This window comes from Bos indicus x Bos taurus, chromosome 18, assembly GCF_003369695.1.
Source record: "Bos indicus x Bos taurus breed Angus x Brahman F1 hybrid chromosome 18, Bos_hybrid_MaternalHap_v2.0, whole genome shotgun sequence".
Taxonomy (NCBI): domain Eukaryota; kingdom Metazoa; phylum Chordata; class Mammalia; order Artiodactyla; family Bovidae; genus Bos; species Bos indicus x Bos taurus.
In genome coordinates this window covers 11,567,033-11,671,564 of record NC_040093.1, presented here as the reverse complement: position 1 = coordinate 11,671,564, position 104,532 = coordinate 11,567,033, and the positions used below count along the sequence as shown (strand labels likewise).

The 104,532-nt window shown below is 48.5% G+C and overlaps 2 protein-coding genes across 8 annotated transcripts; one reads left to right on the top strand and one right to left on the bottom strand.

The window, feature by feature from the left end:
- Positions 1–14,860: 14,860 nt before the first annotated feature.
- SAE1 (SUMO1 activating enzyme subunit 1) lies at positions 14,861–77,129 on the top strand. 4 transcript variants are annotated; one of them, XM_027515358.1, is made up of 10 exons: positions 14,865–15,057; positions 27,998–28,109; positions 33,585–33,758; positions 36,004–36,146; positions 37,762–37,861; positions 49,516–49,621; positions 49,916–49,996; positions 67,130–67,274; positions 72,449–72,518; positions 76,152–77,129. In XM_027515358.1, the coding sequence occupies exons 1-10, from the start codon at positions 14,960–14,962 to the stop codon at positions 76,242–76,244; spliced, it is 1,122 nt and encodes a 373-aa protein (XP_027371159.1). In that variant the 5' UTR covers positions 14,865–14,959; the 3' UTR covers positions 76,245–77,129. The 4 variants fall into 4 exon arrangements, with proteins under 4 accessions (XP_027371160.1, XP_027371161.1, XP_027371163.1 ...); XM_027515359.1 differs by lacking the exon at positions 49,916–49,996 and having other exon boundaries at positions 14,861–15,057; XM_027515360.1 differs by lacking the exons at positions 36,004–36,146; positions 37,762–37,861 and having other exon boundaries at positions 14,862–15,057.
- A 4,794-nt stretch (positions 77,130–81,923) lies between these two features.
- BBC3 (BCL2 binding component 3) lies at positions 81,924–91,029 on the bottom strand. 4 transcript variants are annotated; one of them, XM_027515355.1, is made up of 4 exons: positions 90,877–91,029; positions 86,665–86,953; positions 85,039–85,229; positions 81,924–83,041 (listed from the first exon to the last, which is right to left on the bottom strand). In XM_027515355.1, the coding sequence occupies exons 2-4, from the start codon at positions 86,936–86,938 to the stop codon at positions 82,925–82,927; spliced, it is 582 nt and encodes a 193-aa protein (XP_027371156.1). In that variant the 5' UTR covers positions 86,939–86,953; positions 90,877–91,029; the 3' UTR covers positions 81,924–82,924. The 4 variants fall into 4 exon arrangements, with proteins under 4 accessions (XP_027371156.1, XP_027371155.1, XP_027371157.1 ...); XM_027515354.1 differs by lacking the exon at positions 90,877–91,029 and adding an exon at positions 89,672–89,760; XM_027515356.1 differs by lacking the exon at positions 90,877–91,029 and adding an exon at positions 89,030–89,207.
- Between the last annotated feature and the right edge of the window lie 13,503 nt (positions 91,030–104,532).

Sequence of the window (104,532 nt, the reverse complement as noted above, 5' to 3'; positions counted from 1 at the left end):
GGGTTGCAAAGAGTCAGACACAACTTAGCGACTGAGTACATACACACACAAATACACACACTCCTATGTAGCGACACCTTCCTAAAAATCCCTAGCCTATGGGGTTTGGAAGAGCATGGCAAAGGATGAGATGGTTAAATAGCATTACCAACTCAATGGACTTGAGTTTGACCGAACTCCAGGAGATAGTAGAGGACAGAGAATCCTGTTTCTAGTAGAGTAGAAACACAGGCGTTCCCCTCGAGGCACTTTAAAAACTAGCCCAGATCAGATCAGTCGCTGAGTCGTATCTGACTCTTTGCGACCCCATGAATCGCAGCTCGCCAGGCCTCCCTGTCCATCACCAACTCCCAGAGTTCACCCACACTCACGTCCATCGAGTCAGTGATGCCATCCAGCCATCTCATCCTCTGTCGTCCCCTTCTCCTCCTGCCCCCATCCCTCCCAGCATCAGGGTCTTTTCCAATGAGTCAACTCTTCACATGAGGTGGCCAAAGTACTGCAGTTTCAGCTTTAGCGTCATTCCTTCCAAAGAAATCCCAGGGCTGATCTCCTTCAGAATGGACTGGTTGGATCTCCTTGCAGTCCAAGGGACTCTCAATAGTCTTCTCCAACACCACAGTTCAAAAGCATCAATTCTTCGGCACTCAGCCTTCTTCACAGTCCAACTCTCACATCCATACATGACCACTGGAAAAACCATAGCCTTGACTAGACGGACCTTTGTTGGCAAAGTAATGTCTCTGCTTTTGAATATGCTATCTAGGTTGGTCATAACTTTCCTTCCAAGGAGTAAGCGTCTTTTAATTTCATGGCTGCAGTCACCATCTGCAGTGATTTTGGAGCCCAGAAAAATAAAGTCTGACACTGTTTCCACTGTTTCCCCATCTATTTCCCATGAAATGATGGGACCGCATGCCATGATCTTCGTTTTCTGAATGTTGAGCTTTAAGCCAACTTTTCACTCTCCACTTTCATTTTCATCAAGAGGCTTTTGAGTTCCTCTTCACTTTCTGCCATAAGGGTGGTGTCATCTGCATATCTGAGGTTAGTGATATTTCTCCCGGCAATCTTGATTCCAGCTTGTGTTTCTTCCAGTCCAGCGTTTCTCATGATGTACTCTGCATATAAGTTAAATAAACAGGGTGACAATATACAGCCTTGATGAACTCCTTTTCCTATTTGGAACCAGTCTGTTGTTCCATGTCCAGTTCTAACTGTTGCTTCCTGACCTGAATACAAATTTCTCAAGAGGCAGATGAGGTGGTCTGGTATTCCCATCTCTTTCAGAATTTTCCACAGTTTATTGTGATCCACACAGTCAAAGGCTTTGGCATAGTCAATAAAGCAGAAATAGATGTTTTTCTGGAACTCTCTTGCTTTTTCCATGATCCAGTGGATGTTGGCAATTTGCTCTCTGGTTCCTCTGCCTTTTCTAAAACCAGCTTGAACATCAGGAAGTTCACGGTTCACATATTGCTGAAGCCTGGCTTGGAGAATTTTGAGCATTACTTTACTAGCGTGTGAGATGAGTGCAATTGTGCGATAGTGTGAGCATTCTTTGGCATTGTCCAGCAGTTATCAAATACAGGCTAGTTGATTTGGTGTAGGAACGTACTCCTATACCAAAATACAGCAATTCTAACCCCTGAGTTAAAATTCATGTTTAATTGCAAGATCAGAAAAATTTAAACCTATTTTTTTACTCTCCCCTGTACTGTGCTTTGTGTACCTGCATTAGAAGTCGACCAAACCTCCCCCGGTCCACAGAAAGATCTGCTCAACCGTAAAAAGAAACATTCTCTCAGCATCAAAAGACAACTCTTTAAAAGATAACATCTTCTTGATTTTGTAAGGGACCACGTGACCCACCACTCTGTACCCCAGATTTGAATTGTGCAAACTTTCTACATCATTTAGTGTATAGTCCTCTGTCTCAAAAACCTAAATAACAGTGCTTTGGCCTCTAACAGGTGGAACAGTCTCAGAACTTTCTGAGGTTGTAATACTCCATTTGACTCAAATAAAATTTTCCATTTCTTTCCTAGATTGATCAATTCATTTTTTTATTGATAACCCCCAAAGTATATATCCCACAAGTACATATAAAGGCACAAGGGAGATTGGGGATAGTAAGTAGGTGATGCGGGATTGATCCCTGGTCAGGGAGCAAGGATCGCACACGCCTCAGATCTAAAAAACCAAAAGCAAAAATAGAAGCAATATTGTAACAAATTCAATAAAGACTTTAAAAATGGTCCACATGAAAATAAAAAATCTTAAAATGGTGTGGCCAAAACAGTTATAAAAATATATATTAAAACTTTTTTTTTCTAACTTACTACCCAAAACCAAACTTTGTTTAAATTCCTTACTAAGAAAGCACTCAAATCTAAGTTTATCTTGTCAATTTCTCGCCAAATTATTGTGTCTTTTTTCCTACAAGAAATATGTTTTTTACAAAAAAAATTTATTTATTTTTGACTGTGCTGGGTCTTTGTTGCTGCGTGGGCTTCTCTCAAGTTTCACTGACTGGAGGCTTCCTTTGGTTGTAGTGAGCTGGCTTCTCATGGCTATAACCTCTCTTGTTGTGGAGCACAGGCTCTAGGGCACACCGGCTCAGCAGTTGCAGCTCCCAGGCTCTAGAGCAGAGGCTCAATAATTGTGGTGCATGGGCTTAGTTGCTCTATGGCACATGGAATCCTCCCAGATCAGGGCTCAAACCTGTGTCTCCTGCATTGGCAGGCGGACTCTTTACCACTAAGCCACCAGGGAAACCCACTAAAAGAGACAAGTTTTGTCTACTGCCTGTTTGGGCCACTTCTTAGGTTTCAGGTCTTTTTCTCCTGTTAATCTGTCTTATGTCAATTTTATTATGAATCTAGCCACAAGAATTCAAGAAGGGTGAAGAGGGAAATTTCCCACTCCCTTATGGCATCACCAACTCAATGGACATGAGTTTGAGCAAACTCTAGGGGACAGTGGAGGAAGGGAAGCATGGTGTGCTGCAGTGCATGGGGTCACAAAGTGTCAGACAAGACTGAGCGACAGAACAACGCACTATATCTTGGAGCATCTAGAGAACCACCTCTTGCATGGGGTCCAGAAGCCCTAGGATTTCCTTTGATGATGTCTCCCAAACATGATACAAATTGCTGCCAAAACTCCTAGAGGGCCCCCAAACATTTTGGCTCTCTGGTAGTAGGGATGGGAGGAAATACAAATTTTAGCAACTTTCCCTTTGTTTTGGGACAAAAAAAAAAAGAATTCATTCCAACATATCTCTTCTTCTGGATCGCCAAAACATCTTTGACCTGGCAGGTGCCCGTATTTTTCTGAGACAGAACCTTCTATAATGTGCATAAATCTATAATCAATGAATCCATAGCACCTGTTTCACTGTCCATTTGGTGTTGGTGGTTTAGTTGCTCAGTTGTGTCCGATTCTTTGCAACCCCATGGACTGTAGCCCACCAGGTTCCTCTGTCCATGGAGTTTCCCAGGCAAGAATACTGGAGTGGGTTGCCATTTCCTTCTCCAGGGCATCTTCCTGACCCAGGGCTTGAACTGGGTCTCCTGCATTGCAAGTGGATTCTTTACTGAATGAGCCACCAGTTATTCTTGGAAAATCATAATTCTGGAAAAGGATGTGATTTTTCTAGTTCCTGGGATGGCTTTAGGGTGGGTTCTTTGTGCCACGGGTGAGCAGTCCTGTAGAGAGGAGACATCACAGAGTGTGGATGCAATTCCAGCTTCAACTTCTGGAAACCCTGGGGAAGAAAGGAGACCATTGGTCAAAGAGAGACATTATGGTGTATTGGATCCTACTGACTGCCAACCCAATCATTATTCCCACATTCTTTCTTGCTAATCCGATCTTGGATTTATTGGGAAGGCTGGAGGTAAAGAAGTTCATTTTATGAAGTGAACCTGTGTCTAACTAGTTCTTAAGGATATGATGCCCCCTCTGGGGCTGAGATTGTAGCAGCCCCTTGCCTTCCAGCTCTGGCTGTCCAAGACTGCCTCTCTGCCTTCGGGTAGGGAGGGGCCTGTATGCCCTTATGGCAGAAAGTGAAGAAGAATTAAAGAGCCTCTTGATGAAAGTGAAAGACGAGACTGAAAAAATTGGCTTAAAACTCAACATTCAGAAAACTAAGATCATGGCATCCGGTTGCCATCACTTCATGGCAAATAGATGAGGAAACAGTGGAAACAGTAACAGACTTTATTTTCTTGGGCTCCAAAATCACTGCAGATGGTGACTGCAGCCATCTTTTAATGAAATTAAAAGATACTTGCTCCTTGGACCAAGCTATGACCAACCGAGACAGCATACTAAAAAGCAGAGACATTACTTTACCAACAAAGGTCCATCTAGTCAAGGCTATGGTTTTTCTAGTAGTCATGTATGGATGTGAGGGTCGGACTATAAAGTAAGCTGAGTGCCAAAGAATTGATGCTTTTGAATTGTGGTGTTGGAGAAGACTCTAGAGAGTCCCTTGGACTGCAAGGAGATCCAACCAGTCAATCCTAAAGGAAATCAGTCCCGAATAATAATTAGAAGGACTGATGATGAAGCTGAAACTCCGGTACTTTGGCCACCTGATGTGAAGAACCGACTCATTGGAAAAGACACTGATGCTTGGAAAGATTGAAAACGGGAGGAGAAGGGGACAACAGAGAATGAGATGGGACACAATGGACATGACTTTGAGTAAACTCTGGGAGTTGGTGATGGACAGGGAAGCCTGGCTGCAGTCCATGGGGTCGCATGAGTCCTACACGACTGAGAGACTGACCTGAACTGAAGGAGATGATGTCGCCCCCTAGAGGACATTTTGGAAATTATGGAGGGAAATTATTTGTGCTTGTCAATTGGTTCTCAAGGTGACAGTATTGCTCCATTCGGGACGTTTTGGAAATTTTTGTGGACTTTTGAGGCATCACAATAATGAGGGGGCTGTTACCAGATTTAGAAGGTAGAGGTGGGGATGATAGAATATTCTGCAACATTAGTTTGTGGATAATGGGAAAAACTGTTTATGCTAAGTTATATTAAGCTGTCATGCTGAACTTTTCCAGTTCTTTAGCAATTTTGTACATAGCAAAGTCATGGTAGACTCTTGGAGATAAACGCATACCAATACTTTTGGAATAAGAGAAGTGTTTTGGAATTCAATAGAAGTGGTGGTTTCCAGTGGTGGCTGTACTAAATGTCACTGAATTGGTCACTTTATTTTTTTAATTTGTATTTTAGATTAAACTATAGCTAATTTACAATGTTGTGTTGGTTTCAGATATACAACAAAGTTATTCAGTTATCAGTTCAGTTCAGTTCAGTTGCTCAGTCATGTCCGACTCTTTGCGACCCCATGAATCGCAGCACGCCAGGCTTCCCTGTCCATCACCAACTTCCAGAGTTCACCCACACTCACGTCCATCGAGTCAGTGATGCCATCCAGCCATCTCATCCTCTGTCGTCCCCTTCTCCTCCTGCCCCCATCCCTCCCAGCATCAGAGTCTTTTCCAGTGAGTCAACTCTTCGCATGAGGTGGCCAAAGTATTGGAGTTTCAGCTTTAGCATCATTCCTTCCAAAGAAATCCCAGGGCTGATCTCCTTCAGAATGGACTGGTTGGATCTCCTTGCAGTCCAAGGGACTCTCAAGAGTCTTCTCCAACACCACAGTTCAAAAGCATCAATTCTTCGGTGCTCAGCCTTCTTCACAGTCCAACTCTCACATCCATACATGACCACTGGAGAAACCATAGCCTTGACTAGACAGACCTTTGTTGGCAAAGTAATGTCTCTGCTTTTTAATATGCTATCTAGGTTGGTCGTATTCAGTTATACATATACATTTTAAATTTTTTTCAAATTCTTTTTCCAATTAGGTTATTACAGAGTATTAAGCAGAATTCCTTGTGCTACATAATAGATCTTTGTTGATTTTCTATTTTAAATATAGTGGTGTATATATGTTCAGTCCCAAACCTTCAATTTATCCCTCCCACACCAAATTGGTCTCTTTAAAATGGTTAATTTGGGTATTCCTTGGCAGTCCAAAATATTTTATGTTATATGAATTTCAGATGAATTTCACTCAGGACACTCCCTAACCCAATGCAGATAAGTACATGCCCTGGATCTTTAAGGTCAATTTCAAGATCAATATATTAACAAATCATTCAAAGCTCTAGGTCTGTTTTTGCAACTCAGAAAAGTTTCACTTAGACTCTCCTGGTGGTACAGAGGATAAGAGATCTTCCTGACCTCAACTGGAGAAAGTCTGCATGGGGCAATGAAGACATGGTGTCACCAAAAATCAAGAAATTTTAAAAAAGAGTTTGATTCCTTTATTTTCCTATAAGCCGTATGTGTGTGAGTTTAGTCACTCAGTCCTGTCCGACTCTTTGCGACCCCATGGACTGTAGCCCGCCAGGCTCTTCTGTCCATGGGATTCTCCAGGCAAGGATACTGGAGTGGGTTGCCATGCCCTCCTCCAGGGGATCTTCCCTACCCAGGGACCGAACCCAGGTCTCCCGCATTGCAGACGGATTCTTTGTTCACTTTAATAACACAAGGCAACTCAGCAAAAGTGTTTATTTCCAAAGGCTTATCCAAAAGATACTTGATATAGCCCTTTGCTGCCCAGTCATTCCATGACTTCTAAACGTCTTTCCTGCGCAGAGGTTATTTGATCCTGTCTTTGGCATTTTCCCCACAGAGGTTATTTGATCCTGTCTTTGGTATTTTCCCCTTTGATTGGAAAATAGTAACACAGCAGAGTGCAACAGCTTTGAATTTAGAACTTAAAACAAGGTTTTAAAAAAGAAAAAACCCACAGTTTTATTTTGGAAAAATTCAAAAATACACAAAAATAGAGGGAAGAATAATGTGAAAGTCATGTATACATTATCCAAATTAAACAATTATAATGTCATGGCCAGATAACCGACAAGGATTTACCATATAGCAGAAGACCTATGCTCATCATTTTGTAATAACCTGTAAGGGAAAAGAATCTGAAATAAATAGTTTATGTGTATGTAAAAAGTGATACAAATGAACTAATTTACAAAACAAAAAGAGATACACACATAGAAAACAAATTTATGGTTACCAAAAGGGAATGGAGAGGAGGGCTAAATTAGGAGCTTGGGATTAACACACACACTGTGGTGAAGAATCTGTCTGCCGATGCTGGAGACGCAAGAGTCTCAGGTTTGACTTCTGGGTCGGGAAGATCCCCTGAAGAAGGAAATGGCAACCCATTCCAGTATTCTTGCCTGGAGAACCCCAGGGACAGAGAAGCCTGGCGGGCTACAGTCCATGGGGTCACGAAGAGTCAGACACGATTGAGCAGGTGAGCATGCGTGCACATAATATAATACAGTACATACGTTACATGATACAGACTGATGAATTTACATCTGTACAAAGTGTTACGGGGCAAATTGTGTCTCCAAGAAGGTATGTTCACATCTCAATCCCTACTACCTATGAATGTGAGCTTACTTGGAAATAGGAGAGCATTCTTTACCACTGTGCCCCCTGGGAAGCCCCTTGTTATAGTATACTTTTATTAAAACGTATTTGTTTTAAGGACTCCACTTATCCTTTGACTGTCATAGTTTCTACTCTAAACAGCAGAAACTGTGTCTACAGATGGCTTAGAGAGTGTGATTAAAAGCTGTACAGACCCATGAGAGATACCCAGAGCTTAATCTGATGTCATTTTTTAAAACTGAAGTATAGTTGGCTAACAATGCTGTGTCAGTTTCAGGTGTACAGCAAAGCGATTCAGTCATACATATTCTTCAGAATCTTTTCTTCTACAGATTATTACAAGATACTGAGTATAGTTCCCTGTACTATACAGGGAGTCCTTGTTAGTTATCTAGTTTATATTCGGTAGCATGTATATGTTAACCCCAAACTCCTAATTTCTCTCTCCATCTGTTGTCTTTTATTTATTTATGGCTGAACCACCAGGCATGTGGGATCTTCCCTAGCCAGGGATTGAATTTGTGCCCCCCTGCAGTGGAAGTGCAGAGTCCTAACCATGGGACGGCCAGGGAATTCCACCCCTTCCCCATGTCCTTTATCTATTTTTTTTTTTAATTTAAGTTTTAAAAAACTTCATTTTGTATTGGGGTATGGCTGATTAACAATGCTGTGATAGCTTTGGGTGAACAGTGAAGGGACTCAGCCATACACATACCTCCCCCCCATGTCTTTTAAATACCCCATAAGAGTTACATAGTTCTAACAGGAAGAGGAGGAAAAGAATTCAGACTACAATGAAACAAGACACAGACCTTTGTTCCACAATTCTCCACACTGACTGCCTTTTAGAATCATCTGGGGAGCATTTGGTAAAAATCCCAAGGTCTCAGCTCCACCCTGAACCAATTAAGCCGTCTCTGAAGTGGGGTTTGGGCACTGTCTTCGCTAAAAAGCTCTCCAGACAATCCTAATGTACAGGTGGGATTGAGAACCACTGCCTTGGTGAATGGTGAGCAGTCACCTGGGTGGAGGTAATTATGTAATCCTTAAACCCAGGAGCCTGATGTATTGAATAACCGCTCTCCTCCCCCTTTAAGTTACTCTGTCACAGTTTGGGCAGCTGTTTTGATGAGGTGTTGCTAAAAAGCAAATTGCCCCATGGGTATCTACCCAAGAGAAATGAAAACTGTGTCTCAAAGAGATATTTGTATGCCAGTGTTCACAGCTGCATTATTCACTATAGTCGAAACAGTAGAAACAAACCAAATGTCTATTGATGGATGAATGGATAAGCAAAATGTGGTATATGCTCACAGTGGAATATACTCAGTCTTAAAGAGTCTCCGCCTGTGATGCGGAGTTCTCCTGGGTTCAATCCCTGTACTAGCGACTAAGCACACACAATGATCACATATTACAATTAACAAATAGATTTCCAGGCTTTAAAAAAAAAGTATACACTTTAAACTAATCCAATGTTGTATGTCAATTATACTACTACTACTAAGTCGCTTCAGTCGTGTCCGACTCTGTGCGACCCCATGGACTGCAGCCTACCAGGCTTCTCCGTCCCTGGGATTCTCCAGGCAAGAACACTGGAGTGGGTTGCCATTTCCTTCTCCAATGCATGAAACTGGAAAGTGAAAGTGAAGTCGCTCAGTCGTGTCCGACTCTTAGCGACCCCATGGATTGCAGCCTACCAGGCTCCTCCATCCATGGGATTTTCCGGGCAACAGTACTGGAGTGGGGTGCCATTGCCTTCTCCCATGTCAATTATACCTCAGTTAAAAATAAAACAAAACATTATTTTGCCTCTCGATTGATGCTTTGTCCCCTGGGGTCACCATGGCTTAGTTGCCTGACTTCTCTTCCTTTGTCTCCTGTCTACTTGGTTATCACTTCCTCTAAGAGACGTTCCCTAAGCCCACAGTACAAAACACTCCCCCTACAGGTTATCTATTGCCCCAGCATGGGGCTGGGCACTGAGGAGTTAGTGGCTTAGTGTTAGTCTCTCAGTCGTGTCCTACTCTTTGCAACCCCATGGACCGTAGCCCTCCAGGCTCCTCTGTCCATGGGATTCTCCAGGCAAGAATACTGGAGTGGGTTGCCATGCCCTTCTCCAGGGCATCTTCCCCACCCCGCAATCAAACCTGGGTCTCCAAGACTGTAGGTAGATTCTTTAACCATCTGAGGCACCAGGGAAGCAGGCATTGAAAATGTCCCCAGGGAAATGTAAATGAATGAACACATCAGAGAGACTAAATTCAGAAAGATGGAGAGTGAGTTTGCATTCTCAGAATACTCTTTCCTGACTCCTACACTAAATCAGACACTATTGTAGCTGCTGCTTCTTTCCCTTGACAGCACTTCTCAAAGTTTCTATTTATTTTTATACCACTTTCAGCAGAGAAAAAGAACTAGAGTTAGAAAGAGAAAGGAAGCTGGGGTTGGGCAATAAGGGAGAGTGTGAGAAGGGAGAGAATTGAGTGGGGAGAATATTCAGGTTTTCTAATGCTCTGTAGCAAGTGTCAGCAAACTTGTACCAAAGGGCTTTCTGGTTCTTAGTTCCTGGACCAGGAATTGAACTCATTACCCGGTACTGCAAGCTGCCGAGTCTTAACCACTGGACAGCCAGGGAATTCACAGTACTTACAGCTCAGTACTTTGGGTAGAGCTTGGCAAGAATAGCTTCTCTCTGCTCCCTCTGGGGTGATTTTCTGCCAGAGGATCTCCTTTCAAGATGGCGCACTCACATGGCCAGAAAGATGGTGCTGGTTGTTGGTTGGAGCTGTCAGCCTGGCCGAGGGTCAGAAGCTTTTGTCCCTTTCCATGTACGACTTCTCCATAGGCTGTTTTGGCTTCTACTAGCGTGGAAGCTGGGGTTAAGAACAAGCGTCCCAAGAAACAGATAGTGGAAGTTGACCTCTTCCTTTTTAAAAAACAGCTTCACTGAGATATTCACACACTATGCAATTCACTTATTTAAAGTGTACAATTCGGCGACTTCCCTGGTGGTCCAGTGGCTAAGATTCTGCACTCCCAATGCAAGAGGCCAGAGTTCAATCCCTGATCAGGGAACTAGATCCCCAATGCCACAGCTAAGACTTGATGCAGCCAAATACATAATTTTTTTTTTTAAAAAGTGTACAATTCAGTCTCTTTGGGTATATTACATTATTAATTTTTAAACATTTTACTAATTTTTTATTTTTAAATCATTTTCAAATGTACAATTCAATGTAATTAAGTACAGTAAGTGTCACACAACCACCACCACTGCCTAGTTCTTCTTTCATCACCTTTTGTACCTGAGTTCTTTCACTTAACATAATATCCTCAAGGTTCATCCAAGTTATGCCCTGTATCAGTGCTTCATCCTTTTTACGGGTGAATATGTTTTCATTGTATTGTTTTACCACATTTTGTTTATCCACTCATCACTTGATGGGTGGATTGGGTTGTTTCACATTTGGCTTTTGTGAATAATTGTCATAATGATCAGCATACAAATATCTGTTTGAGATATTTGCAAATGGAAATTGCTGGGTCCTATGATAATTCAAAGTTTTGCTTTTTCGAAGGAAGGCTGCCCATTTCTCAAGGGCTGGACCCAAACATTGGCCTAGCATTCACTCCAATCATATATTATTAATCAAGCAGCCGTAGAACACAGATTCAAGGACAGGAGATCTAGATTCCTTCCCTCCCTCCCAATACAAATGAAGAATATCAAAGGAGTTGAGGACATGTTTTTATCCCTCCCACAGAAAGTCTGGGAGGGAGAGGCGGTGGTGAGGGCCAAGGAGAGACTCTCAAGGAGTCAGACAAAGAGAATTAACTCAGACTCTGGGTCTTGGCAGGGGAAGCCATGCTCTCAGCTTGGGGTTCTTTCGCTGGTTTGGTAGTTTCAATCTTTATCGACTACAAATATCAGCTGAAAGTTTACACTCTCAAAATATTTTTTCCTGACTCCTACGTTAAGTCAGATACTGTCATATCTCCCTCTTCTTTTCTCTTTCTCAAAGTTCTATTTCTTTTTTTCTTTTTTATTAAAAAATATATTTAATTGTTTTTGGCTGTGCTGGGTCTTTGTTCCTATGAGGGTTTTTCTTTAGTTGCAGTGAGCTGGGGTCACTCTGTAGCTACAGAGAGTGGGCTTCTCATCGCAGTGACTTCTCTTGTTGCAGAGCACCGGCTCTAGGGTGAAAGGCTTCAGTAGTTACAGCTCTCAGGCTCTAGAGCACAGGCTCAGTAGTTGTGGTGAACGGGCTTAGTCGCTCCGACGCATATGGGATCTTCCCAGATCAAGGCTCGAACCCGTGTCCCCTGCATTTGCAGGTGGATTTTTTACAACTGAGACACCAGGGAAGCCCTAAATTTTAAAATTTTTTTGCCATACCACAAGGCTTGTGGGATCTTAGTTCCCCAGACAGCAAGCGCGGAGTCCTAACCACTGGTGTTCCCTGGAATGTGTCCAAGTTTATCATGATTGTATCCCCAGGGCCTGGCCCAAAGTTGAATACATAGTTGGAATTTGGTAAATAGTTGTTGAGAAGTTGCATTAGTGAATGCCTTTGATGAAGTACTGTCTGTCCTCCCTGCTAGAGTGTCAGCACCACACAGGGCAGGTGTTTGCTTTGTTCACCGTATTTTCACAGGGCAAGATGTGTAGTCAGTGGAGTAACGTGCCTCCAGGATGGTCCCCAAATGATCTTTGCCCTCTAGTATTCACACCCTTGTATAATCCCCTCCCGCAATGAACAGAGCTAGCCAGTACGTGGCCAATAGCATACTGGTGAGAACGCGTGACTTTCAAAGCAGCTCTGAGGATCACTTGCTCTGGGGTATGCCAGTCGGTATGTCATGAAGACACTCTTAGCAGGCTGGTGGATAGTCCCAGAGGGAGAGGAATTGAGGTCCCCAGCCATCAGCCAACATCAACTCACCAGCCACAACTATGAGTCATTTTGGAAGGAGATCTCCCCGCACCCCAAGCCATCAGAAAGTTGTAGCCCCAGCTGCCATCTGACTTCGTCCCTATGAAAAACCTTGAGCCAGAACTACCCCGCCAAACTGCTCCTGAGTTCCTGATTCACAGAAACTCTAAGAGATAACAAATATCTATTGTTGTTTTAAGTCCTTAAATGTTTATATAATTTGTTCCATAACCATAACCAACACAGTAGGTATTGCTACCCTTTTCTGAATGCCAGAGTCATATTGCAAAAGGGGAAGAAATATCTCTCTCTGAGGTTCATAGAGAACGCACCTCACTGGGCAAGGTCATAGAACATGTGCGTGCATGTGACTATGTGCTAAGGTTGCTTCAGTTGTCTGACTCTTTTGAGACCTAGTGGACAGTAGCCCTGCCAGGCTCCTTTGTCCATGGGATTCTCCAGGCAATAATACTGGAGTGGGTTGCCATGCCCTCCTCCAAGGGATTTTTCCGACCCAGGGATTGATCCCATGTCTCCTATGTCTCCTGCATTGGCAGGCAGGTTCTTTACCACTAGGTCAGAGGACATAGTAAGAGCTTAATGTACCACCAGAAGTGTAACTTCCTGAGGAAGCATGTGGGCCTGGGTTTGAATCCTAGCTTCACTACTTCTAAGATATTAAGACTTTGTTTGGGCCACTAATACTTAACTTTGCTGGATCTCATACTCCTCAGCTATGAAATGGGAATACTAAAGGATATATCTACTCTTCCAAGGGTTAGAGAAATAATCCATGTAAAGCCCATTTAAGCTCCATGAGAGGGCAGATACTGTTTTTTCCTTTTCACTGTTCTATCCCTAGCACAAAGATTGGTGGTTGACAGTTTATTAATAAATATTTGTAGACTGAGCCATAAAAAGGCACTTTGCCTAAGTACACATTAGCTATTACTAGCCTATAACATCCTGCACGGGGCTTTCCAGGTGGCTCAGTGCTAAAGAATCCGCCTGCCAATGCATGAGACATAGGTTCAATCCTTGGGTTGGGAAGATCCCCTGGAGAAGGAAATGGCAACCCACTTCAGCATTCTTGACTGGAAAATTCCACAGACAGAGAAGACTAGTAGGCTACATTCCTTGGGGTTGCAAAGAGTCAGACACAACTTAGCGGTGGTGGTGGTTTAGTTGCTAAGTCGTGTCCCACTCTTGCAACCCCATGGACTGTAACCTACCAGGCTTCTCTGTCCATGGACTTCTCCAGGCAAGAATACTGGAGTGGGTTGCCATTTCCTTTTCCAGGGGATCTTCCTAACCCAGGAATCGAACCCTGGTCTCCAGCATCGCAGGCAGATTCTTTACTGACTGAGCTCGGAGGGAAGCCCCACAACTTGGTGACTAAACAACAAAAAAAGTCCTAGTGATTTCCCACCTGCTTCATTTTATGATTTAATCTTGTGCCATTTGCCACCCTCTCACTCTGCTCCATCTGCCCTCCCCTCTCCATAGCTCCTCAAATATGTCACATGTGCCAGCTTCAGGGCTTTTGCACCTGCTGGCCCCACCACCCCAAAGAAATACTCCATCTACATAGCTTGTTATTGCAGGTCCTTCAGCTCTCTACTCAATGTCACCTTTTCTGAGAGACCTCCTCTGGCCGCTCCTGTCACCCTCTAGTCCCATATTCTGTTTTACTTTTCTCCAAAACATTTACTGAGGGCCTGACTTCCCCTCCCCCTTCCCCGCTTTGGGCTCTCTTCAGTGTAATGTAAGCTCCATGAGGGCAGGGCTTTGTCTATTTTACTCGCCACTCTATTTCACAACTCCCGCGTTGCCAGGATTCAGCCGATTTCATTATATTTGCTGAATTAAAATGGCAACCCACTCCAGTACTCTCGTCTGGAAAATCCCATGGACAGAGAAGCCCGGTAGGCTACATTCCATGGGGTCACAAAGAGTCAGACACGACTAAGCGACGACAAATGACCACCTGGCTTCCCTGGTGGCTCAGACGGTAAAGCGTCTGCCTGCAATGTGGGAGACCAGGGTTCGATCCCTGGGTCGGGAAGATCCTCTGGAGAAGGAAATGGCATCCCACTGCTGTACCCTTGCCTGTAAAATCCCAGGGACGGAGGAGCCTGGTATGCTAGGGTCCATGGAGTCGCAGAGAGTCCGACATGATTGAGCAACTTCACTTTCCTTTGCTTTACAAACGACCAGCTGGGTAGCCCCGTGGGGCTAGAAGCCGCGGGGATTTTTGGCCAGGATTGGCCACAGACTCCGTCACATGACTGGCTGTGTCCCGCCCGCCTTGGCGGCTAAGGAGGTCCACGTGGTTTCGACTCCAGGGACGGGGCGGGGTGGGGGTGGGGCGCCTGGAGGCGGTACTGCGCAGGCGCAGTTCGTGGCGCAGGCGCAGACGCCTCCCGGGCGCGCGGCCGGCGGCGGTTGGCGGCGTGTGGGGCCGGCTGGCGGTTGCCGGGAGCGGGACCAGAGCTCAGGCAGCTAGAGCCGGCGCCATGGTGGAGAAGGAGGAGGCGGGCGGCGGTATCAGCGAGGAGGAGGCGGCGCAGTATGACCGGCAGATCCGTCTTTGGGGGTTGGAGGCCCAGAAACGGTCAGGGCTGGTGCGGCTTGTGGAGGCGGGGGGAGGGTGGTTGAGGATCTGCAGGGGGCGTCTGGCCTGAGGCGTTGGCGGCCTTCGGGGAGCCGGACGGTTTCATTTGAAAGGAGCAGGCGGGAATCGTGTCAGGCGTGGGCGCCCTCCTGAGAGGACTGGAGGGGGTAGATTTGGTCTGCTTCCTCAGAAGCTTTGGGAAGCAGGGACGTCCCAGGTGGTGGGAGGGTCGTTCCGAGGGGTTGGCGGCCTCTCGAAGGGGAGGTTCAGGGACTCGACGCCCGAAGGGAGTAATGGTGGGGTTTGGATCGGGGTTGCGGGCTTACGGACTAGGAGAGGGGAGGAATGCCTGGAAACGGTGAAGTGGGGGGGCATAGTTGATTCATTCATAGGTAGCAGGAACCTCGTCTCGGCTGGACGCTGGGGGAGACTGGCGAGCCAAACAGATGCGAACTTGGATTCATTCTTGTGGCCTCTAAGTGGTGGGCCAGTCTGAAAGAATGAGGACTTTTTTTTTTTTTTTTTTTGAGGAATTTTGGAGCACTTTATTTCAAATGGGCATCCCGAGAGGCTCGGAGGGTCTCGGGGCGCTGGAGGTACCCGAAGAGGCTGCTTATGTGTAGATCTGGGGATGCCTCCAGAGAGGACAGGATTGGGCATGCCTTCGTCTTGGGCGAGTAATTTTCGGAGGGGATGAAGTCTTTCAAAGAGGTGATGGATTTGATCAGATATTTATTGAGCACCTACCACAGACACCGGTGTAGGCACTGAGCGGGTGTCAATGAACGATGGAGACTACATTCTTGTGGGGAACGCAGTAAACCTAAAGAAATAGCAAAATATTGGGCAATGCAAGAGCCAGGGAGAAAAAATAAAGCAGGAAAAGAGGGTCAACAGAGGATGGTGAGGTGGAAGAGCTATTTTAAAATTTTATTTATTTTTGGCTGTGCTGGGTCTTCCTTGCTCTGTGGGCTTCTCATTGTGGCGACTTTTGTTGCAGAGCGGGGGCTCTAGGGTTCTCAGGCTTCAGTAGTTGTGTCTCCTGGGCTCTAGAGCTAGGGCTTAGTTGTGGCACACAGGCTCAGTCGCTCCGTGGCATGTAGAATCTTCCCCGGATCAGGGATCGAATCCTTCATTGGTAGACGGGTTCTCCACCATTGAGCCACCAGGGAAACCCTGTTGTGTTTTTTTTTGTTTGTTTGTTTTACTGGAGTATAGTTGCTTTACAGTGTTGTGTTAGTGGGAGAGCTGCTTTGATAGGGTGGCCAGGGGAGTTATCTGAGAGGTAACACTGAGCCTCGGTTCTCTATGCAAGGAAGGAGCCAAAGAGCCGTGTGGTCATCTCGAAGGACCTTCCAAGCCTAGATAACAGCAAAATCCTGGAGGCCAGGGCATGCTTGGCAAAACAGAGCAACAGAAGTGGCTGGAACCAAACCAGGGGAAGCTTTTTAATACTAAGTGCTGAGGAACCTGTTGGAGAGTTTTGAGCAGAGGAGTAACACGATCTGCTTTGTGTTCAAAAAGGATCAGTCTTCTCTGTTCGAGTGTGCAGAAGTGGGAAGAAGGATTCTGTTTAAGAAGTAGCTGCAATAATCCTCTTGAGACGGAAGTAGTGACGGCTTGGAACTCTAGAGAAGGGGTCAAATTAGATTCTTACAATTTGAAGGTAGAGAGAACAGGCTTTGCTGAAGGATTCAATGTGTGGGGTGTGAAACACAGAACTCAAGGATGCCTCCAAGGTTTTGGGCCTAAGCAAGTGGAAAGATGGAAGTGCCTTTACTGAGTGAGGTGGGGAAATTGGAGGTGTGGTGTGAAGAATCGGGAGTTCACTTTTGGACTTAGGTTTTAACTGTTTACTAGACATATAAGTAGCAATATGAAAGTGGTTGAGTTCAGTGATGAGGTCTGGGTGATGGGGAGTGATTATGTGATGTGAGGGAGTACAAAGTGGAGAATTACTTGATTGAAGGATCGGGGAGGCAGGCAGGTCACGAGAATTTAGTTTGAGGGGTGAGAGCTTGTAGAATTTTTGTGTGAGTGTGTGTGTGGGGGGGTGAGGTGGGGGTTACTTCAGGCTCATTCTGGAATCTTCTCTGATTGTGGAGGAAGGTACATCATGAGGTATTAGTAAGCAGTGGTCCGAGGGTTGGAGGCACCTGAAATAGACGATTGGTAATTAAATAATGAGAATGGGCCTGAAGACATAGGTGGGGTGGATTGAACTTAGGGTCTCCTGATTGAAGGATTGAAGCATTAGGAGGTCCTAAAGAATTGGGACGCGAATCCTAGATGTTCTGGAAGGGTTGATCCAAGGGTTTAGGAGCAGCAGGTAGGTCTTATTTGAAGTGGTGTAGTGTCGGTGAGGATTAAAGGGAGCTGTCAGAGGCTTAGGAACCAGTGATTTATCCGAGGAGCAATAAAGGATGGATGGGGGCTCTTGAGGGAGAGAAGACCTAAGGGGCAAATCAGAGTCAGGGTAAGGAATTCTTGGGAGGTTGGAGTTATTCTGAGGAAATGGAGATGTACTGAGCTCAGTGGAGAACCTGTAAAGGGTTGGCTGAGGGTCCTGGGGGAAGGAAGGGGTTACCTATCGTTTGAGAGCTATAGATTTGTAGACAGTCTTACAGAGTTGATAAAATGCTCTTGAGTCTCATAGGAGCTCTTTGGAGAAGGAAGGCAGTGGTTTCCTCCTCTGTTCAGAAAGGAAGGAAGCACCACAAAGCAAACTGATTCGTCTCTAAGGGAACTCCAGGTGGGGTAGGAGAGCTTCGGAGACTGGAGCAACTTCGTGAAATAGAAAGCAGCCTGGGAATCGACAACTGCATTCTGGCTACAGGTTTGCCTCTGACTCTGTCATGTTGGACCAGGGTTGTCAGAGAACTGTAAGGGAGAGAAATTATAATAAAAATGGCCTTCAGGGGAACTCATACAGTCTGGAGGTTAAAAACGGGTGTCTCTCTCATACAGTGTTTTAATTTTTTTGAAATTAGTTGCCAGCATTAAAAATTCTAAAAGAATTGGCCAAATTTGGGACAATTTGAGCATGGAAAGAATAAAATCGACCTCACTTAGAAATATGTAATAATGTATTTTCTGATGTGGTGATATAAGAACCTCAATGTATCATCTTTGATGTTTTCCTACCAAATATCTTTTACCCTAATCATGTTTTTAGAGAACAGGGGAACAGGTTAAAGGACACTATTGAGGTAATGATGAGATGTCCAGCATGTGGAACATTTTACAAGACAGCTGCCCTGGTTCTCTTCCAGAAGTCAGTGTCATGGGAAAAGCAAGCAGTGGGACTGTTCTCAATTAAGAGAGTAAAGTGGTGGAGCCCAATGCAAGGTGTGATCCTAATTGGATCCTGGTTCAAAAAGAAAACTTCTATAAAAAATATCTTTTAGGCAATAGGGAAATTTGAGTATTTAGTCCTGTTAGACGATTTGGGGAATTATTTTCTAGATGTGATAGTAGTGTGGTTATGAAGGAGAACATCATATTTTTGGAGCTGCAAGCTAAAGGTGTGAAGTGCTGCCTCGTCAGCACATGGGTGAAGCCAACAGGGCAAAATATTAACTCTGCTTTCTATTTTTCTGTATGTTGGAATTTTTTAATGAGAAGTTGGGAAAATGTCTCTGTCTCCCAACTACTCTCCATGCTCCCCACATAAGGGGATGTCACAGTTTCTGATTTATGTCTTGAAAAGTAGTTAAGGTCAGACAAACAGTAAGGTCAGCATCTATCCCTATATCGGTTGGATCGAAGTGGAGGCTGCCTGTCTTACAGAGAGCTTATGTGGCCATCGTCTCCGTCAGCTCTGCTTCAATCACTGATGGAACTGCCCGGCCCAAAGCATGTGAGTTTGCAGCTCTTGGTGTGTCCCCAGCCCATGTTGTGGTTGAGGTTCAGGGAAGGGAGCCAGCTCTCCCAAGGTCACGCACCAAGTAAATAGAAGTTGGACTTCTATCTAAGCTGCTAACTTCAGGTTCACTGCCTGTTTCCATGATAGCTCATTTGCCACCCTGAGGGGGCTCATTCTTTCAATTAAAGTAACATAAAGGAGAGTGTTGAAGCTGGCAGCCCTGGTCGTTCTCAGACCATGTGCTTCAGTAGTTTTGCATTGCGTTTGTGCCAGAGACCCATTTATCCCCTGTTTCAGAGTGAGGAAGAAAGGTGCCTGGGAAGAGAGAAATAGAAGATAAGCTCTGTGAGGGTAGGTGCTTTGAAATGTCCGATAATTGAGATGTGGGTTTTGACTGGTCACTGTGAAATTCCCAGTGCTTTGTTGAGTGGATGGAACGGTTGTACACTGCAAAGACCTGGGAAGTCCAGAAACCTGGGTTCAGTTCCCGGCTCTGCTCACTGGCTCTCTGGCCTTGGGTGCGTCACACAGTTCCTTGGCCTTAGGTCCCATGTGTGCACAAAGGAGGGGTGAGTGTGACTAAATCTTTAAGGACTCAACGTTGAGTTTTAACCTTACAGGATTGGGACTCCCCAAAACTTCGCTGTTTGGAAACACTCATTATCCTACACAGCTGCTGTTGAGACAGCACTTCAGTTGGATCCATGGGCACCTAGTTGTCATGAAAGTGACTGAGCTTGTACTGGAGGCCAGTCCTAATGGTTTCATATAAGGATCCATCTTGTAGTGGTTAATAGTTGAGTTTGAATCCAGAACTTCTTAGTTATCTAACCTTGGATACATTTCATAACTTCTCTGTGCTTCAGTTTTCTCACGTATCAAATGAAAATAACAATCTACGTTATAAGATTTTTGAGAAAGATGGGACTTCCTGGCGGGCCAGTGGTTAGGACTCCTGGCTTTGACTGTGAAGGACCTGGGTTCAGTCCCTGGTTGGGGAACTAAGATCCTACATGCTGTACAGTGCAGGAAAAAAAAGAGAAATGAGATGAAGCACGAATAGGGTCCATGCACAAATACCATTATTTGACAAATATAAATTACAGCCACAAAAGACAAGGAACTAAGTAGGAAATGGGTTGTGATAAATAAGATACAGCAGGTGTCTGTGGATGCCAGGAAACTCCAGAAGGACAAGCTAGACTGTGGGAGGAGCAGGTTTGCCCAAGCAGATTGAGGTGGGGAACAGTCTTAAGTTGTATCTTGGATTCTGACAAGACATTGATATAAGTATAATGAATAGGCAGTTGGATTGAGCAGGATCATAGATTTAAATGACAAGTTCTGTACTGTGTGTCTTGCCTGGTGTCTCAGCAGTAAGAATCCACCTGCCAGTGCAGGAGATGCAGGAGACTTGAGTTCTAGCGCTGGGTCGGGAAGGTCCCCTGGAGGAGGGCGTGGCAACCCACTCCAGTATTCTTGCCTGGAAGTCCCATGGACAGAGGAGCCTGGCATGGGGTCACAGAGAGTTGTATATGACTTAGCAACTAAACAACAACAACTGTACTGTTAATTGAAAAAGAGAAGTATTTTTAGAAGCAGGAAATGGTCAAATCTGCCAAGTGGTCCCATCATTTATCTGGTTGCACTGACCAGAAACCTAGGAGCTCTTTATTTATCTCTGTCCTTTCTGTCTTCGTCCAGTCTGCTGGGAAGTCCTCAGATCTCTGCTTCAAGGTTTATCTCACCTGCCTTTTTTCATTATACCCATCATCTCAGATCACCTCTACAGTTCCTCCTTGGTCTCCCCGTTCCACTCTTGACTCCTTATAATCCATCCTGCACTTAGTAGCCAAACTGATTTAAATGAAAAACAAACAAACAAACATCTTAACATTCCTTCTCAAAGCCTTCCCGGTGATTTTCTGAGTGCTCAGATCTTTTAAATCTGGTGCCCTTCTTGCCCTGCCTGTCTGTCCTTGCCTGCATCTCCCTGGCTTTCTCCATTCAAGCTAACGGTCCTTGAACCCCTCTGTTCCTCAGATATGCTAAAGCTCTGCCTGTCCTTGGGGACTTTGTGTTTGCCCTACTAGAAATAGTCCTATACAAGATTTTTGCATTAGACTCTCAATAAATGTGGTTTGAATGTGAATTTGGTAGTCTCAGAATTTTTAATCATGAGTGAAGTTCATTGGCTTGACTTACTTTGCAGTATGTTTTGTGAATTTAGATTATGGTATAAAGATTGGTTCCTTCCTTCCCAGAAATTTAAAAGGTATTTCTATACCAGAAGTTAGAGGGAAGTGAATCCACAAATGCTTATGTAGAACCTACTTTATCCTCATTGAAAAAGACCCTGATCCTGGGAAAGATTGAGGGCAGAAGGAGAGGAGGATGACAGAGGACCAGTTGGTTGGGTGGCATTGCTGACTCAGTGGACACAAGTGTGAGCAAGCTCCGGGAGATGGTGGAGGACAGGGAAGCCTGGCATGCTGCAGTCCATGGGGTCGCAAAGAGTCAGACACGACTGAGCAACAACATGCAAGGCAGCATGGGGGAGATGTTGAAAGAGGGAAAGAAGAGCACAGATCCTGGTTAAAACTGAATTTGGATCCCCAGTGCTGGACACCTGTTAGCTGTGAGAGCTTGGACATCTTTGCTGAACCTCGGTTTTTTTCCTTTCTCAGGATAGGCATGAATCCTTTCCTATGGAAACATAATGGCCCATGCTGGGGCCCGTGGAGCCACCTTGCCTTTTAGGGAGAGAAACTATATGCAACATTTAGCGTGTGTGTGCTTTCTGAGAGAGGAAAATGGTGAACCATAATCAAGGTTTCAGTGAGGCACTGTATGTACATATCTAGCTCAGTGCCTGTACCCTGTGAGCCCTCTGTGGATAGTAATTACTATTATTGTTACTGATAGACTGTACACAATATGTCATAATGTGACTTTACATTTATTTGCTATAGAGAGGCATATAACTTTATTTTTTCCCAAAGATTTTCTTATGTGGACCGTTTTTAAAGTCTTTATTGAATTTCTTACAATATTGTTGCTCTTTTATGTTTTGGTTTTTTGGCCCCCAGTCATATGGAATCTTAGCCCTCAGAGCAGGAATTGAACCCGCATCTTTTGGAAGTATGGAGCCTAAATCCTGAGAGACATGTAACTTGATGAGCAGACTCTGGAGCAGTATTGTGCAAGTTGATATCTGCTTTGCTAAGATCCCACATCCCATGCTGCGGCATGGCCAAAAAAACCACCCAAAAAACACAGTTTTTGAATGCCAAGCACTGTTCTAAGCAACTGAATATATATATTAACTCTGCAAGGTTGGTAGTATTAGGCTCATTTTACAGATAAAGGAAGCTGAGAGTGGCAGACAAAATAATGCCTGTTGGGTAGCTGTTTTATCTTCAGCAAGGTCCCTAAGAACTCCGTGCCTCAATGGGTTAGTTTCCTTTTGGCAGCTGTAACGATTACCACAAATTTAGTGGCCTACAGCAGCCCAAATTCTGGAGGTCAGAAGTTTGGAATCTGTTTCCCTGGGCTAAATGAAAGTCAAGGCAGGGCTGTGCTCTCTGGAGGCTCTGGGAAGAATTTGTTTACTTGATTTTTCTAATGTCTAGAAGCCACCTGCATTCCTTGACTTGTGGCCCCTTCCTTCATCTCCAAAGCATCTTCAAGCCTCTCTTCTCTGAGCAAAGCCCTTGCTTTTGTCATCACTTCGCCACCTCTGACCCTTCTGTCTCCCTCTCTAAAGGACCCTTGTGATTATTTGGACCCACCTGGAAAATCCAGGATAATTACCCCTGCCCCTCCCCCAAATGCTTAATTTGATTACATCAGCAAAATTCCTTTTGTCCTGAAGTAATTTATTCATGGACCCCAGGAATTAGGGGCATGGACGTGGCGAGAGTGGGGCTGCATTATTTTGTCTGACACTCTCAGCTTCCTTTATCTGTAAAATGAGACTAATAACGTAGCCTCGCGTTCTGGGAAACAAACTCACTCAGAAGGACAATGCAGATAGTGGAGTGGAGTTTATTACTCCGGTGGGCCCAAGGCAGAGTCTCCTCTTAGCCAAGGACCCCGACCAGTTTTAGTGAAAACCTTATATACCCTAAGTGTACATGCCCAAAGCCACCCCCCAAATTCCCTGAAACTAGTCTGAACAAAGGAAAAGAAAGATACAATCAAAGTTAACCCGTGATTCATATGCCTTAAGCCTGGGTAGGTAACAGAAGATAATTATCAATAGTCCTGTGGTCATACTCCAATAAGCATAATAGAATTTATGATTCTATTTGGTTGCGCAGATAATTAGGGTATTCTTTTAGGAGACGGAGAGTCTAGATACAGGCCCTGGGGCTCTTCCATCCCGGGGGTCTGGTTTTCCAGTTGGTATGTCATTTCCATAGATACTGGGCATATAGCTCAAAGTCCACAGTCCGGGCCAAGATGGAGTCCTGCTTTCAAGATGGAGCCTGTTCTGTTTCCTCCTTCAATAATACTACCAACCTTGCAGAGTTAATACACATAAGTTGCTTAGAACATGGCTTGGCATTCAAACATTGTGTTTTTCGGGTGTTTTTTTTGGCTGTGCCGTGGCGAGGCATGTGGGATCTTAGTTCTCTGACCAGGGCAAACCCATGCATGCCCCCCTGCATTGGAAGTGTGGATTCTTAAGCACTGAACTGCCAAGGAAGTCCCTCAGTAACTGTTTCCTAAGTGTCAACTACTGGTATTTCATTCTGTTTTATGACTGCCTCACGGGCTCCCCTGGTAGCTCAGCTGGTAAATCCACCTGCAATGCAGGAGACCCCAGTTCAATTCCTGGGTCGAGAAGATCCTCTGGAGAAGGAATAGGCTATCCACTCCAGTATTCTTGGGCCTCCGTGGTGTTTCAGATGGTAGAGAATCCACCTGCATCCGCCTGCAATGTGGGAGACTTGGGTTCAATCCCTGGGTTGGGAAGATCCTCTGGAGAAGGGAATGGCTACCCACTCCAGTATTCTGGCCTGGAGAATTCCATGGATAGAGGAGCCTGGCGGGCTACAGTCCATGGGCTCGCAAAGAGCTGGACGTGACTGAATGACTTTCACGTTGATTTTCCTAGCAGGTGCACACCAGGGCGCCGTGGCCTCTGAGCCCACCATCCTAGTCACTCCGCCTTGTTGTTGCCCTTCTCTGCTGCTGGTTCTGTCAGTTACTTTTAGCTGTGTAACCACTGTGTAAGCTAGTTCACTTCTTAGTCCCTGTTTGCTCAGCTCCAGAGTAGGGATAGCAAGGCACCAGCTCATGAGATCCTCATGGGGGTTAAATGGCATTATACAAGTGAAGAGTTTACAACAGAGGTGGGTGGTAGGGTGAGTGTTCACTGACTGTTAACTATTCTTTGTTGTTGTTTTTTTATTTTTTTGCTATCTACCAGGTTTATGTAATTCTGCTGGGATTTCTTTTGCTGTATCTGTAACAGCTACTGGATTAACAGTGTCATATATTTCCAAGCACAGTCATAGACGCTAGAGATACTGTGGTTTCTGAAGCTCGCTTACACTCTAATGGAGGAATGAGCAATGAACACATGAACAAATAGCATAACTCCAGATGTGGACCTATTTTGGATGAGGTGGCCAGTGTGGACCTCTCTTAAGATGGAAACAGTTGAGCTGAGACCTGAAGAATAGGTCATGTTTGAGGTAGGGGAAGAAGCAGAGAGAACAGCTAATGCCAGAATCCAGCAGCGGGAGCCGACGTGGCGGCGCTTTCTAGGATCAAGGATGGCCAGCCGGGCTGTAGGCGATTACCAAGGGCGAGAGTAGGATGAGATGGCAAGGCTGACGGTACCAAGCTGGCCTGGGAACCGTTGAAGGGACTGAGCAGGAGAGTGGCATGATCTGGTGTCGGAGCTCTCTCTTCCTGAGATGGGGACAGCGGCTTGCAGAGGGCAGGGATGGGAGCAGGGAGGCTGGGTATCAGGGTGTTGCGGTTTTACAGGTGAGAAACGGAGGCCAGGGTAGGGTGGTGGCTGTGGAGTGGTGGCCCATGCTGCCGCGAACATCAGTGTGCCTGGTTTTGGCCCACCTCAGTATTTCTGTAGGCTTGATTCCCAGAAGGCAATTCCTGCCTTAGAGTGAGTAATGAGAGCGGACATTCTTTAAGTGCTGACTACGTGCCAGGTACTATTTTAAGTGTTTTTCATCTAATTGAGCCAGAAATAAGCAGTCCTCTCAGGGCCCTAGAATGGTTAAGGATTAAAAACATACCATGATATTCGGTGTTGTTGGCAGTTGAATAAAAAAACCTCCTGAGCAGTCAGAGTCCGAGGAGCTCTGTAGGATGAAGGGATCCTGGAGAGGCCGTGGGCTCCATGGGATTTCTGTCAGAGGTGTTTATATGGAGCAGGCGCTTGAAGACTTCAGAGAGAACACTGAGTCGGTTGTGATAAGGACTTCTTGAGGAAATGGTGTCTGAGTCGGGATTTGAAGTCTGCAGGAGAGGCTAGGCGAGGCCGAGGGAGGAAGACAGGGTGTGCGTGTCAGCCGGGTGCAGTGCTTCGATTTAAAGTCTGCAGGTGGGGAACTGAAGGCATGTTGGGAGGAAGCTGGTAGTAGTGGAAGATAAGGTGGCGGAAATGGGAGAGAGCCAAGACTGAATGGATTTAAACGTCAGCTTAAATTTTGTTTCTCTGTCAGATTTTTTTTTTTTTAATCAGAATCAAATCGATCACTGAGCCCTTTTGTAATTAAGGCAGTGGAGATTGAAGAGATGTTCAGGTAACTTTTATTCAGCATCTGGTAGTTGGCTGGGCCTACATTAGGTGGTTTTGCACACATTTGACCAGGTCTTTGGGGAGAGTTAATGATACAAAGTAAGAATGGGTGTCTCCATTTTACAGATGAATGGAATGAGGTTCAGAGAGATGGCTCAGTTTGCCTGGGTCACCAGTTAGGAAGTGGCAGAGCCAGAATTCAAACCCAAGTCTTCACCCCTGAAGGGCGTTAGTGCTGGGCCCTGCCTGTTGCCAAAGGAACGGCAAGGAGAACAGAGCCTGAGAAGTTAGTGGGTTTGGGGGCATCAATTTCTCAAAAGCAAGCGGGGCTGGTCTAGCTATATCCTTGGGGTGATGGAGCAGCCAAACCAGAAAAGACCATCACTCAGACTAAGAGGGACCATGAAACCTGGAATTCCAGGCACAGCAGTGTCGGGGCCAGGTGAAGGGAGATGAAGAACAGTGACAGCAGAGACCTGGGAGGTACCGCTGAATGCATGGCTGCTCAGCCTGTCTGATGTCAAAGGTTGATCTGTGCACAATATCCTCTTTGGAAACATTGCTTGTTTATTATCTGTGCTGTTTCTGGAGGGATCAGAGTGCCTCTGGAAAGATGCATAGCCTCTTTCCTCCTTCCCGCTGCTGGTGTGATGCTGTCAACCTGTAATAAGAGACCCCCCTCATTGCTAGCATCTCTGTTATTTATCTTGCTTGTATGTCATAAGTCCTTTGCCCAGTTACTCTGGTTAAGTGGAATTGTCGCATGAAAGGCTCCTCTCTGCTAGGGTGTGGTTGGCAGTGGCAGGGCAGTGTAGAAGAACAATAGTGAACAAGCTGGAACCAGACATATGTCTCTGAGGGAAATATTGTCAGAGTTCTTTCCCTCCCTCTGATTTTACCCTTTGAGCATACCACTGAAGGAAATCCCAAATCTGCTAGCATCAAGAATCAGTGCAGGACTTGATTTTATCAGCCCTCATTCCCATTCAAGATTTCTAGCCTGATGACATGCAAGTGTCCATAATTATTAGAACCATTTTTGGAAAAGAGTTTCTGCATGTTCTCCCTGTAGTGGTACTATATGAGAATGGACTCATTTCCTAAATTAGGAGCAGACTCATTGGCCAGCAGACCCTGAATTTATGTGTGACTGTTCTTAGTTCTTACTCATCCTTGTCAGTGTGAATAATCATAGATTTGCTGCAGAAATATTAATGGGTTTGATTACAAGGTGCTAAGACCTGAAAGACCCTGATGGGGTTTTTCATGATGCAAACTCTTTATTTCCTGTTTCCAATTGGAAAAATTCTGATTCTGAAACACTTTTGGTTCAGGAATTTCACATAAGGGATCGTGGACCTCTGCTGCTTTCTGCTGACCTCACAGTTAAGTCCAGACTTCCTGGGATATAGCCTAGCCTCTGATTACTTTAAGCTTCCTCTTCTGTCACCCTACAGACTTAGAATGGTATAAACACTCCCCAGATGTCCCCTTTCTCATGCCATCTTGTGTGTGATAGCTTAAATAGTGCCCCTTCTCTTCTGCTGTCACACTAGTCCAAGCCATCGTCCTCTCTCAACTCGGACACTCTTCTAACCGCCCCCCCGGCCCCACTCCATGACTTTCCATCTTGTTTAAAGTCCAGCGTCCTGACGGTGCCTTTGTAAGAGCCTTCATGGTGTGAGCCCTGCTTCTCTCTGCAGCCTCATCCGTCATTCTTCCCTTTGCTGTCTGCTCTTCAGCCGCTGTCTCTGCCTTCCTGTTCCTGGAACATGCCGCGCACCCCTCTGCTTCAGGGCTCTCGCACTTGGCTGTTTTCTCTACCTGGCACGTGCTTCTCCCAAATACTACCTGTGTGCTTGTCCTTCATTTCATTTTAATTTTTGCTCAGCACCTCTGTGGAATGGCCTTCACGATCAGGCTGACAAAAGTAGCATCGTCCATCACTGATCCACGTCACGCTTGATTTTCGTCACTTTTGGACATGTTATGTGTCTCTCTTTGTCTCTACAAAATACAAGCTCTGAGAGGGCAGGGAGTGTGTCTGTTTTTTCACTGCTGTATTTCCACACTTTAGAGGGGTGCCTGGCATTGTAGGTGCTCCATAAACAGTTGTTGAATGAGTTGTTCTCTGTAGGATAGAGTGGAGCCTGTCTCTTTTCCAAGATCTGAGGTCTTGGTGCTTAAGTGCATTCAGTGAAAACCAAGGTTACTTCTCTTTGTCTTGTTTTGTTCTTCAGTGATTCGCGGTACTTCCAATGTTCTCTCTCATCCTGTTAACAATGTCTGCCTTGTAGGCTTCGGGCCTCCCAGGTGCTTCTTGTCGGCATGAAGGGACTCGGGGCTGAAATCGCCAAGAATCTCATCCTGGCTGGAGTGAAAGGACTGACCATGCTGGATCATGAGCAGGTGAGATGCGCTGTCGCGGGATCACTGTCCTTCACGGTCTCCACCCCTCAGTATAAACACATGGAGATGGTGTGTGTTCCTGCTTGCCCCTTCGGGGCTGTGAAAGAGGAGGGCTGGCGTTAATGACACTGTAGCCGTGGAGACTGACAGTGCCGACGCCAGATTTGAATTCACTGCCACCATATCTTACATGGTCTGCCGGTGGAGACTCCCGTCCCCTCACTGAGCTTGCTTGTCTGTAAGGTGGAGTTACCATCTCCCTTGAAGGGTGATTGGCACCACAGTGCCCCCTAGTGGCAGGAACACCTCACCCAGAAGAAGAATTTGTGACAGAGGAGCCTGGTGGGCTACAGACCATGGGGTTGCTGAGAGTCGGACACGACTGAGCGACTTCACTTTCACTTTTCACTTTCATGCATTGGAGAAGGAAATGGTAACCCACTCCAGTGTTCTTGCCTGGAGAATCCCAGGGACGGGGGAGCCTGGTGGGCTGCCATCTATGGGGTCGCACAGAGTCGGACACAACTGAAGTGACTTGGCGGCAGCAGTAGCAGAGAGGGTAATGGAGAAGGCAATGACACCCCACTCCAGTACTCTTGCCTGGAAAATCCCATGGACGGAGGAGCCTGGTAGGCTACAGTCCATGGGTCGCTAAGAGTCAGACACGACTGAGCGACTTCACTTTGACTTTTCACTTTCATGCATTGGAGAAGGAAATGGCAACCCACTCCAGTGTTCTTGCCTGGAGAATCCCAGGGACGGGGGAGCCTGGTGGGCTGCCGTCTATGGGATCACATAGAATCAGACATGACTGCAGCGACTTAGCAGCAGCCACAGCAGCAGAGAGGGTAGTAGCGAAGGAGAGGGAAGCCTGGCATGCTGCAGTCCCCTGGGGTCGCAGAGAGTTGGACATGTCTGAGCAACTGAACAGCAAGAGAGGGTAAGAGTGGAGACCCAGGGAAGGATGGTTCCAAAACTTGGAGGTCCTTGGTGTGGAAAAACAAAACAACAGTGGGCCGATAGCGTCTTCATTTGGTTGTGTGATCTGAGCATGGGGAACCAGGAGAGAACGCTGAGGGCGAGTAGCCTGCTTCTGCCTCCGCCTCAGCCTGGGGACGAACGCCACTCAGTGTCGGAGCCACCCCTTAGCTCTGCAGTGCGAGCGCTGGTGGTGCTTTCTGCTTGGCTTCCGCTGCAAGGCCTAGCTCCTCTGACTGGTTTTCAAAAGCCTAACACGTGGTTCTCAGTCCCATCTGTGCTGTAGAATATTCGGGTAGTTATTTAAGAATAAAAGTTCCCCAGGTGAGTCTAAAAGTCAGGGAGGGTTGAGAAGCACTGCCTTCGTGTAACCTGGTCCCAGTCAGCTTACCCAGCCTGATGCCCATCTCATAAATTTCGTAGTTCACGAGCACGCCTCAGTAGTTCTGCCTTTTACAGTTTGCTTGAGCTTTTGTCCCTGACTACAGACATCTGTGGGAAATTCTGAAAGAGATGGGAATACCAGACCACATGACCTGCCTCTTGAGAAATCTGTATGCAGGTCAGGCGGCAACAGTTAGAACTGGACATGGAACAATAGACTGGTTCCAAATAGGAAAAGGAGTACGTCAAGGCTGTGTATTGTCACCCTGCTTATTTAACTTACATGCAGAGTACATCATGAGAAACGCTGGACTGGAAGAAACACAAGCTGGAATCAAGATTGCCGGGAGAAATATCAAGAACCTCAGATATGCAGATGACACCACCCTTATGGCAGAAAGTGAAGAGGAACTCAAAAGCCTCTTGATGAAAGTGAAAGTGGAGAGTGAAGAGTTGGCTTAAAGCTCAACATTGAGAAAACGAAGATTATGGCATCCGGTCCCATCACTTCATGGGAAATAGATGGGGAAACAGTGTCAGACTTTATTTTTCTGGGCTCCAAAATCACTGCAGATGGTGACTGCAGCCATGAAATTAAAAGACGCCTACTCCTTGGAAGGAAAGTTATGTCCAACCTAGATAGCATATTCAAAAGCAGAGACATTACTTTGCCAACAAAGATCCATCTAGTCAAGGCTATGGTTTTTCCTGTGGTCATGTATGGATGTGAGAGTTGGACTGTGAAGAAGGCTGAACACAGAAGAATTGATGCTTTTGAACTGTGGTGTTGGAGAAGACTCTTGAGAGTCCCTTGGACTGCAAGGAGATCCAACCAGTCCATTCTGAAGGAGATCAGCCCTGGGATTTCTTTGGAACAAATGATGCTAAAGCTGTAAGTCCAGTACTTTGGCCACCTCATGTGAAGAGTTGACTCATTGGAAAAGACTGATGCTGGGTGGGATTGGGGGCAGAAGGAGAAAGGGACGACAGAGGATGAGATGGCTGGATGGCATCACTGACTTGATGGACGTGAGTCTGAGTGAACTCCGGGAGTTGGTGATGGACAGGGAGGCCTGGCGTGCTGCGATTCATGGGGTTGCAGAGAGTCGGACACGACTGAGCGACTGAACTGAACTGAACTGAACAGACATCCCAGGAAGACAGTGCTGCATGATGCAAAAACTTCGGAATCGTGCAGACTTGGGCTCAAGTCCCACCTTCTGAAGCTGGGCAAGGGCATTAACCTCCCAGAGACTTAGTTTATACATCTATAAAATGAAGATATTCATTCCCACCCCTTAGAGTTCTTCATTTCAGTTACATCAGCACGCATCCAAGAACACCTGCTGGCTGCCTTGGAGTAGTCTAGGTAGGGGCAATAGAAAAGTCCACAAGAGGGACTTCCCTGGTGGTCTGGTGGTTCAGACTCTGGGTGCAGGTTCCAGCCCTGGTTTGGGAACTAAGATCCCACATGCCATGTGGTGCAGGGAGGTGGGGGGAAGGGAGGGATGCACAAGATTTGTTTCCCATTCTCAGTTTTTTCCAGAAACCAGAGAAGGCTCCCTGACTCAGGTTGTGTCAGGGAGACATGAAAGGCTTCCCGGAGTGGTAAACTCAGTCTTAAAAAACAAGTAGAGATTTTTCAAGGTTAGAGGGGCTGTGTTTTAGGCAGGGGACATTAGCACAGCATGGTAGAAATCAAAAATAACAAGCAGTTTGGTATTTGTAGAGCATGAAGCCCAAGGGATGGGGGTGAGGGTGCAGATTGCAGGTGAGGGCCAAGTCACGAAGGGCCTGCTGGTAAACTCCGCTATGAGCCTTCCCTACTTCTCTCGGTGGCGTGGAGTCATCGGAGAGTTCCAGATGGGCGAGGCGGGCCTGAGCTTTGGGCCTTGTGTAGATCACTGATATCCTGTAGACTGGATGGCACAAGGCATGGGACAGAAGACTACTTAGAAGGCTGCCTTAGTAGTTTAGGAGAGTTGGAAAGAGTGAGGAATGGCAGTGATGATAGAGATGGCGAGAAGCACCCAGAGGTGAGAGGTGCTTAGGTGGTAGGGGCGGATGGATTCTGTATGGGGAAGCAAGGAGTAACCACGGCCGCTGCCATGGACTGGAGGTGCTGGACACTGTGCTTAGGGCGGTAGGTGTAGTGTATCATTTAGTCTTCAAAACAGCTCTGAGATGCAGGGATTATCATCCCTCTTTTACACATAAGAAAACAGAAGGAAAGGAGGTGAAGCATGGCCCACCCAAGGTCTCAGTAGTTAGTGGGAGCACCAGAACCCAGGCCCCGACTCCTGGCAGAGCCCACCTGCTTAGTCCCGTCACCTGGTGGCTGCTGTCAAGGAAATGTCGAAGATACGAAGACCAGGTTTCTGGCTCTGGTGACTGAATGGGTGACTGGTGGGCTCATCAACAAAGACAACAAATGTAGGAATCACATATGATTGGCCCCTGGGATCTACAGCAGGAAATATCCAGTGGACAGTTTAACATAAGACTCAAATGGATCAGGACGTCTGTATCAGTAAAAGCAATTTGAGAAACAACAGTAGACTTTGGTAGATACTAAAAGGTATGGAGTTGGTTTATGGAGCTACATAGAGTGAAAATATGAGTGATTCTGAATGGAATCCTGAAGACAGCTGCACTGAAGAGGGCCATATAGAGACTGGGGTGTCCGGTGAGGGGGAAGGAGAGCTGGGAGCTGAGAGGCCAAGGAGCAAGGCCCAGATGACCCAGGTAAGCCAGGCAGAGTGTTGAGTAAGTGCATTGCTTCTAGTAAGGTCGTCATTTTCAGGCTTCTCTGTCCATGGGGATTCTCCAGGCAAGGATCCTGGAGTGGGTTACCATTTCCTTCTTCAGGGGATCTTCCCGACCCAGGGATTGAACCTGGGTCTCCCACATTGGAGGCAGATGCTTTAATCTCTGAGCCACCAGGGAAGCCCCGTTTTACATGGGATTTCTTCATATTTGCTCAAAATCACACATTTAAGTCCTTGAGCCGGGATTTGAATCACAGATTTGAATCCAAGCTTGATTATTCCAGAAACCGCTATGATGTACAATCTCTCTGTGTTGTGAGATCCCAGGATGGGTCACAGGTACTGTTAGACGGCTGGCCTGAAGCGGGAGGAGGACCAGCGCCGTGTGCTTGGAGACAGGATCCTAGGGACAGTGTGTGCTGTGCATAGTTGGCAGGAGAGCAGGATTTCCTCTACTGAGCCCAGTCTTGGTGAAGGTGGTGAGGTCATCCATGGAGATGAATGATTAAATTAGATGTTTGATGTGTGAAGAAATGCATTTTGAACAGTGGAATCTAATCCTACTTGTGGCTATCAGGGGATTATATTATCTGTCTTTGAGGCTCTCTTCTGGTGATGTCCAGCCTTCCGAGTGAAATTGTCCCTCTGCTCCAGCCTCTGCTCATCTCACCTCCTTTCTGAGTTTTAATTGAATTTAAGAGTTCGTTTCCAGCGTTCTTAATTGTGTCTGATTTTTGCATCGGTTTGATTTGAAACCACTTGTAGGCAGGGAGTGCATCTTTTAAGCTACTTATGTTTTTCTATGAATGCTTCAAGTTGGGCACATGGTAGGTATTTTTGGTCAATTCTTAGCACTCATGATTATGTCATTTTGTTGGCAGTTAAAAATTAAGAAAGCATGTACTTTTTTGTTTATAGAGTGAATTTTCATTATAAACACAAGGGGGTGCTCTTTAACCATCAATGCCCAGTTTAAAAAAGAAAAAAAAGTTAAATGTCTGTTTTAAAGCTTCGGGAGGAAAGAATATAGGGAATCTGCGTTGGACAGATTCCTATAGAAATAGTCGTAATACAATTAGATGGTAGATATTTTAGTTACTCTTTAAAATGGAAAAGTTCAGGGGAACTTCCCTGGCTGTCCAGTAGTTATGACTTTGCTTTCCAATGCAGGGAGTTCAATCCTTGGTCCAGAAGCTAAGATCCCACATACTCTTAGCCAAAAAACCAAAACATAAAACAAGACACACTGTAACAAATTCATTAAGGAATTAAAAAAATAAAATGGAAAAGTTCATTTGTTATTTCCTGCCAAATTCAAATATTCAAAAAAAAAATTCCTTCCTAGGTATCTCCAGAAGACCCCGGAGCCCAGTTCCTGATCCGTACTGGGTCTGTTGGCCGTAACAGGGCTGAAGCCTCTTTGGAGCGAGCACAGAATCTCAACCCCATGGTGGATGTGAAGGTGGACACTGAGAATATAGAAAAGAAACCGGAGTCATTTTTCACCCAATTTGATGCTGTAAGTTTCATAGAGAATGTAAAGTCTACTGGAGGAATTAAGCCCTAGTTGTATGTATGTTAGGTCCCCTGGGGTATTAGACTCGAAAATCTGAGCTTTTCCCCCATATAGTTTGTAGGCTGTTCTGTTCTTCGCTTTTAGTATTGGGTGGGCCAAAAAGTTGCTTCGGGTTTTTCTGTACTATCTTAAGGAGAAACCCGAACCAGGTTCTTGGGCAACCCAAGCTGTTGCCCTAGTTAGGTGAAGTCTTATATTACCTTAGTCCATATATGCCTCATTAGTGTGTGGCCTTAGTTTACTGTGTGTGGGGGGTAGGCAGACCCAGGCTGTTGAATCTGCTTTAGCTGCTTGTGAGTTGCTGCCTTTTGGTTTCTTCTTTGGGCATATTTCCTCCAAGACCAGCTTTCATCATTGGTGTTTTGTCTTCCTTGCAGAATCTCCGCACACAGCTTTAATACATTTCACTGCAAATGTTTTCTTCCAAAAACTTAACAAGTTGGTGATTAATTTCTGTAGCAGAGTCATTTTTTTGTTAGAAATATCAAACTCCAGTCTGTGTTTTGTCTTTTGAAAGAGCACACCTGATCTTGGTCTGTCTATATCTCTCTCCTCCACACAGCCGCTTTGACCATGTTGCCATGGACAACTAGACAGAATCACTGCAGTCATAAGCCAAATGAAGCATATCCGACCTCACTTGATTTTACTGCCAAATCTCTGCAGAGGTGAAAGGATAAGTGAAATTCTGCTTCAGTGTCTACACGACCTTTCAGACATGGTTCCCTCCGCCCTGGAAAAGCTTAGTAAATGTTGGATAACCATGTAATAGTCAGAGATGATCTGCTTGGTTTTTCAATGAAAGACCCATTACATGAGAGGTTAGGATTTGAGTTTGGTTTCCACGCCGTTGTATCTCATATGTGCATGTATTCAAATGTGGGCTTCAAAGGACGGTTCATCTGTGCGTTTTGTCCCTTTAAGATTTTTTTTCACTCTGTTTTGTAAGTCCAGGTATTGGAACATTTTCCATTTGGACATAAGTCATCCTTCATTTCTTTATCCATAGCAACCACATTTGGTTTCTCTAGGTGTCCTTGAACTTCTAGCCACTAAAGCTTTGTTAGAACCAAAACAAGGGGTTGTTGCTTGTATTAATCTGAGGCATGTTCACAGGGCCAGCGTGACTTGTTTGAGCCGTGTTTGACTGGCCCTCATAGGTTTTCACACTCGATTTTGACTGCAGAGCTCCGTTGAGACAGTGTGCATGTTCAGCCGCACCTGTCTTGTCTTTTAGATTTGGTTTCTCCCTGGGTGGCTGCGTCCTTTGAATGGCAGTGGAGACACATGTTTCTCTGAAGCAATTATGTCAGTGTTCAGGCTCCCAGGCAGCAGCAAAGAGGTTTATCAAGTGAAAACATCCTTTGGTAATTTCTTCTCCAACTTTCTCTGTTCAGAAGAAAACATGTACGATTTAGAAGTTGTCTTCTGCTCCTGATCACAAAACTTTTCCTGAAAAGATGGTGTCCTGTGCAGTAAAACTTAGCCGTTTCCAATACCTCAACTTACTGGAACATGACCTGGAGGCCTCAGAGCAACATTGATGATTCCCCTGAGTGAATCACCAGCTCATTGTCTTAACTCTGAATGGGAGGTCACTTGGGCTATAACCTTTTCTTTTGTCCTTAAATTCAGATTAAGTTTCACATCGAAAACTGTGGAAAAATAATCTCAATGGGACTTGTTTACCTTCTTTATCATCACACATCAGTCAAAAGAAAGGGGGGAATAATGCCCTTGTATTTAAACATGACCTTTGGGTAAATTTTAAAAACTGGTGTTGTTTCTTGCTGTAGCTTAATCAGACTTTAATAGGTGTAATGATTTAGAAATAACTTACTCTGAGTTATATTACTGTCTTTTCATGAAAACTGTGAAGTGTGGTTTATGTATGTTCATGGTTTAGGGGAAACAAATTCATTGAGTGCCTGTTACTTAATAGCTCAACGTGTTTCATTTTGGTCGCGGAACGTGAAATGATAGTCTCGATAATTTACATTTTCTGCACACTGAAGCCTGCAACTGTTCTTTTGTCTTCTAACCTGAGGATCCAAAGAACCTGTTGTACCAGTTTGAAACCGGCTTTAGACATGCCCAGAGAGACTGTTCATTACGGTTTATTTAGACATCTGGGTGGTGAGTCATGGTCTGCCTAACTCACATGCAGCCACTTTCTTTTCTTCTGCAGGTATGTCTGACTTGCTGCTCCAGGGACGTCATAGTGAAAGTTGACCAGATCTGTCACAAAAATAGCATCAAGTTCTTTACAGGAGATGTTTTTGGCTACCATGGATACACGTTTGCCAATCTTGGAGAGCATGAATTTGTAGAGTAAGTTGAGGGAAAGAAGGAGAGAACATAGCATTTTAAAATGTACTTTTATTCACAGGTAGGAAATGACTGAAATGGTTAGATAGCATCACCGACTTAGTGGACATGAATTTGAGCAAACTCTGGGAGATAGTGAAGGACAGGGAAGCCTGGTGTGCCGTAGTCCATGGGATTGAAAAGAGTTGGGCGTGACTTAGCGATTGAACAGCACAACGGCAACAGGAAATGACCTGTTAAAGAAAAGTATTTTACTTTAGGACTTAGAACTTTGGGAAATCAGTTAACAGCTTATTGACTACACAGATTGTGTGTTCAGAATTGTAGGAGATGTGGCTCCTGCCTTCCAAATTGATGGTCTCCTCTAGAGCAGGGGTCCCCAACTCCCAGACCCCCGACTGGTCCCAGTCTTTGACCTGTTAGGAACCAGGCCGTGCAGCAGGAGGTGGGCAGAGCTTCACCACCTGCTCCCCATCACTTGCATTACCACTTGAACCATCCCCTGCCCTGACCATGGAAAGATTGTCTCCACAGAACTGGCGGTGCCCCCCCAACCCCACACCGTGCCAAAAAGGTTGGAAACAGTTGCTCTAGATCATGAGACAGGCATTTCTAAGGTGATCAAAGCACACCACAGGGGTGTCTGATCAGTCTGGATCAGACTGATTTTGCTTTCTGTTTAGGAACGACTTGATTAGATTGTATACATTTGTTCCCCAGCTTGGGCTTGTGTGTGTTTAGGTTTGAGAGCTAATAAAACTGAGTACTAATTAGTTAGATGGGCAACTCTGGAGGCACTCTTAGCCAGAGTCTACCTTGGAACATCTCTAGGGTCCAGAGGCAGCTCTGGTGGAACAAACAGACCTCTTCTTGCATCTTGAGGTTGCAGATCCTGATAAGTCTCACATGATGAGACCTACCATATTTTGAACCTACAGCTTCTAGATGAAAGATGGTGATGATACCATTCTTGTAAGATGACAAGAGTTGGTTTGGGGGCTGTGACTTTTGACCACCGCCTTTCCAATGAGGGATAAAGAGAGACCCTGTGTGGTAGTGAAGCCCCCACCAGGAGTCAAGACAGGAACTGCTTTCTTTCATTGAACTTCTCAGGGGAGCCCCTGAACTCTCTTCAGTTTGCAGGTTTCTTGCCTGTGAAGTCAAGATGGGGGAAGGATAGACATGTTCAGAATCTCTTGTAACTCTAATGTGTGATGGCTTTAAGAAAATCTAGTCTTTGAGCATGTTCTAAATGGATAAAGAAGTCACTGTAGAGAAAAGAAGGCCAGATTATTTGAAGGTGAGCTCCCCATGGTAGATGGGAGGAATTGAATTCAGGGAATGTTTACAGCATTTCTTGAGAACATACTATGTGCTTGGCAGTCTGCTAACAATTGGTTATTTCTCTTAATAATCCTGCAGAGGTTATTATTCCCACATAGTAGGTAAATGCCACATCAGGTGGTCTTGGCTCCTGGGCTGGGATTTGAGCCCAGATCAGTGTGAGATGTTGCTCTTAACCACCATCCATTCCATGCAGTGAGCTGGTGATGCTCTTTTTGTTCTCATGGCATAATTCACAGAGTAAAACTCGATTCCCCCGCTTGTCATCCTCTAGGGAGAAAACCAAAGTTGCCAAAGTCAGTCAAGGAGTAGAAGATGGACCTGATACCAAGAGAGCCAAACTTGATTCATCTGAGACGACCATGGTCAAGAAGGTGTGTTGATGCAGCTGATTCACTTTGCTGTACAGTAGAAACTAACACAACATTGTAAAGCAACTGTGTAATTGTGTTGTTGTTGTTTTAGTTGCAAAGTCATACTTGTTTTAGTTGCTAAGTCATATCTGACTCTTTTGTAACCCCATGGACTGTGTAGCCTGCCAGGCTCCTCTGCCCACAGGATTTCCCAGGCAAGAATGCTATACTCAGTAAAAATTAAGAAAAAAGTTATGTTGGGGGGAGTGTTAAGTCAAAAAGCCCTGGGGTCCTGTAGGCTCCAGGCCATAACCAGGAAAGGAAACATGTAGTCCTGAAGGGAGGAGTCTGGACAGAGTGGGCCAGCGCTTGTCCCCTTTAAAGGGGGGCAGATATGCTTAGTGCCAGCTAGCTGTTACCATGAGGTTGTGTGTTCAGTAGCTAAGTCATGTCTGAGTCTTTGCGACCGCATGCAGCATGCCAGGCTTCCCTGTCCTTCACTATCTCTCAGAGTTTTCCCAAGCTCGTGTCCATTGAGTTGGTGATGGCATTCAACCATCTTATCCTCTGTGGCCCTCTTCTGCCCTCAGTCTTTCTCAGCATCAGGGTCTTTTCCAATGAGTCAGCTCTTCACATCAAGTGGGCCAAATTATTGGAGCTTCAGCTTCAGCATCAGTCCTTCCAGTGAATGCTCAGGGTTGATTTCCTTTAGGACTGGTTTGATCTCCTTGCAGTCCAAGGGACTCTCAAGAGTCTTCTCTAGCACCACAGTTTGAAAGCATCAGTTCTTCAGTGCTCAACCTTCTCTGTAGTCGAACTGTCACATTCCTACATGACTATTGGAGAAACCGTAGCTTTGGCTATATGGACCTTTGTAGACAAAGTGATGTCTCTGTTTTTTAATATGCTGTCTGGGTTGGTCATAGCTTTTCTTCCAAGGAGCAAGCATCTTTTAATTTCATGGCTGCTGTCATTGTCTGCAGTGATTTTGGAGCCCAAGAAAATAAAATCTGTCACTGTTTCTGCTTTTTCCCCATCTATTTGCCGTGAAGTGATGGGACCAGATGCCATGATCTTAGTTCATTGAATGTTGAGTTTTAAGCCAGCTTTGTCACTCTCCTCTTTCACTCTCAAGAGGCTCTTTAGTTCCTCTTCGCTTTCATAGCTGAGGCTCTTCATATTTCTCCTGGCAATCTTGATTCCAGCTTGTGAGTCATCCAGGCTGGCATTTCACATGGTGTACTCTGCATATCAATTAAATAAGCAGGGTGACAATATACAGCCTTGACGTGCTCCTTTCCTAATTTGGAGCCAGTCTGTTGTTCCATATCTGGTTCTAGTTGTTGCTTCTCTCAGGGTCAGGTAAGGTGGCCTGGTGCCATCTCTTTAAAAATTTTCCACAGTTTGTTGTGATCTACACAGTCAAAGGGTTTAGCGTAGTCAATGAAGAAGTAGTAGATGTTTTTCTGGAGAAAATGTGGACCGAGTGATGCCCAGAGGTGATTTTTCTTTTCTTTTTTTTCCAGAGGTGATTTTTCAAGAGAGTGGGAAATGTAGAATTTTTTCATATGCCCTGTCCCAGACTTGTTAATGCCAGCAGCCTTTTTGCATGCTGTTCCCTTGCGCCGTGTAGAGACTGAAGAGAACATGTGCCCTCCTTACTCACCTGCTGTGGGCCAGCAGTTTGAACCTTTGGGGTATGGAGTAGCATAAAGAAGACTGTTGTTGAGCATAAGCCATTACTCTTGTACAGATTTTTTTGTTTTCAAATTGGTGGACAATTTAGTAGGCTCCTTAATGGGCAGGGAGACAGTTTAAACTTGAATTGCTTATTGCTTTTTTAAAATAAAGTTTTTGTTTTTTTCCCCACCAAATAACCTTTTAAGAAGAAAGGTCTTGCTATTGACAAGTGTTCTCAGGTGTATATATGTATTTTTTTAACGTAGTTTATGATACTGTAATTCATTTTACATAAGAAAGAGTGGAAAGGGCATCCGTAGATAGATGATGGTTTCATAGCTAGTGCTGGAATTTGAGAAGGGAATTCACGTGATGAGGAAAACAAATCCAAGTGGCCAGAATTGGTTTTGTTAAACCAAGAGGAAAGACATGGGCAAGCCCATATTTACTCTTTACTTTGTAGATTTAAACGTTGAGAAAAAAAATCAACTGGTCAGGGCATTGAGTTAAAATTGCTCTAAAGGGGGGATTCTAAGAGTGCAGAAACCACAAAAGAGACTGCAAAAAACCACAAAAGTGGAACTCTTGAGTTTCCAGCAAAGCTGTGCTGGAGATTTTCTTTCTCTTGCTCTTTATGTTTGTGTTGGAATAGTTCGATGCTGTGAGTGCGATACAGAGGAATTATTAAGCCCTAATTTTAGTGTCTATTCACAGGACCATAATTATCCAGAGCGAACATTAGTGTTTTGGCCAAAACTTGCGTCTTTTTCTTTCTTCCTTTCTTTCTTTCTTCTTGAGGCCCAGTCAAGCTTTATCTGAATGGCTCCGTGAGTTTGGTTGGGGGAGATAAATTGTTAACTAAGGGAGGAGGACAAAAGCAGCTTTGTGGGTGCTGTCAATTTATAAATCACACCCTCTTACAAGTGTGACACTTGGCCTTGGTGTGAAGGGTTTTATGGCTTAAGGGCCTTCTCTGATTGAGGCGGGCCTTTCACATTCAAATAGAGAGAGCCCTAGCTTTGTGAGCCCTGCACAGCGGGAAGTTTCCTGGGAGTCAGTCTGCTGGTGCCCACTGGGGCGAATCTGGAAACCTCTTTTGGGAGCCACTTTAGCGAGCTATGAGGAGAATGTGGGCAGCCCTGGCAGGCCCTGGGTGGCCTCTGCGTACCATTCTGCGGGCTCTTCAGGCACACAGCTCTTTGTGTAGCCTCTTCCTCCACAGGGCCCAATTTGAAGGTATCAAAATATTCCCCAGCTGACATTGTTAGTCAGCTGTTTCATGGGGACAATTCAGGCTTGGATTCCAACCCTGAGCCGTGAAGGTCGTGAGGCATGCAGGGCATTCCTCATGACAATCTCCGGGATTCCAAACCTTGTCTTTGTGTGGCCTCCCTGGGAGCTGCAGAAGGCCGGGGCTGGGCCGGGGCTTGGCCACCTTGCAAGAATGTGCCGTCTCCATTTTGGCAGTGACTGCTCCACAGTTTTGAAGTTTTCCTCCAATTCAAAAATCCCTGGGTTTAGATTCTGCCCTTTCAACTAGCTGGGCTATGCTCAGCCTTGCAGGATGGGGGTGGGGAAGCAGCCACTTCCTGTTTCCTGTGAAAGGCTTCTGCTGAGGGTTCCCTTCCCCTCCCCCTTTTCCTTAGTCTCAACCCTATGTTGTACACCCACTTGTGCTTGAGGGTACACATTGTGCTCCGAAATTAGAAACATTAAAAAACAAAGAGGAAAAACAGAGCTTGTGGTTTTCACACCGTCTAGGAAGATGCTTGGCCGGGCCTTTCTAGCACCTGTGCTATGGTGAGAACTACAGTGGTGGGCAGATGCCCAGCCCAGAGACTGGTGCTCAGGAGGACACTGTGCGCTTCCTTTGGTGCCCAGGAGGAGTCACAAGAGAGATTTCCCCAGAAACAGGTCTTGGGCACAGGCGTGAAGTGGGTACCCATATACAGCACCTAAAGGAGATGGCAGCGGTTTTATGACGAAGTGTCTGGAAAGGTTTCCCCGAGGAAGAGTTGTCAGAGTTGAAATGTGAAGAACAGACTGGCAAGCACCAAAGCCAGGATCCGCACCCAGTCACAGGAAACAGGGTCAAGAAAAAGCTTAGATGTTGAGACTCTGACTTCCCTGGCTCCAAACAGCCAGTTCTTTATGATTCTGTGAGTTGTAAAATGCCTACTGTGTACAAGGCACTGCATTGGGTGCAAGGAAGTACGTTAGTTGTCTTGTCTCCATTTACAGCAGACCCTGAAGCCCAGAGAAGTTAAAGGACCTGCCTGAGATCACACAGCTGTGTCAGAAGGAAGGACTAGGTGGGCTTCCCTGGTGGCTCAGATGGTAAAGAATCTGCCTACACTGCAGGAGACCTGAGTTCGATTCCTGGGTCAAGACCCCCTGGAGAAGGGAATGGCAACTCACTCCAGTGTTCTTGCATGGAGACTCCCATAGACAGAGGAGCCTGGCGGCTACAGTCCATGGGGTCACAGTGAGTCAGACAGGACTGAGAGGCTGACGCAGGGAGGGGAGAACACAGGCAGTGGCCCAGGGTGCAGGTGCGCTGTATCACCACAAGGTGCATCCCCTTGGAGTTTCCAGGATGGCTTGAAGTTGGGTTAGGATGCCGGGGTGAAATATGTGAAAATCAGGATCACTTCTGAAAACTTACGGGATGAATGACGACCAGTGTGCTCCCACATTGCTGCTCATGTTTCTTTATTGTTAGGGGGCTGCCGGACAGGAGTGGATAGATTCCTGGGGGTGGATACTCTCTGTGATAGCTTTTTAAAGATTAAACATAAAGATTTGCTTCTGACATGCTAAGGAATACAGACTTAATTTTACCCCTTCTGAAGTAGTGGGTGTCTAATTTTGGCCCTGGAAATCCCTTTTTTCATGAATTAGTTGTGAAATTCCACAGTTGAAGAGTGATTCATTGTTTTGATTTCTCCTTCCTGAGACATTTGTTGACAACTCTCATCCTCCTCTCAGCCCTTTCTTTACAGCAGCATTCCTGGTGGCTGGCTAGTGTGGCTCCCCCTCTCCTGTGGCATGTTGATTGCGGCACCCATTGCCCCTCCGATGACTTGGCAGTGTCTCCCTCGTTCACATAAACTCCATTTGACCTGGGCTGGGGAGTTGTGTTCCCAGCTGTGTCCTGGTGCAGCGCCCACACGTTCGCGTTCAGGACAGGTTCAGTGCGCGGTGGTAGTGGCTGTTGCAGCAGCATAATGTGACCCAACTTGGGAGATCATTGTCATTGTAAAAAGAATTTGTTCATTAGTTAGAAAGGATTTAACTTTCTTTATGATTGAATAAATTGATTAGTGTTGTAGTATGTTAGTTCTCATAGTTGAGGTTATTTGAACTGAGCTGAGAGAACAGACTTAAAGAAGACAAGGTTCTTGGCGAAGAATTTGTAGAAGTCTGTTACTGAGTTGTTGCCTGGACCAGAACTTGCAGTCCAGAGAGTTCAAAACTCACTGTCAGAGTGACTTGGTATGTTTGTGGCTGGGGGGCAGGCAGGGAGGGGGCAGGGTGTACATTGCAGAGGATTTGGTGGGAAGCTGATGGCAGGTTTTCCAGGTAGAAGAGTTTTGGAGCGGGTGCTGCTGGTGCCTTGTCTCATTGGAGAGAAGTTTCTCGGTTCTATGGATGAGGAATAGAAGTCCCTGCCAGCATCACAGCACAGTGTGTGTGTGATATTTGATACACAAAAATCATGTGACATCAGTGCAAGTTATAAAACATAACAATAAAGCAAACACTATCTACCTTAATAACGAGAAGGTTTCCAGGACCCTTGTACCAATCTGCGTGTTCTTTCTCTGTCTCCTCAGGTCTGCTGGTACATTTGTGTGGATTTACTAAGGTATCCAGAAAGAGTAGATATTATAAGCCGGCTTGGCATAGTGTTTTATCATGTGTTTGTAAATCTCAACAATGGAATGATGCTTACTAGGTGATGATGTAGGTTAGAAATTAAGAATGTAGAGCGAAACCACTGTGAAACCACCACCCAGATTAAAGCAGAAAACACTATTGGGTGGTCGAGGCCATTTGGATGCCCCTCGCCCACATGAGTAACCTCTGTCCTGTCATGTTTTTCATTCCCGTGTATTTCTTCTTCCTGCTCGCCTATGTTTCCAAGCAATACAGAATTGTTTGGCGTGCTTTTTAATTTCTTAAAAATTGGTTTCACATGCTTTTTTTCCACATGCTTTTCTAAGAGCAGCTTTGTGAGGACATCTGTGTTTGTGTGTAGGTCTGGAGCTTTGCTGTCCATTATGGTAGCCACCAGCCATGTGTGGCCATTCAAATTAAAATTAATAAAATTTAACTTAAAAATTCAGTTCTGCAGTCTCACTAGCCACTTTTCACATGCTCAGTAACCACACACAGCCTATGGCATCCATATTGCAAAGCACCCATATACAGAGTGTTCTTGTCATCATTGCAAGTTCTCTTGGACAACAGTCATTGCAAGACAGTTTTTTTGGTGGGTTTTTTGTTTATTTGTTTTGACCACAGAGTATTTGTTGTGTGAAAACAGTACTATTTATTCTCCTATTAACAGGCATTTAGCTATGTAAGCTATTGCTGTTACAGATGGCGTTGCAGTCAGTGTTGTGTGCGTGCATAGATAATCTCTTTGGGTAGGTGTGTGATTTCTCTAGGGCATAGGAGAATTAGAATGTGCACACCTTCAACTTCACCAGACTCTAAAAAATAAGTCTTAAGGCATTTTCTCTATTTACATTCCAACCCAGCAGCATGTAACAGTAACATTTGGTAACTTTGGGCTCTTTTGCCACTCTGCTGAGTGTGAAAACTGTCTCCGGTTGTGGTTGTCAGTTGTTAAAATGCTTTTGAAAACTATAGTCTCTGATAAGCAGGTGTGGAAATTAGACCTCGAAATCTGTAGTTTGAAAGTTGTTTCAATTCTGATTTACATGCTGCTTTACATCCAGATCTTTATCACTTGTTATAGATGTTCAGCCTAATTTTAAAAAGTAAAATAGGGTACTTCCCTGGTGGTCCAGTGGGTAAGATTCCATGCTTCCATTGCAGGAGGCACGGATTTGATCCCTGGTTGGGGAACTAAGATCTCACATGCTGTGCGGCACAGCCAAAAAAAACCCACAAAAAACAAAATGGTTTCACAAGTTCCAATGTGGAAAATATAGAACAAACTGAGAAAATGTGAATCCTGCTACCCAATAATGTCACTATTCTTTTTATGCATGTACATAATAAATTGGAGTGCTAGTTAATATATGTAAATATATGCAAGACATACATAATGATCTAATGTATGTGGCATATATATATATATATATATATGTATTGTCTTTTCCTTTTTTCACTCCGTGTATTTTCATAAGCACTCCTCAAATCTTTGTGTCTACTTTGGAGAGCATGCTTCTGTTCTACTCTATTTTATTTATTGAGGTATAGTTGGCATACAATTGGAGAACATGATTTTTAAGTGGCTGTCTGGTAGGTCTTCCTCGCTTTGCCTTGCTGTGATCTATTGAGCCAGTTCCCTATTGCATAGAGGTTATTGCAGTCTCCCACAATCTAAATGGCTCAGCGAAACCCCTTAATTTGATAGCTGATAGACTGTGTGGAGAATTCATCTTTTATATTTACTGTTGGGCTTTCTGACAAATGAAAGGCAGGTGGGTCTTATCAGCTCCTGGGTATTTGTTGAAAATCTGCTGCATTCAATGCTATGCCTTTCACTGTGGTCTCTGCCTCAGGAAGCTGCTACCCAGTGTAAGAAGGCTTGTTATGAGTCTTAACTAGACTCTCAGATTGAAATCCTCAAGGCCCAGAATGATCAGGGAAGAAAATGGACAGTGGAGGGGAGTGGGTGAGGCCTACCAGACAGGGATTCGTGAGCGGAGGGCATGGTGGAACAGGAGGGGTTACTTCGTTTGGGTGAATGGTGGCAGCTGCTACCTGGGAGGAATGGTGGCAGCTGCTACCTGGGAGGCTTTGTGGCTGCTTCATCTGACGGCTCTTCACTCCCTGAAAGCACTGTCAGGCAGCATATTCTCTTTATAAACTCAATGCCGGTGAGGTGGGTAAGGTAGGCACTGCCTTTTGCATCTGTTCTACTACAGATTAGGCAGCTTGGTTAAGTTTTATTTTTCTTATGAGCCACAATAGTAGAATTTGGATACTTTGAATGAAAAAAGGGGGCATTAATTGAAGGCAGGCTGCAGTAGCCCAAGAAGCATAGAGTTTTATTCCTGTGATCTGAGAAGAGGAAAAAACCAGGGCAGCTGGGAAGCCCTGGAGGCAGCAGGAATCTGGCCTTTCTCTTTAGAGTTCTGCCACGAATGTGTCTCTATTTCCAGCTTTCATATTCTTGATTAAGGAATCTGGTGGGCCTGGCTTGGGTCGTGTGACCACCTCAGACTCTGTCACCTGTGCTGGTGGATTGGTACACATTAAAGCCAAGGCCACAGGGGCCTCCTCCTTAGATCCCAGGAGACTTCTCTAAAAGTTGTCTGCCACAGACCCAAAAGAGGCGAAGTCATTGGTCCACGGTCACAGACTAGTGGCAGAACTGGGACTAAATCTGCCCTAAAGTTGGGAAGGGTAGAGGGCCTCTACCCTTCGCCATGGTGCTGTAGAAGGTCCCACTCCGGCCTTCCTCCAGCCGTTCCCCTCACAGGGTGAGGCTCCCATGAGATCAAGAAGGTGCATCTGCCTGGGTCCCATAGCCTTCCCCCAAGTTCTGAACCCCATTCTGGGTACCTGGACCCCTGGAATCTCCTGGCCAGATAGCCTCAGGCTCACTTTCTAGGCTGCTTCCCTGTCTGCCTCTGGAGTGTGGACCTTACCACAGCGTCTGAATGCCTCGGCCTGAGGATTGGATGTTTTGGTGGGGAAGGATGGGCAAAACCTTGTGCAAAGTCAGGTTCAAAGCTCCTTACATTGTGGGTGAGCCAGAATGAGACGGGGGCAACCTTCCCAGGGTACCTCCTCTGACACAGGACTCCCACGGAGTGTGAGAATTCCAAATTTGAACCTAGTTTTCCAGGTGGTTATGAAGGAGGTTTATTTGTCAAGGCAGGAGAATACAATATACTTTACTTAATAGCTTATTAGTGTGATTTATAACTGAATATGTAGACATGATATATGGGTTTTCATTTGTACTCTTACCCTCAGGCCCTGAAAGCGTTAGAGGCAGGCCTGCTTCAGACTGATTCTAAGAACCAACTTTTTTCCCCCTTATTCTTCATATAATGGCCTAACAAATCAGTAGATTCTTAGCATTGGTCTTGGCCAGGCAAACTACAAAAATTTTGAATGAAAGTCTTGGTGGGTTTTGAAACCTGGTAAGACTTTTCTTCATTGTGATGGCATCTCCAGGTCGTACTGCTGATGGCTTGATCTGTGTGGTAAGACTTGTCAGGAAGGGTCTGGCAAGTCTGTACTAAGCACTAAATGTCACTCTGGTTGACTGCATGACTTATCTGCTAAGGTCAGACAGACCCACTGACCAAAAGGTTTGAGGGCAGTAGAGGCATCTTGTATACTAGCTTTTACAGTGGATCCAAACCCCAGAGGAGTGATTATGGGGAGGCAGAAAGCCACCTTACACACCATGGCTGGTTTTTATTTTCACCAGCAGTTTGAGTTTTCATCTTTCAGATCCATTTTGATCTTCAGCAGGGTGTGGAAACTGCCTGGCAGCTAATGGATCTTGGCTCCCTTAGCCTGTAAATTGCGCCATTGTTGTCTTCTTTCTGTTTTCTTTTTCTTTCTGATGTGTGGGGGGGTGGGGAGTTGGTAAAGGAAAAAAAGGAAGACACACACCTCTGTAAGTGTGAAGTTTTATACACTTGGCGCACACACATGTACTAGCTTAAACTTGGTAGAAGTACCTAACAACCATATGAGGATAAGGTGCCACTGCCTTACTCCCAAATATTTTAGTCTGTATTTTCTCAAATAAGGTATTCTCCGTGATCAGAAACCAGCCATCACAGTCAGGAAAAATACATGGATAAGTCACTGCCATCTAAATCCTCAGACCCTGTTTCGGGTTTGCTAGTTATTGCCGTCATGTCCTTAACAGCAAAAGGATCTGGGTCAGAGTCATGGATGATCTAGATTTTCATGACATCTAAAGGTTGCAAGCCGGTTATTTTGTAAAATGTCTCTCAGTTTGGGTTCCTCTGATGTTCCTTGTAATTAGACTCTTGCTACACATCTTTGGCCAAAATAGCACAACATGGATGCTTCTCATTGCATCCTGTGGTCTGGTGCATGGTTTCCATGTGTTGCTTTACTGGTTGTGTTAATTTTGATAATTTGAGTAAAGTTAGTTTCCATACTGGTCCTTTGAAAACAATTTTTTTATCCCTGTGTGACTAATAGGTATTTTCTGGAGAAGTATTTTGAAAATATGTAAATACTTCATTCCTTAAAAAACTTTGCTCATTAGTTACTTTTAGGTCTAAAGGATTATAGTTTACTTAAAAGTATTATCTATTATCCTTTTCTTTTATCCTCAGATTGCTCCAGATTTGACCTGAATTTAAGCTGATTTGTTACCTCTTGACATGTCCCATCATTCTTTGGGGCACTTTTCCTTGTCTCAGGCTCCTCTCATGTTGCAGCTTTGAAATCAGTCATTTCTCCAAGGAGAAATGTGTCTCTTAGTGGTGATTAGAAACCAGAGTCTGTGTTTGAGATGTGCTCATTGCTGCTAGAGTATCATTGCTTTTAGACGTTTTCAGTGGACACAGCAGGTAAATATTTGTATGTGTACACATACACTTGCATTTACATTTATTTATCTGTCTGTATATATGGAAAATGAGTTCAGGGCAGTAACTCTCACCACAGGCTTCATTCTAATTCTCTCTGTTTCCATAGTTCTGATTCTCTTCTTTGACAGTGAAGCCTTGCTGCCCAGATTCTCAGCGCGTTTTCTTGTTGCATCAAGTCCTTGGATGTGATCGGACTCCCGCTGCTGCCCTCTGGGGATGCCCTCCTTACCCTGCCCTGCTCTGTCCCCTCCAGTCCAGCCACCAGCCCTCCACACACACTTTCTTTACCTGTCTTCCTTCAGTCCCAGAAAACGGCTTTTGGACTTCATTGTTTAGGAAAGGAAAAGAAAACCATTTTCTTATTCATAATTAGTTGTTTGTATTTTAACATATATCTCTCATGGCATTTTTAAAAGAAAATTTGATGTAGGTTACTAGGTTTCAACTGTATTTCCTCCTGCCATAGGGAGAAGGAATGCTGTTATTTATGGGTATTGTTGTTTGTGTCTGTTTACTAACACAGAGAACATTTCATTGAGTATCTTTAGACACATTTTATTGGTCACTTGTGAAGGAATTTCCGTGGCATAAATACCGCCAGAATTCACCAGAGAGTCAGAATGGACAGAGCTTTGCACTGTCTTCCTGCAGTGAAGGGAGTCCGTGGCATTGATCTCTGTGAACCCGGTGCCCAGGGGAGCTCATAGTAAGTGCTCAGGAAGCATTTGTTGGATTTGAGTTGGCCTCAGCTTCTTTTCGGAGAAGGCAATGGCACCCCACTCCAGTACTCTTGCCTGGAAAATCCCATGGATGGAGGAGCCTGGTGGGCTGCCCGTCTATGGGGTCGCATAGAGTCGGACACGACTGAAGCGACTTAGCAGCAGCAGCTTCTTTTAGTGAACAGGAAACCTAGTAATGGTGATGAGTTACTGCCTGGTGATTTGAAGTCAATGTATTTTATCCTTGGGCTTCCCTTGTGGCTCAGCTGGTAAAGAATCCACCTGCAATGCTGGAGACCTGGGTTCGATCCCTGGGTTGGGAAGATCCCCTGGAGAAGGGAATGGCTACCCACTCCAGTATTCTGGCCTGGAGAATTCCATGGACTGTATTGTCCATGGTGTCACAAAGAGATGGACATGACTGAGCAACTTTCACTATTTTATCCCTAAGCAATCTTGTCTTTTTTTTTTTTTTTTTAAACAGAAGGTGGTCTTCTGCTCCGTCAAAGAGGCGCTGGAAGTGGACTGGAGCAGCGATAAAGCAAAGGCAGCTCTGAAGCGCACGACTCCAGATTACTTCCTCCTTCAAGGTGAGCCCTGAAAGCAGTTTCTCGGCACGCGCTTTGTGCTCTCATTTCTGCATGTGAGTCTGCAGAACCCAGAAGGTTCCTTGAGGTTGCCCTGAGCCTAGTTCCCCCTTGGTTGGTTCTAAGTGGTCACTTAGGACAACAGAGTGAATGGAGAGGAGGCCCATCATTGAGCTCTAGTTTCTTTACAATTTCTGTTTTTTTTTAATTATGTGTTGAAATGAACTGCTTTCTGAAATTGAGCCCAAGATAACAGTGTTATAAATCAAGCTCCTGTCATCACTGTTCCCTCTTTAGAGTTCTTCCTGGTGCTCAAAACCGGCGTTCCTCTCCTGAGAGATTTTCTCCCATCTCTCACCATCATTCAGAGGGCGTTAGGTAGGTGTTGGTTGCCGTCTCAGTGTTCTTGTGCTTGGCACTTTATTATTATTATTTTTTTTTAAATATCCATGGAATGTGGGATCTTGGGTCCCTGACCAGGGATCGTACCCTTGCCCTCTGCATTGGAAGCACAGAGTCTTAACCACTGGACTCCAGGAAAGTCCCTGTACTTTAATTTTTTAATATTATTTTAAAAACAGTAATCATGAACATCGAGTGCTTACTAGCAAGAGCCAGTGGGAGTTGATGTGTTATCCCTTAGTTCACAGACAAGAGAGCTGAGGCACAGAGAAATTGAGGTTGCTCTTGTTCTCAGGGTGAGCAAGTATGTAAATCACATGGGTTTGTTAGCATAAAAATAATCCGTATCTGTTACAGAAAATACCAGAAAAGCCCCCCAAAAAAGAATCACCTTGACATTTTTGTACTGATGGGGATGTGCTTCTCAACTCCCCCTCCTCACTGGTGGTACATAGACACCCCTCTGTAAACAGCTGTTAATTTGCAGAGGTTTGGGCATAGCCTTGGTGTTTCTAACTGCCAGTTATAAGAGGAGTCAGCTAGTATTTGAGTTTACCATAACCTGGGGATCCTCAGCCAGGGGCAGTCTTGCCCTCCAGGCAAGTGTCTGGAGACATTTTTGGTTATTATGACTGGTGTTGGGGTGGGGAGAGAGCCCCCAGAGTCAGCAGTGTTGAGGTTGAGAGACCCTGATCTACAACCCTTTTGCAGTTTCCAGAGTACTTTCTTGTCCACCTCCTCATCACATCTCCCTCATGAGATGGACAAGGTAGGAATTATCCCCAGTTTGGTTTCCGGGGCTGAGGAGGCAGAGACCCAGAGAGGCTTGTGTTTTGCCTTGAGAGGACACCGAGTGAAAGTCACTCAGTCGTGTCCAGCTCTGGCCCTGTGGCCTGCAGCCGCCAGGCTCCTCTGTCCATGGCAGTCTCCAGGCAAGAGTGCTGGGGCAGGCTGCCATGCCCTCCTCCAGGGAGCTTCCCAACCCAGGGATCGAACCTGCATCTCTTACATCTCTTCTGCATTGGCAGCTGGGTTCTTTACTACTCGCGTCACCTGGGAAGCCCAAGAGGACACCAAATGCAGATGTAAAAGAGGTGGGACCTGAGCAGCCCGGGTCTTTGAAATCTAATGAATTAAATACCGTATGAGGTACCAGGTAATAAGAGCATGCATGCTCCATTCTCAGTGCCCTGTGAGTGTTAGCTCATTGGATCCTCGCCTCATGCACACGAAGCTGCTGCTGTGCGCTCCTCTATACACACAAGGGATAGATTGGTAAAGACACAGGCCCATGGCCATCACTGCCCTCAGGAGCCTGTCACTGAGATGGGGAGGCAGGACTCATGCCCTGGAGACAGGATGGGGGAACGTGTATATTTCATCCAAGTAGATTCTGCTGAGCATCACCATCAGAAGTTATAAGGGGCTGGGGAGTCAACAGGATGTGATGAAGAAGCAGGAGCTTTATATCACTTCGCACATGGCAGGCAGTGGTTCACGGTCATTCAGAACTGGCGCTTTGGAATCAAAACAGACCTGCCTTCCAGTCCTGGCAGGTGGGTGAGGTTGAGCCACAGACTTCAATTCCCAGAGGCGCCCTCAGATTCCCCTCTGACCATGGGGGTGGTGACAGTGCTGGCCTCAGAGGGCTTTTGTGAGGCTTGGATGATACCCGTGCAAGAGGCTTAGCCCAGAGCGAGTCCTAGAGATCTGTCTAATCTAGCTGTGTGCTTGGAGGTCGGAGGTGCTTTCTAGTGTTAGGGTTGATTCAGTTTACCCTTAATTCCATTCTTGAGTAGGTATTATCATAGCAGCAATCCTGTCAGGCTTTAGTTTTTTTGCCTGTAAAAAGCAGTTTGTTTTATAATACACTTCATGTGTTTACTTCCCTCTTCTAAATGGTAACTAATTCTCTTTTTAGTTTCAAAGCTTTGCATTTGGAGATTAAGACCATGTTCGTAATTAATAATATACAGTTTCTTTATTATGATAAAAACACGCACCATAAAGTTTATCACCTTAACCATTTTTATGTGTAGTTTTCTTTTTTTTTCTTTTTGGCTGCATTTGGTCTTCGTTGCTGTGTTTTCGCTTTCTCTAGTTGCAGAGAGTGGGGGCTACTCTCTAGTTGCGGTGCGCGGGCTTTTTATTGTGGTGGTTTCTCTTGTTGCAGAGCATGGGCTCTAGAATGAGGGCTCAGTAGTTGTGGCTCACAGACTTGGTTGCTCTGCGGCATGTGGAATCTTCCCAGACCAGGAATCAAACCCATGTACCCTGCATCGGCAGGCAGATTCCTAACCACTGGACCATCAGGGAAGTCCATGTGTATAGTTTTGTAACATGCGTGTGTGTGTGTGCCACTGAGTCATGTCCGACTCTTTGCGAACCCATGGACTGTATGTAGCCTGCCAGGCTCCTCTGTCCATGGGATTCTCCAGGCAAGAATACCGGAGTGGATTGCCATTTCCTTCTCCAGAGGATCTTCGCCACCCAGGGATCTAACCCAGGTCTCCTGCATTGCAGGCAGATTCTTTACCATCTGAGCCATGAGGGAAGTCCATAGTTTTGTAATAGGGAATTTTAAAAAAGGAGGCAACTCCACAAGTCATACCATCTTGGTCAAGGCTGGCAGCCGTGTGCTTCCCACTCTTCCCTCCACCCCTGGGGCAGATGTGGCTAAGAAATCGTCCTTGTTGACCGGCCACTTCTCCCAGAGCCTCAGAATCCTCTCGACAGCACTGCCTGCAGTCCTCTCTGACTGGGCATATAGATGAGTCCACTTCTAAGCTTATAAGAATAAGGCCTAGAAGGGAAGTGACTCCTCCTCCTCCTGGCTATACAGCACACCAGTGGCAATATCAGGCCTAAAACCCAATTCTCCTGATTTTGTTCTTTTACACCACCGCGCGCGTCCGCGCCCCACACACCCAATTCTCCTGATTTTGTTATTTTCCTTCGCTTTTCTCTCTGTAGCAGATGACGTGTCCTAACTTTTCTTGCATGTTGTCACCTGCGTATTCCTGATGTTTTGCTTTGTTTTGCCCTCATGGGTCATCCTGTGCCCTGTTTGTTTTTCCAGATATGCTGCACCTGGAACTCTTAGTGTCCCAGCAGTGAGCATAAGGGGCTGGTTAGCTTTCTGGGGGCTTTTCACATGTGATTAACTGCTTGATTAAGGACTGGACTGAGCTTCTGGAAGTGGAGGGCAATGGCTCTCATGATCTCTTTCCCTAGGGGAGTCTGGCCGGCAGGTTAGACTTCTGCCAGAATTCAGCTTGTAAGTGTTAAGCGACTTGCTTTCTTTCACTTGATGGCCTTACGTGCTTCGGAAAAGATCTTGGAGCATACATAGAATGACCTCATTTGTCTTGTTGGCTGCAAAATGTGTTTCTCTGGGTATGCTGTCTTTTGTGACTCGTCTTATCAAATGTAAGTTGTTTTCAGCTTTTCTCAGTCCTTGGAGTTTGTCCCCAAGAGCCTTTCTAGGAATGTGACTGATACACCTGATGATGCCTTAGGAATTCCTGGTGAGGTCAGAGTGCAAGGTCAGAGTACTTGACTGTTATACGTATAGGAGGATACCTTGCAGATAACCCAAATGGAACACTTAGTAGGTGCTCGACAAGTAGTTTATACTTGAGTGACTAGTCTGCCTGTCTGGTCATTTCTTCCCCCTCCCTGCTGCTGTCCCCAGAGGCCCCTCCTGCCTCCCTGCTCCCCTGGGAGCCATCAGGCTTTCAATCCCAGTGCCACCCGGCTCTGGCTTGTCCCGCACGTGTGGACGGTCCTCACCCCATTCACCATCCAGCCCCCGGTGAGACAGTAGCCCTGCTGTCCGTATGCGTGCGTTTGCCTTGTTGGGGTGTGAGTGTTTTTCCAGTTTACTTCATAAGATAGTGGCCAGACTGCACGTTTCCTGCTGCATTTTCCACTATCTCAAGAGTCAGCCTTACCAACTGTGAGCAAAAGGTCTCATCTTTTTATTATTCTCCCATGGCATGTTGCAAAACATTAAGTGTGAGCTGGTTTCCTGTGGCAAAAAGTTGACTTTGATTTGTTCTTTTTGAGGTTACTGTGAGTTTATCATAACAGGAGTGCTAAAAATAATTGAGTCTTGTATGGAAACAGCATTCACTTACCAGCATGAACAATAACACGTAGGTTTAGCCCAGAGCAGGAAGATATGGACTTCATCTCGAGATGTGAATTACTGAGCAGAGAATCTTTGGCAATCCTAACTTTTCTCAGTCTGTTCTGACGAGTCATGGAAAAGTACTTGGGCTGTCTTTGAACCACAGAATTAATGCTGAAAATAATCTTAGACCATTTTTGGAGCACCTGCCATGCACCAGATCTCGTGCCTGGAGATCGTCACGGGAAGAAGAAGCCTCCTTGCCAATGGAAAAGACAAGCATAGATAATCCTGCTCATGAGGGGAGCTGTAACAGAGGGCTATTGACAAAGCTGTCGTGTTGTGCTGGTCTGTTTTTCAATATGTGTGAATTATTCGACAGTCGAAAGCAAACTGTTCTGAGAGCTCAAGGAACTTGGGGTCTGGGTGTCTTTGGGGAATTGGGAAGGCTTCAGAGAGGAGGAGACACCTGAGCCAGATTTTAAAGAATAGGTATTTGCCAGGTGGTAGAGGGAGGTGAGAGCGTTGTGGGCCAGAGAAGCAGCGCCTGCAGGCGGCCAGCAGGGTGGAGACCGTGGTCCCGCAAGGCTGGAGCTTGGTGCGAGCCAGCCAGACATGAGACTGGGGCCTCACTTTTTTATGTTTTTATTCTTAGAGCCAGTGGTTTCCCCAGAGGATATCAGGCTCCCTCAGGGAACGTTTGAAATACAGATCCCTTGGCTGTAGCTCAGATGTACTGAATCGGAGCAGCTCAGAGTGGCTGGCATCTGCAGTGTTGCACACCTCCCAGGTTTCTAAAGGACCAGTCAGTCGGAGGGAGACCATTGCCCTAGGAGAAGGGGAGCCCTGGCCTGTGTCAAAGCCTCGCTTCACTCATCTGCAGTTTCATTTTAAGACATGTTAAATGCTGTATTTCAGGCGAGGACATGACTGAGGCAGGGCTAAGATGATAACCCCATGTGGCTCTTGAATGTGCTGTTTTGTCTATAGACCCTCATACTAAAAAAATAACTGTAAACAAATATTGAACTCGAGTTAGGTTTGTTTTTTACAGTGGTGTGGGTTAGAAATTCTGAAACTTATTTACTCTTTATTCTAGGATACCATCTCAGCCACCAGGGAAGCCCTGGATGGAGCAAATAGGCAAATATATTGTGGATAATGAGACTTGCATTTTTTTATTGCCAGAAAGGGGAGTTCGTTACTTCCCCTTGTTTTAGTCACTCAGTCGTGTCTGACTCTTTGTGACCCCATGGACTGTAGCCCTCAGGCTCCTCTGTCCCTGAGATTTTTCAGGCAAGAATACTGGAGTGGGTTTTAATTTCCGTCTCCAGGGGATCTTCCTGACCGAGGGATTGAACCCATGTCCCATGAATTGTCAGGAGGATTTTTTACCATTGAGCCACCTGGGAAACCCTCTCTAGTTCAATTGGAATTGGAGTCATCTGGATGAACTCATGGTTTTATTATATGTAGGTACAGAAATAGATGCGTGTGTGTCCATGTATTTACATTTTTTATTATTTTTAAAAACATTTATTTATTTAGCTGCTCCGGATCTTAGTTGCGGCATGCAAGATCTTTTTAGTCGTGGGCGGTGGGATCTAGTTCCCTGACCAGAGCTAGAACTCAGATCCCTTACATTGGGAGTGCAGAGTCTTAGCCACTGGACCACCAGGAAAGTCCTCATGTGTTCACATTTATACATATGTATTTTCCAGCTCTAACCAATTGAGAGGGCTTTTAGAACTAATAGCCATGAACAGACTTCATGGTTGTTAACATGCTGAGAACCAGGACTCCTTGGAGAAAGGGCTGGTTTTGGGCCTGGGGTAGGAAATGTACAGATGTGCTTGGAACATCCTGCACTGCCCGAAAGTGAGGACGTGTACAGAGAATCACAGTCGTGTCTGCGTGAAGGTCACAGGAGTCAGTTTGAAGGGGCGCCTACTGATCAAATCTGGGAGAATTTGAGGATCAGGTAAATCATGATCGTAGTTGATTACAGCCCATAGAATAAAATAACTCATGAACCTATACTGATAAATATATAAGTAAATGAGGGAGAATAAATAAATAAATGAGGGAGAGGGGAGAGTTTATTTTTTTTTAAACAGAAGAAGAAGAATAAATACAGCAAGAATGAGGAAGATTAAAAGAAATCTGTGTTTGGCCATCATAGTAGTAGTTTTAAGGATCATTGTTTTAAGGATCATTGATGGATGCTAAAAGTAGGCTGTGAAGCAGCATAGATGTCTTCCCAAGATACTTTTTGATTTATTACAGAGAGAGACTAGAGAACCCAGCAGGTTGTCCCTCCACCAAGAGATCACAGTTAACATTCCAAGAATAGGACAGTAGGTCTCACGCGTCCCGTGTGGACGCACTGAGCAGGTAGGAGATAGTGTAAGTAGCGCCGCTCTGCTGAGCCAGCCAGCGGTGGCCTCTGGTTCTCGGCCCAACATGGGTGATCTCAGCCCAGTTATGGGGAAACATCAGACACACTTGGACTGAAGGAGATTCTATAAAATAAATGGCCTGTACTCTTCAAAAGTGTCATTAAAGACCCAGGAACTCCATTTCAGATTAAAGAAGGATGAAGAGACAGGGTAACTAAATGGAACACGGACTTCCCAGACTGGATCTGAAAGCAGATATATTTTTTTTTGCTTTTGCTTTCAAAGACATCAGTGAGACTGTCAGTAAAATTTGAAAAAGATCTGTTGAGTACATAGTAATACCCTACCGATGGTTAATTTTCAGTTTTGATCACTTTGTGGCTCTGTGAGAATATTCTTGTTTGGGGGAAACACACAGTGAAGCGGGCTTCCTTGGAACCGGTAGGTCAGACCTGGGGCCCGCTGTGGGGATTAGAATCTTTTCTAAGGTGGCCGGTTGTTCTTGGTTCCTAAGTCTAGCCCAGCAAGCTTGGAGTTCATGTCTACTTTCTGCTACCCCTAGAACCTTGATGTCTCCAGATTTGGATTTGGAAGAAAGGCATTTTGGTTCCACTCTGTCGTATAGTTCACCTTATGGCCTCTGTTTTCTCATATAGCAATGGGGGAGACGTTGATAACCTCCTCCCAAAGATCATGTATAGGAGAGCCTTAGAAATTGTTCTGTCTTCTTTTAATGTTAACCTTCTTAGTAAAATACTCGGATGTCTCAGAGGAAACTGCCATTTCATGTGTATTCTTCCAGAACTTTCTAGTATTTTGTGCCTCATTCTTCCTCATCACTGCAGAGATTCTTTGGCAAGGTTTCTTATAATGGACAGTTTTAACTTTTTTATGGTTAGAAAACTTAGTTTCCTTGACTCCTCCTTCCTCAGTTCCCCCTGCCCCCGCCACACTCCCAGCCTACCTGTTTTTATGATTTTTAACTGACTTTGTCTCTAGACCTCAGCTTGATTGGGTGATCAGTTCTCTTCAGGAGGAACTTCTTATTTTAGAACCTGTAACCTTTGCACACCAGCCATTGCCAGTAGCTGGGCCCGGTGCTACCCCGCCGGTGTTTTGCTGTCCAGCGATGACAAGAACTGCTGAGGAAGAGACGGCCACAGGGAAATGGGTTCCGATAATGGGGCAGCCTCTGAGTGCTTGTTGATTTGCTGCTGTCATAACCACAGATGTTTAAAAATAATTTGTAGGGAGGGAAGAAGAAAGAAGTGGTGGGTTTTGTTGTGTTTCTTTTTTTTTTGTTTGGTTTTTTTTTTCTGGTGCCACTTGTCTTATCAGTGGTACAAAACGCAGACCACAGTCATTCAGAAAGGAAGAAGGCAGTGCCACACAGAGTGGAGAGGTGAGGGGGAGGGCAGAGGTGAGCCGTGAGTGCAGTCCTGGGCTTCACTGCCGTCAGCGGGTAGAGACTCTTGCTGGAGAACCAGCTCTGTTAGGCTTGTGCTCCATTCCTCAACCTGAAAAAGAGGCACATAACCTGGAGTCTGCCACTGGGGTCACAGGGATTAACAAATGCGGGCCAGGCACATCTTGTGCATTCATAATTTTTTTTACTTTTTAATTTTTATTGGCATATAATTGATTTACAATGTTGTGTTAGTTCCAGGTGTACAACCCAAGTGACTCAGATATACATATACATGTGTTCATTCTTTTTCAGATTCTTTACTGATAGAGATTCTTACAGAATATTGAGTAGAGCCCCTGTGCTATACAGTAGGTCCTTGTTGATTAACCAACAAGGCACTCTCATGAGAGCAGATCTTACTATGACCATCTCATTTTCACAGACGGAAATAGAGTCTGAAAGAAGCTTAAGTCATTTGTCCAGGGTCACCAAACCTAGTAAGTGTTTAAGCATCCCCCAATAAATACCACGTCCCTCAAAGCGCTCAGTCAGACTTCAGCTATTCACCTTACTAATTAATACTTATGGCATTATGTCCATTTTTTAAAGTCTGAACATCACAAGAACCCGTGACGTTTTCTTGTTCCACTTCTGCAGATGGGAAACTGAGGCCCACCGTGGCCAGATTGAAATAATGGGCAACATTGTCAGCAACCTGCCTTGTCTTCTCTGCAGGCCCGTGTCTCCCCCACCCCCGTTGTTAGCTTGTGTTTGAGCTGCTCTCGGGCCCCAGCCCAGCTGCGATTCTGGTTGAAAGCCTCACATCTCTTCCCTGACTGTCAGACAACAGTCACGGGAATGTCCTGTGCCATCTTCCCTGGGTAAGAGCGGTTGGTGGAGAGCAGCAGATGCCCAGAGTCAAGGTCATGTGCCACTCAAGTGCTGGGCTGGAGAAAAGCCCCTGTCTCCCTGCTGCTTGTGACCAGGCAGGGGAGTGTGAATGGAGAGGGTTCTGTCAGAACAGCTCTGTGAGCCGAGGGTGCGGCTGGCCACGCTGGGAGACGGGGCCAAGCACTCGGGGTCCAGGGAGCTCCACACTTGGCCTCTATATAACCTGCCTCAGCATTTCAGAATGTTTATGTCCCCTTCTTTTTGTAAGTTACAGACTTCTCAGACTGCTCCATTGTAAAGATGAGAGTCAAGCTCAGGAATCATTAGACCGTTGTTTTGTGGGTTTTTTTTTTTTTTTTTAAAGAAGAGAAATGGGGGACTTCCCTGGTGGTTGGGATTCATGCTTCCACTGCAGGGGTCACGGGTTTGATCCCTGGCTGGGAATGCTGCACAGCACAACTGGGGGGAAAAATTGTTTTTAATTTTTGTTTTAAAATAATAATTGTTTTTTGTTGTTGTTGTCTTTTAAGGAGAAATAGAATATTTGGCCAGATGGAGTCTGAATGGGTGGTTTGCATTATTCTAAACTGATGGATTCTGGGATGGGAAACTAAGTTCATTTGAAGTGGTTTTCTTTTTTCTTTTCTTTCTTTTTTTTTAAATTTTATTTTATTTTTAAACTTTACAATATTGTATTAGTTTTGCCAAATATCAAAATGAATCCGCCACAGGTATACCTGTGTTCCCCATCCTGAACCCTCCTCCCTCCTCCCTCCCCATACCCTCCCTCTGGGTCATCCCAGTACACTTTCTTTTCTTTTTTTAAACCAGTCTGTATTCTCTCTTCTCTCTGCTTCCAGGGAGGCAGTACAACATAGAGGTTAGAGGTGTAGTGATTTTGGAATCTATCAGAAGCCCAAGCCTTAGTTTCCCACCTTGGACAGGAGGATGGTCACAGTTGCACCCACCTCATTCTGTTTTTATTAGAAGAGCTCGTTCTGAGTATAGGCTATTACCTGCCCCTGTTTTAAAAACCTAAATGTTAAGGAAACAAACATGTGACTAAAAACTGCTTAAACATAATTTTGATAGCTGAATAATACTCCATTTGGTCAATCTGTCATATTTTATATGCGTGCTTAGTCGCTCAGTCATGTTCAACTCTTTGTGATCCTATGGGCCGTAGCCCACCAGGCTCCTCTGACCATGGGATTCTCCAGGCAAGAATACTAGAGTGGGTTGCCATTTCCTACTCCAATCATATTTTATGTAATCATCCTATTATTGGATGTGAGATTGTTTCCAGATTGTGGCATAAATAACGGCGGCAACCATTTGCACATAATTAAATCACTGGCCACAGGGCCTGACCTTTTATAAAGCCGCTCAGTACTGCACCTTTGCACGGCTGGGTGAGCCAGTCTCTCCGCTGCATGCTCAGGTTGAGTAATCTGGGTCTTTCATTTGGTAGGCAAAACCCAGCAGGTCATTTCTGAGAAGCAGGACTCCCCTTTCTCCCATCAACAACTTTCATCCAGCTGCCTCAGGTTTTCTTCAGAAGACAGCAAGCTGTAAATAACCAGACAGCTTTCTTTCTCTCTCTGCTGAACTGAGATGGAATGTGGTCAGAGACTAGCTTTCATTGGCGAGATGAAAGGATGGCCAGGACTTGGTGCTCAGCAGGGGTGTTTCAGAAAAAGTCTTCAGGGCAGGCCAATCTGGGGGTGAAGTTCTCTGGAGAAAGAGGTCAAAGGCCCGGGCGGCCGTGGTGACAGACAGGGGCTTATGTGCGTGCCCTCTGTGGACTGTGGTCTCCGCCTTTTGGGTCCCAGCACGGCTCAGCATATGGGGTGGAGGTGGTGTGCAGGTGCTCAGGAAATGTTTGTGGACAAGAAAATAAATGAAGGAATATGTGCATGCACATACTTTCAAGTTTCTGGGTTAAAGAGGAACACTAAGAAAGGTAAATGAAGCGGGTAGTGGGGTGGAGCTGAGCTGAGCAGATGACCAGATGCCACCAGATGCCTTGAAAGGTGAGAGAGGCTGAGAGCCAGTAGGCCCTCATGGGGGTTCCGGGAGACCGTGCCTCTGCTTCCTCCAGCCCAGCCCCTTCCCTCCTTTGAGCTCCACGCCCGTGGACCGGCTCTTCTGCATCTTTGGCCCTCAAATGTGGCCTTGAAAAGCAGGCTTCTATCTTGTTTCCCTCTTGAGGCAGATGTGGTACACTGTGTGTCTTTTTTTTTTTCCTTTTTTTCTCTGGCTGAACATTCCTTGGTAAGAAACAGAACCATCCTGGGTATCTTGCGGTCTCCATTCAGTTCAGTCAGCACAGGAACAGGCTGGTTAGATCTGTGGGGGCCTGTGCCACCTTGTTGTGAGCCTTCTCGCCCTGTGACTCCTTTCCTTCCTTCTCCAAGCACCGACACTTGCTCAGTGTGTGCCGTGGGGGCCCGCCCCGTGCTGGGCACTCAGTAGGTAATGGTGAATGTGACAGATGTGTGTCTGCCCTGCAGAGCCCCAGAGGCTGGTGAGGAGACGGGTCCATCTTCGTACAGGTGAGCCCACACTTTGACTATGAAGTTTCAAATTGTGATGGAGACCATGAAGGCCAAGAGCAAGGTGCGGAGAGTTACTGGAGTATGCACGATTTAGAGCCAAAGCACGGTCGCCTGCTGAGCTCACTGTTGAGTTGGTGGTGGTCTCAGTCATGTGAGGAGTCACAGCATAGGCCAGTGTGTCAGCCTCTCTGAGGGCCATGTGGGTGGGTTTATGGAGGTCGGACAGTTCCGGAGTAGCACCATGGACCCGACGCTCCCCTGGCACCGGCCAAGGTGCCTGGCCTGTATTCATTCTGTTCATCCTTAAACCGCATGAGTTCAGTGCTGTGATGCTTCCCATTTTATGGAGGAGGCTTAGGGATGTTGTCAGGGTCCAGTGTTACAGTGATTTAGATCAGGGGTCAGAGCTATCTGCTGGTTCCAGGCTGCCCAGGCCCGGGGAAGGGCTCTGCACAGAGAGGGCACAGTGGTCCCTGATGAGCAGCACGGGCAAGTTCCAAGGGCAGGAGGTGGCAAGGGTCAGCGTTCAGGCCTGGAGGACCTGCCGAAATGTGGTGGTTGTGCCTGGTGGGCAGGGGGTGTCCGGCTGCTCGGGGAGACCGCCCTCTCCTCCCCGTCGTGCTCGCTCAGCTCCTCCTCTCGTGCTGCCTCTCGTTACCGTGCATTGTGATGTGTGTCGCCCTCACACATACTCGGAACGGCAGAGCGTGCAGCTTGCTCTGTTGCACTCGGGCCCCGGCACAGAGGCTGTGCTCGCTGTGTGTTTATTGAATGAACAGTTGACTAAAGAGGAGACCTGGTGTCTTGCCTTAGGAAATGGGCTGCTGGCTAAGAGGATAACTCGCCTTTTCATTTTCTTGGAGATGTATGTCACCCAGGAGTGGATCCGATTTCCAGGCCATTCCCAGAGATGATGAGTCTCTTGAGTGAGCCAGTTTGGGGAGAATGTTGGGAAGCACCAGTGGTGTGAGGCGGGGGTGTCTGGTATAGAACAGTTCTAGGCACCAGCCAGGCAGTTTTACAGAGATTTGGCTTTCTTCCTTTAGATGAATTCTTTTGGGGAACAGCAATTGGGTTGGAGCTAGTTTGCAACGTTGACTTCATTTTTTTTCCTACAAAAATAATGGAGTTTTTGAATGGCCTTAGTGATTATGCTAAATATAATTGTGCCATTTAAATGCAATGAAAGTTTTCAGAAAGAAATAGAATAATTAATAATATAGCTTCCCAGATTCCTATTATAACACTAATCTAGTAGTCTGATTCAGATTAAATTTGAATTTGGGTTAATTTCTCTTTGCAAAAGTAGTAGTTTATCCACATGTACAGTTTTTCTTCTAATCCAGGAAAAGGTGCTTAGTGTCTCCCTTTCAGAGTTTGTCTCCTCCGTTGCATGGGCGAGTCCTGAACTCTAGCAGAGACCCCAGTCTGTCCTCAGTAGCAGTGAATGTCACCCCCCACCTCCGGACTTCAGCAGCCTGAGTTAATTAAAAGGTTCAGAGGAAGTTAATCAAGTTTGGAACTCTGATTTTGTGCAGTGTTTTGATATGTTTCGATGAGTCATCTTTTGGCATCCCTAACAGTATTTGATCTTCACAGAATAGTTTCATAATCTGGAAACTGGCTGGGAGGTGCTCTCCAGAAATGCAGAGTCAACAGTGATGTGTGTATGTCTGGCCATTTGGGAGGGCAGATGACAGAACAAAGAGGAGACTTTAATAAGCAAGAACCCGTCAGGGGCTCCGGTCAGTTCTGAGGCTGCTGCCCGTCTAGAACACTGGGCTTCTTCCCGCCCCCTCCAGCCCTGCTCACTGGAGTGCTGACATTAAAGGAAGAAAAAAAAAAAAAGAGTACAGAATACAGCCTCTGTTTGCTTTGCTGCAAATAAGTGGCTGGAGTGACTGGCCCCCGTCCCGGAGGCCCTGCGCGAACTTCAGATGTGGTCAGTGAGGCCTCTAGACGGTGCCAGGCTGCCGGCCCACGTCCAGGCGGCCCGCACCAGGAACAGGCAAGGGGCCCAGAGAAACAGCGGGGCCAGCTGCTGGCGGCCTCTGCTCGTCCTCTGAGCGCCGCCTTCTTTTTTTCCGAGATGAAACCGGTCTTACCCTCTGAAGATGGATGGGCCAGGGCTCCTATGGCCCCTGCCTCCTCTTCTCACCCGAAGAGCTAGGAACTTAAAATGAATGGACCAGTTGAGAGAGAGCAGGGCCCGTCTGGAAAATGCATCTCACCAAAATGTGGTCGAGCAGGAGTTCTCTTAAGGTGGCGGGCAAAGAGCCAGACCACCTGGGGTCCTTGGGCTGCATTCCTCATGGTCCTGGATTTCTGCTGCGTCAGTTAGGGTTCAGAAGCAGAGATTCTGAGTGCCAGCATTGGCAGTTCTGTGCCACTCCTCATTGGCAGTCCCATGGAAAAAACTGTTCAGTCTCTGGACTTCAGTTCCTTCACCTGTGAAGGGGGGAAGCGAGCGTATCAGGACCTCCCTCCCTCCCTTGGTTATTGTGGACATAAAAGGTTTAGAAAGGTGCCTGGCATGGAGTAGGCACTGTTTGTTTTGGAGTTGTTACAATAGTCTGAGTTTGCTTCAAGAGCTGTGTTCCATAACCAGAAGGTGAAAAGTTTTGCGGCGAGGGCTTAAAAAATGAGCCTCTCTGGTGTCCCTTGTGACAGTTCGTGCTTCTGCCCAGTGACACAGAAGAGGCAGGGCCCCAGCCGCAGTCCTGCAGCCTCATTCGCTTCCCACCTGCTTCTCCCTGGCCCTTGGACTGTGCATTACAAGCATCTGCTCAGGCAACACTGACGTGCACACTGGGTCTGTCTTCTCCAGAGTGATGGACAGGATGAGGGCTGACATTTGATACCGTCCGCTTAGAATGTCCTCTTGACTGGACCGGAGATTTCCAGGTTCATTTGTCTTCACAGGACCTTGCTGGCAAAGAGGCTCGGTCTCAGTGATTCCTCACCACTTCCACAGCCTTTCCTCCACCCTGTCCCCACACACTCGCCTGAAGGCACTTGTTTAGTCCAGATCAGAATCCCAGCGACACATCTGCAGAGGTAGAAGTTGAACTTAGGTAATGGCATGTCCGTGTTAGCCAGCATCCGGATGGACATTGGCTTTGAGTTGGCTGCCAAATGGTCGGGCCGAATCAAGGGTTGTAGAAGCTGTATTCTTGGAAGAGAGAGGAGAGTAACATTCCCAGACTGCAAACAGTATCCGAAGCAGGTGTTCTGGAACCTTCTAAAGAAAAGAGGACAAGCCCTCTGATGTGCAGAGCCCTGTCCAGGGCGTGTGACTAGCAGTCTTTCTCAGATACTGGCACTGAGAAAAGCATAGCCCAGCAGCAGTTTGCATCTTCTTTAACCCGGACCTCCACTGTGTGGGGTCTTCTGAGAACTCTGTATAACTGTTTATGAACTTCTCTCAGGCTGCAGTGGAGCTGTCTGTCCTGGCCTTTAATATCCTGTCCTCCCCCATCACCTTCAGGCTGCAGAGACCTTGCTCACCACTGGACTCTGGCACCTAAGTCCACCGGGCACACCTAGGTCAGCCCTGCTCACTCATGCTGGCGAATGAATGAATTCTTACTACTTCTTGGAGAGCTGTTCTCCACTGGGCTGCTCATCACAAAAACTGTGTGTGAGTCTGAAGAAAACAAAGAGAAGGTTGATGATTCCCTAGTCTGAGGTTAGATCCAAACATTTGCATTTTTAAAGAGCCCCACAACAATTGCCCATTCACCTTTAACTTTTAGAGGAGAGCTCCTTGTACTGAGAGGGAGGGAGTATGATTTGGGGGATGAGTTCACTTTTTCAGTGAACTCGTCAGCAAACACTGATGAGACTTAGTGGAAGCACTTGGTGAACTGTGAGTGTGAAGGGCCCTCCCAGGGCCCCCCAGGATCTACTATCTCTCCCTTTGCTCCAAAACAGCCTGTGTGCTGTGGGAGGAGCACTGCCTGGAGAGGAGGCTCTGCCTGCCTTGGAGAGCATGGTGGGGACAAGAGTGCCCCCCAGCCCGCCTGCAATAACATCTGGACGAGGCAGTGGAAGGGGCTCATGTTTTGATCGGTCTTCTGTTCATGCCTGTGTCTTTTCATTTGGCTTACAAGTTCAAGTCTTGTTCAGGGCTCGTTCCACGGTAGCTCTGATTTGCTGCCATCATCTGAACACTTCCTCTAGTTCACATCCAAAATGAAACATCCCTTTCTGGAGGTTGACGTAGCAGTAGTATTAAGTACGGGAGGGTTTGTTTGTAACGATCCGCCTGTCTGATGTGTCCGAGCCCTTGGCTGGCCTCTTCTGGCTGGAAGCAGTTCATCCTTTGAACTTGTGCCTAGCATGCATGCCTCCTCCACCTGACGTCTCTCCTGGGTCAGAACAGGGCCTTTTCCCTGCGCTAAAAGCTTCTTGGACCTTTCTTCCCAAACCCACACAGACTTCACTCATGGTGCTGACGCAGGGAAGCTTTGCTTAACAGACCCTATAGAGGATGTCAGACTCTGTTGTACTGTCATGGCTCTCGTCACAGGAATTTTAGTCATTTTTGTCATTATTTGATTACCTTTCTGACTGTGTTTGTTGAATAAATGAAAAGTGTTAACCTTTCACTTGGCCCACATTTTAATTAATGTACTTCCTGTAGAATGAAAAAAATTTGTTTTATTATCAACATTTGTAAGTATTTATTACGAAAAAAATTATTGAAGTACTGTTGATTTAGTGTTGTGTTAATTTCTGCTCTACAGCAAAGTTGATTCACATATACAGACATTCTTTTCCACTGTGCTTTATCACAGGTTATTGAATATAGTTCCCTGAGCTATACCTTAGGATCTTGTTGTTATTCCGTTCTATATATAATAACTTACATCTGCTAATCCCAAACTCTCAATCCGTCCTTCCCCTTTAGCAGCCACGAGTCTGTTCCCTGGGTCTGTGAGCCTGTTACTATTTCGTAGATAAGTTCATTTGTGTCGCATTTTAGATCCCACGTATAAGTGATATGTGGTTTTTGTCTTTCTCTTTTTGACGTACTTCACTTGGTATGATAATCTCTGGGTCCATCCCTCTTGCTGCACATGGCTTTATTTCATTCTGTTTTGTGGCTGAATCAATATTCCATTGTGTATACACACCACAGCCTCTTTATCCGTTCATCTGTCGATGGACATTTAGGTTGTTTCCATGTCTTGGTTATTGTGAATAGTGCTGCTTTGAATATGGGGCTGCATGTGTCTTTTTGAATTGCAGTTTTGTCTAGATACATGCCCAGGAGTGGATTGCTGGATCATATGGCAACTCTTTTTTTTTTTTTTTTTTTTTGAGGAACCTCCATACTGTTTGCCATAGTGGCTGCACCAGTTTACATTCCCACCAGCAATGTAGGAGGGTTCCCTCTTCTCTGTAGCCTCTCCAGCATTTATTATTTGCGGATTTTTTTTTTTAATTGAGGGCCATTCTGACCAGTGTGGGGTGGTACCTACCTCTTTGTAGTTTTGATTTGCATTTCTCTGTTGGTTAGTGACATTGAGCGTCTTTTCATGAGCCTGTCAGCCACATGTATGTCTTCTTTGGAGAGATGTTCATTCAGGTCTTCTGCCCATTTGAGTTCTATGAGCTCTTTGTATGTTTTGGAAATTAAGACCTTTTTTGATCACATCATTTTCTTTTCAGTTGTGAAAAGACTTGCTTTTTTAACCTGGCTTCTTCCTTTCCCAGTGCTCCTGAAGTTTCGCACAGATAAAGGAAGAGATCCTAGTTCTGATACCTTTGGGGAAGATTCTGAGTTGTTGCTCCAGATACGGAATGATGTGCTTGACGCCCTGGGTGTCAATCCTGATCTGCTTCCTGAAGACTTTGTCAGGTTGGTCTGACTATTTATCACAGTTGAGTTTAGATTGATAAATGTCTGTGTTTAGCATTTGCCCTAATTTGGAGAGATGCTTTACTAAGACTGAAAAGCCCTGAGGAGAGAGCCTCCTTTGCCACATTCTGCCACACACACACCCACACCCACACCCACCCCGCAGCCCTCCGCCCCTCTGTTGGTATAACAACAGTATATGAAAAATGGAGGTGACCTTGTATGTGTTCAGATATAACTGCAGGGTCAAGGGAGTGGCGGGTCAGAAGGATGGGTTTATCATTTGGTAGATACTGCCCTTGCCCTCCGCTGATGACCCATCAGTTTATACCCTCGGCTGCAATGGCATCCTTGTTCCCAGCATCTTCACCCCTGGGCACTGCGATGCTTTCAGCCTCAGGGACCAGTCCTTTGTTCTTATACACAGTCAGGTTTTGGGTTTGTTGGTCTCTCCAAAGGGAGACTAAGTTAGGAATCCCTCCCAGACAGTTTTGGGATCATCTGCTTACTTCCACTCTCTCTCCGCATCTTTGAGGGACTCTGTAAGCTGCCTTGCTGTGCCCCGCTTGTAGCTGCAATAATGATGGCTAGAATCTACTGAGCAGCTATTACAGTACCAGGCACTGTGGTAGCTGCTTTGTGTATGTACCCTGTCTTGACAAGACCCCATTTTATAGGAGAGGGGAAGCTGAGTTAGAGCTCAGAGAAGTCCAGTCACTAGCCTGAGGTTACACAGATAATAATGGAAGCACGGTGTAGTGAAGGCTTTCAGTGCTTTACCAGTGCAGCCATATGGTTGTTAAAGTCCTTAAAGGGTGTATTATTATTTCCCTGTGAGTTAACTGAGGCTCCGAAAGATACAGTCACGTGTCCAAGGTTTTAGTAAGTAGCTGACCAAGATTTGCCCACACCACTGATCCCTGGGGACAGCCTAGTACCTTGGTTCCTATTCAGCAAGAAAGTGAATGGTGGTCCCACCCTTCCCTAGTCTTTTCCTTGTGTACTCATGTCTGGGGACCTCACTTAGACACTGACAAGCCTCAGCCAGTTTAAGACCAGCAGTGGGGCTTGGAATCGCCTGCTGAGCCCTCAGCCAGAAAGAGGCACCTGGATACCAGGCACTCTTGTAAGTTGGCAGCGGGAGGGAGTTCAGGGGCTAATGACACCACCGCCTGGGATGGGGTCCCTGTCCCGGGGGACGGCCCACGGAGAACAGGTTCCCACAGGTGTCCGGCTTCAGTAGTCCCATCCGGGCCAGTGAGCACACCTAGTGCCAGTGCCAGGCCATGAGTGTGCAGCCGAGTGACCGATTTGGGCATTGAGAGTGATGAATGGCCTGCTTAGGCATCACCAGCCAGTGGCAGAGCCCCCACTTCCCAGAAGGAGAGAGCCACAGCCTCACTGCTCACAGCCTGTCTCGCTGCTGGCTGGTTTCCTCTCCACAGAGTGTTGTATTCCCCCCACCCTCCCAGTCCTCTTTGCAGAAACAGCTCTCCCGTGTCTATGCCCTCATGTCTATGCCCTCCCGTGCTCAGGCACTCCCTCTCTATTGCCCTTTAAGTGAGAGGTGTTTGATGGCCTCTTAACAGCCGGCCATGGCCAGTGCAGATAAGGCTGGGGGAGATGCGCTGGGGATGTGGCGGGGAATCGAGCTGCCGTCTGGCAGCTGAGCTGCCTGCACAAATTGCCCACTGCCAGCTCCAAGCAGGGTGCGCTCACTTGAGGAGGGAAAGCTGTGCCCAAGTCTCCATTTCCCTCATCTGTCTGTGATCTGCTTGTGCCGTCCTTCATGTTATTTATTCTCTTCAGAGAGCTCAGTTGCTTTTCTGATTATGAAGGTAACAGATGCCCATTGCCAAAAAATAGAAAAGGGAAGAAAAGGATCTCCCATAGCTCCTCCCAGTGAGAAGTCACCAGTGCTGGCTTGGGGTTTAATTTGGGGGTTTAGCCTCTCAGACATCTGTGTGTGTATTTACTCATGTGTCTTCTCTTTTTAAATACCAAAATGATCACACTTTTCATACCACAGCCTTCCTTTTCCAGCATCTCATGGATCTGTTTGTGTCACAAGTAAAGACCCATAACCTCGCTTGTACTGCCGCATGTGTCATTGTCTACTGAATGGTTTTCATTTAACCGTTACCTGCTTGGTGGGTACTTCAGTTATTTGTAGTTTTTCACTGTTATAAACATCTATGACAAACATTCATAATGTATATATGTAATATAACTTGTGCTGTTAAATTTTTGCATTATGGTAAAATGCACACATCATAAATTCTAACACTTTAGCCGTTCTTAAATGGACAGATCAGTGGCGTGAAGTCCATTCGCACTCTTGTCGCCTGTCACTGATACCCGTCTCCAGAACTTGGTCCTCATCCCAAAGTGAACCTCTGTCCCCACTGAACACTGACTTCCCATTGTGTGTCCCTAGCCCCTTGCAGCCTCTTTCTTTCTTGATGAATTTGACCGTTGTGGGCATCTTGTTTAAGTGGAATTGGGATGTAGTATATGTCCTTTGGTGAACTTACTGGTCCTTAAGTTTCAGAGATAATAGACATATTATGGAAAAAAACAGATAGTATGGAATGAATCCAAAGATGGAGATGAGGGGAGGTGGGAGGCACAGAGGGTGGGATATAACATAGGCTCGAGGATGCACTGTGTAACACACGGAATATTAGCCAGTATTTTTAATAACTGTAAATGGAAAATGACCTTTAAAACTGTATAAAAAATTTTTAAAATAGGGACTTCCCTGGTGGTTCAGTGATTAAGATTCTGCACTTCACCACTTCTGGGGGTGCAGGGTCAGTGCCTGGTCAGGAAACACATGTGGGATACATGCTGGGTGGTGTGGTCAAAATTTTTTTGTTTTTAAAATAATTTTAAAAGAAATTTAAAATTACTCATTCCATGAACCAGAGAGGGGGGAAAATCACTGAATTTGTCCTGTGCCGTACTACACTGTCTTGATTACTGGAGCTTTGTAGTAGGAAGTTTGAAATTGGGATGTGGGTTCTCCAACGTTAGCTCTTCTTTTCCAAGATTATTTGACTATTCTGGGTCTCATGCAGAATTTTAGGGTGGATTTTCCCATTTCTACAAAAAAGGTTAGCTGGAATTTTGAGAGGAATTATGTCAAATGTATAGAATAATTTGGAAAGTATTGCTGTCTTAACAAAGTTAAGTTTTCTGATCCATGAACATGGGAATATCTTTCCATTTATTTAAGTCTTTTATTTCTTTCAACAGTAGTCTTCATAGAGTAAGTCTTAAACATCTGTTGTTAAATTTATTCCGAAATATTTTATTCTTTTGGATGCTGTTGTAAATGGAATTCTTCATTTCATCTCGAGGGTGTTCGTTGCTGATGTATAGAAATAGATTGGTGTTTTTTTTTTTTTTTTTTGTATGTTAATCTTGTATTCTGCAGCCTTGATTCAAATAATTCAGTAGTTCAGATAATTTCTCTGTGGTTTCCTTAGTACTGTCTGTGTACCAGATCATGTCATCTGTGAAGACATATCACTTCTTTCTTTCCGGTCTGGATGCCCCTTGTGCCTCTTTCCTACCTTCCTTAAATGCCCTGGCTGGAACCTCCAGGACAGTGTTGAATAGAAGTGGTGATAGCAGACATCCTTGTTTTGTTCCTGATATTTCAGTGTTTTGCCGTTAAGTGTGATATTAGCTGTGGATTTTTGTAGATGTCCTTTATCAGTTTGAAGAAATTTCCTTCTGTTCCCAGTTGTTGAGTGTGTTTATCACGAAAGGGTGCTGTGTTTTGTCCCATGCTTTTTCTGTGTCAGTTGAAGTGATCATGTGTATGTTGCTGTTTTGATTTACTGGCATTTTGTTGAGATGATACTCTTTATTTTTTAAGATTATATTCTTTTAAGAGAAAAAAAGTAGAACATTAAATTTTTATAGTAGGATCACATAGAATAAAGGAGAATTTTTTTAAAGGAAAAAATTGACTATCTTTGAGGAGTAGAATTATGGCGACTAGTTTCTCCTGGCTATAGTTTTCTCTGTTAGGTTTTATAGTTCCTCAGAGGACCTTGGTATGCAAGAGGAAAAGTTGCCTCCGTAGATTAACAGATAGGGGTGCTGGTCCCAGCCAGGGGGTAAGGAGATGGTCACCCCGAGCCTAGTTAGTGGGAGTTGAATGGATCGAGCCTTTCTGGAGAGCATCAGGACTCAGCAATTCTATATTTAGGAATTTGCCATAAGGAGCTGTTTGGACGGCTCTACCAAGGTGTATGACCACAGAGTCCACCAGCTTAAATATCCCTCCGTAGGTCATGGGGCACAGTGAATAGTAGTTGCTGTGACCTGGGTTTTCAATTATATATATTTAGATATGTGCCCTTTTTTTTTTTTTTTTTAGATATGTGCCCTTTTAAAAATGTCTGGAAGGGTGTGTACCAAAGCAAGAAGACTGGAAGTGTTCTCTCAGTAGGGCTCCAGAGAGAAGTTTTCCGTTTAACTTGCCTGCACCTCAATCTGCTCATTCTAGAAACCCCTTTGTGTTCAGGAGTGGGAGCTGGCGAGGCAGGCTTCCTGGAGGGAGGTGGTGGGAGACAGCGTTTGACTGTCTGGGATGGATGATTGGGAGGGGCAGGTGACAGTATTAGCTAAAATTTGTCCTCTGGGTTCCCCCTCTTGGCCCAGAAGGGTTGGTATCTATGTGGGTAGTGAAGACTTTTCTTTCCTCCCGTGCTTTAATTTCAGACCCCGACTTTGCCAAGCTGTCTGCATGTTAACACAGGCCTGCTCCGGACATTTGTCTGGGACTAGCATATTGAACCCACTGCCCATTGTGGGACAGAAGAGAATTGCGAGAATGTGACCGGGGCACCAAAACATCTGGTATTTGTAGGGCTTTATTTTTAGGATGCACAGATATAGTCTTATCCTTTAACTTCAAAAAAAAAAGAAGTTGTGAAACAGTTCTTGCCTGCCAAGGTTCAGATGTCTTTCTCGCCACCTACTAACCTGGATCAGATTTACTTTTCACACCTAGATACCAGTATTAGCATTGCTGTCTGAATTGACTCCTCCTGGTGGGAGATGTTTTCATTCAGGCAAACCCACCACTGACCTCTCCCAGATGTCCACACCAGCCTTCCTGTTGCTCAGAGCTCTGTTTCACATGTCTTCTCTTTTAGGTACTGCTTCTCTGAGATGGCCCCAGTGTGTGCAGTGGTTGGAGGGATCCTGGCCCAGGAAATTGTGAAGGTAAAAAGTCCCTGTGGCATGGAAGATCATTGGCCCTCCGCACTAGGACCTTGGATGTGCCGACAGAGAACCCAGAGCTGTCTTAGAGAGCTGCCTGGTTTCTCAGACCCAGTCATCCTTGTCTCCTGACCTCCCTGTTCCCTTTCTCCCTCCCTTTTTCCACTTCATCCCCTTCTCTCCAGCCCATTCACGTGGGGCCTTCAGCAAATGGCCTTGGGAGTGCCTACTTCGTGCTGATAAGCCCAGAACTGGACACAGAGCCCACGGGGCTGTCTGCCGTCCCCTAACTATACCACCCAGCTATCTGGTGTTGTGACATTTGCCACAGATTCTGCTCACAGCTCTGTAAAGTGGGCACTGTCCTGATTCACACTTAAGGGGTGGACACTGAGGCCCAAAGAAGGGCCTCCACAGCCTGTACTGCTCCTGTCTGCTCCAGTTTCCCTCCGCTCATGCCATGGCGTCAGAGTTCCCTCTCGTTACTTCGCACCCCGTGGGCGAGTGTAGAGCAGGGGTGTCAGCACCAGAGGAACTCAAGCCCTGTGCCCAGAGCCCACAAGGCTCTGCCCAGCATGCCCTGTACCCACGTTAGGCAGATGTCCTTCTCCCTCTCAAAAGGGGAGCTTTCACACAGGGTCATGTGTTTAGTACCTGGCACGGCACTTTGAAGTCTCTTCTGGAGCATTTGGGTTATCAGAACTGTAGCATACCCCCCAGTATGTGTTCCTTTCTTGGGGGACTTTGATATTTTCCTAAAGTGATGAATTTGCCTTGTGCACATCTTAACCACCGAAGTGGGCTTGGAACAGTGGACCAACTTCCCCTGCTTTGTCTTGGTTTGCACACTTGCTTCAAAAACAGTTGATGCAATCTCATGGTCGCACCATCTTCTTAAGGCTTTTTCCCTCTCTTTTCTTCCCTGATCATTCTCTGGATCAGATTCTTTCTGAGTCTCACTCTGTGGCGTAGGCAGTGGGAGGCACAGTGGGAGGAGAGGAGAGGCATGCGCTGCTGTGTGCGGCCTCACCCCGCTTCTGCCTGCCCAGGCTGCTGGCAGGGTTCGGCTTGGGCCCCCGGCCTGGGGAGCTGGTGGTGGCTGCGGGAGGACTGTGTTGAGAAGGACTCTGAGACTGCCTGTGGAGAGACTTGGCAGGAAAGAGTACAGTGATGGAACAGCAAGGGGAGAGTGGGAACCTAGTATGTTTTTGTATCCTACGATGATGAGAGAATAGATAACACTTATTTATTTTAAACATAGTTTTCTCTAGGACTTTCTTTTTTTGACTCTGCTGGGTCCTTGTTGCTGCCAGAGGGCTTTCTCTGGTTGCAGAGAGTCAGGACTACTCTCCAGTTGTGGGGCATGGACTGCTCATTGTGGTGGCTTCTCGAGGACATGTGGGTTCCCTAGTTGTGGTACACGGGCTTAATTGTCTGTCCCTTGGTGCGTGGAATCGTCCCAGACCTGGGATCGAACACGTGTTCCGTGCATTGGCAGGTCGACTCCCCACCACTAGACCATCAGGGAAGTCGCTAGATAGCATTTGTTGAAAGCCCATTCTGCACCCACTGCTTGGACTCCTTGTTCTCAACTTGATAGACTCATTTGATCCTCACAACAGCGCATGAGGTAGGAGCTGCTGCGATCCCTGCACTGAGATGCAGAGCAGCGGTGAGGCCGGGATTCAAGCTCATGCCGTCCGGCTCCTGGGCCCATGCTCTTCAGCCCTTGGCCAGCAGGTCTTGGGTGCCCTCAGCCTCACCTCCACGCATCCCGCTGAGATGCTGCTTCCTGACTTTCTTGCATGGGATGGAGGTGGTGGGCTGGGCAGGCGGTCTTGCCCCGCTGTGTGCAGGGGCACGCGGCGCCTGCGCCCCAGTCCCGCCTCCGGGCGCCCCTCCTCCTGCCGCCGGGCACAGCTGTGGCCCGCATCTTGTTCCTGTCTGTCCCATGGCCAGAGCATTCTGCGTTCCTGGCTGCAGGCGTGTTTGGAATCTCCCCTCCCCCTTCGGAAGTACGTTCCCCCTGGCCCCGCGTTCACCCCATGCCCTGCTGTCTTGTCCCTGCCACTCCCCCTCACTTAACACCGGTCCAGCTCCAGCCAGCTGGCGGTAAAGGCCTGCCATCTGAGGGCGGCAGACCTCCGCCCTCTCCCTGGTGGGGCCCTCTGACCACGGTAAAACGTAAACATTGGGAGATGGGGGCAGATGTACAAGTCTGTTCCCTGGGAATCGTCTGTTCCCCTCCTTCCTTGTATCTTTCCAGACACCACACATTCTAGTCCTGTCCTGTCTCATCCTCCTTCCTTGGGTTTAATCATTCTTCTTTACCTTTCACTGTTGGTGGGCAGTCTCCCCTCCTACAGCACTAGAGGTGAGAGTTGACAGCAGCAGCCTTACCAGGCTCCATGTGAAAATGCGTCGTGCCATCTCCTGGAACGTGGGTTCTTGCGTATGGGATCCACCTGTGTGTCCTTCGACCTGGCTGAGTGCCTGGGGGCCTCAGATATTGGGAAAGGACCTCCTGTTCGAGCAGTAGCAGCTCCCATTTATTGAGAATCTACTCTGTGGCCGGCATGTTACAAGCTGGATCGCGTTTCATACTCACCAGGAACCCTAATAGGCTGAGGCCGTTTGTTTGGGTTTTCCTCTGCAAGCTCAGAGAGCCACCCTCTGACACCAGGTCAACACCTCCTCTCCAGAAGAACAGTTTGTTCCAGAGTAAGCACTTGGAATAGGTATAATCATCTCCATTTTACAGACGAGGACTGGAATTGGCGCTTAGTTCAAGGAGGAGAGGTTCAGGGCCCAGCTTTGTAAAGGCAGGCCTGCCTGAGGAGTGACTGACTGCATGGAGCTCCCGGGCACCTTGGCAGGTTGCAGTTTGCGTGGGTGATGTTCTCCTCTTTAAACAGTAACCCTTCTTGGGTTGAGAATGTCTTAGAAAACTCACTGTCACCTCTGGACCTTGCCCTGGTCCACACAGGTCACTCGTGGTCCAGCATGTAATCCCAGGGACTGTCACTCCATCTCTTAAAAGTGCTCTGACCTGTTAACCCGATGAAATGATGACCATTTCCATGGCCGACTAGAATCTCCCAGGCCCTCTGGATGCCCACCCTGGTGTGTCCCGTGGAGGGCCAGCAGCACTGCCTTCCCCTGGGAGTGTCGGTGTGTGTCCCCCCAGGTGACAGAGGCTGTGCTCCCAGATGGGTCAGAATGATCATTCACTGCCTTTCTCAGTGGAATGTTCATAAGTAATTATTACGGCCATTTGCCATTGGTGCTTCTCTGAGTTAAGCATTGTTTTAGATATTGGAGGTAAAGCATCTCTCTTAATCCCCAGGATAAAACAGTTGTTGTTTTCATTTTACGCGGGGAACGTAAAGGTCTGAGAGGCTAAATGGTCTGCTCAAGGGCACACAGCTGGTAGGGGACAGAGTGCAGGGACAGGAGAGTCACAGTCAGAACTGTTTTCTGACCTGGCCAAACAGCCCCTGGGGAGCAAAGTCGGCCTCTTTCGAGAACCACTCTCCACGTTGCTTTGGGAAGGTCTCGGTTCAGGGGTCTATTCTCTTTTCTCCCTCGTATCCCCTTTTAAGCACTTGAGCTGAACCTTCTTATTTCCCTCCGCAGGCCCTGTCTCAGAGGGACCCCCCTCACAACAACTTCTTCTTCTTCGATGGCATGAAGGGGAACGGGATTGTGGAGTGCCTGGGCCCCAACTGAACCCAAGACTCTGCGGCCCCAGAGATGCTGACCGCACGGCGCCCTTGTGCGATCGATCCCCTCCCCTCCCCCATGAAGGCCTCTCCAGGCGAGGGAAAAACCAAGTCACTGAACCAGTACCAACCATTTCCTGTGAGGCACGAGGCTGCGCAGCACTAGTGGCTGCACAGGGGCCTGGGTCCTGACAGTCTCCTCCTCGCCCCAGGCCTCCCAGCTCGCCTGCGCGGCCAGTTCCTGGAAGTCCCCAGCCAGGAACCAGCACACTTGGTTGCCTAGGAGCCTCTCGCCACCTTCTTGTCCTCAGTCCCCACCTGATGTCACACAGCGAGGAGCGTGACTTCAGGTGGGGAATAATGCCCTGGGCCGTGAAACCACACGTCAGAACCACAGTTCCAAGTGTAGACAGGTGCCCTTAAGAGAGCCAAAAACATGGCGGGCGGAGTGTATCTCCACCAAAGGTTGAAGCTCTGCGAAACAACAGGTGCCATCTGGTGTGCTGTTCTTGAGTTTTAGTTTAGGATTAGTTGAGTTCCAGCCTGGATTTTGAAAGAGAGGAAGTATTACCAAATTCTCTTGGGTATTAGGGTGAGGCCTTGCCAGTGGAATATTAATGGGAAAGCTTGTTTAAAAAGGCAGATTCCTGGGTCCCACCCTTGGGAAGCCAGCCTGACTCTTTGGCTTTGAGGTGGGACGGGGGAGCCGGCCTGTCTTCCTGCAGAGCCCCTCACAGGTGAAGGCAGTCGTGCTGCAGGCTGTCGCATTGAAGGGCTGTGTTGGTCCTTCTTGTTACCCCCCTGAATCGCAGCTGTTCGTGTGTTTTTTATATTTTCTATATTTCTTTGGTTCTTCAAAAAGGAATGATAGAAATAAAGTTATTTGCTTTAAGATTTGTTTTTCTTCCATGTGAGAAACTTCTTCCTCTGACAGGGAGCAATGGCCTGTTTAAACCTGAAGATGTATCCCTGGATGCTTGAACACAACACCGAGGCCCTCCCCTCTGTCACCATTCCTGCCACTGTTTTCCTGAGCAATGCAGCAAAAGTTAGCATGCTCGTATTCTAAAGCACATAGAAGCTTGAGTCTTGTTGTCAAATAATTCCGTTAAGTAGTGGCTGTTCGCAGTGACAGCAATTGTAATGTAATAATAGTGGGAAAGGAGTAAAAGTGAGCAGTGATCTCATAGCAGTTAAGTGAGACCGAAGTAAAATGCCCCAAGTCCCACAGCTGGACGGGTCAGAGCGGTCGCTGGAGTGCCAAATGTATCTTTACTCAGCGGCCCGAGCGTGTGTCCACCTGGAATGCGTTCCTCACCCACACTTGGCTTTCTCCCCATATGTAAATTGGCTGGTTAGAATGAATAAATCAGCTTCTCTGTTTCAGCCCTGTTGATGTCAGTGAGAAAAGAAAAGCACGGATCTCCTCTGGGAGGAGGGACTCAATTCTCCCCCCTCCTGGTTCTCTCTGCCCCCTCCTGAGGTGAGGCTAGGCTCTATTTCTGGAGCAGCCCTTTTCTGGGCCCTAGAGTGTTGAATCAGGGGTTCCTTGCAAAAATTTCACAGGGTCTTGGAAAATCTGAGCTAATTACACCCTTTATTTTGCAATGTGGGGCGTCGGTCACAAGGGGGAGCAGACGGGTCTGGATGGATTAAAAACAAAACTGTCTTAGAATCTTCTCTGCAACTTTTCAAACTTTTCCACCCCTGTACCTGTAATGGCAGAGACTTGAGTGACCCCGAAATGACCCCTTGGGAATCTGGAGGGTGGTGCTGAAAACTTCCAGCCCTGGACAAGAAAAAGGCTTAATTCGCCTTGCTTTCAGATTTCATATTTTTCCATATTACAAGTTGGTGTTACCTTAAGAATAGATTTCCCTGAGTCTCCAGGAAGTCCACGGTGATTATCCTGTGGGTTCAAACACCTCGGGACATGCAGCCCACTTGGGAAGAAGGATCCTGTCTGAAGGTAGCGTATGTTTGGTGGGGGAGGTGCTGAAGTTAGCAAATGAAATGGTTCTGCCAGGCCTCTCCACTCCATACCCCACTTCTCTTGTCTCTGGTGTGCGTAATAACCAAACTTAGGTTCTCAGTGGTTGAACATTCTAGTGAACAGGTGGCTACTCAGAAAAGAGCCTCCCTTGTCTTAGACGTTAAGAATCCACCTGCCAATGCAGGCGACCTGCATTCGATCCCTGGTCCAGGAAGACCCTACATGCTGCGGAGCGGCTATGCTGGAGCGCCACAGCTGCTGAGCCCAAATTCCAGAGCCCCTGAGCTGCAGCTGGAGGAGGCTGGTGCACAGCAGCAAAGACCCAGCGCGGCCAAAAATCGTAAACTTTTGGCCCCATCACAGCCTTACAGTCCATGGTTTCCCTTTCCACTGCGGACCCTTTTTTTCAGTTTCTTGCATTTTATTGAAAAGTATAAATGTCCCATCTATTGAGGTGTCCCCTACTTGGCCCTCCACAGGTAGGGAAATGTAAGTTTATGTATTAGTTGGCAAAGAGTGTAATAACAGCTGAAGTCCTCACACGACCCACTTGATACCTTTCAAAATAATGAGACTTCAGCTAAATTGCTTGAATCCTCACAGCAACTATGGGGGTAGATACTGTTGTACCCATAGCACAGATAAGGCAACAGCCTCACCCACCCAAGTCTGGCGTAAATAGAGAAAAAATTTTTTTCCTTTTATTTCTGACTGTTTAAAGCAAAAAATACATGTCTAAGGACGTCCCTGCAGGGGGACCTGGGTTTGAGCCCTAGTCAGAAAACTAAATCCTGCAAGCCACAGCTAAGACCTGGCACAGACCAGTAAGTACATATTTTTTAAAAAGTTAATACTTGTGGGCATTTGTAAGGGGTGTTGATATGCTCCGTATGACAACTACAGCATGAAATGATGGGGAGAAGAGGGTTAGCAGGGCTGTGTGTTGGCAGAGCTTCTGCGCTGTAAGTGACGTGACAATCCATAAATAACGAATAGGTAAGGATATGTTTGTGATCCCGGGAGCAATACTAAAAGATGCTGATACACCTAAAGATAAGTTTAAAAGAAAGTATTCAAATAATCCAAGAGGAGGCAGGAGAGAGGAAACACAAAAACCTGATGAAGAGAAAACAAGAAAACGACCTGATCCAAACAGATCAATAGTTCAACGAGGGGACTTCTCTGGTTGTTCAGGGGTCAGGACTCCCAGCTCCCACTGGGCGTGGGTGCAATCCCTCCCTGGTCGGGGAACTAGGATCCCACAAGACTTGTGACACAACCAACATGCTCCCCGCCCCCTCCCCCCCCCCCCAAAAAAAAAAAACCTTGGGGCCTTGGGCCCTGTGTGTATGTAAGCATGAAGGAAATACAGAGAGGCACAAGGTGAATACCCAGTACCCATCCACCATCATTTCGCTACTTGCTGTTTCTGCTCACCATTATTTGCTGTTTATTCATCGTGATAAATTTCAAGTTTATTCCAGTTCACTGCTGTGTGTTGTATTGTGTGACAGCAGACTTGATTTACCCTTCAAACTGATGGCTCTTGCTACTTAGATGGTGGCTTTGTGTCTTGCCAACCCTTGGACACCTGTGCACGTCCCCTTCTTTTTATTTATTTCTGGCTGTGCTGGGTCTTCGTTGCTGCACAGGCTCTTTTCTATTTGCGGAGAGTGGGGGCTCCTTCCTAGTTGCGATGCTTGAGCTTCTCTTGTGGAGCACGGGCTCTAGGGTGTGCCGGCTTCAATTGCTGTGGCACGTGGGCTCAGTAGTTGCGGCTCCCGGGCTCCAGAGCACGGGCTTAGTTGCTCGGTGGCATGTGAGATCCTCCCAGATCAGGGGATCGAAGCCGCTTCTCCTGCACTGGCAGGTGGATTCCTTACTGACCCACCAAGAAAGCCCCGAACATCCACTTGTGAAGGAGACACCCAGGAAGGCGCTTATTGCCATAGGCAGGTACATCCTCAGCTTGACAAGCTTTTGCCAAATTCCTGTCCAAATGATGGTTCGCGTTTCCGTTTCCCTCAGCCTGCCCTTTGAGAAGAGCCACTTCCGGGGAATGCCCTGGTGGTCCAGTGGTTAGGACGCTGCTCTTCCACTACAGCGGGTGCACATTCGATCCCTGGTTGGGAAACAAAGGTCCATGTGCACCACACCCCCACCAAAAAAAAAAACATTTTCTCTGAACTGCCCCTTTACTGGGATACCCAGGGGAAGGGGCAAGGCTGGGGTCTGAGCCTGTCTGGGCCAGTCCTCTGGAAGATGCCACAGGAGAAACATTTGGCCCATTACCCTGTTTTCCAGAAGATAGCAGTAGCAGCGCCCCTTCTTATATTTTCCTTTTTGTGGGGGGCGGCCATACCACTTTGCTCTTGGGATCTTAGTTCCCCTGACCAGAAATGGAACATGGGCCCCCTGCAGTGGAAGTGAGGCATCCTAACCACTGGCCCACCGGGGAAATCCCTCCCCTTCTTGTATTAATTCAACACAGGGCTTTTGTGTTTTTAATTTGGCTGCACCTAGTTGTGACATGCAGGAATTTTGGCACTTGGGATCTAGTTCCCTGACCAGGGATCGAACCCAGGCCCCCTGCATTGGGAACGCGGAGTATTAACCACTGGATCGCCAGGGAAGTCCCTCCCCTTGTATTAATTCAACACAGGGTTTTAACACTAGATTAGAGTGTCAGACTTTATTTTTTGGGACTCCAAAAATCACTGCAGATGGTGACTGCAGCCATGAAATTAAAAGACGCTTACTCCTTGGAAGGAAAGTTATGACCAACCTAGATAGCATATTGAAAAGCAGAGACATTACTTTGCCAGTAAAGGTCCGTCTAGTCAAGACTATGGTTTTTCCAATAGTCATGTATGGATGTGAGTGTTGGACTGTGAAGAAAGCTGAGCGCCGAAGAATTGATGCTTTTGAACTGTGGTGTTGGAGAAGACTCTTGAGAGTCCCTTGGGCTGCAACCAGTCCATTCTGAAGGAGATCAGCCCTGGGATTTCTTTGGAAGGAATGATGCTAAAGTTGAAACTCCAGTACTTTGGCCACCTCATGCGAAGAGTTGACTCATTGGAAAAGACTCTAATGCTGGGAGGGATTGGGGGCAGGAGGAGAAGGGGATGACAGAGGATGAGATGGCTGGATGGCATCACTGACTCAATGGACGTGAGTCTGAGTGAACTCCGGGAGTTGGTGATGGACAGGGAAGCCTGGCGTGCTGCGATTCATGGGGTCGCAAAGAGTCGGACATGACTGAGCGTCTGAACTGAACTGAACTGGAGGGTGCTTTGGCTTCCCAAGTGTCACTGGCGGTGAAGAACCTGCCTGCCAGTGCCCACCAGGTCTATCTCAGGACTGACACATTCCCCGGGGCTCCTCACGGTGGGACTTCTGAGTAAGTTAAAGGTCATTCACTCATTCTGTGAATCTTGAGCCCCCTGATGTTTTATCCAATAGGAATAAAGTGAGAAAGTCCCCCCAAAGCCCTGTCTTTGCAGGGCTTAGCTTTTAGTGGGAGCCCAGGTGGGGTGCATGAAGGTTGGGCTCCCACAATGGCACAGAGCCATCTTTTAACCAGAGTGACAGACACCCCAGGGTGCTCCAGGCACCACCCACCCACCTCCTCCCAGCAAAGGGTCACAGGCTGGGCCCAGGCCCCGCCGCGGGGAAGGACAGCTGACAAGAGTATCCACTGTTCCAATCTGATTTTATTGAAAAGGAAACATACAAAAATCATGTACAAAAAAAATTAACCAAACATGTACAGAAAATTCATTCCGGTATCTACAGCAGCGCATATACAGTATTTTACAGGCTGGGCCATCCCTCCCCACTCCCAGACTCCTCCCTCTTCTGAGATTTTCCCCCCCTCCCTGACTCCCCGTCTTCCCCCAGCGCTTCGCCCTGGGGACTAAGGCTGGGGTGGCTTCCGCCAAAATATCCCACCCCCCAAATGAATGCCAGTGGTCACGCGTGCTCTCTCTAAACCTATGCAATGGGATTGATGGGGGGGAGCGGGGGGTGGTCACGGGCAGAGCACAGGATTCACAGTCTGGGCCCCTCCTGGCCACCCACCCCCAGATGAAGGTGAGGCAGGCATGCCCACCACCTACCGGCTGGCTCAGGGAAGATGGCTGGGCGCTGGGCCGGGGCACCCGTCAGGACGCACCCCACTCTCTGGCTCCAGGAGGCTAGTGGTCACGTTTGGCTCATTTGCTCTTCATGGGCCCCCTCCCCAGGAGGAGGGGGGGAAGCACCAGGGGCCTGAGGCCAGGCCCAAAGTGAAGGAGCGCCGGGGGGAGAGACCCCCGCTCCCCAGTGTCACCGCTGCAGCTGGAATGGGCAGCCAGCACCAGCAGCCTTTCCTGAGATGGTGGTGGGCAGCAGAGGGAGGCAGCTCAGGCCCTGCCCCCTTGGTCCCCGCCGCCTTCAGACGCCAAGTCCGTCAGCCCTCTCTCCCCTGGCCCCTCAGCCAGGGGCCCAGGAGTCCACGTCTCCATCAGTGCTCCCCGGGGCTACGCCAGGGCTGGGTCGGGAGTGGCTGCCCTGGCCCGCCCCTGGGTCGGGCAGGGCTGTAGTCCAGTATGCTACATGGTGCAGAAAGAGTCCCCCGCGCTGGCCAGGGCATCAGGAGTTGGGAGGGTCCTGCCCCCCTGGGTCCCCGACGTCCACCGGGCGGGTACAGGCACCTAATTGGGCTCCACCTCGGGGGCTCCGCGGCCCCCGGGAAAGGGCAGGAGTCCCATGATGAGATTGTACAGGACCCTCCAGGGTGAGGGGCGGTGTCGCTGCCGCTCCTCTTGTCTCTGGGGAAAGGGAGCAGACAGGAAGTTAGACGGGCTAGAGCCGGACAGGTGGGTGGGGCGCGCAAGGGGGTCAGGCTGAAGGGCAGCGAGGCAGGAGGCATAGACCCTCCACCAACCTGCTCAGGGCGGTACTGTTATTATCGTTCATTGGGTCATCTCCTGGCCTGGAAGAGACTAGGAGGGACAGGATGTGGACGAGGCCCTCAGCATAGGGCCCGTGGGTATCAGCTCTGATCTCCTAGTTCCTGGTCTCCAGATGAAGACAGTCACTCGACCGAAGTCACCCAGGCTTGAGGGGTAGGCTGGACCACAGCCCACCTGCCCTCCCATTGAAAGCTGATGAGACACACAGAAGGGAGCATAGAGTCCCCCTGTCTCAGTGATTCTAGAACACTCTGTGTAAGAACCGGGAACTATTCAGTGCTGAAGCTGTACAGAAATATGTTTGGGTCAAGCAAACCCCCAGCCCTTTCCCGAGTGGCAGGATAAAGGCTGGGGGCAGCCTCCGGGACTGTCGCAGCTCCACAATGCTAGAAAAGGGAGAACGAAGAAAGCTAGATACAAGAAAAAGTTGCCCTCCAATAAAAATCAACAATACTCAATACTTATGGAGAGCTACAGTTCTCTCCACTCTGTGCTGAGTGCAGGCCTAGGTCCTGTGCCAAGGAACTAATCTCATCCCCACCAGATGGGAAGAAGAAACCCATTTTACAGATGCGAACAAGAAGGTCAGATCAACCATGCTAATCTTACTGGGTGCCTGGGGGTGTGCTGCCTGGTACCAATCTGTCTCTGCCTCAGTCCCCACCGAATTTTCCAGCCAGGAGAAGGTGACCAAGGGGTCACATGAGATTGGCAGAAATGCCACCGTCCCACTGTAGAGTGCCACTTGGCATAGTCACCTTGCTGAGCAAGCCAACTATTATTTACCAAGGCTAGGGGCTGGCAGACCACCCAGGTATCTACTGTGGAGACATGTGTGTGCCTGGAGATACGCATTTTTTGGAACAGCCAAAAGAAATAACAATAAAATTAAATTACATTAAAAAATTTGAGACACTTCTGGAATATCCTAAATACCCACCAATGAGAAAATGAAGATGGATACTACATGGTGATCCAACAGAATGCTACGCTATGTGGCAGTGAAAATGAATGAACTGAAGCTCCCTTGCCCGTGGATGTATCTCAAGCACAACACTGAGGGGGTGGGAGCAGCTTTGAGAACACACCAGATCACGTTTATTAGCTCTGAAACGCCTGGCAATCCTAAGTATTGTTTGTGGCCTGGTGAATGTGTTGTAAAAGAATCAACACCTACAGACCAATGGGACAAGCCAATCTGTGAGGTTTCCTTTGAAAGGGGGGGGGGGGGGGTCAAGGGGCTTCGCAACATCCGGTTTTTGTTTTTTGCCTCGAATAAGCAAGCAGTGTGGCTGTAATGTTCAGGTTGGACAGAGCTGGGTGGTGGGCGCCCCGGTGTCTGTTATTCTCCGTTCCACCGCCTTAGGCTTCAAGTATCTGGTAGTAATGAGAGGCCTGGCTGCGGGCCCCGGGGGCGGGGCCTCCGGCGGGGCGGAGCCCCAGGCCCCGCCCCCAGCCCCCCGGGAAGCAGGGTGGCGCGCCGCCGCCGCCGCCGCGCTGGCGGGCGGGAGGGGCGGGCGCGGCCGCGCCGCCGCTGCTGACTCATCGGCTATAAATAGCCCGGGATATATGAGCCGCTCCACCTAGCGCCGCCCTCAGTCCCCACGGCCGCTGGCCCCGGGCGCGCAGCGGCGCTCGCGGACGCTCCGGCCCCGGCCCTCAAGCCGGGCCGTGCCGGCCGCGCCGCGGGCCCTACGGCGGCGGCTCGGCGACCACGCCGCCCCTCCCAGCTGCCTGTCCCCGGCGCGACCCCGCCGCGCAGGGCAGCAGCTGCCGCACATCTGGCTGGGCCGCCGCAGCCCCCTCCCCAGCGGGAAGTCCCACCTGCCGTCTGCCCCTCCCCCAGCACTCACCCGCCGCTCGTATAGCGCGTTGAGGTCGTCCGCCATCCGCCGCAGCTGGGCCCCGATCTCTCGGGCCCACTGCTCCTCCTCCCCCCGGACTCCCGGGGCCGCTTGGGTGGGGCCGCCCGCCAGGGCCCCCGGGGCGCTGGGCACTGGTGATTCCAGGTGCTGCTCCGCGGGCGAGAGTGAAGGCTGAGGACCTGGGAAAAGCCGGGGCTGGGGTCACACCCACCACCCCTCTAAGGTCCTGCAGTGGCCCGGAGGAGGGCCGGCTGGCTAGGACTTGCTTCTCCCTTTTCCCGTCGCCTGACTTCTCTTCGGCTCCCCACCTCATCTCGAGCGATGCCACTTTGCCCTCTTAAGAGCTAGATGTTTTAGCTCCTACTTCCCGGGGGAGAACAAAAGTGCTGGGGGGGCCTTCCTGGGCTCACCTGTCTAGCCAGCTACCACCCCACTCCCCGTGTTATTCTGGAAGTGCTTCCTCTTATCCTACCGAAGTTGTTTGTTGATGTTTAAGTCGCTCAGTCGTGTCCGACTCTTTTTGCGACCCCATGGACCATGGCCGGCCAAGCTCCTTCCAAAACGATTGCCAAATTTTGACTGCTCTACTCAACCGACAGGGAAACTGAGGCTCCCCCTAGGAAGTGGCCCAAGGTCACACTGGGATACGGTGACTGACTACACCCCGAGTCACAAGCCTCAGGTCTCCTGCCCTCTAGTGTCCAACCACAGTGAGGCCACACCCCCGGATGTGGCAGAGGCCTGGAAACCCAGAAGGCCGGCCTGTGGCCCCCTGTGAGCCTGGAGGATAGGATGCGGGACGTCCCCACGCATTTTCTGAGTTCCTCTGACGACTCTTTCTCCCTCTGTCACGCCGGGTCCTGGCTTGAGGGATCCCTGAGAACTAACCTCAGGGCCTCAGTTTCCATGCCTGTCACTCTGGTCTAGGAACCGGGTCTCCTCCAGCCTCCGCTGGCCAGGGAAGTCTGCCCTCTCCTGACCTCTCCGGGCTCCGGGGACAGGTGGGGAGGGGAGTGGAGACAACCTCTCCCTTGCCAGCGTGCGGGCCGGCCGGGCACCACGGAGTTAACAGCCCAGCAGGCAGGGGACCTTTAACCCTTCCCTCCCCAAGACCCGCCCCCCCCTACCCTTTCCCCCAGACAATGGACCCTCCCCCTCCTTCCTCCTCTCTGACTGCAGAGAGGGCGGGCCCTGGTCAAAGAGATGCAGATAAAGGCACCAGGCCACCCTCGACCCCTCCCCGAAGTCCTGAGAGTGACAGTCCCCTCTGCCCACACTCTTTCCAGCTGCAGTCCTCAAGAGGCTCCCGGGGACCCAGAACTGGAGAGGGTGGGGGGCTGGAAAACAGCTGTTGCCCCGGGCCCGGAAAAGGCAGTGGGCTGCAGCTCGCGGACTGCAGTCCGATTCCAGGAGGGACTTCCCAGTCGGCCTCCCCCCACCCCCCAGCCTCCCACTCCGTCTTCCTGCTTCTTGCAACACAAAGACCACACTGGCCACACCCTCCCAGTGGCCCCGCCGGCTCACCACCTCCCCCGACTCGCTCCCCTTTCCCGGGTTCCTCGGGGTCTCTCTTTCCCCAGCTCCCGGCATCTCGGGTTGGGGGCAGGCACTCACCGTCGGGTCGCGGGCCTCGGGGCCGGCTGCGGGGACCCCCAGGCCAGCGGGGGGCCCCCAGGGCGGCGGTGACGGCGGGCGGGGCGGTGGGGGCGCAGAGGTAGGCGGCGGGCAGCAGGGCGGGGGCGGCGGGGGCAGCAGGCAGGCCGGGTTCGCAGAGGCCGCAGGACACCGCCGAGGGCACCAGGCGGCTGAGCGGGAAGGGGCGCGGGCCGTCGCGGGCCAGGCCCTCTACGGGCTCCGGGGAGCTGCCCTCCTGGCGTGCTCGGGCCATGGCGCTCCCTGGGGCCTGCGGGACAGGGCAGACGGGCGCGGTCAGCAGCGGGGCAGTGCAGGGGGAGCCCCACAAGGTACACAGGGTACCCCACTTCTGCCCGCACGGCGGGCTGGGGCAGCCCACGAGGGTCCACGACACACAGAGCTGTGATGGAGGGAGCTGTAGGTGTGTGTGATGGCCCCTCAGACAGCCCCCTCCCCAGGCTGACCCCAGGCCCAGCCAACCCAGACAGCCTCCCCCAAACGTGGTGACCAGCACACAGGAGGGACCAGGGACAACATGGTGACCGGCATACAGAAGGGACCAGGGATGAGGAGGCACAGGACGGTTCTCATAGCAAGGACAGGGGCTCACGCAGGTCCCAGACTCGTGGGCCTGTCAGCAGTGTGTGTATAAGGGCTGACAGCCCCCTAACACAAACTCACCCAACCTGGGACTCACAAAGGGCCTGGGCTGGCAGGGTTAACTTTTGGAACACAGCGATGGGCACGCGCGCACGCGCGCACACACACACACACACACACACACACACACACACACGGAGGGCAGCCAGGCACTGCGATTGCTCCCACAACAAACACCAGGACTCACACAGGACCAAGAGGAGGTGTATGTGGAGCGAACACAACGCACACACAGGACTCAAGCAGGACTAGCCCGCCCGACCTCCCACCAGGCCTCCTATTTGCACCCCAAGACACCGAAAGGTCCCAGGACACACACACACACACAGACCACGGAACAGCTATCCACACACTGCATGCTGGCTGGTACACCCCATCTCAAAAACACAGATACGCAAACTGTCAGGATGTCACCCACTGACCCGCTGTTAATATACCCACAGAGCCACAGAGACTCACAATGTGGCCGTCACAAGCACAGACAGAAACACATACCAGCTAGGGCACTGTCCCTTCTCAGGCACACGTGCCCCTCCCCGTAACGCACCCGCAATAGATAAGACCTACACCCCTCAGGACTCACACACATATCAACACAAAACAGACCTCCGTGGACACACAGGGAGCTGTACAACTGCAACACACCCACTTGTCACCAACTCTTAGGTCCCGGGACACATGTAAAGCAGGCACACATGTCATGAGATCCGGATGAACCACCGCATGCCAGCAGCAACACGGAAACACAACAGCAGACATCAGCCTACCCTCCTCCCCGAACCTCCAAACACCATTACCAACTGTCAGCCCTGGACACACGCGCGCACACACACTACAGCTAATCCCACACTGGCCTGGCAGGGCGCACACCTGAAGCACCCTCAGAAAACACTGGTCTCACGTGACTGACATAAACACTACACACACACACAGCCCACATGACACACACGAGCCAGCCGATCACAGAGACAAGCCCCTCAGACTCAACACACACACTCTCTCTCTCTCACAACACACACACACACACACACACACACACACACACACACACACACACACGGGCTCAGACACATCCCTGTACAAGAGGCTGCCAGCAGCATCTACTGACTTTCTACTCAGACCCCACAGAGCCTAGCTCCTCAATTCCCAGACGCGATGCCAGACACACAAGCCAAACACAGACTGAGACAACCCCCCACCATACACACACACACACACACACGACGCAGAACTCACACAGACACCTGGACAGAAAACAGACATCCGCAAACGCTGAGCTGAGCCAGATGCCCTGGAGATAGACACAGATACAGTCCACACTGACAAGACACACAAGCACTCACAAACACAGCCCGTCGGGCAAGACGCACACGTAAACACACAAACAGTTCACTCAGGCAACGCGCACACACACTATAGCGCAAGCAGGCAACCAGGAGCCACAGACTCACCCCCAAACAGCACACACAGACAACTCTCAGAGAGAACACACACAAGTACACCACACATCAACAGAGCGCCCAGCCCTCAGGCGCGGCAGCACACACGGAGAGAACCCCCTCACACACACAGGGGGACGGCGCCGCACACCCCGACGGGGCCACAGTCCCAACATGCCCCGGGACTGGCACAACCACTCCCTGCAGACCCCAGCACAAACTCGGAGCCAGACACGCGCACACACCCAGGCGAGACACCTGCAGATCCACCACCCCGCACACGCGCGCTCCCACGGCGGGCCCAGACGCCCCCCTGCGCTGTCAGAGTCCCCCCACCCCCCACGCCGCCGCCGCCACGTGCGCCCGCCCCGCCCGCCAGGCGAGCGCGGGGCCAATAACCGGCTGTTGCTGGGGCGCAGCCCCCGCCCGCAGGAGCCGCAGACTCCACGGCCCGCGAGCCGCCCCCTGTCGCCGCCCCCAGCGGGCGCGCGCCCGGGGTGTGGCTGCCCCTCCACGCCGTCCCCCCCACCCCCACCCCCACCCCCCGCCCCTCCGGGACTGCAGGGGCCGGGGCAGTCCGGGGCGACTTACTTCCCCGGGCCCGCACTGGCCACCAGGGGGCGCTGCCGAGCCCGCACCCCATTGTTTGTAAACAAACCCGCCGGACCGCGGAGGCACCTGCGCTCTTGGACCCTCAGTGCCTCCCGCCCAGGGACCCCAGCCTCGTGGAGGGTGGGGAGGGCAGGGAGAGAGGGGAGCCCGGTGTGGGGACGCAGCGCGCCCTGCCCCCGCACTGTCTATCCGAGTGCACTCCCGCCACCTCCTCCAGGGAGCCCACCCGGCCTGGCCAATCGCGGCTGGCGGGGACTCGGGGTGCGCACACTCACCCCGGGGGCATGAACACGCCGGAGGGGATGGTGATGGGGGGCGGGCGGCTTCCTTCAGGAGGGCGCGCCCGCCGAGCGCCGCTCGCTGCGGCTGCTGCCGCTCTAACTGCAGTGGCTGTTGCTGTTGCTGCCGCAGCTGCTCCTCGAACCTCAGGCGCGTTCGCGTCCTGGACGCTGCTGCTGCTGCTGCTGCTGCTGCTGCTACTGCTTGCTGCTGCTACTATCGCTGTTGCTGCCGCCGCCGCTAGGCGCCCGCTCGCATGTGGCTCGCGCCGCGTCTCAGGCCGCCCGGCTGATCCCGGGCCCGCTCGGAGGCCGCCCCGCCCCGCCCCGCCCCCGCCTGGCGGGTCCCACGCCCCGCCCCCGAGTGACGCCACGGCCGGGCCCGCCCGCCCGCCCGCCGCGGACAAGTCGGGACTTGCAGGCGCGCGCCGCGCCCCCTACCTCGGCGCGGGGGGTTTCCCTGCAGCCGGGGGCGGGGCAAGGCTTGGGCCTGGGGGCGGAGGCGCGCCGATCGGCCGTCCAGGCGGGCGGGACAGCTGGACACACACACACTGACACACTGACACACTGACTGGGACCCACAGACACACACCCCGAGACGTGTATGCGGGCTGACCGTCTGGCGCTCCAGGGTACATAAAGTCACGTGCTGTCAGGGCCACGGGGCCAAGCCCACTCGCAGACACGCCAGATACACTCCCTGGACAGGGGCGTGGACACACAAACTCACGCACTGACGAGGCACTCTCCCATTCAGGCACAAATACATACGTAACATGACTTCCTACCAGTCTCACTGGGACGCAGTGTCACAGACACAGAAGTTGCACAAACACCCGCACCGCTGAGCACACCTAGGCTCACAAACCAATCCTGTTCACAAGCTCTGTTTAGGTACCCACAACACACACACCCACTAAGAGCTTGTCTTGTCGGCACACAGAAACTTCCTGATAGAGCAGGACACACACACACACACACACACACACACGACACCTGTCACTGGGACACCTGGACACACTGCTTGATCTATAGTGTGTAGAAACACCTACAGGGACACACCTCCAGCAGCTCACACACAAACACACCCCCAGCAACTCATAGCTGACACATGAAAACTGTCAGAAATTGACCCTCCCGGACACAGATCAAGCTAGACATAAAAAGACGGACTCCCCCAACAGACAGTCACAAAGTCACACCTGTGACAGGTTCCTAAGTGGCCCACTGCTGGGACACGCTCCAGAAGCATGTGCACCTGTCCGCACTCACCACGAATCTGGTGGGGGACCCAGGGGGAGAAGAAAGCCCCGGGCAGCTGGCACGGGACATGCCCGGGCAGCCTCTGCAGTGGCTCTCACCCGGGGTTTTCTGCCTTTCAGTTCCCTTTCCTTTCTCAGTCTCCCTTCGTCACTCCTTCCCCCACTCTGATGTGGTGAGGTGACGCAAGGTGGTGTCTAAAGGCTCTGGGGCTCTGTCTCCCCTGCACCCTCCATTCCCTTTGCATCACCCCCCAAACCCCACGGCATCATCAGAGGGCAAGGGGCCTCTGAGTGCCCAGCAAAGGGGGGTTCTCAGGGGGTTGTCCAGGTTCTCAAGTTTGGCCAGATGCTTCGATTTCCCAAGAGCAGAAAAGGCAGGTCTCACATGTGATCTCCCTCCTTCAAATACTGGGGACCAGTTCACCCTCCCTCTCTGCTTCCTTTCCTTCATTCATTCAATCATTCATTCATTGACCTTTCCTTCCTTTCTTTCTTCCAGTGTGTTTTATTTTTCTTTTCTTTTTTTCAATTTATTTTTATTTATTTATTTTGGCTGTGCCACCCAGCTTGTGGGATCTTAGTTCCCTGACCAGGGATTGGACTCGGGTCCTTGGCAGTGAAAACAGTGTAGTCCTAACCACTGGACCAGATCATCAGGGAATTCCCCTTCCAAGCTGTGGGTCATGACCCATGTGTGTGAACCATGTATTGTGAAATCACTGGTGTGGATCTTATTCTGAGTTCACTGAGATGTATTTACATATCATAACATTTACTCTTTTTACGTGTATAGTTTGGGGAGTTGGGACAAATGGACACTGTTCCACATCACCACATCCAGATTTGGACCCTGTCTGTCGCCCTCCGCAAGACTTCTCTTGTGCTCCCCCTGTTTTATTTTTTGATATTTTATTTATGTATTTATTTGGCTGTGTAAGGTCTTAGTTGCGGCACACAGGATCTTTGATTGTGGCATGTGAGCCTTTGTTGTGGCATGTGGGTTGCTGCAGGCAAACTCTTAGTTGCCACATGTGGGATCTAGTTCCCTGACCAAGGGTCGAATCCAGGTCCCCTGCATTGAGAGCACGGAGTCTTAGCCACTGGACCACACCAGGGAAATCCCCCCTTGTGCCCCTTTATAGTTAATCCCTTCTGCCTGCAACTTTAGTGGCTCTTGACCAGACTCAAAACAAAACAAAATGATCCCATTTTAAAAATGTTGAAGTCAAAGGAAAATATTGTTTTTGTGAAAATTTTATTATAGCGGTTACATCCCAAGTCACAAAGAAAATGGATGTATTGCTGCCTCTGGATCGAACTTAAAGGCGTTTTAGAAATGCTGCTGTAGACATTTATTAAATGAGATCATGCGTGGAAGTCAGTGAGCACAGTGTCTCGTATGTATGTGCATGTGTATATGCTCACACGGTGTAAGTGCCTAATAAATGTTAACTCCAGGGAGGTTTCCAGGTGATGCTAGTGGTAAAGAATCCACCTGCCAATGCAGGTGATGTAAGAGACATGGGTTTGATCCCTGGGTTGGGAAGGTCCCCTGGAGGAGGTCATGGCAGCCCACTCCAGTGTTCTCGCCTGGAGAATCTCATGGAGGGAAGAACCTGGCAGGCTATAGTCCACGGGTTCACAAAGAATCAGACACGACTGAAGTGACTTGGCACGTGTGCACACACACTGTATCACTAGTATAACTAATTATTGTCAATGTTTGCTCTGGACCTGGCAGTGATGCAATCGGGAGAAAGGCTCATAGACCAGCCTGGACTTCTTATCCACTGGCCAGTGCCCTAAAGCTGCCTTGTCTCTGGCTGGACACCAGGAGGTCAAATGTGCTGGAATGTTCTTCTGAGAAGAAAATGAGGGTGAAGGAATCTGGCTTGGTGAGTAAGGGTGGGAGAGGAGAAGGCCAAGAATCTACCAGGCCACAAGCAGTGGCACCAGTCAGGACCCTTCCCACAATCTAGTCCAGATCCTGTTCCAAATTCTGGTATCCTCTCACCCACCAGACCGGAGGGTCTCAAACTCAAGACCATCATGAAATAAATGAGAGAAATGAGTCCAGTGTAAGACAACAGGGCATGGTGGGGACTGTGGCTAAGTGGAAAAAATATGTGTTTTTTGGAGGCCTACAAAGTCAAAATTAGAAACTATATGAGCAGGCTTGCCTGGCAGTCCAGTGGTTAAGAATCTGTCTTGCAATGCAGGGGACACTGGTTCGATTCCTGGTCTAGGAAGATCTGACATGCTGCGGGGCAACTAAGCCTGTGCGCCACAACTACTGAGCTCGTGCCCTAGAGCCTTGGAGCCGCAACTGCCGAAGCTGATGCGCATAGAGCCTGTGCTGCGTAATGAGAGAAGCCACTGTAAGGAGAAGCCTGAGCACTGAAACTAGCGGCTCCTCCTGCTCACCGTAACTGGAGAAAGTCTGTACAGCAACAAAGACCCAGCACAGCCAAAACTAAAAAAATAAATAAAATTTAAAAACCCTATATGGGGGAAAAAAAAATTGTGACTGGCTGAAGGGCTGCCTTTTTGAGACTCGCATCCTAGGGGCCCAAGGAGGGGTAAGTCCCAACCTCCACTTTCCAGACTAAATTTCCGCCCCCCACCACCCCAGCAGGTCTTCTGAGGGACCCAGGGACTCCCTCCTCTAATTTTCTGAAGAACCATTCCTTCCAACCCTGCCTCTGGTCCCTGCTCCCCTGGAGAGGGGACAGAGGGTTCTGAAGCTCTGAGGGGTCACCAATACCTTTGACAGAGGACGAGCAACAGAGGCAAACAGAGATACAAACAGAGACAGGAAGACCCAGACCAGGGGAGTGGAGGGAGTTGGAAAGAGACCAGGTGGAGAGAAAATAAGAGGGGTCAGGGATGGGTTGGCTGAGGGTGGGGGAGGTCAGGCTTGGCAGAGAGCAAAGTTCTGCTTTTCGGCCCACCGGCACACAGGATCTTAGTTCCCAGACCAGGGATGGAACCCATGCCCCCTGCAGTGGAGGCGCAGAGTCCTAACCACTGGACCGCCAGGGAAGTCCCTAGAGCAGCCTGTTAATCTCCTCTCTACTGACATGTGAGGTCGGATGAGTCTTTGTTGTGGGGACTGTCTGGTGCTTTGTAGGATATTTAGCATTCACCCTGACCTCTATCCCCTGGAGGCCAGTAGCAGCCTCTCCCTTTGTGACAATCAAAAATGTCTGCCAAAATTAAAAAAGTCTGCAAACACTGCTTAATATCACCCACATGCATGCTAAGTCGCTTCAGTTGTGTCCGACTCTTTGCAACCCTATGGACTGTAGCCCGCCAGGCTCTTCTGTCCATGGGATTCTCCAGGCATGAATACTGAAGTGAGTCGCCATGCCCTCCTCCGGGGGATCTTCCCGACCCAGGGACTGAACCCTCGTCTCTTACATCTCCTTCATTGGCAGGCAGGTTCTTTACCACTAGTGTCACGTGGGAATCACCTGGGGGAGGCAAAAATCATTGAGAACCACTGGCTAAAAGAAAGTCACCAGAATCTCCATAACTGAAGCTCATTTCCCCCCTCCCCCAAGAATGCACAGAATCTCACCAAGGAGCTGATGCTCTGTGGACTTGATGGTCTGACCTAGAATCTCCAGCTCTGCCACCTTCGGGCTGTGTGACCCTGGGCAAGTGGTCCCATCTCTGTTCCTCGATTAATTTCCTCCCCTGTGAGTTGGGACAGCACAGGTCCCTACCTCAGAGGATTCTTCTGAGTAAGGTCAGTAAAAATAACGCACTGGGCTCTAATAAGTCCTTCACACATCATTTCTGTGTGGGGGAGCTATTGATTCTGAGAATCCAGACAAGGTCTTCCTGCTAAGACCCTCAGGTTGGGGAAGGGGTTTCAAGTCTGGCCTGTGGGCCAGCCATTAGTGTGTTTCACTGGCTGGCACAGTTTCTCATTTTGAATGTTTTCTTTATTTATTTGGCTGCACTGGGTCTTTAGTTGTAGCATGTGAGATCTAGCACCCCAACCAGACCAGGGCTTGAACCTGGGCCTCCTGCATTGGGAGTGCAGAGTCTTAGCCACTGAGCCACCCGGGAAGTCCCTCATTTGGACTATTAATGCCTCTCAAAGGGACAGTCAACACAGTGAAGATATACACCATCCAGATTTTGGATCCAGGCTGCCTAGGTTCAAACGATGACCTTGAGGAAGTAGCTTCCTCCTTCTGCGCCTCAGTTTCCCCACGTGTACAAAGACGATCGCCATAGGACCCCAACTTCAATGTGAAGATTAATAAATGAGTTCCGATTTGTAACGCAGGTAGGACAGTATCGTGTCGGGCAGTGCTGGGCTCCAGGTGAAGTGCTGGGTGAAGAAAAACAACGTCCCAGCTAGTTTACTGCGGACCCGCAACCTGCCCCGGTATCTTGAATGCCGTTCCGGAGAAGGAGATTTCTCAGCACCGGAGAGGGAGTTGGGAAGGACTTAACTTTTCAGAGCAGGCTGTGAGTCCTGGCTTTCCGCGGTAGGGAGGGGGGCCTCCTGGGTCCCCTCGGTGCGGCCGGCCTCCCAGGCCCCGGGGCTGGACTGGAGCCGGGTGGGGGCTGGGCGGGGGCGTCGGTGTCCGCAGGGTCCGAGCGGCCGGCGCGTGTGAAGGTTACCGCTCCCCGGCGGGGCGGGGGCCGCGCGCTGTTGCTGGGGTCTGCGGGGCCTGCCCGTGCCCGCGCCCCCCCTCCTTCCCGGCCAGCCAGTGAGCGGTACCCGCCGCCGTTGCCAGGGGAAACTCGCCGCCCCGTTACCCAGCAACAAGCCTGGCCCAACCAGGCGCGAGGAGCCCCCAGGCCCCGCCCGCCGCTGCCCACCGCGTGCCCAATGCCAGGCGGGCAGAGCCGGCCCGGCTCCCGGAGACGGCGAGCGCGCTCATTGGCCGCCGACGCGCCCGCGCGCCTGCCCGCCCGGATCTGGGGGAGCCCTCGGCGCGGGGGGCGGGGAGGCGGGCCCCGGGGAGCTGCCGGGCTCACTGCCTGCAAGCCTGCGGCCGGCTGGGGTGAGGCCCGGGCTGGGCACTGCCGCTCTCCCTCCCCGCCCCCCCGCCGGCCTGCCCCGTACTCGCACTCCCTGACGAGGATGGGCACTTGGGATGGGTTGGAAATAGGGGCCGCGCATCCCGTCCCTCCCCAGGACGGCACGCTGGAGGCGGCCTTGTGGAAACAGGGAGCAAGCCTCCCCTTCTCAGAGGGAGACCTGGGCATCCTGACCCCGCAAAGATAGGAGCTGGTTGTCTGCACATAAACCCCCCAGACCCTCCCCAAACAGGATTTAGGCATCTTGACTTTTTAAAAAAAACAGGGGCTGGGGAATCTCTCCCAGAAAAAGATCCCATAAAAATAGGGGTCTCCCCTTCTCCCCAAAGGACTCAGGCATGCCCTGTCCTGTGACAACGAAGATATGAACCCCCCACCAAGGGATGCTAGTTTCCCAGCCCCTGGAAAGAAGCATTCAGGATGCCCCCAGAAGGGAACCCAGGCAGGGCTGCTTCTGAGAAAGTTAGAACTGAGCTCCCCACCCCCACAGGAAGCAGGGACTCTGGTCTTTGGGCTCTCAGGCAACGAGATGGCTCAGAGTCCCTGGGCATCCTGGCGCCTCACCGTACTGATGCTGGGAGACCCCACAGGTACACCAGTTACCAGATCCTCAGGTGTCCAGTTCATCCAGAGTACCCCCTGCCCAGCCCCAAGGGGTAGACTACGAGCTCGCCTCCCCTCCGAGTCATTTCCCCCAGGGTCTAGCTTGTTGATCTCCCAGGTCGCCAACATCTGACCCCACAGCCACGCCCTCTGCTCCCTGGCACTCAACCTCCCCCCTTCCCCCACCACGCACATGCCAGGAACCCAGGAGTCTAAGCCCCAAGTGTCACAGAGACTCCCCCTCCTCCAGACACCTGGCGAAGTGACCCAGCCCCTCACAGTGTCCAGGGGGTCCTTTCCAGGTCCTGGGGTCCTGGGATGCCCAGGACCCTAGGTCTGGTAGATCCTGTCTCCCAGTGCTTTTAGTTGGCCACCAGGGATCCGGGACTGCGAGCCTGCAGCCTCAAGGGACCCTGATGTGAGCGCCCAGGCTACTCCAGAGAGGCTCAGATTCCTCAGTCCTCACCCCCAGGAGACCCAAGCAGCCGAGCCCCCAGCTCCAGACTCGGGTTGAGTCCAGGTGCGGCCCGCCCCTACCCTGGTACCTGGGGGGGTGGGGGGTGGAGTCGAGGATTACTCAGCCTCCAGAATGAGGCGATGACATCATCCTGGGGGGGGTGACTAATGGCCGCGCTGGGGGGGGGCGGGGAAGTTTACCCGGTAACAGCGGCTGCCGCACGGCCCCGCCCCCGGGGAAGGGCCAGGAGAGGGAGGCATAAGCACACACACACATACACACATACACACAAGCACACACATACATACACAAGCCCACTTAGCATTCCCCCTTCCCCCAAGCATCCCACATCACACACATCCTATTGGGGCAAGGGCAGGGATGAGTGCCTGTGTGTGTGTGTGTGTGTGTGAGACTGTGTATTTGCGTGACTGTGTGGTTTGTGTACTGGAGAGTTCTCTGTCAGTCTGCTGGGCTACTGTGCTGTGTGTCCAGGGGTTGACTTATCTGAGCTGTGTTTGTGTAAAGTTGTGGTGTGGGACTGTGTCAGTGTACTGATGTGTATCAGTTGATGGTGTGTGTCAGAGGGATGATGTTGTATGATGGCATTTGTCCCACGGGATGGCTCTGACTCTGCGATTGTGTGTCAGTGTGCTATTTGGGCATGCTGTGTGTGAGTGTGATGGTGTATCTGTGTGTTTGTGTTCATGTGCTGTTTTGTGCAACTTCCTGGTGTGCATAGATGAGATGATGTATGTCCCTGTGGTTGTGTTGGTGTGACAGTGGGATTGGATACGCATTGAGTGCTGTTGTGCATTAGCAGAAATGTTTGTGGACGTGCTGTCGTTGTATGCAACAGTGTAACACTGTGTGGTTGCATCACTATGATTGTGTCTGCAATGCGTCTGTGACGGTGGAATTGTGTGTGTGTACCATCATGGTTGTGTGTGTGCACAAAACTTCACATCCTTGGGATTATCTAGGCCACTCTGTGCCTCAGTGGAATTGTGAGATTTTGTGTGGTATGTTTGCGTCACTGTGATAGTGTGTGCCTGAGTGCTTTGCTGTGTGGCAAGGGGAAAATGTGTGTGCCTGTCACTGCTAATGGGTATGTTTGGACAATGCTGTGTATAGCAGGACACGCTTGTCATTGTACTGGAAATATTGTGAGTCTGTGGGACTGTGTGTTACTGAGAGTATGTACATCAGTGCAGTGCTGTGTGTCCTGATTTTGTGTGTCGTTGTGAATGTGTTTGTCAGTGTGGTGTGTGTCCATGGGATTGTGCCTTTGTTAATAAGGTTATGTGTCTGTGCAGTCTTGTGTCACTGTGATTGAATGAGTCATTGTGATTGTGTGTATCACTGCGATAATGTGTGTGCCATGACCTCTGGCATTGTGTGTGCCACTTATATTGTGTGCTCTAGGGTCTAAGTCGTGAAGAATGCATGGGTCTGGGCAACACTGGGTTTCAGTGTGCTGTGTGTTAGGGTAATGTTGTGTGTCATTGTGATTGTGGATCTGGGCAGTGCTGTGTGTCCTGGAACTGCGAGTGTGTCCCTGAGATTTTGTGCGTCTGCGATGCTGTGTGTCTCTGCGTGTTCCTGGGGCCGCGTGTGTATGACACGATGTGTGTCTCTGTAATTGTGTGCGTATAGGGGGCAGGCGATGCTGCGTGTCCCTGGGACAGGGTAAGTGTGTGAGCCACTGTGATTGTGTGGCCGCGTGCTTCGCTGGGTGTCGGGGGAAGGTGCATCTCTAGGCCTCCTGCCCGAGAACAGCGACGCTGCTCTCTGATTGGCTGCGGCCTCGCCAGTGAGAAGCTTCCGAATCCTGCGGTAACTTGGTAACTCGGAACTCGGCCGCCGCCGCCGCCGCCGTGGTGGGGATGGGGGGGTAGGGAGGGGCCCCGCCTATATCCCGCAGGGCCCGCCCCTGCAGGCGACCCTAACCCCGAGTGCCCCTCCCGGATCGCCCTCACCCCACCGCTCCCCAAACTCACCTCGGTCTCTGCAGCACTGACTCCCTCTCCCTCTCCTTCCCCATCTCGGCCACTTGCTAGGACTCTCTCCGCCTCTGTCTTCCCCGTTTGTTTCTCCCTATGTGTGTGTCCTCGTTTGTCTCTTTCTCTTTTTGTCTCTGTCTCCCACCTCCCCAGCTCTGTCTCTCCCTGTCTCTCCCCTACCTCTGTCTCTCCTTGATCTCTCTCTCCCCCCCATCTCTCTCTTCCTGTCTCTGTCCCTCCTGAGACTTTCTCGGGCTCTCTGTCTCCCCCTCCTCTGCCTCAGTCTCCCCATCTTTGCGTCTTCCCACGTCTTGGCTCTGCCTCCCTCCCTTCCCCGTCCCCTTTCTCTCTCACTCCCACACCAAGCTCAGAATTCACTTTTCATTCTGCGGAAGCCCGAGGACCGACCATTTGCTACTTCACCCTCGCCCCTCCCCGCAAACCCAGGCAGGCTTCAGCCAGCAGGCCCCACGCAGGGCAGACTTCAGGAAGGACTTCCCTCCCTGGTTCAGCACTGGAGTTTTATCGCTCGGGCCAGGCAGAGCCCCGGAGGCCCCGTGGCTTCCGGAGGCGCCCGGGCGGGATGAGCTCACTGCAAGTTGGCTTGGATTTCATCAGCTTCCTCCGCCGGAGTTGCCCCCGTTCCTCATCCCGCGCGGGCCGAGCCGGTGAATCCGCTGGGCGCCTGCTGCCTCCGAGCGGCGAAAGGAGGAAGCGCAGGCTCCGGCGTAAAAACCCAACCTTTGCAGTTAACGATGTCACCAGCTCACGAGTGCGGCAAATAGGAATCCATTTCATCCTCACAGCAACCCCAGGAGACAGAGACAATTTTCTATCCCATTTACAACTGGGAAACTGAGGTCAGAGCCTTGAGGTCGGCCGCCTGAGGTCACATATAGGGTCATAAAGGGTGAATGGAGCCCTTTAGAGGTTCACATGTGAGAAGGGAATGCTAGTAATCACCCAGATGTCTGCGGTCATTTCTTCTTTTTGTTTTTAAGATTTTTTTTTGATGTGGGCCATTTTTAAAGTCTTTATTGAATTTGCTACAGTACTGCTTCTGTTTTATGTCTTGGCTCTTGGCTGCCAGGCATGTGGGCTCCTGGCTCCCCGACCTGGGACAGAACCCTCCCCGCCCCCCCCCCCCCCCCGCAACGTTGGAAGGTTAAGTCTTAACCACTGGACCACCAGGGAAGTCCTTCATTTATTCGTATATTCGTATATTCAGCAAAGATTTGACTTTCTATGCCAGGCACTGTTACAGGCGCTGGGGACACAGGAGTGAAGAAAACAGACAAAAACCCCTGCCTTCCTGGGGCTGATACTCTAATCTGGAGGAGATAGGCAATGGATAATAAAATTAACAATACAAAGTGAGTCTCAAAGTAGATAAAAGAAGCAGGGAAGGTGGACCGAGAGTGTTGAGAGTGATCTTAATCACCACAGTGACCAGGGAAGATCTTGCAGAGAAAGTGATACTGGAAGGAAGAGCCCAAAGGAGGTGCCCCTGCAGAGGGAAAGGCAGGTACAAAGGTCCTAAGGCAAGAGTGGACATGTCCAGAAGAAACAGGAGCGTCTGTGGGGCTGGAAGGGCGTGAGTAAAGAGAGAGGGTGAAGTCCATACAAGATTAGATCGTGGTGAGGACTTTACTTTTTACTCGGCGTCAGGTGGCAGCCACTGGAGAGTTCCCAGCAGAGACGGGAGGTGAGCTGACGTCGTTCTTAAGGCGCCCCCTGGCGGCCAAATGGGAAACAGGTTGTAGGGTTGTGGGCGGAGCGAGCAGAGAGCCCCGGGAGGATGCGACAGGTTGGGATGGTGGAGATTGGACCAGAGTGGGTACTGTGGAGTCAGGCTGAACGTGGAGCCGATAGGATTTGCCGAGGCACTGGGTGTGGATGTGTGGGAAAGAGGAATTTAGAGGGTTTTGTCCTGAGCATCTGGAAGGATAAAAAGACGGGGATGATAATAATATCATTATAATGGTAATTCCCACATTCTGTGCACCTACTATGTGCCAAACTCGGTGACAACTCACCACGTTAACACCCGTCCTGGTTAAATCCTTCTGACCATCCTGAGAAGCCAGAGGTGGAGGGGGCCAGTGTAGCGTTCTGGATTTATTGAGATTTTATTTTGAAAGTAGGATCTACATGATTTACTCAGTAGCTATGTGTGGATTTGATGGATAATAACAATAATAGCCTACACATAGAGTGTGTGTCTGGAACTGTTCTCAGCACTTTAACTGTATCATCTTATTTAATCCTCACAGCCTGCCATCATTAGCACCATTTTACATACGTGGAAACCGAGGCAAGAAGGATTAAGTATCTTGTCTAAGCACAACTAGTAATTACAAACACTTATTATAGAGGTGTTAGTGTGGGCTCTAGGAATTAGAAGGATAGCTTTGGGTTCAAATCCCAGCTGGATGTATGACCTTAAACAGCTCACAAGGACTCCGGGTTTTGGTATCCTGCTTTATAAAATGGAGATTGCAAGAGTACCATTTTCACCAGGACTTGGGAATGAATTGCTGAGGAACAAAAGAGAACCACAGAGAGACTTCACTGGCGGTCCAATGGTCAGTGCATTGGATTGCCATGCTTCCAATGCATCAATGCAGGGGGATGTGGGTTCGATCTCTGGTCCGGGAACTAAGATTCCTCATGCAACACGACAAGACAAAACAAACAAACAAAAAACAAAACTCAGCGGCAAGAAAGACATATGTTAGTACAGACTCCTTTTGGGGCTTCCCAGGTGGCGCTAGTGGTAAAGAACCCATCTGCCAGTGCATAAGAGATGCAGGTTCGATTCCTGGGTTGGGAAGATCTCCTGGAGGAGTGCATGTCAACGCACTCCAGTATTCTTGCCTGGAGAATCCCACGGACAGAGGAGCCTCGAGAGCTACGGTTCACAGGGTCACAAAGAGTCAGACACGACTGAAGCGACTTAGCAGGCACACACAGACTCTCTTTAAGGCCTGGGGCTACAGAGACACGATCTTAAAACAATCCTGATAAAACAAATATTCAGTCAGTCACCTCAGAGGGCCTACAAGGTGTCGTGGCCAGAGGGCAAAAGAACAAGATAAGCCCAAAGGGCCTCAGAACGCAGGAACGGAAAGCAGCAGACCCTTCCTGCCTTTCCCTCCAGGTTGCAGCTGATGCAGAATATCTGAGCCCTTTTTGTCTAAAGGTATCTGTCCTGTGCTTCTTCCCCATATAAGGAAAGTATACATACCTCATCCAATCAGCAAAGGACTCGCAAGCTGTCTAGCCCATTCTTTCGTTCCCTGGTTATAAAAACAGGCAAATGACCCATATTCCTTATCGCGCTCCCTTGAGCTGGCCCGCTGTTCTAAGTGTCTCCCACTCTGATAAATTCTATTCTCCTCTTGTTCTCCCTCCTGTCTGAAAATTCTTTTCAGGGACCACAACACAAGGTTTGAGTCTTGCGAGGACTCCTCCAGGTAGGACTCCCTGGTTGCCTCCTTGCTTCCCCAGGCTCATAGGAGCTCTGTCTTGTCTGTAGCTCTGCCTGCGCAGCTTGTGTCAGGGAATATGCCTCCCAGTGCCTCTTACTGGGCCTGGATGGGCCTACCTCAGCTTCCCTTTCTATCTTACAGCTGGGAATGGAGCCACCATATTCCCTCTCTTCACCCGGGACACGGCACTATTCACTTGGCTTGCCCCCACGTTTCACTCTGATCTCTACTGAAATCGCCTTCTCCAAGAAGCCTTCCAGGACCATCTTTGTCCCCTCACTCTGCCTTATTTTGCTCCACAGCTCTCCTTTTACATATTCATTTGTTTAGCTAGTTACAGTCTGTTTTCTTTAGTTGAAAGTCACCGCCATGGCGGCAGGGACATAACTGTACCTTCGACTTTCCATTTCACAAATTGAAAAAAAAACAGATCAAGGCTCCTCCGCAAAGCAGGTTTCATGGTTCAAGGACTATTTGTTCAATGAATGCGTCTGGGGTGGAAAGCGGGGCGGAATGCGCCACACCGCCCCCTGGTGGCGAGTGAGAAACTCGCACCGCGGAAGTACCCTGCAGGCTGTCCCAATTTTCTAGACGTTCAGGCCTTCTGTTATTACCTGTGTACTAATACTAGGACGTAACTCCATTTCACGTTAAACACCAAGTATTGTTTACGATTATTTTTTGAACTTTCAAATTTTACATTTAAAATGCTTTAAAACGTTGCTTCAACTGAGGCATAACTTCCATACTTTTGTAAGGCTCACAAATCCCACACGTGAAACTCCATGTAATACGTACACTCTGCCCAGGGTCCGAGATGGGGGATGCAAGACACAGACATTACCCCTAGGAGCTTCCCTCAGACCCCCTCTAGTCACTTCCCCCGGGGGAACCATTATCCTGAATGCTAACAGCAGAGATTAGTGTTGCCTTTTCCAGAACTTCAGACAAACGGCACCATGCATGTGTGCCCCTTGTTGTCTGTCTGGCTCTTGTCGCTCGGCTTCATGTCTGTGCCATTCATCATGTCGCTGTGCATCATCGGAGGCCGTTTGTTTTCTGTTTCCTTTTTGGCTGCGCCTCGCTGGCACGTGGGATCTTATTTCCCTGGCCAGGGATCGAACTCACAACCCCTGCATTGAAAGCGCAGAACCTTAACCACTGGACCACCGGGGATGTCCCCGTTTTCGTTTTCGTATAGTATTCCCTGGTGGGAAAACACCACAGTGTGACTATCCCCTTCGCTGACAGGCATTTGAGTTGCTTCCGGTTTGGGATTGGGTTAGTCTACTTAGGGCTGCCAGAAGAAAATAGCACAGACTGGATGACCTAAACAACAGATATTTATTTTTTCAGAGTTCTCAGACATCCGGATGTCTGAGATCCAGGTCCCGGTGGGGTTGATTTCTTCTGAGGCCTCTCTCGGTTGGTAGAGGGCCACTTTCTCTCTGTGGGTTCCAGTGGTCTTCTCTGTGTGTTTCTTAACCTCTTCTCATTCATTTTTTTGGCCTCAGCACAGGGCATGTGGGGTCTTAGATCCCCTACCAAGTATTGAACCCACACTCCCTGCATTGGACGTGCCAAGTCTTAACCACTAGATAGCTGTGAAGTTCCCCTAATCTGCTTTTCTTATAAGAATACCAGTCATATTAAGTGATCTCATATTCACTTAACTACCTCGGCAAAGAGCCGAGAGACACGTAATCTGTCTCAGTGAGGTCACATGCTGGGGTCCTGAGGTGGGGGTTAAGACTTCAAGATACACATTTTGTGGTGATACAAATCAGCCCCTAAGAGGGTCTATTATGTAAAAGCTGCTATGAACATTCTGATTCGTGGCATATCTTTTGGGGCTCACATGTATGCAGAGCATGTGTTCTCAGTTGCTTCAATTGTGTCCGACTCTTGCAACCCCATGGGTTCTAGCCCACCAGGCTCCTCTGTCCATGGGATTCTCCAGGCAAGAACACTGGCGTGG

Coding starts and splice junctions, on each gene's coding strand:
- SAE1 (XM_027515358.1), top strand. CDS start 14,960: ATGGTGGAGAAGGAGGAGGCGGGCGGCGGTATCAGCGAGGAGGAGGCG. Junction 33,759..36,003: donor TTTTCACCCAATTTGATGCT/GTAAGTTTCATA, acceptor TTTCTTCTGCAG/GTATGTCTGACTTGCTGCTC. Junction 72,519..76,151: donor TGGCCCAGGAAATTGTGAAG/GTAAAAAGTCCC, acceptor TTCCCTCCGCAG/GCCCTGTCTCAGAGGGACCC.
- BBC3 (XM_027515355.1), bottom strand. CDS start 86,938: ATGGCCCGAGCACGCCAGGAGGGCAGCTCCCCGGAGCCCGTAGAGGGC. Junction 85,230..86,664: donor CCGAGGCCCGCGACCCGACG/GTGAGTGCCTGC, acceptor GGCTTTTCCCAG/GTCCTCAGCCTTCACTCTCG. Junction 83,042..85,038: donor ACGCGCTATACGAGCGGCGG/GTGAGTGCTGGG, acceptor CCCTTTCCCCAG/AGACAAGAGGAGCGGCAGCG.